At 49.7% G+C, this 120,459-nt stretch overlaps 3 protein-coding genes and 1 long non-coding RNA gene across 9 annotated transcripts; 2 read left to right on the top strand and 2 right to left on the bottom strand.

Moving 5' to 3' along the window:
* Positions 1-3,687: 3,687 nt before the first annotated feature.
* METTL6 (methyltransferase like 6) lies at positions 3,688-25,930 on the bottom strand. 3 transcript variants are annotated; one of them, XM_032489236.1, is made up of 6 exons: positions 25,820-25,930; positions 24,620-25,029; positions 23,758-23,892; positions 18,897-19,067; positions 17,375-17,516; positions 3,688-5,003 (listed from the first exon to the last, which is right to left on the bottom strand). In XM_032489236.1, the coding sequence occupies exons 2-6, from the start codon at positions 24,842-24,844 to the stop codon at positions 4,981-4,983; spliced, it is 696 nt and encodes a 231-aa protein (XP_032345127.1). In that variant the 5' UTR covers positions 24,845-25,029; positions 25,820-25,930; the 3' UTR covers positions 3,688-4,980. The 3 variants fall into 3 exon arrangements, with proteins under 3 accessions (XP_032345127.1, XP_032345105.1, XP_032345117.1); XM_032489214.1 differs by lacking the exon at positions 3,688-5,003 and adding an exon at positions 12,777-15,648; XM_032489226.1 differs by lacking the exon at positions 3,688-5,003 and adding an exon at positions 12,777-15,648 and having other exon boundaries at positions 24,620-24,993; positions 25,820-25,891.
* EAF1 (ELL associated factor 1) lies at positions 25,860-38,653 on the top strand. The gene is made up of 6 exons (XM_006190795.3): positions 25,860-26,234; positions 28,102-28,196; positions 29,824-29,960; positions 31,595-31,785; positions 33,297-33,533; positions 35,699-38,653. The coding sequence occupies exons 1-6, from the start codon at positions 25,865-25,867 to the stop codon at positions 35,743-35,745; spliced, it is 1,077 nt and encodes a 358-aa protein (XP_006190857.2). The 5' UTR covers positions 25,860-25,864; the 3' UTR covers positions 35,746-38,653.
* Positions 38,654-40,078: 1,425 nt separating this feature from the next.
* COLQ (collagen like tail subunit of asymmetric acetylcholinesterase) lies at positions 40,079-105,742 on the bottom strand. 4 transcript variants are annotated; one of them, XM_032489206.1, is made up of 19 exons: positions 105,515-105,742; positions 104,883-105,042; positions 104,243-104,476; positions 69,541-69,653; positions 68,274-68,378; positions 65,566-65,610; positions 65,223-65,249; positions 63,435-63,506; positions 61,647-61,709; positions 61,151-61,177; positions 60,520-60,564; positions 59,811-59,846; positions 57,115-57,195; positions 51,686-51,791; positions 45,959-46,098; positions 45,023-45,142; positions 44,503-44,623; positions 43,049-43,151; positions 40,079-41,931 (listed from the first exon to the last, which is right to left on the bottom strand). In XM_032489206.1, exons 5-19 carry the CDS (start codon positions 68,361-68,363, stop codon positions 41,862-41,864), a joined length of 1,146 nt encoding a protein of 381 aa, XP_032345097.1. In that variant the 5' UTR covers positions 68,364-68,378; positions 69,541-69,653; positions 104,243-104,476; positions 104,883-105,042; positions 105,515-105,742; the 3' UTR covers positions 40,079-41,861. The 4 variants fall into 4 exon arrangements, with proteins under 4 accessions (XP_032345097.1, XP_032345095.1, XP_032345082.1 ...); XM_032489204.1 differs by having other exon boundaries at positions 104,243-105,042; XM_032489191.1 differs by lacking the exons at positions 104,243-104,476; positions 104,883-105,042; positions 105,515-105,742 and adding an exon at positions 94,696-94,917.
* LOC116666464 lies at positions 87,318-104,590 on the top strand. The gene is made up of 4 exons (XR_004323344.1): positions 87,318-87,395; positions 90,558-90,570; positions 91,235-91,238; positions 104,579-104,590. It is a non-coding gene; the product is annotated as an uncharacterized LOC116666464 (long non-coding RNA).
* Positions 105,743-120,459: the final 14,717 nt, after the last annotated feature.

Raw genomic sequence — 120,459 nt, 5'->3', positions numbered from 1 at the left:
GCACACAGACCGGCCAGCAGTGCTGCAGCACAGCACCCCCAGGACAGCCCTCCAGAGGAGAGGAGGAACAGCTGGTGAGCAAACCCACCGGCCCCCTCACTCTGGTGGGACCACTTGGATGTGCATGCTCCACCCTCTCAGACGCTCCCCAGCAGGACTGGGGCCCGCTGCCCTCAGAGGCATCCTGCTCTCCCCCACCCACTTCCCCACGTCCCTGCTCTGCTCCCTGGGACCACTTCCCAAATACCACCCGCCACAAATCCTTCGCCTCAGGGTCCTCTTTTGAAGGAGCCCAACTAAGACATCTACCAAAAGTTTAGATAAGTGGAGAGTTTAAAAGGATTCTTTTACTACTTTTTTAGCAGAATTTTCTGGGTCATCTTTAGGAAGACCCAGAGAAAGAAGCCAAAACAATGAGAGTTGTACCAAAGAGGGGCTCTGTTCTCACCCGAGGTTATCACAGCTCCCAAATTCTGTTATAAGAATTTGGAACCGGGGGCGGACGCTGAGCTAAAGCTCCACACGCATGAACTGATTTCATCCTCACAATAACCCCATGAAGTAAGTACTATTACTGTCCTCGTTTACAGAGGAGGAAACTGGGAGGTTATATTAATCTGGCTGAAGTCACAGAGCTAGAAAAGGCGATGGCAGGAATCCAGCCCAGGCAGGCTGGTTCCAGATCCTCCGAGCACAGCCTCTGACACAGGGCTGAGTGCGAGGGTGCTGGTCAGTGCTTGCTTGACGTGGGAGTTACTGCACGTAGAGAAAGGAAGGAAGATGGTCTGTGTAGTACCTTCCAATGTTTGAGGGCTCTGACCACGAACCCCTTCGACAGTCTGTGAAGTCCATGGGGTCTTTCCCAAAACGACATTTTTAAGTGCATAAAAGAAAACACATAGGATTACAAAGGAAACCAATGATACTGAAACACAATGCTACCCAAAATTGTGACACAGCAATATACACGTTCTTTCCACAGCGAAGGGATGGGCTGGACTGCCCCTAAGGCTGGATGGTTTCAGGACAGAGCTCAACAGCTAGTTCCAGAAATCTTAACAATGAGACCTCTTCTCTCCAAGTCACCCTCCGCCTTCACTGACTTCCTAAAACACAAATTTGTATTTCTCCCCAGTTCTAAACCTCTCAGTGCCCACCCTCGTTGCCCCCAGAATAAAGTCTAGGATGCCTAGGATGACATTCCAAGGTTGCGTGATCTGAACTCAATCAGTAACTCACCTTCCTAACCCCTGGCCGGGGCCTCCCACATTCCTTTCCCTCCAGCCACAGGGAATTCCCACTTCTCGCACACACCAAGCACTTCTCGGGGTCTCCCTGCTCCCTCTGCCTGGAATGAGCGGGGCCTCATGCAGAATCCTTCCCTATCAGATGAAACTTCTTTGCAAAGTCTCCCCCATGGCCCCAGGTAAAATTCATCTCTCCTCCTCCGAGTGCCCAGAACTCTTCCCACGTGCCTCCACCGAAGCATAAGCATCACGCGATGTTATAATCACTGTGGGCATCTGGCCGGGCTTGCACACGGCCGGCATCTTATTCATCCTACACAGGGCCCAGGATGACAGTTCAGCTAATGTTGTTCAAACTGACTTGAGGCGGGGACGTGGGTAGCTGGTCTGACACGCGTTTGAGATAACTGCATGGACCGTCTCAGTATTTCCCACCAAAGATCAGGGATCACTGGGGGTCTGGGAAGGAAGCCTGAAGTGACCCACCCACATCAGGGCTTGTATCAGCTTCAAATTCCACGTGAAACTGGCTGTCCCTTCTGTAATATATTAATATTTGTTAACAAAGTAATGTCACTGGTTTTGCTCACATTTTTAAGTAAAGTGGACTTCCCTAAAGAATCTGTCCTCTTTCTCCTGTGGCTTCTTCTACCTCCTGCTCCCCCAATAATCCGGGGAGGCAGGTGCCCAGGCTGAGATCAGGGGCCTAGAGGGCCCCTCTGCCCGACCCCGGAGACGAGGGCACCGTTTGGCTGACTTTAACCAGAAGTCCCCGAAGAACCCTCCTCCCCTCGCCCCAGGCGCTGGCAGGACTGCCTCCCAGTCAACAGTTCAAGGGAGTCATTATTCCAAACCTATCCATTTTCTCATCTTCCTCTGAAGTCTTGCAGGCATGACTCATTCTGTGAGATGAAAAAGCTGGCGGGGTTTTTCCATGATGTCCCTGGTGTGTGTTACGATTGTTTTCATGAGTCTTTGGCTGTGGTGCAGACTTCATCACCCGACACGGACTTCCTTCTCGTCCTCACAGGGCGCCCTCTTCTCATCCACGACTGAGGAGGGCCTGAGCACATGCCCGAGGTCTTCCCTGGTATTTGAGTACCATCTCCTCCCTTAGGTTTTAACTCTGGTGGGGTGGAAGGAGTGTGGATTTGTGAGGCGAGCAGAGCTGGTGGCAGCCCTGGCTCTGCTACTGACTGGCTATAGACAGTGTGCAGAGTGTCACCTCTCCCAGCGCAAGATACTCATCAGTACAAGAGGGGACTGTCACGCCCATTTTCCAGGATGTTGAGAACTAAGCAAGGTTAGGTCTGTAGATGCACCTGAGACAGTATTTGGCACAGAGTCAATGAGAAATGTGAATGTGCATGTCCTTCCTTCTGCTAGAGAGAGTCTCTTGTCCCGTGATCTGAAGATCCAGTTGGTGTGGGTGCCTATAAAACAGCCAGTGGCAGTGAAACCTGCAGATGGTCCCCCTGGAGGGGGAGGATCTGTGCCTCGGTATCTGCAACTCCTACCCAGGTGGCATAGCCATGACCGAACAAGCATCTGCGGATGGACTGAATGAACGCACAAAGGAATGAGTGAATACATCCCTCCGGGATGAAGGGTTGGAGATGAGTAACCAAGCTGTGTCAAAGAAATCAAGTAATTTGTAATATGATGCTGATTTCCAAAAATCTGTCTGATCCATGCCCCCGTGACACTGCCTGATAGGCTGGTGGGGGAGGGAGAGGCATGCAGAGGTGCCGAGGTTTTGCTCCTGTGCAGGAGCAGGTGGGCTGCGTGGCCCCTCTGCTGGCGGGAGTTCACCACTGGGGCCATCAGGGGTTGGCAGGGACGGCCTAGGAGGAGCTGCCCTGTAATTACCACCGTTTCCGAGTAAATACATGTTGTTGTTTTATGTTCTGGCAAGTGACTGCTGTGTTTCTGGGTTGTGGCGACAGGTTCTGACTGTGGAGGTGTCTTTGAGGACCAGCCTCGGATGACTAAGCCGGCGGAGCACCCCCAAATGGTGAGTGCGGTCTCCGTCTCCGGCCTCAGCAGTGGCCGCCCAGCCAGTGTCCTGCTTCCATGGCTGCCCCACCCTGGTCCATCCTCCACCCCCTGGCCCTAGTGACCCTTCTGAACCACGAATCATATCTGATCGACCACCCTGCTTCCCACCGCCTGATCCTATTTCCAGGAGGACACAAGTCCCAGTGCTCAGCTCAGCGCTCAGCGCTCAGCCTGCAGCCCCCTGGCGCCCCAGCCCACGCCCCACACCTCCCCTCACAGGTTCCTCAGACACACAAGCCCGTCCCACCCCCCGGCCTTCACATGTGTGCTCCCTCTGTCTGGAAAGCCCCCACTTCCTTCACAAGGCTGCCCCCCTCCTCCTCACTCGGCTCTCAGACCCTCCCACCCCCACAATTCTCCCCCCTCCCTCTGCTCCTCCATACATTTACTTTCTCCATCTCCCCATGACTACCTAAAATCACCATATTTGTGTATTTTTTGGCTTATGTTTGTTCATTTTTAGTGCCCCTGATGAACTAGAGGGCCGAGGGGTTTGCATCCATCTGGTCACTGCGCTGTCCCCAGCACAGAGTGGCCGTAATAATCATTGGTCAGGTGCATAATCAATACCACCTGTTCCACTGGGCCCAAACAAGCTCATGTGGTGGACTCTCTGCCAATGCCTCACCACTGCTGCTGGCAGGTGGGGGCGGCACTGTTCCTGCAAGGCGCGGAGAGTAGTGTCTGGAGCAGGGCGCTCGCAGCTGGACACGTGCTCCCGGGAACAGTGCAGGAACAACTCTGCCCAGCACAGCTGTTCCAGAAGCTCCTTGGGAGTCCCTGAGAGCACCTGGTAACCTGAAGAGCTGGCAAACCTGGGAGCGGATGGCCCCGCCGCCCCAGAATCCCATCGCAAGGCCCAGAAGACGAGTTTGGGGACTGTCATCACAGCTGACGTGTACCCCAGTGCGGATTCTTGTGCTCATCAGCCCTCTGGGCTCAGTGACGGTGGTGGTGTTTGGGAATAGTTCTGGAGCAGTGAGACAGACTGTGGATATCTAGGTGAAATGGGAATGTACTAGAATGATACCAGGGGTTCACAGTTCCAGCTGGAGGGGCTGGCATGATTCAGCCAATGAAGCAAGGAAGTGTAGGCGAGAGGTGGTGAACCACGGGGCCAGGAGGGCCAGCCAAGAACGGTGTAGGGGCAGGAAATCCACCATTTCCCAGGACGTCAGGTGGCCCTGCCCTCTCGCTCCCACTCCTTCAGGGCTGCAAAAGGGCAGCCGTGTCTGCAGCAGGATATTCACGGATAAAGGAAGTCGGCCTGCTAAAAAACAGACGTGACGATGACATCTGCGTCACCCACCTCCGAAGGAGCACATCAAGCCAGGACCACAGGGGCAGAGTGGCGCCACATGTCTGGGCTGGTCCCACCTGGCAGCAAAGCAGGTGTCACAAGCCACAAGTGTTCAGGGACCAGCGTGTAGAAGGAAACGTGTGAGGCCAGCCGGGTGAGAGTGAACACAGAGGGCAGACACCTGTGCCAAGTGGAGATGGGGCACACCGGAGGCATCTTCCCCGAAATGCACTTGTGGTGCGATGTTCTTCACTGCCCTGTATTTCTCTTCTTCAGTGTATTGATGGGATGGCTTCACTGGCGGGTTTCCTGATTTTGAATCGACCTCTAGTGGTATGAAGCTGCGGTTCTTCTAGGCTTGTGAGAGCCAGTTGTTTAATTTTCAGGAATTTTCAGGCCTGTTGAGGTCATGTTGATAGCTTAAAATTAGCACCATTTTTCGCCAGAAGCAAAATTAGCTGAAAATTAACTATGCTTAAAATTAATCACGGTGGGAATATTTACACCATGGGAACTGACAGGTGCTACGAATCAGGCCCTTCGTCTTTCTGAGAGCGTAGCCAGCACACGCTGCTTGTGCTCTGAGATGCCCTGCACTTGGGCTTGGCCTTACTGTATTTTTATCACTGCTGGATTTTATTTTTAATCATAAATGAAATTTGGCTGTAGTTTTTTGCTTTTTTTTTCCTTTTGCTTTGGGGGTACATTCTTTATCAGCTTTATTTCTTAAAGCTTTCCATATTTTTCTATGGCCCAGTTTAAATCTCTGATTTTCAATCATTCGTGGAGCATTTTTAAATGCAGGTACCCAGGCCATGCACCTGCTTAATTAAATCAGAATCTCTGGTGGTGGGGCTCCAATGCCAGTATTTTTTAAAACTCCTCGGATAATTCGAATATTCAGCCAAGGTGGAGAACCACTGCCCTAGCCCAGTTCTTCTTAGTCATTAATATACATGCTGATCACCCCTTTATGTGGCTTAATGCTTATTAAAACACAGACTTGAGGGGAGGGTATGTATAGCTCAGTGGTAGAGTGCATGCTTAGCATACGCAAGGTCCTGGGTTCCATCCCCAGTACCTCCTCTAAAAATAAATAAGCAAACCTAATTACCTTCCCCCTAAAAACAAAAATTAAAAAAAAAATTTTTAAGATTAAAAAAATAATAATATGCAGACTTTAATTTAGTAGGTCTGGGTGGGGCCAACCAGCTGGCCCTGGACCACACTTTGAGTAGCAAGGACTTGAATAACACTGTCATCATCTGGGTTTTAAGGGTAGGATACAACTCATCACGCAGCCATTTCAGCCTAATGCCTCTACAACATCGAATCTTACTACTTTTCTAAATCTCTCCTGTAGTAGCTGATTTATTTACAATTTTCACTTCTCCCTATATCAATTTTGGTATTTTGCATTTTGTGAGAAATCTATTTTTTCTAGATTTTCAAATTTACTGCCATAGAGTGACTAAATTTAATGTTTTTTTCATTATTTTAAACTCTCCCGTATCTGTAATTATAGCAATTCAAATTCAGTAGCTTAAAAAAATACTAATCCAATCAACCAAACATCTGTGGGCTGGCTGATCCTCGGGCTTTCATTTGAGACCCTGCCGAAGACCCTCAATTACTCCAGTCATTCCTCCAGGCTTTGAATTTAACTCCAGAAGATTCTGTTAAGACATATTACTGAAGAGGTAATCTCAGAAACAGTTTAAGAGCTGAATTATGCTTAATAATGATGTAATTCAATCACTTTATATTCAAGATGGGGAGACTGAGGCCCAGAGAGGTATATGATTTACACCTCTGACTGGAACTCAACCAAGGCGAGAAGGTACATCGCCCACACATCCTTAGCATGGCTCCTACTATTAAAACTAATAAATGAATTCAATAAAGCTGCAGGATACAAAAATCAATGTACAGAAATCTGTTGCATTTCTATACAGTAATAATGAACTGTCAGAAAGATAAATTAAGAAAACAATCCCATTTACAATTAAGTCAAAAAGAATAAAATACCTAGGGATAAATTTAACCAAGGAGGTGAAAGACATGGACCTGGAAAACTATAAGCCATTGATAAAAGAAACTGAAGATGACACAAATAATGGAAAGATACACTGTACTCACGGATTGGAAGAATTAATATTGTTAAAATGACCATATACACCAAGGCAATCTACAGATTGAATGCAATCCCTATCAACAGATCATTGGCATTTTTCACAGAAGTGGAAATAATCCTAAAACTTGTATGGAACTATGAAAGATGAATAGCCAAAGCAATCTTAGGAAAGAAGAAGAAAGCTGAAGGTATCATGCTCTCTGATTTAAAACTATACTACAAAGCTATGATAATCAAAACTTTATGATACCAGCACAAAAACATATAGATGAATGAAACAGAATAGAGAGCCCAGAAATAAACACATACATATATGCTTAATTAGTTACAACAAAGGAGGCAAGAATATACAGTTGGGAAAAGATGGTCTCTTCAATAAACAGTGTTGGGAGAATTAGACAGCTACATGCCCCCCAAAAAAGGCAGAAAGAAACTGGACCACTGTCTTATGCTACATACAAAAATAAACTCAAAATGGATTAAAGATTTAAATGTAACACCTGAAACCATAAAAATCCTAGAAGAAAACATGTGCAGTACCCTCTTTGACATTGATTTTAGCAGTATTTTTTTGGATTTATCTCTTCAGGCAAGGGAAACAAAAACAAAGATAAACAAACAAGACCACATCAAACTAAAAAGCTTTTGTGCAACAAAGGAAACCACCAACAAAATGAAACAACAACCTACTGAATAGGAGAAGATATTTGTAAACAATATATCCAGTAAGGGGTAATATTCAAATTACATACAGAACTCCCACATCAAAAAACCCACATAATCCATTTAAAAAATGGGCAGAGTACCTACATAAATATTTTTCAAAAGAAGACATACAGATGGCCAACAGACAGATGAAAAGATGCTCAACATCACTAATCATCGGGAAATACAAATCAAAACTACAAGGAGATATCACCTCGCACCTGTCAGAATGATATTATCTATTATTCTGTTATCAAAAAGACAAGTATTGGCCAGGATATGGAGAAAAGGGAACCCTCACGCACTGTTGGTGGGAATGTAAACTGGTGCAGCCACTATGAAGCCAACATGGACGTTCTTCAAAAAATTCAAGATAGAACTATCATAAGATTCAGTAATTCCACTTCTGGGTATTTATCTAACAAAATGAAAACACTAATTCAAAAAGGTATGAACCCCTATGTTCACTGCAGAGCACTGCTTACAATAACCAAGATATGGAAGCAACCTAAGTGTCCATCAGTAGAGGAATGGATAAAGAAGATGTGGTATACATGGTTGACCCTTGAACAACATAGGTTTGAACTGCATGGGTCCACTTATACGTGGATCTTTTTCAATAAATATGTACTATAGTACAGCATGATGTGTTGCTGGTTGAATCCGTGGATTCAACTGTGGGTTGAACTGTGGATACAGAGGGCCAACTGTGAAGCGGATTTTCAACTACATGGAGCGTTAGTGCCCCTAACCCCTGGGTTGTTGTTCAAGGGTCAACTGTACATACAAAGGAATACTACTCAGCCATAAAAAGAATGAAATCTTGCCATTTGCAACAACATGGATGGACCTAGAGGGTGTTATGCCAAGTGAAATAAGTAGACAGAGAAAGACAAATATCATATGGTTTCAGTTATATGTGGAATCTAAAAAAACAAACAAACAAAACCCAGCAGACTCCAATACAGAGAACAAACTGGTGGTTGTCGGGGGGCAGGGTTTGGAGAAAATAGGTGACATCGATTAAGAGGTACACAGTTTCACTTATAAAATAGGTTATAGAGATGTAATGTATAGCACAGGAAATATAGCAAATAATACTGCAATAACTTTGTATGGTGGCAGGTGGGAACTAGACTTAACCGTGGTGATCAATTCATAATGCATATAAATGGTGAATCACTATGCTGTCCGCTTGAAACTAACAAAACATTGTATGTCGACTATACTTCAATACAAAAAAGGAATAATAGTACAACTTCTATGGAAAAACTGCACTGAGTTGCCTCAAAAAAACTGAAAATAGAACTACCATATGACCCAGCCATCCTACTTCTGATTATACAGGCAAAAGAATTGGAAGCAGGATCTCTCAGAAGTATCTGTACCCCCATATTCATAGCAGCACTATTCACAATAGCCAGAGGGCAGAAGCAACCCAAATATCTATTGATAGATGAACCAAGTGTGGTATATCCACAAAATGGTACTTTATTTCAGCCTTAAGGAGCAAGGTAATTCTGTCACCTGCTACAACACAGACGAAGCTTGAAGACCTTATGCTCAGTGAGATAAGCCAGTCACAAAAAGACAAAGAAGTGTATGATTCCAATGCTATGCAGTATCTAAAGTATTCAAATTCATAGAAATAGAAAGCAGAATGGGGGTGGCCAGAGGCTAAGAAAAGGGAAATGTTATTTGATGGGTAGAGTTTCAGTTTTGCAAGATAAAAATACTCTGGGCCTCTGTTTCACAACACAGTGAGTACAGTTAACACTGTTGAACTATACACTTAAAAATAGTTAAGATGGTAAATTTTATGTTTTTTTTTTTACCAGTTGTGTAAAAAAAAAATAGATAGTGTTCATCGGCTACATTCTATTTCATCATATGATGCACCTTGGTTGACTGAACTGTTCTTCTACAAGTCATTTAGACCAGGGGTCAGCAAACTTTTTCTTAAAGGACCAGAGAGCAATATTTTAGTCTCTGGTGTCATATTAGGAAAGGAGGCATAAACAGTGTGCACACAGGTGTGGCTGTGCTTCACAACTCCACTTACACAAATAGGAGAAGGGCTGAACTTGATCCATGGGCCATAGTTTGCTGAGCCCCAGTTTAGACTGTTTCTAATACTTGCTATGATTCTTTTTAAGTGCTGCTAATGAACATCTTTATGAAAAAGTCCTTACATATATGTTAGCTTCTCTCTTAGGAAAGAGCCCTACAAACAGAGTCAATGGGAAAAAGCCCAGCCATTTCCAAGGTCTGTGACACACACTCCGGGGTGTGGCTGGACGCAGCTTCTGAACAGCTACCTGACCCTGACTCGGCACACCTGGAACCAGCCTTCCTGTATTTGGAAGCACACACCACCATGTTCAGCTCCCCCGAGCTGCCTTCGTTCCTCCAGATTCTTCAGGCCCTTGACACTTGGCAATCAAGCCCATCTATTTCCTGCTGAAATTGTCCACCAGTATGTGTGTGTGACCTTTGCCTTCTTGACCCGATGGGCTAATTGGCCCGGACATGCAGACTAAGCACACGCTCTTATTTCAGCTCCTTCTGGAAACCCCACTAAGATGACAGCAAAAGGATTTTTTATTGCACAAAACCATCGAGAGATGATAAAACGTGGGGGGCTTGAACACAGATGGATGAATAGCAGCTGACTTGGGAGACGAGACACTGAATCTTTTCCATTTTTTTGTTTTATTTATTTACTTTTTGGAGGGAGAGATAATTAGGTTTATTTATTTATCTTAATGGCAATACCGGGGATTGAACCCAGGACCTCGTACATGCTAAGCATGTGCTCTACCACGAGCTATACCCTCCCTCGAGACACTGAATCTTAAGCCCCAAAATGCTAAGAAAGAGATGTCAGAAAGGGAGAGAACAGATTGTAAATGGTGACTTCAGGAAGTTTGACATTTTAATAGTACAAGTTCCAGAAAGAGAGAAAACACATACAGGGTGTGTGTGTGTTGGTAGTGGTGGGGAGTCATTAAGAAAGTAATTCAAGTGAATTTCCCCGAGGGACTGAAGGATATGCATCCCCAAGGTCAAAGCATCCATGAAGGGTCAGCCCAACAGATGAAAATCCCCCACCCAAGGCTCCTCTCCGGGCACAAGGACCATCCTAGGACACCCATTCTCTTGTTCCTGGGAGGTGTCCATCCTCCAGCTCCTGCTGGGTAAGATTAAGGGATCAACAGGTATTTCTAGCAGATTTGTCACTAAGATTTTAGTTCATTCAACTTATGCGGTTTTGAAAGGAGTTCTAAGGATGCTAGATTATTATATTCTCAATGTAAAAGCAATATACACTCACTACAGAAAACATGGAAATTTCAAAAAAGTATAAAGAAGAAAAGGCATCAGCTTTGATTGAACAACTCTGAACTCTGTAATCATTTTGTTTTGGTTCCTTCTTGTGTGGGCTTTTTTTTTTTTTTAAGTATTATCTACTCATCCTTTTATAATGTTTATTATTAAACAAATAAAACTAAAACCATTCTTTGGGGGAGGGTATAGCTCAGTGGTAGAGTGCATGCTTAGCATGCAAGAGGTCCTGGGTTCAATCCCCAGCACCTCCATTAATAAATAAATAAACCTAATTACCTCTTACCCTTCAAAATAAGTAAGTGAAAAACAAACAAACAAACACCTAACACGTTAAAAAAAAAAAAAAAACTTGCTGCGTGGTATCTGGTAGTGTGGAGATACAGCTGTTGATTTAACCCCTCCCCTATGGACTGACATTTAGGGTATTTCCAATTTTCCACTATCCTAAACAATGTAACACTGAAAATCTTTGTACACCCCTTTCATTGCATGTGGGCCATTCGTTCCCTAAGGCAGATTCTGAGAAATAAAAAAATAAATAAAAATAAAAATTAAAAAAAAACTAAAACCATTCTTATATATAGCTTCATATTCTCGCTTACTTATATTGCATTATATAAGGAGCATTTTCTTATCACTAAAATTTTCAAAACTGTTTTAATGATTGCACAACATTCTCATTTATAGTATAATTTCTATAACTAACTTCTACTTTTAGACATTTGAGCTGCTGCTTTTCACTGTTCTAAATAGCCCTGTGATGGAATCCTTCACATAAACATCTCTGATTATTTCCTTAAATTGATTTCCAAACATGGGATTACTGGATCAAAGGTTATGTTTAGATTTAATGGAATTTGCTACACAATGCCTGCTTGTGTTCTAGACCCGCGCTGTCCAATATAGTTGCCACTAACCCCACGTAGTTAGTTACATTGAAATTTAAATGCAATTTAAGAATCACTTTCAGGGAGAGGTTAGAGCTCAGGGGTAGAGGGCATGCTTAGCATGCACGAGGTCTTGGTTGAGTTCAATCCCCAGTACCTCCATTTAAAAAAAAATTTTTAAATAAATACAATAAATAAAAATATAATTACCTCCCCATACCCCCTGTCAAGAAAAACCCCACCTACATTAAAAATCACTTTCTCTGCTGCATTGGCCACTAACTTTGTCCTCAACAGCCACATGTGGCTTGTGGCTACCACATTGGACAGTGCAGACCAAGGACACGTCTACCATTTCAGAGGACTCTGGTGGACAGTGCTGTTTTAGAGAAGCCACACTTTCTGCACCTCCATAATCAGTCTGTTTCTTTACCAGCAATGGAAGTATTGTTCAAGCTTCATCCATTTGATAGGGAAAAAAGAGTCTCAGTTTAATTTTTGGTTATTTCTAATTAGTTAACCGTTTTATTTCTAATTAGTTAACCGTTTTGTCAGCAGCCGTACTCCTCTGGGAATTGCCTCGTTTTGCTGGGCTCCATGTTCTCCTAGACATGCTGGGAAGATGCCCCGAAGGAGCTGGCTGTCACGTTCTCGTCTCCATGGCCGCGCCCCAGCCTAGAGCAGGTGACGCTCCACTGTGAAAATGTGGAAATATCCTCTCCGAATGATGACAGCTGTCACACTTGGGGTTCCCGTGGCCTGCCTTCCTGTTTCTTTCCTCTGGTGCCGAGTGTTTGTGTTGGTTTCCCACCATCTCACTTTGGCTCAGTGACGATACGGCCGGGACCACCTCTCGGGGTGTGCCCGCACTCCCACCCTGTCCTCCCGCCAGAGTCACCCCACAGGGCCCTCTGCCCGGCTGGTACCCACTGAACACCATTTGGTGAAATGTTACACTCCTGAGAAGGGCAGGAAGGAAAAGTGAAAAAACAGCTAATTTTACTTCTGATGGAACGTTTGGTTCCAGTAGTGGCGCCTCTGTAAGTTTCTGTTAAATATTTGCCCCCACAGCAAACACGGTCCTGGAAAACACTCTGTTGGTAGACACGATTTATTTCCCAGCTTCCCTCTCATGACTGACGACAGTGAAACAGGGGAGCAAAGGCTGTCACAAACGTCTGAACGATGTGCCAGGCAAACAAGGGTCCACGCTGCAGTCCCTTCGCTTGCTTTCTTCTCTGGCGGCAGGAAAAGCAAGTCCACAGAACGGTTCAAGGGTGAGGAGGAGGGAGGCCCTGCAGACCCCGTCAGAGCCTAAAAATGCTGCCTTCCATAGGCAGTGCAGACTGAACGCTGGATAAAAGCACCCTGGCCTTCTTACCCCCCCAGTGAGGCCAGCAATGACCCTATGAGGTAAAGCTGACCCAGAAAACACATTTGTAGGCATTTTTCTTCAAAGACAACAAGAATGGACACATTTTAACCTCAAACAAGATGGGGTGGGGGCAGCCGATGGGAAGCGCTGGCACCTAGCGCCACCTTGTGGTGGTGCATCCAAATCCCGGGCCCTTTCAAAGGCCCCCATGTTAAATACGACGGAAGAGAAGTTTGGGTTAAAAATCACAGGAGAGGTTGTTTTCTTGAGGAATACCATCGAACAGAAGGAGCTAGCACCTGACGGTAACCGTGCAGTAAGCAGAGCGCTCGGTGAACGGCGGCAGCGGCCTGTGCTGTGGTGGCAGGACCTTGGTCTTGGAAACGTGAAGCCCGGGGCTCAAGAAAGTTGGCTACACGTCTGGGGCGAGTCCTGGACTTGAGCCCAGATGTTCATATTCCAAACAGCGTAACATAATTAGCGGTGTTGGATGGAGTATATATCAAAAACTCGGCAGGAACCCGTGGTACCACAGAGCATGGTGCACGGTCTACGCCATGTGGCATCCTGTGCGCTAGACTGCGTGTCAGCATATACACCACGCTACAGAGCACGGCGGTACTTCCGCTGCTTTCTGCAGTACTGGAAACCGGTACTCACTACCTTTCCGGGGCTGTTTTCTGTCTGGGAAGACAAGGCTATATTGGTGGACTCTGTACTCTACGATGTAGCAAATCCTGTCAGAGTTTTGCGACTAAATCAGCCGTGGCCTTGCTTTCCCGGACTCCCGGGGCCCCCAACCCAGAGAAGACCCTCTCCTCTGTCTTCATCTGGGCACAGTTATGGCGACACCACCCTGCTCCCCACTGTCTACTTTAAATGTCCAGTTTTTAATCCAGCTCAGCCACTAGGAGCCAAGTGACACTGGGCAGACCTGGTGGAGCACAGTGAAAGGACCTCTGTGGAGGCTGCTGAGCGGCCTTCTGGGCTGAAGCTGGCTGTGGGTTCACGGGGGAGGTGCTGAGAGCAAAGAGCCCGGGGCGGGATGTGGGGCCTGGGGCTGGTCGTGGCTCTCCCCTAACCAACTGCTCTGGGGCTGGGCTTGCCCCTCACTCAGTGAGGAGGCCTGTGAGCCCACACCCCCCACCCCGCCCCCACCCCAGGGCCACCTTCTGTACAGGTTGGTTTCAACAGACAACTCTGTTCTATTCCTTATCAGATTTGTTCTCACCTGGGACAGCCATCTTCCAGCCTTAAAAAGAAGGGGGAAGAATAAGTAAAGCAACAGACCAACGGGAGACAGGGGGTTCCTCTTGCTTCCCCGGACCTTGAGACACCCCCTCAAGAAGTCAGGGACAGACGGCAGGAGGACACCCAGCGAGCGTGCTGAGCCCACCACCTGTCCCTCTCCCTTCCAGGAGCCGGGGACGTAAGGCCATGACTGCTCCCCAGCCCCTCCGCGTGGGGACCATCCCCCTTCTGACGCGGTGGGTTTCAGCGCCCTAGCTGGCCGCATGTGCAGTCCAGACAACTCTGAAGACAGACGTTCTCATAAACAGCTTTTGCAAGAAGGGAAACATAAAGGCTTACAGGATTAACTTTTGTCAGCAGAGCAAAGGAACTCTGATTTTATATTCTATAGAAAAAGTCTTTATATGGGAATGCCTGGGGAACAGGTCAGTGGACCAATTTCAGGATTTCTCGTGGTCCACTGCAACACTAGCCATGTGGTCACTACCTCCGAGCCACTGCCTCCTCATTTCCCAGTGGGGGTTGGGACAGTCCGTCCACTGTCTTCCTGGAAACACTGCATCGGGAGGATGGGGACAGGTGATGGCCTTCCCCTCTCTCCATCGGGGCAGGGTGGCCACAAACTGGCCCAATTACAGAGACTCTCAAGAATGAGGTAGGGAGCTACAGGGCATTCTTGAGAGACCACAAGTGGCACCTGAGGAATACTGGTCTTGAAGGGCACATGAATGAGCGGAAGCAGAGAAAAATGGGCAAATATGAGACAATGGGAAGAGAAGTAAAGAGAACAATCCTTCAGGCTAACAATACACATGGATGTGCTATTTTCGTCTGTTTGGCCCCATTTTCTGCAGGGCTGTCTGACGTGCTGCCGGGAGGCCCACTCACAGAGTAACAAATGCTGAGGATCTAAGTGCCAGGGCCCTACGCTGTCCTCTGTGGAATCTCACACAAACCAGCTAAAATATGTTATGCCATAAAACTACCTTTTAGGCCTTGCAATTTTATTTACATTGCTATAATGCACACACATTTGCTTTTTAATATAAAAATTATATATCCTCATTTTAAAAAGTTAAGATATAAAAATACACAAAATACATAGAGTGACTTTAAACTTTCCTCTCCAAGGGGAGGCACAGATGCCGACCTCGGGAGAGGTCAGGACTCCCGGCCCAGGCCCGGGTCCCCAGGAACTGGGCTCTTGGGAGCCTTGCGGAACTTGCTCTGAAGGAAAACCCTGGGCACACGCAGGCCTTCTTTTTTATTCACCGTCTCACGAAACACGTACTCATTCACCTCTGCTTCGTAGCCCGTGTCCAGAAAGAGCTGCGCCAGGAAGTCTAGAAGACAGGCAGATGGACGGCGCTTGCAGGCTGGACACCACCACACCACGGAGCGGCGGTGAGGGGGTGGGGGCCCAGAGCCTCGTCCTTAACAGAAGGAGAACCTCAGTGCTGAAAGCTAAAGCAGCTTCTGTTTTGGAAAGCTAACACACTCCTACTTCTCACTGGCTTACACCCAAACAGAAACCCCCAACTAAACAGGAACCAAAAAAAGTTTGAGGAAGACCTGGAGAAGCGCACCTTGCCCTGCAAGGATTCCCCAAGTATGAAAGTCTGAGTGAGAAACATGACTCTAAACTGGCTGGACTCGTACCAAGTGTGCGTGTGTTCAATCTGTCTACATCGAGAGCCTCATCCGTCTTAACACGAAGGAGGAGAAGCTGTGACCAGAGTGGGGAGAAAAATCACCCGATGGTGACACACCCTAAGGAAAAGCCAGTCCAAATAACACATCCCTACAAGTTAAATGAAACAACCAGACCGGCAACGCAGCGGGAACAAAGACTTGTGAAGGCATTGCTCCGAAGAATGTGTTCCGAAGCCCTCTGTAGGCATTACTGCCTCCTCTCAATTACTTACAGTTGGTTTAATCAGATTTCATGAATCTGAAACTTTAAAACAAATTTTTAATTTTCACCTGACATTTTTACTGTTTCGTAGTTTTATTGGTAATCACTTGTTTTTAGCTTTATTTTTAGAATCTAAGAGAATAGTTCATTTCAAGAAATACAAATGTTGTAAAAAAAACCAACCAAACAAAAAAAAACAGAGCTTAAGAAGGCAATTATCATATGGTCCAGATCACAGGCGCCCCCCTGAGGTACTGTGAGTTTGGTCCAGACCACTGCAACAAGGGCAGACACGACAATAAAGCAGTCACGTGGATGTTCTGGTCCTCAGTGTGGGTGAAAGTCGTGCTTATACTATACTGTAGTTTATTAAGTGTGCAATAACACTATGTCTAAACAGACAATGTACATACCTGAATTAAAAAATACTTTATTGCGAACCATCACGAGCCTAAAACAAGTCAAAATCTTTTCGCAAAAGTAACATCAAAGATCACTCATCACAGGTAACCATAGCAAATACAATAATAATGAAATAGTTTGAAATATTGTGAGAATTACCAAAATGTGACAGAGATATGAAATGAACAAATGCTGTTGGAAAAATGGTGCCAACAGACCTGCTCGGCACAGGGTTGCCACAAACCTCCAACTGGAGAAAAACACAATTATCTGCAAAGTGTAATAAAATGATGTCTGCCTGTATTAAACAGGCTTAAAATTATTGTTCAAAATACCTAAAATAAAATAATGTTCGGTGTTTGGACGGTTTTCCGATCAAAAATGATCCTTTAAAGACCCCTCTATATCAAGTTTGTGTAGTTAAAAAGAGTCAATCATTTTTACAGAAAAAGATTTCTTGCCTTTGTGCCTAACCTCATGGCACTGTACGGCCCTACCTGCTTTACTGAAGAGCCTGGTTTGCCCTCTGCCCCTCAGCATAGCTCCTGGCAGGTGGTCCACATGGCGTGTCCAAGCCTATCCACGAACTCAGCTCAGTCACTAGACGCTGTCACCAGAGGAGGCTTGTGAGCTGACAGCTGGCGCTGGGTAAGTGGCCTGTGTGTGGAGTAGAGCTGCTCCCACCCCACCCGGTGCCACAGTGATAATACAATCAAGTAAACAGGAATAAAGACAGATCCCCTCAGGCTTACCATCAGTGAAGAAATACGATCTGGTTCCATCCTGTCTAACATAGAAGTTTTCTGCAAGTTTGCTGCCGGCTTTAAACCTAAGCATGGCATGATCATAGAGCCCATAGTCGCGAAACAAGACGCTTTTGCCTGGCTTTAACACCTACGAAACACAACGGACTGCACATAACTCTGGGGGCCCAGTCAAACAAGGCCTGCTGTAAAATAAAATCTGATTAGTCTAGGGACTAAGATAACATGCATTTGTGACGGTCAGGAAAGGGGCCGGACCAACATACCCGTAATACAAAGGGCAAAGGGCTGCTACTCAAAGGCACGGTAAGACTCAGCACGTCCCCCACTGCGAGGGCGTGACTGCGCACTGAACAAACTGCTGTTTAATCAGGCGTGGGAGGGTCGACTGTGGAAGTCTGGGTTAACATATAAAAGAATCTTCCCTCATATTACTTACCAATTGCTTTTAAGTTCTCGTTCTACTTTTAGAGAAACGAAAACTCTATTGTATGTGTGGCCCACGTAGGAAAGACAAACGGCCCCATACTCAGAGCAAAAGACTTGACTCTGCCCTAAAAGAACAGTTAAGTGGGCACCAACATTTTTAAAGTTATAGTAAACTGTTTACAGTGCGAACATGCTATTCTTTTAAAATCATTTCTTGATTTGGTTGATCTTAAAACAATAAACACTGTTACCAACTATATATCAGAGAGCACTATTACAGTGGACAAAAAACCTCATGTGGGATCTCACCTGCCTCTCATGATAACTCCATGAGAGGCATCCCCCTTTAACAGACAAGAAAGCTGAGGCCCAGGAAGGATGATGAGGGGCCTGCCCTGGGTCACGTGACTTAGGAGTGACACTTTACTTCCTGAGTGTGGTGGCAGCCTCCCGGCGGCCCCAGCAGTTTGGGTTCTCCCCCTCCTAATAACAATGACGGCAGGAACAATGGCTGACTTTCATGGAGGGACTGGGGGCTGAACCCAGGACCCGGTGCCTGCTAAGCACACACTCCACCCATGAGCTACGCCCTCCCCACAATGGCTGACTTTGAAAGAGCACTTACCACATTCCAGGCATGGTGCTAAGTACTTAGTACAGATCTCATATAATCTCCTCCAAATCCTAAGATCTAGGCACTATTATCTGAACGTTCTACAGGTAATGAAACGGAGGCTTGGGGAGGTAAAGGAACTCGCCTATGTCGGGAAGCCACATTTTGACTCTAGGGCTCTGCCTCCAGCTGTGAGCTCTTGTCCACGGGACCTCAGCCTCTCACTTTATGGCAGGACTCCAAGAGCCCAGGAAGCTGCAAAACCGTCCCTGCTCTGAGACTGGCCAAGCTCTGAAGGGCAGCGGTGGCCATCAGGCAAATCAGATTCAGGGTGGATGTTTTGTGTAGAACCTCTTTCCATATACTGACACACAGCCCACCTCAGTGGGGAGACTCTGAGCCTCAGAAGGGGGGGAGGGGGAAAGATCAGGATGTCTGACTCTCCAGCCCAGGCTCCCCATCACCGACCTTGTAAATGTTCTGTAAGACTAGGTGCATCTTATCAGGGTGAACCGCAGAGAGCACAAATATCAACATGACAACGTCCACGGACTCTGGGGGCACGTGCTCCAGAAGGTCATCTCTAGTTAGATCACACTGGAATACCTTGCATCTGTCTGTGTCGTATAAAGGATTTTGCTAGAGGGGAAAAAACAGAGTAATTTCAATGCAACATCCGTGTTGATACATTGAGGGGAAAAAAGGCATCAAAAAGAGATGCTATTCCCACTTGTGCTGCTACACAGTAACTGACGGTTACTGGGTACAACTGAGCAGTGAACCATGTGCACGATGAAGCGTGTAACATTCAACGGTGCCACAAGGGCAAGACTTCATTTTCACAAATCACTTCCAACTGAGTACACGGTCTATCATAAACTCAAAACCAAGCGTTTTAGAAGCATGTATTTCCAGAGGGATGATAATCCAAAACCTGCCTCTGCTTCCTTATCCCTCCTTTGAATCACCCACTACAATCCTAAATCCCATGAGAAGTCCTTCCAACTCCCTTCACTGAGATGCTCCCACAGTTCTTCTGGGTAGATTTTCCCTTGACGCAGCAAGCTAAATAAACCTAACTCTTTTTTTTTAGTAAAAGTGTGTAAATTTTGGTTGGTGGATTTCAACACATGTATAAGAGCATTATGAAGAAAAACATTAAACTTTTCTTTAATGTAAATGAAGACCTTAATAAATATACATAAAAAGTTATGAGATGGGAAGGTTCAATATGGAATCAATTCTACCTATGACTCCACTTCCGTTATATTTTATTTTTTAACTATAGTCAGTTATAACATGTCAGTTTCTGGTGTACAGCATAATATACCTCCACTTCTAAATCCAATGCAACCTCTACTGAATCCCAACAGATTTCTAGGAACTTTGACAAGGTGAATTTTATTCATCTGAAAGTGAAAATCTTTAGGAATAGCCAAGTCAATTTTTAAATGAAGAATGGAGGAGGAGGTACACTACTGAACATCAAGACATATCACAAAATGTAGCACTAAAACAGCATGGTTTGAGGGTGGGGACAGATTGATCACTGAGACAAAACAGTCCCCACACAGACCCATGGGTATAGAGGAATGAGTAGTGTACATGACAGAAGACAGACGACAAAAATGACATTAGATTTTTTATAAAGGTGGATAATAAAGGTGATGTCAGGAATGGAAACTGAATTTCTTATCCATTCACTGTTGAGACAACTAGCTCCACCTGCTGGAGTCAGAGGACAAGTGGCGCCCAGAGGGATGGAAGGACCTCCAGTTCTAGCACAGAGATGCGGAGGGCTGGAAGGATGTGGCCCCCATCCTTACAGAAAGGAAGCTGGACAAACAGCAACGTTTATGTGAACCCACAAAAGAACAGAGGTCAAAGAACAACCAGCTGTCCCCAAATCTGGAGAGGGACAGGGGCCTTCGGGAGATGGAGGAAAGCATTTGCTTACCTGAGGCAGAAACTTCCAGACTGGAGAGAGAAAACTAAAAAGTTGACAAACAGCTGGACACTGAGCGAGGCTGCTGTGAAGTGCCCAGGGCTGAAGCCATCAGGATGTTCCCACCCTTCGGAGGTGTTACCGCCAGAACATCACCAGGCTCTCGCAGAGAGAATGGTGCTCTTTCTGATGCTGGACTTTCTCATCTCCTTTAAGGGAGAAAAGGCCTGATCTGCAGGGAAAAAGTCATCAGAGGCCTGCAGCCTTAGGGCACTGGTGGAATACCACTCCCCTGGGAGAGGGAACCACTCTGCTCAGACCTGGGCTCACTCTGTGGAGGGAACGGCCTCAAGGCCAGAGGATGATACAGGTGGATATGGCCCACAGCTGGAGGAGGGACGGGAGAGAGAAGCTCTATTCCAGGAGAAGTAGAAACACTTGTGAGGGCCATACCCCTATGACACAGGCCCACGATGCAGTTCAAAAACTAAGACTCAGATCATGAGAGAATGATCCCTTTACCCACACCCTACCGACTGGCCTCCAGTGATAACAGGTGGTTACTGGGAAAGCTGCAAGAGACAGATCTTCTATGGGGACCTGCACAAAGGGAAGACCCAGAGCCAAGAGGAGAGACAAAAACCAGTCACCAGAGGAGTCTGAAGTCTCTGGTGCCCGTGGCAACAACAAACCTCACAGGTAACTACAGCAATGACAGTCTTCAAATACAGCCCAACTCCTGTCTAGATTATTACAGATCCTTATTACCTCGGTATCCACGGCCCTATATAACATACCCAGCTCTCAACAAAAAGGCGCAAAGCATAAAAAAGCAGGAAAAACATGGCCTGAAGAGACAAAGCAAGTATGAGAACCAGATTCAAGTAAGACACAGATATTGGAACTAAAGATTTAGACATTTTAAATAACTATGATTAATGTATTTGGACATTTTAAATAGCTATGATTAATGTATTAAAGGCTCCAATGAAAAAAGCAGACAATATGCAAGATCAGATAGGTAATTTCACAGAGAAATTGAAATTACCAAAAAAAAAAAAAATCAACTGGAAATGCTAAAAACCAATAGTAACAGAAACAAAGAATGCTTTTGACAGCTCATCAACAGGAATGCCTCCTGTCCAAAAAGGAATCAGTGAACTTGACAGGACAACAGAAATTACACAAATTGAAAATACAAAAGGAAAAAAAGTTAAAAACAAAAAAACGAACAAAGACACATCCAAGAGCTGTGGGACAATAGCAAATGGTACAACATACGTGTAATTGGAATCCCAGAAGCAGAGGAGAAAACGAGCTGAAGAAATACTTAAAGAAATAACGGCCAGACTTTTTCCAGATTAATTAAAAACCTTAATATGAAAACAAATATATGTATGTGTATGTACGACTGATATAATGTGCTGTACACTAGAAATTGATGCAACATTGTAACCTACTATATACTTCAATTAAAAGACGTTTTTACGCCACAGGAAAACCTTAATACCAAAATTGTAAAAAAAAAAAATCTACGTGATTACAGAACTCCTAAGCGAGACAGAAAATCTTAGCACCTCAAAAGGAAGAGATTAATACATTCGACATGATCACTTAAATCCTGTCGTAAAACAATACCATAAAACAAGCTGAATAAACTGGAAGAAATGTTTGCAACGAATGTAACAGAATATCCAGAATATATCCTAAAAATAAGAAATAAAATCACAAATGGGCAAAGGTGTGAACAGACAATTCACTCCCAGTGCCATGTGAGTGGGGTTCTTGTCTGTTTACTACTTAATCCCAGTGCTTAGAACTGTGACCAGCACATACTAGGTTCTTGACAAATATATGTGGAATAAAGGAACTCACCAACAGGAAGAAAAACTAATGGCTTATTTACATATTACAAAGTCCCTCACTGGTTGTAAGGAATAAACAATTTAAAATATGGAGGCACTATTATTTGTCCATAAGGTTGGAAGATATAAAGAAAACTGATAGCAAATACTGAGGGCAGAGAGGAAAAAATATCTTTATGCTATTGGTGAAATTATAAATTGGTATAATTTTCTGGTTGGAAAGCATGGCATTAAAATTTAAATATGTATGCTTTCTCCAAGGAATTTTACTTCTTCCATTATTCACCACAGAGATGTATAAACATGTGTTTTGAGGTATGTGTATTATGCTGATTAAAGTAACCTTACTTGTAAGAGCAAAAAATTAGAAACAACTTAAATAATTATAAACAAGGCAATTGTTAAAGTATGGTATATCCAGGCTATGGAATACTGTAACAGGTAAATAAAATGCAGTTAAATCTATTATGTCCTAGGATGAAAACCTCAACAAAATATAATGTAGAGTGAAGAAAGCAAGTTATAGTACAATATGCTAGCACTATTTAAAAAGCCTAATGGATGCTAAAACTGTGGAAGGTTGACGGAAAACTAGATACTTGCATGTTGCCAAAGTATCTCCCACACTTGTTAACGGCAAAAAGAAAATACCTGTACAACAGGGGACTTAGGTAGTTACCACCTTCACCCGGTGAGCAAAACTAGCATCACTTACAGTGAGATTCCATTACTGCCTCCCAACAGGATGCAGTGTGAAAGGTCTGATGTCACCTATTAAAGTGTTTTTGACAAATACATTTTCCTGATTTAACTCTAATTTCTAGTTTAGAAGAAACACAGGGGCTAAAGGAACAAGCTAAACAATGATAAAAAGAACCAGCCACACCAAAGTGAAATGTGAGACCTTATTACAGTAGACGGCTTGCTCTCCAAAAACTTCATGTCGGTGGGGAAAAGGTTGAGGCGGGGGGGCAGGCACGTTTTAGGCTCAGGAGATTGAAGGCACATAATGAAGTGTAAGATGTAGTCCTTCATTAAATACAGCTATAAAAGACACCTGAGACTACGGGGGGCCCTCTGAACCTCGACTGGGAGTTACTGATATAGGGACTTACAGTTATTTTTGTCAGATAAGATGAATATATTGTGGTCATGTAGAAAAAGTCCTCATTTTTTTGAAGATGTATGCAGACATATTTAGCAGTGAAGTGTCTCAATGTTTGTTACTTACTTTAAAACAGTTCAGCAAAAAAAAAGTCTATAAAGCAAATGTGGTAAAAATGCTGGCAATCATTGAATGTGGATATAAGTATGTTGTTACAGTATTTCTTCCTACTTTTCTGGATAATGCTGTCTCTGTAAGTATTATATATGCGTGTAAACAGGAAACAACATTCGCACTGATCATAGCTGGTTAGCTTCAGGGAGAGGACTGGAATTGGGCAAATGGGTATAGAAGGCAGATGAAGCAAGTCTAAGAAAACAGAAACATAACACAATACATAGACGGTGCACCAACCTTGACATATTCAACTGCTCGTGGAGAAAAATCACAGGCATAGGCAAAGATATTCCGATCCTCTTCTAAAAGCGGGAATAAACAGTTTCCAACCCCACAGCCAGCTTCAAGCATAATCAATTTTTGATCTTCATACTGAGGAAAGAGACACCAAAGTTACAGTACACTACATCTGCGTAATGAAAGAAAAAACAAACCAGAAGGTCCAGAACGTGAGACAAGGTCTCTGCGCCTATGAAGCAGACAATGAACAAGTAAACAGATAACCAGAAGCTAATACTGACACGTCATTTGTTGTCCAACACTGGCAGTCTGGTATGGAGAAGATACAGCATACTGGTTAACAGAACAGGCTCTGTCTGGGGTTAAATCCCTTGCACTCAAATCCAGACTTCTCCCCTCGCCCATGTTCTGTCATTGGACAAATCACTTAAACAGCTTAGTGCCTCCATTCACCAGCGAGTGAGGATAACACTAATGCCAAACTTGACGGTGTTATTATAAGGCTTAAATTACAGAACACAGGAAAAGTTCTAGAAAAGGGGCGTGGCATAGTGCTCATCACCACCCTCATTATTATGAATCGGTCACTGAAATCATCCAGTATGAATTTAATATTTACAACGTTCAGATTAGCTTTAAAGAAACAGAAAATGCCCACTAAAGTTCCCTCTCCTGTGTATTATACAACCCAGGAACTGCTAAAACTAGTTGAGACCAAACAGTGTATTTCTAAGGTACAAAACATTTTGACAGGCTTCATAAATTCTCTCCCTTACACTCCCCCGGGGATGCAATACAACAGCCCTCTTTTATCCACTTAAAAGAAGAACAGCTCAAATGAGGTGTGATATAAGTTTACCTCTCTACATGACCTGAGCTCCTCAAACTCTCTGGTGGTCCAGTGTCTGTCTTTGAAGAAATTAGTGCTATTTCTTTTGTAAAAAAGGTCCCAGTTCCTCTGAGCCTCTTTTTCCAGCTTTTGCTGCTTAAAATCAGACACTAAAACTTGGTCCCGCTTCAGTTTCTCCTCTTCCTCAGAGCTGAGACTCCTTGCCTGCAGCCCTTTCCTTTGCAAAGATGACATCTCCTAAGTTGATGGTGTATATTTAACACTGCTGACGATTCTCCATTCCTGAATCATCCGAGGAACTCAAGGTGATGCTGCAGACACAGGCTGGGTTTTCTCAGATGTGGTCCCTTGGGTGGGATTCAAGCCTCAGGCAGAATCGGGTGCTTCGCGGAAAAAGAATGAGATTCTGGTTGGAGGCTCTACGACAGTTTTTAAGATGCTGGGTTAGTGATTCGGGAACAGTGCTCTCACCAAATAGTTCAATTTACTTAACTTTTACTAGATACCTACTCTACACGAAACCCTGCACCGCTGTGGCAAATAGGTCACAAAGCCCAAGACACAGTCCCTGCCTTCAGAGGGCTGACACTCGGCAGCCGGGGCTCTCCCGCACAGAACTCTAATTCAAACCCTAATACGTCAACTATTATAGGAAACCAGTTTAGAAAAAGGGCCCTCCCAAGAAGTAACTGAGAAACCTTGGGGAGTTTTCAGTGCCCGTGAAAGAGGTGACCTAAAAACAACCACAACAGCTGCCCGACCCAGAGGCGAGTGGTCAATCAACAGACCAACGCAGGGTCATCGTTTCCCAAGGATCGGAGACTCAGTGGTTTTCGGGGGGAAATGGAGCCAAGCCCGAGTGGCCTGAGCCTCTGATTCTCACGACGAGGGAGCGTCGCTTCCCAGGGACCGAGGCCCTCGCACCGCCACGGCCGCGCGAACGGGAGGAAGAGCCCCAGTGACGCGCGGCGCAGGGCCCCGCGACTCGAGATGAACCAGGCGGCCGGGCCGCGAGGGCCCGCGGGGAGCCGGCTACACAGGCTCTCGGGCCCGCGCTAAACCAGTCCGCCGCGCGCTGGGCCCCCGTCATCAGTTCCTAGGTTCCCCTGGACGCGAACGGCCGGGCGCACTGAGCCCTCAGCCAGGCCCAGTCTCGGAAGCAGAATTAGGGAGCCACCGCCGCAAATCCCGTCGACTGGACAAACCCACCTGCAGTACCTCCAGCCCCACTTCCCCAGGCGGAGTCCTTTGTCCATGGCACCGCCCCCGCCACTTCCGCCGTGGGCCCGGAAGTCCCTCCCCGACGCCGGAAATCCAGCGGTCCTGCTTCCTCAGAGTCTTCCCCCGCCCCGACGCCGAGGCGAAGACTTGCTTCCGGCCTCTGGTGGGCGCCGGCGCGGCTCCCCGCGCGTCCCGGAGCGGGGTCCCGGGAGCGCGGCCAGCCCGGACGCCGGCGCCGGCGGCTCCGGCCGCGGACGCGCCAGGAGAGCGCCGCTACGGGCGCGAGGCCCGTGCGCGGCCATGAACGGGACGGCCAACCCGCTGCTGGACCGCGAGGAGCACTGCCTGCGGCTCGGGGAGAGCTTCGAGAAGCGGCCGCGGGCCTCCTTCCACACCATCCGCTGTGAGTCCACGGCCCCGCTGCCGTCTCCGGCCGACCTCGGCTCCCCCAAGGTCCAGGGGGCCCCGCCAGCGTCAGCTCCCTCCTCCCACCCCATATCCGCCGGGACGTCTCGTCTTTTCCTTTTGTTTTTCTCATCTCACTCCTCCTAGACCTGACCCTTCGTCCCTCCCTACTGTTCCTGTGCCTCGTGGTCCCACATGCTTCTCCCGAAGATCAGCCGCCCCTTTCTCTGTTCATGCCCCGCCATGCCCTCCCGCGCGCCGAACTCCCCTTTTTCTTCCCGCGAGGCTGTGACCCCGTCATCAGACTCCAGTCCTTCTCCCTAGCCGCCCCCTCTACTTCCCCACCGGGGTCTCCACGCTCCAAGGACTCCTCAGTTTTCTCCGGAGTTTCTTCCACTCTCCCTCCTATTCCATTCTCCCCTTCCCTGTTCTCATCACTTTTCTTAACTCGTCCGTTTTGGTTCTGTCCTCCCTCACCCCCGCTTCATCCCCTGCGCAGCCCGGGAATCTGCATCCTCCCTGCGCCTCATCAATCTTCCTCCTCCACCTCTCCGTGCCAACTTTTTGTGTGACTTTGATGTCTCTTGAGGTCACCTCCCCCCGACTCTTCCTGGGGACCAAGTTCCTCGTGGGTGAAGAAAAAAATTAGAGTTTGTGAGCCAGGAGGAAGTTGAAACTGGATCTCTGTTTGGAAGCAGAAGAGAGCAGGCATAAGGAATGTGGGAACAGTCCTTATGCTGGACTTCCTTTTTCTGCATGATGAAGGACTCTGTTAAGGGAGGGCTTCCACTTTGTGCCCCGGGTAAAGACTTGGCCTTTGGAGCATCCCTCTGTGATTCCCAGGCTCCTGGTTTCCCAACCTGGTAGCCTTCGTGCTGGTTAAGACTTGTTTTTGTCTAAGGGGCTCCCAGATGTGACTCAACGCATTGGAAGAGGGCGTGTTAGATAATGAAGGTCTATGTTTGTGTGGTCACTTGGCCAGGCCATTACTGTGCTTCCTACTGACAGCAGATCAGCCCTTTCAGAGGGAGGACATTGGCAACGTGATATGGGCGTCATTTCCCGAGCGGTTTACTAGGCTAGTGTTTTAGTAGCGTGGAGGGCAGTGTGGGATTTCAGTGAGACCCTTCAGAGAAGCACTTGGCCTGCAGTTTGAGGCAGGTGTGTGTTACAGTGGTGTAAGACAGCTGTTTGTGTTGTGCTTTAGCAGTTTAGAAATGTGGGCAGGATTCATCTTTGGAAATAGAGTTCAGGCACCTGCTCCAAACATCTGCGGGAGTATCTTGGTTAAAGCTGTGGAAGTTGAGTGTGGCATATCCTAACTCTGAGAGTTCCTGTGGGAAATGAAATCAGCTTACAGGATGCCACGGCTTTTTATATTTCACTGTGGATTTTACAATCATGGGATTTTTTAAAATGTGCCCTGTTGCTTTTGATCCTTATAATAACCTTAATAAAACACCTCATTATGAATAATAAGGTGTTAATGTTCATCTGTCACTTGGGGGAAGGGAATATCTTCGCTTAATAAAATGGGGTATAAATTCTAGCTTTTTTTTTCCCCTTCAAAATAACTCAGTGGGGATGGGAGGAAAAGTAGGTGAGGGTATAGATGAAACAAGATTGTCCCGGAGCTGGTAGTTACTGAGGCTGGGTGATGGTACACAGGGCTCATTGTGTTATTCTCTCTGCTTTGGCATGTGAGAAGTTTTCCACAGTGAAGTAGCTTTTTAAAAAAGCCTGAGTGGTTTGTATTTTCTGTCTATCTGAGTTATAAAAAATTTCAGTTCTTTAGTGAGAATGCTCTGGAAGCCTTCATTGTAGGTAATCTGGTGGGTAAATGCTTTTTTCTTATTGCCCTTTAGATGACTTTAAGCCAGCATCTATAGACACTTCCTGTGAAGGAGAGCTACAGGTTGGCAAAGGAGATGAAGTCACAATTACGCTGCCACATATCCCTGTGAGTTTTACTCCATTGTTTTAATGTGGGATCACTGTGAAGCCTTGTATCCTATGTTGTTGTGATTTGATTTTCTCTTGTTTAAAACGTTCTAGATTTCCAAAGTGCCAGTATAAGGAAAAAGAATTTTGGGGGGGGTTGGGGTGGGTGGGATAGAATTCATGCTTCCCAGGTACTTGAGTAAAAATAATTCTTTGCCATTTTCCCCCAATCAACTGTAGAGAGGAAAGTCTTGGGCGCCCTGCGGATACAAAGGCTGTAACAGCTTAAGAGCGTGGGAAGGCAGGGGCGACATGGTTCATGTATCTGGCAAGGGGTGATGTGCAGGCTGGTAGTTTCAGGCGGAACCAGAGGTTCAGAGTATTTAGCTCAAGTAAGGATGAGGAATCCTTGTAGAGAGACTGTTTTGAAGCCTTGCCCGAGGCAGCAGTCTGATCACAAAACCCAAAGGAACAGACAAGATACTCTTAATGAACAGGTGTCATCGCATGCCCTGGCCCTGTCCTGGAACATTGGAAGTTCTTGGTAACCAGGGATAGAATGAAAAGGTCTGGACAGGGAGCCCTGGGAAGCTTGGTGCTGAGGAAGAATTACTGTCTGCCGGTTCCACCTGCCACCTCATTACTTGTTGCCTTTGACAAGTTACATCATCTCCCTTTGGACCTTAGTTTCGCAGATGTGAAAGGAAGGGATTAGATAAATGGTCCCTATGGTCCCTTACAAGTCTAAATTTTTACTGTATGAATAAAACGTCAAGGAGCCAAGCAGTTTTGATTCCATACAGGGGATTAAATGCTATATTTGTCTAATATTAATTGAGCACCTCCTGGTGGGCTGGCTCATTACTAGGCACTGAGAATACAGTCTTGAACAAAACAGCACATTTCTTGCCTTTATGGAGTTTAAATATAAGAAAACATAGCGTTTATTTTTAGGAAATCCTGGAAGGCTTCCCTGAGGAAGTGACTTCTGAGCAGATTTGAAGGTTGGATAATTGAAAGGGAGGGAGGGGTTGGCATGTTGCAAGCAGAAGCCTTGTTAAATCCCTGCACGAAGGGGCTCGAGGGTCTGACAGGAGGCCAGCAGAGTCCTGGGGTGCGGTTGAAGGGCCAGGTCGTGAGGGAAGGCCTTGGGCAGATGAATGGTGTGATGTGCTTACTTAAAACTAATCAGAATTAGGGGCTGCCATGGGGAGTGCTCTGTGGTGACTTGTCTGAAGGGACATCGCTGGGCTCCCCACTTACAAGGGGATACAGAGATCACTCAGCGGCTCTGCTTCTCACGGTGACAAGTCATGGTTCGTTGACTTTTCTTAGTTCACACTTCACCATTATTTGTACCATTTGCCCCATCGCCAGAAGAACGTACAGTAATTTTAAAGTTGTGTATCACCTTTCTTGATTACTTAGAGCCAGTCGCACAGTCACGGGTTCTTGCTGTATTATTTCCTCTTTATTTTCGCTTGGGAAACCAGAAAGAGTTCAACTGCAGATCAGTTCATTCCGGTCCTTTTTGAGTAGCTCTGATAAAAGATCTGATGAGGTCGAGTCCCCGGTAGACTCAGTGTCAATGTTCACGACTGCGGTGTTCAGTCTGACCGTCTCAGTTATCCTTCTGTGGCATGCAGGGGTCCACGCCACCCATGACTGTGTTCAAGGGGAACAAGAGGCCATACCAGAAGGACTGTGTGCTCATCATTAACCACGACACCGGGGAGTATGTGCTGGAGAAACTCAGCAGCAGCATCCAGGTCAAGAAGACGAGGTACGGGAGTAGCAGGTGCAGGCACGTGGGGTGTGTCTGTGGCTTGGAGTCTTGTGCCAGCGATGGCGTAAGGATGCAAGCATCTGGGTCCTGCCTGTCCTGTCCAGTCCCAACGGCTCCACCCGTGTCTTCTCAGACAAGTCAACAAAACATCTCTTCCTCAAAGGCAACAAAAAGAAATGATGCTTTTAAGACCTGAAACATGGAAGCCATCGAGGAAAGGGGGATACTTCGCAATTAAATCAGTTTTATTGATCTCATGATTGTTGATATAGTAGCACCTAAGGGATAAAATTTAAATGTACAGATTTGTAATTATGAAAGAATAATTGAATAATATATATAGTTTATTAGAGTGCAAACATTTTTTACCAGATTATGTTCAAGGTCATTATAATACCAAAATGAAGCTTTGTCTATTTTTTTTGAATAGTGAGCTCTCTTTAATATTGAATTCAACAGGCGTTACACGTCTAACGTGAAGCCAATTAAATTTTATCTTACAATCAAAATTCATTCTATAAATGGAAGTAACCCAGTGGTTCTGTTGTTATATGGTGATACAGCAGTTACTGTAATAGAGTAATTAAGTTTTAAAGAGAGTGTTAGATCCTGAGGTTCTTCTGTTCATGCGTCCTCTAGCCTCTTTTCTTTACTTGTTCCCCGAAAGTAAAAGCAGCTACCATTCATCGAGGGGTGACCACACGCCAGGCTCTGTGCTAGATGTTTTATGTGCATTGTCTAATCTTTACAAATGACTTTGGGAAAGGCGGTGTTGTTACCCTTTAAAGTGCGCGCGCGCACACACACACACACACACACACACAGATGAAGTCTGAGGGTTGGTGAGACTGGGGCTGGTCCGGGGCCGCATTCCGCAGAGCCCCCTCCTCTCCTGCCACAGTGCCTTTGTGCTGATCACCTCCGTGAACCAGGTGCCGCTGTTAGGCCTCCAACAGCTGACGATTGTAGGTGCTTCTCTTACTCCAGTGTCATCCTGGAACTCGCAGTTCTTTTTATCACTTAGGTGTTTGATAAAGGACAGACTTGCAGGACCTCCGTGGTCAGAATCTGCACTTTAACGAGATCCCCAGGTGACGTGTGCGCACACCAAATTTTGAAGAGTGCTGAGCCAGTCCATTTACAGAAGAAATTGTTAACGAATAGGATTTTCTTGGTTTGGGGTGGAATGCTCTACTTGTCTGCCCGCAAGAGCTGGCACGTGGCAAAATCAGCAAGCAGTAAAGAAATAATGGAGAAAATTGCATAGGGACCAGTATTTCAAGAGCTAGTTTTATTTACTAACTCGTGCACTTGTGATTATAACTTTGCAGTGTGCACAGGTCAGGTGGTTCTATTTTCTGGTAGTAAGATGGGTCCTCATGATCACATTATATCCTTCCCGTGTATCTTGTCTGCCGCTTGTGATAAAACGTCAGCCCCCTGCAGGCAGCGAGTCTGTTTCACTCCTTTGTGCAGTAGAATCAGTTCATGTGATACAATCACACGCATCCGTATTTGAGGCTGTGTCAAGAGCCCAGGTTCTGCGGAGACTCCCAGGTGCTTGGTCCCCTGGGCGAACTTGAGAACCACGATTTCTGCCCCACCAGTGTGATGTCTGCGTCTCGTTTCAGAGCTGAGGGGAGCAGTAAAATCCAGGCTCGGATGGAGCAGCAGCCCCCTCGGCCCCCACCGCCATCACAGCCGCCACCACCTCCACCGCCCGTGCCGTTCAGAGCTCCAACCAAGCCTCCAACTGGACCCAAAACATCTCCCCTGAAGGACAACCCCTCACCGGAACCTCAGCTGGACGACATCAAAAGAGGTAGAGGGTGTTTTCTGGAGCTGTGACAGCAACTTGGAGGACAGCGTTGTCTTTGTGGAGGGGACAAGGCCGCTGTCTGGGGTGGCCCTGGTGTTCTCTGCCATCATAACAGCTTCCGCAGGGCTCCCGTGCATATGTGATGGGCTCGGGGCGCCTACCACTTACCTGACTTGACGGGGCCGTCGGGAATAGTGGCTGGCGCTGTGCTGTCTTTGCAGCTTTCTGCTGAGAAGCCCACATTTTCAGCAAGCCTCTCTGCCATCTCAGGGTCATGCGATGCACCTGATGGCTTTGGAAGAAGAAAAGTCCAAGATGTTGGGGTGAAAACCAAGTGTGCCAAATATTAGTATAGTGTGTAGGTCAGAGGGACATGTCAGCTGCTTGTACTAACACACGGTGTGTAAACATGGACGCACCACGAGGGCCAGTGGCCGTGGACTCTGGCCTAGGGAGACCTGGAGGTCGGGTCAGACTGTCTCCAGTGTAAACCTGAGATAGAGCAGCTGACCTTGGCTCTCTCCCCTCTACAGTGGGCGGTGTTGTTGTCCATACTCTTAAGAAGTTATGAAGGTAACTGTGGTGTTTCCTATTTGTGAAGTTTGATGAAACAAAGTTAAATCCATCACAGTAGTAAACAGGGAGAGATCAAAAGTTGCCGTTGGGAAGCTTGCCTCTTCCACCTTGTGGAAATGCTGTCTTTCAGCAAACAAGATCACTCTGCGTGGTGCACAGTTGTTAAGCCTCTTGATTTTTTTTCCCTCACGGATGTTAAAATGCTTTGTGAGAGTTTTCACTTTGGTCGGACAGGAATTGGACCACGCGGGATTAGTTGTTGCCAGGTACGCTTTGAGGAACCAGAGTCGTGTAAGGCCACATGGTGTTTGGACAGGAAAGTCTGCCATCTCTCAATTCTGTCCTATGCCATGTCCTTCATGAACTCACAGACAGTGAGATGGTTCCATAAAACGTGTTCCTTCCCTGCTCTGTGATTATCAGAAGTGCAGTGCCTGGAGGCGTGGCTGTCAGTCTAGTGTGTGAAGGGGATGGAGGAGCCATGTGGTCCCACAGTCTCTCCTGGGCCCCCACGGCTCCTCCTGCAGCTGGAAAGGACCCCAAGGGCTGTCTGCTCTGGCCCTTCCTCTCCCTGGAGCTCCTTGAAGATTCACTGGCTAGAGTGGGTTGGAGCAGGCCCTTGGGCCTTCCAGATCCGGGTCACATCATCCTCAGAACAGTGCTCCTCTCTGCTCTTTTCTGGGGTTTAATCCCATAATTCACTATTTTCTTTTTTTAGGAGATGAAAGCTGAAAGAGACTTAATTCATTTCTTAGAAAAGTCATTGTCCTAAACAGTTTGCTTTTTGGTGGTTTTGGGCGAATCGAACGTCTCCCTCGTCTGTGTGGAGACAGGTTAGGCGTTTCTGTTGGTGAGAGCTGGTTCGGGTCACGTCGTCTTGGCTCTGCCGGGCTCCTGTCCCGCGGGCTGGGTGCCAACGTGTCCTGTCGTCCCCGCAGAGCTGCGGGCCGAGGTGGACATCATCGAGCAGATGAGCAGCAGCAGCGGGAGCAGCTCCTCCGACTCTGAGAGCTCGTCGGGCAGCGACGACGAGAGCTCCAGCAGCGGCGGCGAGGACAACAGCCCTGCGTCCCCCCTGCTGCCACCGCCCCACCAGCCGCCCTTCGGCAGCCGGCCGGCCGTGGCCAACGGGACCAGCCGGCCTCAGGGAAGCACGCAGCTCATGAGCACCCTCCGTGAGTGCGCTGTCCCTCACCTTGTTGGCAGGTGGGGGGACTCGGGCCGGGCTGAAGGCAGCTAAGGCACAAGGAGGGGTCCTGACAGACGGTCTGGAGCAGAAAGGAGCAGTCACCAGACAGTAAAGGAGGGACACGCAAAACTGAACACCCGTGCTCACTCCCTGCTTTTCCCCATTGGCACAAATTAGGCCCTGTGGATTCTGGAAAGTGCCAAAACGTGACCAGCCGGGCTCTTTGTTTTTGCATATACCCAGCTTGAGGGGCGCTGCCTGCCCCCCTCTGTCGCCCATCTCCAGGTCTCTTTACACACGAGAGCCCTGTGTCAGACCGCAGGGCCCACGGCCCACAGAGTTGGGAGCCTGTGCCGTGCGGATGTATTTGAAGGCCTGCTAGGCTTTGGTGGGAGGAGAGGAAGGGACTCTGTGGTGTCCCGTGGCTTTCGGTGCAGTTGGCAGTGCAGCAGGGCGGAGGGGAGGCGGGGAGGTGCGGGCTCTGCGCTGTTCTCCCTCCAGGCCCTGTGATGTTCTCTCACTGGGTGTGGCTTCTGTGGGAAGGTCGGGGGCAGTGGCGGGCAAGTTGGCCTGGTTGACCTGCCTCCTGTGGAGCAAAGATAGTTCTCAGCGTCGACACCGTGGACGTGTGAATGTGCTAGTGGGGGCCTGGCCCATGCACCATGGGATGGTGAAGAGCGTCCCTGGCGTCTCCCCTGGATGCTGGCGCACTCCCTGCTGCTCCCCCAGCTGTGTCAGCCCTCAGTGTCTCAGGACACGGCCACATGTCCCCGGGGGCAAAACCCCTGCCGGTGGAGGACCACCGTGCTGGGCCCTGCTCTGCTACCTGAGTGAGTTCGGCACTGTCATGATGTCAGTTGGGGTGGTGTCTGCCCACCACTCGGGCCAGGTTCTGGCTGTCAGGGTGTGTGGGATGCTCTTCTCGGTTGGCCCGGTGGGTAAGTTTCACACTGGGAGCTTGGTATCCCTGATGGGAAACTACCAGACTGTGTGTAGTTTTTATCTATCAGTATTTGCCATATTGGAAATTAAAACTGAGAAATACTTAAAACATTCAGTGATTCATTTAAAAGGACAATAGTGAACTATCATATGTTAACAAAAATAATATTTTTATGAAAAGTAAAATTTTCAAATCAAAAAGGTGTTTAGTGAGAGAGGTAACATTGCTTTAAAATTTTGCAGGTCTCGGAGAGGAGGGTATAGCTCAAGTGGTAGAGCACATGCTTAGCATGCACGAGGCCCTGGGTTCAATCCCCAATGCCTCCATCACAAAACTAAACAAATAAACCTAATTACCTCCCCCCAGCAAAAAAAAAAAAAAAAAAATCCTAAAATTTTGCAAATCTCTTCAACATCTGCCTTGGTAGAAAGCTGTATTCTTACATATGCTTCTGCGTTCAGTCTGTTGCCATAGATTATTTAGGTTGAAGTGTATGAAGAAAATCTGGCCTCACACAGATAGATATGTAGTCAGAAAAAGGAGGGCCGCAGATTGAATCCTTCTGGAAGGATCTCAGGGACCCCAGGGTCCTCAGAACAAACTGAGAAGAGGTGGCCCGGAGATCAGTCACCCAGAAATACCAAGGTTCACTTTTGTTCTTTTCCAAGTGGTATCAACTGGGGTCCTGAGATTAATATTTCAATCTAATCTAAGCTAATCTATCTGATATGATAACATTAGATTGAAATACTCACATTCTTTACCCCTAAACCCGAAATTCTGCACACTGAACAGAAGTTGGAGACTTCACAGAGCTCGTTAGTTGAGACCTGAGGTGGGCAGTGAGGAGAGCGCGCTCTACGGGAGCCCAGCTCGGTGTCGTTTTAGTTGTAAAGCAGCGTATGTGAACAGTTCTAGACACTGAGTGAATTATTCATAAATTTTTTTTGCTATTTATTTACGCATACAAAAACTGGCCAGCCTCTCTTCCTCCCCTGTTCTGTCCCAGTGAGCGGTGTTGCTGTGCTTTGCAGACACCAGAATTAGCAGTTCTTTAAAAATGGCGACTGCACCCGTTTTGTCACTGAGCCACCTCGGTTTTCCTTGCTCACTAAGTTGAAGTGGCCTGCTTTTCCATCCAGCAAAGAATGGCAGGGAAGCCGTTTTCAAGTTGTGTGCTCTGGTTTGACTCTGTTTTCTCTTCACAGGAAACGACTTGCAGCTGAGTGAGTCTGGCAGTGACAGTGAAGACTAGAGCCGGGTCTTTCCGAGCCAGCTGTCCAGGGCACCTGCCGCCGTGAGCACGGGCGCTTCGGCGCGAGCCCGCTGCCAAGGGGAGGATGCGGTGGGTCGGGGACTGTGGGAGGAGGGAGGCTCTCGGGCCTCGGATATCCATGTCTTTAACTTAGTGGTGATGGGTGATTTTCTCGTGTAATTTTTGAACAATTTCACGTTTCAGAGTTTCAGTAGATCTGTAGAAGAACTAACAGAATCTTTTCTTATTTGGTTAACACCGTTAATGAAGAACAGACAGGCGTGCCCTGGTCTAGGTGCTCAAAGGCGTCTCTTCACCTGGCCAGTGATTTCAGTTTTAACCCTCAGCAGCCGCCAGCTTGGCCAGATGTTTTGCACCAGTGAAAGAAAAGGCAGTCTCAGGGCGGGAGAGGGGGCCCTCCCCCTGCAGCACAGAAGTGTGTCTAAGCCACTTTAACTTTTGCCCTGAAGTGGTAAGGAAGCCGTCTGACCACCCCCAAGCCAGCCTGGGGTCCCTGCAGCACTGTCGGTCAGCCCCTTGTCTGCAAGCGAGGGGAAGCATACGGCTGGTTCACGGCCAGTCTGGCCCCCATCTGGGCCTTGCCCACTGCTCCCTGCCCTGAGTCTCACTTGCTAGAACAGAGAGTCTTATACTTGGGAATCAGAGTTGTGTGCTGGAACTTGCATTGGCTTCCAGAAGGCAGAATTGTTGGCTACTTATAGCTCCATTTGAGATCCAAACAGCCCCTAAATACACAAGGCGGGGGGAGCAGATTAAAGCAGTGGCCGCCATGCTGAGGCCTGGCGTTCCACACGGACCATACTGGTGTCCTTCCAAGGGGTGGTGGTGGGAGGGGAAGGAACCTTTCTGAGCACAGGACCCAGCGGCCGGTTTCCACACCAGGGTTTGGATAGGCGTTGTTAGCGGGGAACAAGCAGCAGTGTGTGGTGAGGTGTTTCTGTTCGTGCTTCTGAAGCACTGTGTGTGCCTGGCTCCCAGACCGCGCCTGGCAAAAAGTCACAGGTTGCCTCTGGAGTTGCAGTTTCCAGGCGAATCCGCTGCTGCAGGAAACCGGCCACTAGTCACATTCTGTGTTCAGTGGACGTGTGCTAAACCGGCCCGCCGTTCCCGGGGAGTAGCCCGTTCCGGCATTTGAGTGAACATGTTCTGAGAAACTCCGTCTTCTTTGGCTCAGTGGGCATCGGGAACATTAAGAGCAATTCTCCTCCCTGGGGATGGCCTTTCCCTTCCCAGCCCCAGAGGGGAGCGGTCTGGACCCAGAAAGGCAGAGGGACAGGCTGGTGCCCCGAGGTGGGGTCTGAGCCCGGACAAGGCTTCAGCGGGCTTCATGGTGGGGAGAGCTGACTTAGAGTGAACAGATACTTGGTTTTTAATTCCTCAGTAGCGGCAGCTCAGGGAAGGTCAGGTCCTGGTTGGGAGACTTGTTGCCGGACATGGGGGTGGTTTCCCTGCCCTCTGCGTGCTCAGGCTGGGGCAGGTTCCAGGAACTTGAACTAAAAATAGTCTACCTAAGCCTCCCTCTTTTAGTTTTGCCCGAAGTCCTGATTTATATGGACAGACTGTGGTTTGGGGCACGTCGGGTCAAGGTGTTTATTTCATAGGAAGTGCTCATAGGTGGCCGTGGGCTGGGTGAGCCGGGTGCGCTGAGCTGGGACCGTCCCCCCGTCACCCCTGGCGCAGCCCTGCTGGTGTATCATCTGTGATCACAGCTCCAGGCTTGTTCTCTGCTCAGGCCTTCAGGGTTCCCTCTCCTCCCTCTCCAGCTTTACCTGACAGAGTGAGGAATCTTTGCTCTTTGGAAACCCAGAATTTGGCCCCACAGACTGCTTCTCACGAGAGCCCTCCCGCCAGCTGAGCTGGACTTGCTCTCTCTGGGTCTGTGCCTTCTCAGCCCCACACCGCCACCCCGGCCCCTCTCCCAGGGCTCTGTGGCTGCCCCGTTCCTGGGCTCTTCCTCTGGGTTTCAGCCAACTGGAGTGCCATCTGCACACACAGCCCTTCCTCTCACTTGGGCTCTGGTTGGCAGGAACGCCTTCTAAGCAGGAGCCGCCATTCTCCCCTCCTTCCCTGGAGTGTACACGGGACACTCGGTGCTCACAGCCTGCAGGGAGGGGCAGGGGAGCAGCCTGCGGAGCGCAGGGGCACGCGGAGGGCCAACATTCCCAGCACTTGGAGACAGCCGAAAACTACCCGTGCTGATTTCCACGGGTTTGAAGTCTCAAGCTAAATAGTTTAAATTGCCTTTTCTTTGTTCTGTGTGACATCTGCCATGTCGTGGGCCACTCAGCAACTCCCAAGTATCTCAGGAGCCATGGCAACCTGCCGCAGTCAAGACGCAGTCTGGGGAAACTTAAACAGACTAGAGCTTTGTCCGGGTGCCAGTCATCAACCATTTACCATTTTATTTCTGCAGCAGAATCATTTTTCCTATGTGTGATATTAATAGGGATGTGCTTCAGTGGCGGGAAAACTTGAAAATTCCAAAATCCTTACTTCTCTATCTGAAAGGCTGGTTAAGTGGGGGGATTTGTTATATAATTTGGAAAGGGTAAGCGTCTGTTCTGTGGATATCTGTCAGGTACGGCCAAGTTGAATGTTTCCATTTGGCGAGGAAGGTGGGATTCCCGAAACTCAGGCCTTAGCCTGAGTAGGTGGACAAGACCAAGTGAAGTGTCATGGAATGTGTCTTGTTCCAGCTCTTACCACTTCCATCTTGGGTTCATGTCTCATTCGTTAACCGTTATTAATATCTTGTTCCTGAAAGTTTATTTTGCTTAATTATGAAGTAGATGTGCATGTTTTTATTTATGTAAAGTATTTGCTGTGTAAAGTTTTTTTGGTTTCAAAGATCACTATACTTAAGTAAATAGTGAAGGTCAGCCCTGCACTTCATGTCTTGTGGGTTTTATTTTCTTACTAGAAACCTATCCATGCTGGCTGCACTCACGTGTCTGGCCCTGCGGTGCGATGGCTGGACACAGGCTCGTGGGGCCACACGTGGCCTCCCTGTCTTCTCACAAGGTGGCTGCCTTCCCTAGAACGAGTGTCTTGAGGAGCCATGCGGCCTCTTAGGACCCAGCCCTGGAGGGTGCGGCATCGCCTCGCAGTGTTCTAATGGTCAGAGTGATCAAAAGCTCACCTAGATTCAAGGGGAAGGGATGTAGACCCCACCTCTGAATGAAAGTGTATGAAAAGCCACCCACACCTGTCCCCACCTCTGCCCTGTGTCTCCGGCCTCATCGCTTTTGGTCGAGCCCTCTCCCCAGAGTGGGCTCTTTGGTCCCTGGTCTGCAGCACCTGCATCCCTGGGACCCTGCAAGAAACCCAGATTTTCAGGCCTCACCCCAGACCTGCTGAGTCAGAGTAACAAGCTCTCCAGGTCGTTCTGATGAACCCAACAGCTTGGGAGCCACTCCCTCCCCTGGGACACAGCTCCCCAGGTGAGCCCCACGACCACCACGACTGCTGTCACCTTCCCATCCCAGGGCACCCAGGGGAGTGGGGCTGGCCATGGGGTGGAACAGCACAGAACATTCATCGCTGCCCTTGAGGAAGTCCCGGGGGATAACCTCATTGTGATGTGGGCACCTCCTTTCTCTGAAGGGAGCAGTGGGATGGGGGTGGGGGACAAGGGAAATGGCCAGTTTCTTTCCTTGGTAAGGTTGTTTCCTGGAGACTAGTCTGACTCTAAAATCAGTCAGCTGCCTGGGGCTGAACGGAACTCAGGTGGCCCCTCCCCACCAGAGAGAAAGCCCTCGGGCGAAGGCAGTGTGAGCTCCCATCCTCTTCCTCGAGGTGGGGCTTGGGTGAGGTGGGGAGTCCTTCACCCACTCCTCTCATAGGAGCCACACCCCCCCAGAATGGTTACCATGAAGATGGGGGAGACAGCCCCACACCTGTAGACCCTCTGCACCCACGGTGGTAACTGGGCTGCTCCAGGGCAACAGTCTCCTTGGTGAACTGTCAGGGTCCTCCAGCTGAGAGCTCACTGTGACCACACAAATGGAAGACAGGTGCTTCGTTGAAAATTTAACTGGTTCCCTCCACTCCGGGGGGGGGGGGGGCGGGCGACAACCCAGTAAAACAGTAAAACTGGAGTGTAGGTTGGCCCATTTATATAATGAGATTTAGAGATTCTTAAGCAGTTTGACCCACACATGCCCTCCACGCACATCTAGTGATGGGTAACCGGCGTGTCTGTCCCAGGAAACCCCAGCCTGCGTGTCCAAGCTCCATCTCCGGCCCTTGCAAACCACTTGTCCTGGCCACCCCTCATGCTTACAGCTATGTGTGAGTCATGCAGGAGGAAAGACGGGGGAGAGGGCTGTGTAGGCCCAGGAAGCAGGACCCCTAGGGTGGGGAATTAGGGCTTCCCAGTACCTGGAGCATGGAGTGTACAAATGTCACCTTGGCCCCAGAGACCTCCTCCTCCTGGCCTGGTCACAGCCAGAGGGAGCCCAGAGCAGTGCCCTCCTGGCCAAGTCTCAGGGCTGTTTTGGAGCTCCATTCTGTCCTCAACCAGATTCTAACACGAAGCTGGGGGCAGGGCTGGGTTTGCAAGACTGGGCTTTGTGACCTTGGGCAAGTCCCTCCACATCCCTGGACCTCAGTTTCCTCCCTCGTCCCTGAGGGAGCAGGACTGCTCCCACATTCCAGAACCCTCTGCAGAGTCTGTGAAGCAGACTTGAATTCAGACCTCTCATTCCAGCCAGCAGTTCTGGGACACCAGCCCCACACCCCTAGGGAAGAGAGAGCCACCACAGGGAAGCACACGGCCTTTATTTACTGATTTCCCATCTGGAGGTCCCAGTATGAAGGCGGTGGCTTCACATGGGACGACGTGGGCCATGTAACATCACCCCAGGAATTGCGGTAGAGGCTGAGGGAACCAGGCTGACCAGTGGTCCCTCTGGACACCACCCCTGGGCTGATCCTGCCCACGACAAACCACCATCACTACGCCGACGGCCTGAGACTTAGGCACAGTTAACAGCCTTGTACATGAGCCCAGGAGTGTCCCTCCACCTGGTGACCAGCAGGCACGTCCCATTTGAGGTCTGCTGTGGGAAAGATGTCTTTCCCAAACAAAGCTAAGCCCCACTCAGGAAAGATGGAGGTGAAAGGCGGTTCACGGACACGCAGGACTCACGATCCTGTAGACACGGGGGCTCTGGCACACAGGCACGCACCACGGAGACACAGGAGGCGGTCCCAGGGCGACAGGAGTTGGCAGGCAGCCGGGACTGGCGCTCAGGACAGACAGGACAGTGCCCAGAGCTCGCACCTCGTGCTCAGTCGTGGGGCCAGGCGGGAAACCAGGCGGCACTTTCCCAGGGACCCACCAACGGCCTGCCTGCCAGCGGATCTCCTGACTGAGAGAGGGGCAGAGGGCCGCTTATGAGACAGAGGCCCAAGTGCACAGAGCTGCGAGGTCAGGACGGTGCCAGGGATGGGGAGGCCACTGCCCTGCTTTCTTTCGCACGGCGAGCACCCCCCGGGGCAAAGCTCGGGCTGGGCGGCATCCTCAGTCCTTTTTCACAGTTGGGGGCTCTTCCTGGGAGGGCCGCATCCACAGGAGGCCTTGCTGGGCTGTGGCCAGTTGGGGGGTCCCTGGGCAGGCCCAGAGCTGGGGGCCACCCCAAGAATGGGCCCATGTCCCTGCTCTGTGGTCCCCAGGGCCGGGTGAGAATGCTCACAGTCCCAGAGGTCAGAGGAGGGGAGAGGCCTGCCCCCCAGACACCCCAAGATGAGAGCAAACTCCAACAGTCGTGTGTGTCTAACAGTGCGAAGCCAAGTCCACAGCATCGGGAGGAAAGGGCCCTGCAGGCCGGCTGTCGGGCCAGAGGGTGCGACGGGGAGCAGTTCCCAGGCTGGGCACGTGGAGGAGTCCTGGGACTTGGGGTTAGGACAGGATGCAAGTGTCCTAAGTTCCTCCAGTCGGACTGAGTTAAAAGCACGTCTTAGCAGCAAGAGTTTGTCCTTGTTTCTGTCGCTCAAAGGTGGTGGAAACTGGACCAGGACAGGCGAGGTCAGTCTGCCAAGGGTGGAGGGGCTGCTGCCAGCTCCGTGGTAGGGCTGCCTCCTCCAGGCGGCCCTCAGGTGAAGTAGCGGCAGGGCGTGGAGTCGATATAGCAGTACGGGGTGCACCGCAGGTCTCCATACGACCTGAGGGAGGCAGACACAGGCCGTGGGCGGGAGCCTGGGGACACAGCCACATTCTAAAAGGCCACCTCTCATGACCTTGGTCAAACCTCACCAACCAGCTGCCCCTGCTGCCACCTCACTGAGGGCCAAGGGCTCCTCAGAGACTGTTCTCACTCTCATGTGGGGTGTGGGGCTTGGGGCAGCCAAGTCAAGCCGAGGGACCTGGGAACACTGGGTTGGCAGGCGACTGTGCTCTGAACGCAGCGTCTCTGAGGGAGTCGCCCACCTCTCCAGGCCAGAGAGGTTCCCAGCAAAGTCCGTCAGACACCCTGCACTGCCTCTGTGCCGCCCAGCATGGCGGCCGCTGGCCACACGTAGCTGTGGAGCTCCCGAAATAAGGTTAGTGCGTCTGAAGAACTGGGTTTTTAACTTTATTGAAATTTAAATAGCAACATGTGACCAGGGGCTACCGTATTGGACAACGCAGCCCACACCTCTGTGAGCCCGGGTGCTAATTCCGAGCCAGTGTGTAATGCACTGCACCCGCGTCCCCATGCACCCCTGAGGTTCCCAGGGACTCGGAGAGTCACCACACCAAGACAGCAGTGAGCCCTGCGCTGCACTGGCCTATACTCCACGTCTGATTGTCCACACTCAGATGTCTTCATGGGGCACCAACCTGCTCAGAGCTTCCGCCAGCTCTCTGGCAGGTGTCTGTTAGGAGCCTCTGGCTTCGGCAAGGGGGAGGACACGCAGCTGCAAAGGGTCCTGGCCCAGCCTAAACTGAGTTTGCGGGTGACCACATTTCGATTCTTTGAAGTGCCCGGATACCTCCATCCTCCACTGGGCTCCCCTCTGAGGCCCACTGCCCAGGGACCCTATGATCCCGGGAGCCACTGGGAATGGAGCTGCTCGCCTGGGGCCATGGTGAGCACAGTGCTGCTGATGCCCAGGGCCCAGGGCCCAGGCTGGAGCTGGGGGCCTGCAGGGTCATGTGTTCATCGCCTCCCCGACCCCACATGAGCAGGGACCATGAGCTCTGTTACGTATCACCCTCTCTCAGTGTCTAGAAAGTACATAAGGGGCCCCCAGGGATATTTGTCAAACGAAGAGGATGCAGGATGGAAGTGGTCCCTACCCGGGGAGATAGGTCTCACAGGTCAGGTGGCCGAAGTCAGAGCCGTCACAGTCCTCCACGCCCCTGTGCCGGTGGCCGTCTCCACAGTAGGCCCGGCGACAGCCTGAGGGGACACAGAAGGGCCACCCTGAGGGGGGACAGGGGGAACAGCCTGGCAGGACCTTGTGGCCCAAAGGATCCCCCCAGAGCCTGCACCCTGGTGGACCAACCTCCACAAAACTTCAGGCCCTGATCCCTGGAAGGAGACCAACCCCCCGCCCAGTCCTGCCACTTGCTGGCCGAGAGACTGAGAGCACTGGCCCCGGAGCCCCAGTGTCCTGTCCCAAGCCTGGGGCCTGGACGCTGCCTCCCATCGCAGGACCACTGCAGGTTCCCGCGAGTCAAGCATCAGGAGACAGAGGCCGGCACCAGGTAGCCTTGACCGCTGTTTGTCTGCAGGAAGCCTCCAGATGGCGACCCTGGGTCCCCCGAGAGCCAGCCCATCTTGCACGGGGTCCAGTTCTTACACCAGGGGAGGGGCCTGGAGTTCAAACCCCGCCCGGCTTTCACAGCGCTTCAGACCCCACGAGTCCCTTCATGCACCAGGGCCAGAGGGACCCCAGGCAGAGCCAGCATGCTTGGAACTGCCACCCTGGGGACTGTCATGGGAGGTGCAGCTACATGGGAGGACAGACTGCCTCCCACTCCGCACCCACCCTGGGCACGCTCACCCTCCCCTGAGCTCCTTGCCTTCGCACCCGCATGTTTCGGGCCTGAGTGCAGCCTGGCTCCTCTCAGCAGAGGCTTCACCATAACTCAGTGAGGGCGCTCTGAGCCCTTACTCCCCCAAGACCATCCACGCGCATGTCAGCTTAAGGAACTGCCCAGGATCTAAGGGCTTGGCTGTCGGAGCATCACACCCATCTTTCTGTCAGTGGGGGAAGCAAGGCCTCCACCACCTTACCCACCGCAGCCTCTGCTCTGGGCGTGAAGCTGAGCTGGTGGCTTTGAGACCTGCAGCCACACTCTGTCTGACCCCTCACCTCCTGCTCCTGTCACTTGATTAAAAAGAAAAAGGGGAAAAGAGGCAGCCCTCCAGCACTACACTGCCTGCCCGAGCCTGTGGCATCCGGAGCCTGAGGGGGCTCCGGCCGCCCACTCCCCCCGCAGGGCTGTCTGCTGAGAGCGGGTCCTCGTGCAGGTGCCTGGCTCCTCCCGTTTGCCCTCAGTCCTGCAGCGCTTTTCTCTTTTGCTAAAGAACGTGGATCAGGATGTGGGTTTTGCAAGATTCAGAGAAGACGGGGGGCCTGGTGGTTTCTCTGGGGCCAAGATCCTTGACACCGACCCCATCGCCATGCGTGCATGGCAGGTCCACATTTGGCCAGAGTGGGGAGGGCGGTGCCCCGGCAGCCCAGCTGTGGCTCTGGAACTGCCCCAAACCAGCGCAGCGGGCATCCCGGCCTGGTCCCACTCACGGATGCAGTCGTCACCCGCGTCCGCGTTGCCGTCATCACACTCCTCCCCAGGCTGCAGGACCCCGTCCCCACAGAAGCCGCGGGGGTCCGCGGCGTAGTCCACCGGGTAGAGAGGCGTCAGCTGGCCAGAGAAACAGAACAGTTGCCAGGGAGGGCGCGCCATGCAGCGCAGGCGCCGGGGACAGAGGCGCAGAGGCGCTGGATGCAGGCAGTGGCGGGGGGGGGGGGGGGGCGCGGGGGAAGCCCTTGGCTTCCTGGGGAGGGAAGGGCACTCCTGTCCCGTGGCCCAGAGCTCTGGGGGTGGCGGGAAGGCAGGGCGGGGCGGTCCGGAGCCTGGGCCCAGAGCGGAGGCTCCGTGTGTGGACCACGGAGAGCTCTCAGCAGCGGGGCGAGGGGGCTCAGTCTCCCACAGGAGCAGACTGCACAGGCCCCCGAGCCGGGCCCACTGCCGGCCTCTCCTTCTTTGGGTGCCCCTCAGCTGGGCGGGGTGTGTCCTGGGTGCCACCCCCACCCCAGGTACCTGGATGGGCAGCCAGCCAACGCTGTCCTTGAAGTAGAGAGACCTCTGATCCCTGCGGAAGGCAATGGCGTTTCGGGTGTTCAGCCTCTCAAGCTCCTCCTGGTTGTTGACCACAAAAATCTGCGGGGGAACACACTGGTGAGGATTCCAGAAAACACATCTACGGGGGACGGGGGAGGAGTCGGAGGAGGAAACAGTCTCGTCCTGGGGCCGGTGCTCAGGGGATGGGGTCGGGAGTCACACTCCCGGGTCCCTCCTGCATGGGTGACGCCTGTCCACTCCCATACCCTCCCAATCCAGTTCCTGGTGTCTGAGACCGAAATAAAAATGTCCGCCGAGGTTTAAAACTTTTAAACGTGTAAACTGGTACTTAAATAAAGACTTAAATAAAGATGTCATCTAATCCAGTCATTTAACATGTAGAAATGATGCTTAGCACAATTCTGATGCTCAGAGGCGTTCAGACGGTGCTGTTTACATCAGGGGAAAGCTTGGGTGCACTGACACATACGTGACAACAGCGCACTGATTTCATGAACCATAGCACAGCCACGTGACAGACAGATTATCATATCTCCCTGCAAAGGACAAACTGACGTCCAGGGTTTACTTCAGAAAAATCCAAGAGTTGATCGTTGTTGAACTTGGGTGAAGAGGATGTGGCGGTCCATTAGACTATTAATTCTGCTTTTGTGTTTATTTGAAATTTTCTGTAATTTGTGTTTCTTCAAAAAGACCAAGAAAATACTCCAAAATGAACCCACAACCAAATGGACAATTTGGTTCTCTTCTTTTGTTTTTTCTGATTTTCCCATTTCCTCTAATGAGTTTGTCCGGTATAATGGGGAAATAAGTTTTACTAAAAGGCTTTTACTAAGCGCAGGGTGGCATCGGGTGACGGGTCACCTCCCCAGATTCCTCCCAGAAGAGCCTTACCACGGGGACTCGCGGGGAACTGGGCCCATACGCCGACTCCCCATAGGGACGGTTGTTCACATTTGTGGGAGTTCCACAAAGACATCTTCCTGGAGGCCCGGGAAATCCTCTTTCCCCCTTGGGTCCCATTACAAGTTGTCCTAGGAAGCAACAGAGGGCCGTGTTACTAGAGCAAAGGAAGAGGAAACCAAACAGCCCAGGGAGGTGTCAGCAACCTTCACGACAGAAAGGAGTCTGAAGTCCACAGGATCTCCGGTAGGCCTGGAGGAGAGACCTTGCGGTCCAAGGTCTGGAGGAAGTGGTGCTTCCTTAACCACACTGGGTGTGGCAGCACCTTTCCCGACCCTCTTTCTCCCTTCCCTCTCTCTATACTTTCGAGACCAGACAGATGGCATGAACTCCAGAACACTATGCCCCTGGAGGTGACTATGTGCCACAGTGTTCACTAATGCAAGGTCTGTGGTGGGAGAAGGGGGAACATCTGGAAAAGTCTATCCTCATAGGGGAGAAACATAGATGATGGGAGACAGAGATTCCTCCTTCCTGCCTGGAAGACAGACAAGATGTCTGATGCTACAGCAGCCATGCTGCAACCGCGAAGTAACAAACATGAGAAGAGAAGCCAACATGCAGAAAAAACCAGGGCCTCGTGGGCCTGGGGCCCTGATAGTGACACTTAGAGGCTGAACCCCAGCCAGCCACTGTCCACCTCTGGACTTCTTTGTTGTATGAGAAAAACAGTCCCCTTTTTGTTTAGACCATTATTAAGGGGGTCTTCTGGCTGATGACCCCATTGCTGGCTGATAACGTTTATTATTTGCTGACTCATAACGTTTATTATTTGCTGAATCATTTGATTTTGTTCTTATATACGGGATCTTTACAAAGGGATTTCTGAATATGGGTTTCTTTAATCCTTCTGGAAGAAAATGGAATGTCTGAAAATGCTAGGCCTGTTTGTTCTTCCCTGATACTAAGAGAGTGTCCTGGAAAGATGTGATCAGGAACTTTACTCCCTGCAAAGTGGGAGCCCTGCTGGGGAGTAGGTCTCACCTGGACTTCTCAAGGCCCTGATGCCCCAGCCACCCTCCAGACCAATTCCAGTAGGATGGCTGAGAATAGCACCCAGGCATTGTGCTTTTCAAAGCTCTCACAATGGTTCCAATGAGCGCCGAGTTTGAGAGCCGCCAGTCCCGGGAAATGGTCTTGGCACAAAATCCCCCAGCAGGCTGTCCCCACCCCTCTCCCAGGTGCCTCCGCACTCACTCCTGATCTGGGTTCAAGCATCACTTCTTCAGGGAAGCCTCTCTGCCTCCTCACGCTCCCTCCCGTCCACATCAGATACAGTCTCATGGACTTTTCCTCCCAGCACTCATCTCTGGTTGTATCCACTGTGAGATTATCCAGTCTGGGTCGGTCTCCCCCAGGAGAACGTCAGCCTCACCAGGGCAGGTGGGTGCCTGTCCTCACTCACCAGTAGGGGGTACCCAGCAGAGGCACCGTACATGTCAGATGACTGAATGAATGAGGGCAGACTGACCGGAAGGAAAAGAAAGACTAGAGCTCCAGCTGGCAGGAAAGTGCCAGAGCCTCCCAGCAGGAAGCGAGGGGACACGGGGACTGAAAATGGAAATAAGGACGCACCCTCCTCCCGGGAAGGCGGGGGAGCTGGGAGACTGGCCAGCCATTGGTGTCAGGTTGTAGAACTGTATCCAGGGCAGCCAGCCACTGGGGACATGGTCTGCAGGTCCCACAAGGGCAGGGAAAAATGACCTCGGGGCCCCCGGGGAAGTGGCTGCAGCTGGAGGAGGAGACCCCAGTCCGAGGGCCCGCACCCCGAGCCCTCCTGAGCTGGTGGACAGAGATGGCCGGGACCAGAACGCTGCCAGCCTGAGGGGAAGGGAGGCCTGCCAGCACCTGATACCAAGTGAGGGCTGTTTGTTCTAACAGGAAATACGACTGCAATCCTGTGGGAGGGGCACCCATCTCATGTTCTGATATTTTCAGTGGAGCTTGGAGAGACAGAGCCTCCAGCAGCCCAGGAATGTTGCGGGGAGGCAAGCACCTGGGGAAGATGAGGTGGGAAGGCCCTGCAACCGAGGGCATGAGAAGGCATGGGAGCAAACTTCCCGCAGGCTCTGCAGCCCCGATGACACCTCCAGAATCACGGCCTCAGAGAGATTCAGGAGTGTGTCCAGTTATCCAGCTACTTAGTGGTGAGGCTGAGATTTGAATTTATGTTTGACTTAACACTCTGATGTTCAAAAGACACGTGGCCAAGAATACTGATGCTCGCAGGAAGCTGGCAATCCCCAGGTACCATGCTGATTCACTTATACCTGGCCTGGGTGCAGGAAGGACTCAGCCAAATTTCTAATCTGGTCGTTGCAAATTACATCCTACAGACATTTTGCCCTAGTTCCCTCACCCACCCCGCCAGTCCCTCTTTCTTGGTTAACCTGGGTGACAAAAAAGTCCCCCTCCACCCCAGCACCATCCCACCTGAGCACCAGGCAGCAGACGCGGATGCAGAGGGGGCTCCAGACGGGATGGCAGGATGTGGCAGGGAGCCTGCTTCCCGCCACCACAGCCATTTCTCTGCGTGTCCTCCCAGCTGTTGGGAGGCTTCCTGACAGCCTGCATTGACCCAAACTTCCCCAGCTTGGCCTTTCGGAACTTGTCCGGTGGGCCTGGCCTCTCCACCATCCATGAGAGCCCGAGGACCTGGCTCTCCATCTTTGCCCAGGGAGCCTCCCATCTCTGCTGGCGGGAGCAGGTCTGAGCAGGGGTCTTGGGGAAGGCAGAGGACCACAGAATAGTCTCCACATCCCCTGGTCCTACACTCTGCCCCTCAGAGGCTGCACGACCATGTAGGAAGGTCTCAGGACCAAGAGTGGCCGCCAATCAAGCTGTGTGACCTTGGGGGGGGTGTGCAGTTTCTGAGGCCCACAGTTCTTATCTATAAGAGGAGGCCTGAACTAGACCAGGGGAGTGGAACCCGGGGTCCACAGAGACCACGGATATCCAAGACGGATTTGGGGCAGGTCTTCTGGAACTCTGGGAAGTAGTGTACAGAACCTCAGAGGCAGGAAGACACATCCTTTGTTCCCTGAGAGTGAGTCTGGGACTTTGATCTCAAAGGTTCTGTCCCCACCCCTTGATGGTGCTCCAGCTGGTCCCAAGCAAAGGGAAGTTCTCTTTTAAACTCCTCCCACCCCCTCTCTCCCCAGCCCCCAAAAAACGTTTCCAAAGAGCAGGATTATGGCCCCATTTTCTTCAGCCTCTCATCCTGGGAGGTTCCCCAGAAGGGAAGGACTCAAAGGCAGGCACAGGGAGGGGACATCAGTCAGAGAGGTGGCCCGCTTCCTGCTTGCCTGCTGTGCGGTGACCCATGGGGACAGACTGAGAGCCAAGGTAACCCAGGTGTGGGAGCCCCTGCTGGGGCCGGCCCCGCCCACCCCACCTGCCAGATGCCATGAGGAGGCAGAGCTGACTCGGCCAAGACTGTGCCTCAAGGACCTGCCACCTGGAAGAGGAAACATATCTGCAGAAGACAGTCACCAGGGGAGGGGCCACAGCAGACGCCACGTGGGACTGGGGCCAGGGGCCGGACACCCACCCGGTGAGGGATAAGGAAGGCCTTACTGAAGAGAGGGCTTTGGAAGAAGGAGGGGATTTGGTGGCGTGGACCAGAAGATGACAGGAGAGCTATTTCAGGCCACGTGAGAGAGAGATGGTGAGAATGTGCTCACCAGAGAGCAGAGTCCCCTGGAGGGCAGAGGGCAGTGAGGCTGGGGTCTGGGGAGGAGGGGGTGGGCAAACGAGCTGCATGAGAGGGAGCTGGAAGGCCAAGGAGAGAAGGTAGGATCACGCTGACCCTGCTGCAGGGACGGGGTCGCAAACAACCAGAGACGATAAGACAGAACAGTGGGCATCTCCGTGAGCTGCCGAGGGTCTCCAGGCCCCAGTAGGGAACCAGGACTCAAGTCAGATATGCACAGCGAGACCACTGACGTCTTCGTTTGCTGAGGTTGCTCCCAACCCCACCCCACCCCCGGCTAGTCCTCAGTTTTGTGAGCCCCTAAATAGCCTGAGAGAGTCCCTTCCAGGCAAAGCCCAGGCTTCAGGCCATGCTCGCCATCCCTGGCGCAGGCGGCACGAGGTCATGGGCTCGGGGAATGTCATGCAACCAGAACAAGGAGGCAGAGGACCCACAGGAACAACCTTCCCTGGATCATCCGGTCAACTCAGGGACATGGGTCAGGGAGCGTGGACAGAGGGCCTGAGCTGCACCTCCGTCCAGCTCCCCTAACAAACCGAAACAGGTGCGGCCGGACGGCTAGCATCACAGTAACTGACGCTCGTTCTCCCGTTACTTTTTCCTCTCCCAGTTTCAAGGAGGTGGCAAGACTTTACGGCTTTCTTGCCCTTGCTAAGACTTGCTGACTACTTGAAGACTTCTGTCTTTCTGCTTTCTGTTCTCAAAAGAGAAAAGCTCCTCAGGGAGGGGCGGTGTAGGAGGAGTGTGAGGAGGGAGGGGCTGAGGTCAGAAGAGGAGGGGTCCCAGCAGACAGGGGAGGGACAGGGACTCCTGAATCCTGGAGAAGAGATGAGATCTCAGAAGGGGCGGCTGTGGGCTCTCCTGGGGAAGTGGAACGCTGGGGACCAGGATTCTCAGCCTTGGACATGATCTGCTGCCCAAGCCTGCCAGGAGGAAGGTGGTCACGTGTCTGAGCACACAGGCCTCCGACCACGGGCCATTTCAGAGTTGAACAGGGCGGGTCAAAGGCTGGAGGGCCCTCCCCTGATGTTTCTCTGCCATAACTCCCCGGATCTTTGGCCCCCACTGCTTTGTGGCAGTTGAAGAAGGGAAGAAAACCCCAATAATGCCCGACACTGACTTCTCCTGCCAGCCCGGCAGGATGGAGTCGCAGGGCCAGTTTTAACTGGGCTTAAAGGATCTAACAAAATGACATTTCGTGGCCATCCCATGATGTGGTTGTAAATATATTCCCATAAGCACGGTGGGGAAAAGTGCACTGTAAAATTAGAAGAAAAATTTGGATCCCTTTAAAACTGAGGACAAAGAATCTTGCACTGTCAGGAAACAGTATTCCTGGGCCTGGAGCTGCTGTTCATACAGACGATGTGCCATGAGAGGCCTTACTTGGAGCTGGCAAACTAAACTGGAGCCTGGGCTCAGCCAGTGAGACAAGGTGAAGCAAGGCAGCGGCCTTCCTCTGCCCTCTTCAATGTAAACATTTGTTTCTTTTTAGAGATTTCTTCCCATATTCAATGCAAATCAGTAAGGACCCTTTCATAACACCTTGTAAGACAGAAAAATTTACAACATTGTCTTTACTTCTAGATCTAAGAGAATTGCTTGGAGCCATGAAATATTTTTCCAGAAAATGGTGTTAGTTGATGAAATAGGCACCTGCCATTTTTCATTTAAAGTAGAAATGGCATCACCAGTGTAATTTCTTTTTCTTTTTCTTCTCCTCTAATTGTTCTCCAGAATGCTAAAACAGAGCCAGAATTGTGTTGATCTCTCTTGGGTAAAATTTGAAGAAGCTAAATCGTGGAGAAATTATCAACATATTGAAATGCTTTGGGTCATTTCTAACTCAAAACACAAGGCAGGCCTCTGCTGACACCCTGTGCCCTCTCTGGGAGGCTGGCCAGAAGGATGACACGGTCTATCCGGTGAAGAGGGGTAGCTCTTACCTGCAGATGGGAGGCCCGGGGGGCCTGGGGGACCTGGACGGCCAGGTGGACCAGAAGGCCCAGGTTTGCCTGGTGGGCCCATCACTCCACTGTCTCCCTTCTGCCCCTGACAGAGAGGAAGACAGAAGCTGTTACAACAGCATGACACTGGCAAACTTCCTTCCCCACTTACCTCTAAGTTGGGGACCACTTGCACTTTGGAGCAAGTGCCCAGGGGAGGATACAGTCCCAGGGGGACCCCCAAGCTCCTAAAAACCTTGTGGCAAGTGACATTTGAGACAGCGATGGATGCAAGTCTATAGGCATTACTTTTTTTTTTTTTAACTGAAGTACAGTTGATTTACAATATTGTGTTAGTTTCAGGTGTACGTCATAGTGATTGGGTGCTTTTTATTTATTTATTTTTTTTTGCAGATTACTTTTTTTTGCAGATTACACAGGTTATAACAAAATTTGGGTATAATTCTCTGTGCTCTACAGTAAGTCCTTGTTGTTTCTCTCTTTTGTGTGCAGTAGTTTGTGTCTATTAATCCCACACCCCTAATTTTCCCCTCTCCCTGTCCCTCTCTCCTCCTGTAACCATAAGTTTGTTTTCTACAGAGTCACTCTTGCTCTGTCCTGAAAACAATCAGAACCAATCCAACCCATTCCCGTCACCAGGCAGGTGAAGGGACAGAGGCTCAAGCAAAGAGCAGGGGTTCACACAATCATCTGGCTCCAGGCCTCCGCATGCTCGTAGGACCTTTTCAGTTTCAGCACGAGAGCTGTTTCTCTCCCTGTGGCCTCCCGTTGCTCTCAGGACAAACCCCCCGCCGCCCTGCCCAGTGGGCTTTCCCCGCTTATCCTGGCCTTCTTTCCAGTGCTTTTGGTCTTCAGAGCACCAAGCCTTTTGTTTCCCTTCTCAAGACGCCTCTCTGCCCATAACTCCTCTTCCCGCCCCTCTGCCTGCTTAACTCTCCCTCCTTCCTCTCTGAGATAAAGCATCACCATCGCGGAAAGCCTTTCCTGACCTGATCAAGTCCGTTCTCTGATCGAAGGCCCTCTCCTTCCTGGAATCCATCCCCCATCATGACTCCACCCGCGCTCCTTCGTGTGGTCACTGCATCGGTGTCTCTCCAGGAGACAGCAGCTCCCCATGGGCTGGAATCTGTCCACATTGTTCCCCTCCCTCCCCTGGATCAAAGAGGGAGGAGGAAGAAGCTGAACGCACAAAGGGGACGTGGCCTGCTGGCTCCAAGGTAACAGCTCTGGGTTTTCATCTTGGCCACGAGACCGGGGAACTCATGTCATTGCTCTGCGCCTCCATTTTCTCATCTGTGAAATGGAGCCAGGTGAGAGACACCTGCTCAGGCTTGTCGTGAGGCTAACAGAGATCTCAGAGGGGAAAAGTGGTTTGTGCAGAACCCAGGGCTGATGACCACGGCAACCTGCCTGGTTTCACCTCTTTCACGTGTGTAGAGGAGTCCTGATTGTTAACAAGTGGCACACATGCAGGTATGGTCGTCCCACCTGGGGTGTCCTCCCCCCGCCTGCTCTGGGAGGGTTAAGAGCAAACATTCCCCGCCACCCAGGGCTGCCCTTAGGAACGACCCCAGAAACCAAGGCTGGCACAGGCTGGAGGTCCTTCCCCCAAACACATTGCTAACTGTCCGCTCTTGCCCTGGGCTACCCAGGATGGGGACTGGTGCCTGAGGGACTTAGCCTGGTCCCCTTCAGACGCTGGCGCTTGGCAGCCTTGCCCACCTGGATGAGAACCCGGCCTCCTTTCCATCCCAATGGTGACGTGTGACCTGCCGCCTGATCACCAGGGCCCTGGAGGCTCTCTCGGCAATGTCCAAGATGCTCTTAAACTCTTAATCTGGGACTTGGAGGTCAGAGTCTGTCTCCAATTCTCTCCTCATGGAGGGATCTTGAGCCTTGGCCAAGCTGAAGCATCCTGTGAGGCACCAAGACGGGGCCCTGGTGGCTGAGGAAGTCACACCATCTCAATATAGCCGTGGTCAAGTCTTGTTTTCCTAACAGCCACATCAGCCGGCATGGGAAACACCACAGCTTGAAGGAGCTGGAAGAGCTCCTCGTGGTGGCCTCAGCAGGAATGGAATATTCTCGGCCATCTGCTCAGAACAGCCCATCTCTGAGCAGGACTCACAGAGCAGTGCCTTCTAGGAAAAGCACACTCTGTTCCTTTATTGCCACAGAGTTTGGTGACTCCTGTTCAGGAAGTTCTTCTGGCTCCTTGACTGAAGGTTTGGATGATCAAGTCAAGAGCTGCTCTCCAGGGGGAAAAGCTGGTTTTGAGTCTCTAATTTCTCACACCCAAGACAGCTCGGCTGAGGGTCCTGGGGACCCTCTGACCCTCGGCTTCCTGGCGACTCCGTGGAGGGAACTGGGTCGGTGTTCTCTGTAGTCCTTCTGGATCTGGAGTTCTGATCTGGATTTGAATCCAGGATGTGGGTTGACTGACAGTAACCTCCAGAAATGCTTAGCCCCACTGGCTCAACAGACACTCTGCACCCACTGGGCAATTCATTCATGGTGAAAAAAAGCACGAAGCCAGGTTCCCAAGGCTGATGCTCAAGCCTCTGCTGACTACACAAGCCCCGGGCTTTGGGGTACGCTCAGGTCGTTTATAACATCTTGCAGGAAGATGGGCTCATTCCCCTAACCTCTCTGAGCTCCCAGACACGGTTCTGGTGTCGTTTTTACAGTTGCTCCAACAGAATCATTCTCAACAGGGTCAAGAAGCCTTCTTGGCTTCAGCCCTGAGCAGGACAAGACAGACACTGCCCAAGGGAGGAACTGGACGACAGAAGCCAGCTGGCTTCTTGAACCCCAAACAGAAAAAATTCTGGATGGGACACAGCAGTAGGGGAGAACATATTTTCTTTAAGATTTTTTCCCCTTTTTTTCTTCTTTTTCTGAGCCTAGTTTTCAGGAAATTGGTTATCTATGGCATCATTGTGAAGCCAGGACCATGCCACCAACTGTAAAGCTTTAAAAGTTGAACGGGAACATTGTGATGTCAGAAGTTCTCGTGGCATCTTTTCTGTTATCCCAGGATAATCATGTGTCTTCATGCCCCCTCGTGGTTTATCGGTGTCATGTTTGATTCAGGCGCAGAGAAGAGAAGCTGCCCTCAGCTCTTTTCATAAAGCACTTAGTGCTGTCAAATAAATAATGAAGAAAAACTGTCTAAAAAATTTTTTTTAAGTTATTGTGGAATCTGATGTATCCGGGTTGGAGTCTGTGTCATTCCTAAGTTCACTTCGGAAAGGCCGGAACTGGCTTCGTAGTGTTCCCATGGCTCAGAGCCCGGCCCAGGTCAGACTCACGGGGACAGCCCTACACACAGCGACAGCCCACGCCGAAGCCCCAGCTGTGTCAGAGCCTCTGGGCAGCGAGGCCGAGGTGCTGCAGACAAGCAGACACAAATCTGGAACTACAACCGTTACGCCTGGGGCAGGAATCTGTACTTACCCCAAGACGATTTTGATGTAAGCTAAAATTGGAGAACCACGGATCTAGCCAAAGGAGAGAATGGAAATTTAAGAATGGGATAAGCCTTGTGCCCACCACACGGGTAGGTCTCAGTGTTACATAGTGTCTGGTTAGGGTTCCCTTGTCCAAGCAACCCACCGGTGACTCCTTTACTAAGATCCGATGCAGAGATTTAAAAAAGAAGTTTAAAAATGCTTAATGAAAACACTCAATATCGCTAATTATTGGAGAAATACAAATCAAAACTACAATGAGGTATCACCTCACACCAGTCAGAATGCCATCATTCAAAAGTCCACAAATGATAAATGCTGCAGAGGCTGTGGAGAAAAGGGAACCCTCCCACACTGCTGGTGCAGACACTATGGAAAATGTATGAAGATTCCTTTAAAAACTAAAACTAGACTTACCATGTGATCCAAAAAATCCCACTCCTGGGCATATATTTGGAGGGACCTTAATTCAAAAAGATACATGTACCCCAATGTCCACAGCACACTATTTACAACAGCCAAGACATGGAATCAACCTAAATGTCCATCGACAGATGACTGGATAAAAAAGATGTGGTGTATTTATACAATGGAATACTACTCAGCCATAAAGAAGAATGAAATAATGCCATTTGCAGCAACATGGAGGGACCTGGAGATTGTCATTCTAAGTGAAGTAAGCCAGAAAGAGAAAGAAAAATACCATACGATATCATTTTATATGTGGAATCTAAAAAAAAAAAAATGACACAACTGAACTTATTTACCAAACAGAAACAGACTCATAGACATAGAGAACAAACTTATGGTTATTTGGGGGGGAAGTGGGTGGGAAGGAATAAATTGGAAGTTCGAGAATTGCAGATACACACTACTATATATAAAAGAGGTAAACAACAAGGTCCTACTGTACAGCACAGGGAACTATATTAATATCTTGTAGTAACCTAGAATGAAAAAGAATATGGAAATGAATTATGTATGTATATGTGACTGAAGCATTATGCTGTACACCAGAAACTGACACAACATTGTAAATTGACTGTACTTCAATAAAAAATGCTTAATGAATATATCTGCAGTAACAAGTAAAAACGTGTACACTGTGATTTTTAAGTTAAAAATTTAAGATACAATAACTGTATATTGGCTATAAAAGGAACAAATGACTGGCAAGTCCACAGAAGAAATGACACTGGGAGGAAGTATACCAAAATGCTAACGTGGTTACGCAGGGTGTTAAATCTTTAGATCATCTCCTTTCTGTTTCTCTGAATTCTCCGTTTTCTGTGATGATCATATGTCACACATATAACGGGAAAGGAGATAAAATGCCAACAGACTGACAGCCGAAAGAGGAAGGGGCACTGGCCTCAGGAGGGCAGTCCATTCTCACAAAGAGGAGCGGTTCCCTGTGGCACTGGGGTGGCTCAGAGCAGCCCAGGCCAACACCGTCCTCTCTCGTCTCCACTCACAGCACGTGGTTTGACACAAGAGCCTGCTGCCTAGGGGGATTCAGAAGGAAAAATCCCCTGACACCCTGAGTAGTGCCGATAAAGAGGGTCCTTCACCAATGGACCAGAAGTCCCTTGACCAGCAGGGAACTATCTGGGCTGATTCCAGAACTCCATCTGTGTCTGGGCATCAAGGCAAAAGGCAGGTTTTCTGGGCACACAAGCAGATCTAGGTTCTGCTTTGGTTAAGACAGACCCATGCTATGGACGGAAGGTGCACCCTTGCTTCCAGACTTGGACACTTGGACTACCCCACCCGCCTCAAACCCTGGCTAAGCCTCGAGAGCCCAGGTGCCCCAGAAGTGGCGCTGCCCTGCCCACCCGCCCAGAGGATGCTGCCCGCGTCCACGGAGTGTCCCTGTCCCACCCCACTCCAGGTCAGGAGGGTGACCTCAGGGACATGGTCAGCCCTCGGGGTCCTTACCTGTTTGCCTCGTTTTCCTGGTCTTCCCGTGGGCCCCCGGTGTCCTGCCATCCCAGGCTCACCCTTTGGCCCCATTTCACCCTGGAAGGAAGAAAAGAGAAGCAAGAGGGGAATGTGGTCTGTCCAGCTCTGTCCAGTCACGGGCCAGGAGGGCAGGGTCCCTGGTCCTTCCCAGTCTTTCCCAGGTGGGCTGCTCCGGGAGACAGGAGAGCGATGAGTCCTCCTCATGGAGGAGGAGGGGAGGAGGGGTTGCCCCGGGAGGGATTTGCCATCTGAGGGGGCGTCTGCACACCAGGCAGCACACATCCTGGGGTCCGAAATAACCACCTATGTTTCTGTCGCACGTGCCTGCGGCAGCATCAGGGAAAAGGGCTTGCTCTTTTTGTTGAAATTTTATGTTGTGTCTTATTTTCTATTTAGCACAGATTCAAATCTGTGGGTTTTTGAACAGTCGGAGGCAGTTCTGACCATGGTCGTCTTCAGGAAGTTTCTGCCCACGTTCTGCATCTCCTCACTCTTCAGTCCGAAATGGGCTTGGGTTCTACCTCACTTCCACTAGATTCAGATACAAACTCTTTGTCGGGGGGAGATGTTTCAGACATAAGTTCAGATACTCAACAGAATTCTTCAAAGAGGCATGGAAAGCAATACTCCTGGTGGAGAAGCCCTATTTTGAACTGTGAGAACCAAATGCACCGAGTGCAGAATTCCAGAGTTTGAGGCCAGCCTTAGTAAAACCCATCTCTCCATCTTGGTTTCTCTCCTCCTTCCTGGTTCTTCCAGGATTCCAGGCCCACTTGTGGCTTCTTTGGATCGTGACCACCGCAGGGCATCACTCCCACCCCCAGCAGTCCTGCTGCAGCCCCGGATGCAGCACCACGAGCCAAGTTTAGCAGCTGGAACCGTGACAGTGTCCGTGACTGAGCAGCCAGTGCCCGTGAGGAGCTGCTCCAGCCACTCTGAGACAACGAGGAAGCCCTGACAGCTTCTGGCTGGGAGCTCGGAGGAGCTGCAACACAACGGAAAATTCCAGGGGACACCAGTATTCAGTGAGGATTGGGCATAAACTCTGAGATTACCCGTCAGCTCAGCCAATGTCACGAATCTGTCAGGCTTTCAACATCTTGCCTCGCCAAGAAGTGTCCTTAAATCTGCAATTTCTTTCCAATCCGTCCGGTCCTTCGACATGCCAGGCAGGGAGAGAGTGTCAGAGGGTTGGGTGGCTTCTCTGTGGCCCTGATGTCTGCATGGTTTCCCTCGGCTGTTTAGAGGGGGCTGAGGAGTGTCGTGTGTGGCTGGGAGAACCCAGCAGCCCAAACAGCGTATTTTGGCGGGGGGAACATTGTCTGAAGGAAGTGTGGTCCTTCTCACCAGCAGCTGGAAGCAGCCAGTAATGTCTTGATCTAATTTCTCTCCTAAGACCTAATTAAGGTTATAATATCAGCTCCGTCTTAAAACAGGCTGCCGTGAGGGAAGAGAACTCTCTACAGCAAGTCTAGTAAATAGGGCAGAGACCAGAGAAGCTGCCAGACTTAATCTTACAGTGATGCAGTATTCCTTGATGTCCTCTGTGGCACTGAATGAAAACCTGGGCTAAATATTTTTTAATAAAATTATTTCTCTCTTTTAATGTTTCCTTTCATTTGCTCAGATAATTCATCTATTTCTTTGCAACCCAACACTCTACGTAGGGGAGCAGCCACCGAGCTTTTGACAGCTTCAGTCTGGGATAAATTATAATACAGTCAGATGACTGACATTATTTAAATAGGATCTACTGAGGGGAGACAGTCAGATTACAGGATCGTTCAAGTTTGGAGGATAAAACTTTAGGGTGAAACTTGGAAAAAAAATTAGAATCCTAAGAGAGCATCCCATTTGCCTGTTTGCAGAATATCACACTCTGAGGCTTAGGGAAAAACGAGGTTCCAGTGTTAACACCTTACAGCCCGAGGAACCGCCATTAGGTTGGTGGGTGTTGGACGTGGCTGTTCAGACAGTCTTTCTCTCTGCTCTCTGACACCTCCCCTCACCCTCCCGCCAGTCCTCTTCCCCAGACCCTGACCCGAAGGAAAATTTACCGCTAACATTAAAAATCTGTCAGTCAGCTGCCATGTTCACAATTTTCATCACATCTGCACCCCACTCCATTGTTACTCACTGAGTATTTTTTAAGTCAACTGGGTTACAGCCTTTTTTATTAAGCCTTGTCCCAAGCAACATATCCATGAAATCCCATTAAATACTTAAATAAATACTTAAAATTTAAAAATGTAAATATCAAATAAAGACCGTTGAGCCATCTAAACCCACTGAAGTAACTCTGCGTGCCCCGGGCTGCAGGGGCGCCCCCGAGGGAGCCGAGCTGCGTGCGGGCAGCAGCGGCTTTAACCGCGGACGCCCGACCCCGCGCACAGCTCCAGTCTGAGTCCCTGGGCACCAGGCCTTCTGCTTGTGAGCAGTCCCACAGCCCTAAGGACAGGAGGTGCAGGGAAGGCCTCTCTCCACTCGGGTGGGCATCCTTTCCTCCCGCTGAGCTGGAGGGACATCTCAGGAACACGTTCCTTCCCAACCAGAACCTCCCACAGCGACACCTGATTCCCTCCCTGAAGGATGGAGCGGCAGACCGCTTTTTGCTGTACTTAGAGGGTCTAATTCATTACTGAGGCCTATTTTTACTACTTCTAGGTACTTACTTTCTGCCCCAACATTCCAGGAAATCCTGGGAAACCCTGTGAAGAGAACAACAAACACAGTGACTCCTCTGAAATAATGCTTGGAAGGGCTGTGAAGAGCTTGGTCAGCCATTTTCAAGATAGAGCCCTGTCAGTCATTGAGCCAGCCAGTCATTCATTCAGTCAGTCAGCCAGTCAGTCAGCCAGTCAGCCAGTCAGTCAGACAGACAGACAGCCAGTCAGTCAGTCAGACAGTCAGTCAGACAGCCAATCAGCCAGTCAGCCAGTCAGACAGCCAGACAGCCAGTCAATCAGCCAGCCAGCCAGCCAGCCATTCATTCAGTCAGTCAGTCAGCCAGTCAATCAGCCAGTCATCCAGTCAGTCAGCCAGACAGACAGCCAGTCAGTCAGTCAGACAGTCAGACAGCCAATCAGTCAGATAGCCAGACAGCCAGACAGCCAATCAGCCAGGCAGCCAGCCAGTCAGACAGACAGACAGTCAGTCAGACAGACAGACAGTCAGTCAGTCAGACAGCCAGACAGCCAGTCAATCAGCCAGTCAGCCAATCAGTCAGTCAGTCAGATAGTCAGCAGCCAGTCAATCAGCCAGTTAATCAACCAGTCAGCCAGTCAGTCAGTCAGATAGTCAGTCAGCCAGCCAGCCAGCCACAAGATGGGGTGGGCAGGGGCTGCCACGGTGACTGTAGTTTGCCATTTATGCTCCCATTACCTTTTCTCCTTTGGGGCCCAAGTCCCCCCTTTCACCTCTGGACCCCTAGGAGGAACCACAGGAGAGAATCTATGAGTTAACACCATGGGGGGAAAACCAGAGTGTTTCAAACTGAAACAGACTCAGAGGGGTGGAGACTGGTCCCGGGAAGGAATGCTTTGTGACATACCTCCTACTTAGACCCCAAAGACCTCTTACATTAATAGAGGACAACCCATAGAAGGTTCTGGGTCCCAGACTTTCTCTTATCCTCTAGGACATGTGTCCCTAATGTCTGGCTGGGGTTTTGTGTTGCCCCATTTTTGACAGATGACATGGTTGTGTGGTAGAAGCTTGGTCTTGGACCCACACCTGTCACCTTCCCTCAGCACCCCGTTCACCTCCACCTGCATGACCCTCAGCTGCTCACCCGATCCACGTGAGGGCTTCTACCTCCACCAGGAGCTCCTCCCGACCTGCCCCAGGCCTGCCCCAGAGGCCTTCGCTTCCCTCTCCCAGCCACTGATGGGGACGGGGCACATCTCGGCCTGCTGGCTGCAGTTGCCGCCTAGAGAGACCCCCGGGGACCCCTCTGCTCATCACTGACCCCAGACCTGGCAGCCCAGACCAAGCCATCAAGACGGGCACCAACCTTCTCCCCTCTGGATCCAGGGTGGCCCTGAAAGAAAGCGAAGGTGCGTTGACAGTCAGCCCCGGAGGACCGGTGGGTTTGGTGCCAGAGCGAAGGAAGCCCTGACTGTGGAGGTGCGACGTCTGCACGTCGCACTGCAAGTTTGAGGGGCAGGGGCTGCAGCCGTAAGTCGAAAGATGTCCCTGAGGGCTGGGTTTACACCAGGCCTAAGAAGAACACTGCTCTTCTGACTCCCCCAAAGGCCTGAACAAAAGTTTCCATCTGCTCTGCTGTACAGAGGCCTAGCCTCGCAGCTCAGGAGACCAGCATGAATGCCTCCCTGCACCCCCACATCCCAGGGCATGACATCCCCCAACGGGCCGGCAGAGACAGGCGCACTCTGACACTGGGCTCTCCAACATCTGTGACAGTCCCCAGCCCAGTACACAGCCACCCAGTCCCCATCTTTACAGCTACTCCAGAGCCTGGGAACATTTGTCTGGACCAACGCACTGACCTTGGAGCCCACTGGTCCTCTCGACCCTGGCAAGCCCATCACACCTAGGTCGCCTTTTTCACCCTGTGGGAATCAGAAAAAGAAGAGGGAAAAAGAGCTACAATGACACTGCCTAGAGAAAGTGAACCAGGAAAGGCACGGGCAAGACCAGGGTGGGAATGGGGACACTGGGGCTGGCCTGTGACTCCGAGGACCCCAATGCTGCCTAGCTCACTCGCCCATGACTGCATGCTCCACGCTTCATTCTGGTGTTTGAGATTAAACAGAGAGTGAAATTGTCTAAGGCGGAGACTGTCTCCAAACTAAACACTCACTAAGATACTGTAAGTGGACTGATGTTTGGTCTTCCAGAAAGGGCTGTGAAAGGTAGGGGAGAGCATGTGCAGGCAACGGGGCTTCAAAGGACAGGGTGTCAGCGCCCCCCAAAACTTCCCCTTCTCTGCTCTTTACATAGGGAGAATCTTTCAGATATTCCCATGTACTCTTACCCTAGGTCTGCAGCCAAGCAGAATGAACAAGAGACTCTGGGTATTTACCATGGAGGCTGGGGGCTAGGACTCATGGCTGGGATCTTAGAATGGTTTACAGTTGGAACTTTCAGTACTTTCTGTGCTAAAAAAATCCTCTAAAACAGCACTAAACTATAAAATATATGGTGAGCCCCATACTTAATTTTTAATTTTTTCAGAAGTCACAATAAAAGTAAAACTAAACAGATGAAATTAAGTTTAAAACATATTTTATTTCCTCTAATTAATTTAATCTAATTATCTTTTCAACATGTCAATTAAAAATCACTAATGAGGGTTCTACATTCTATTTTTGATAATAAATATTTGAAACCTGTTGTGTATTTAACATTTAAATCACATCTCAATCCAGGTGCGAGATTTTCATCCAAAACACTTGATCTGTATTTAGGTTTCATTAAATTTATAGTTAAAGAAAAAAGCAAATTCACATACTCAAGTCACTCCATGATACTTAAATGTTTTCCAATAACTGCACAGAGGAAAGGTTTTTCAATTCAAACTTAAAATTCAATTCCTCAGTTGCACGGGGCACATTTCAAGGGCTCAAAAGCTGCACATGGCTGGTGGCTGCCATGTTGGGCAGCTCAGCTCTGTGTAGTGGATTTTTAAAGAAATATCCTCAGGACTCTTCCTAAGAGGACTGGGAACAATTTTCTATCCTCGTAATAAATACAGCCAGTAAGTGAGTCATGGCAGAATGTGACATTCACCTGCCCACCCCTGACTTCGGCAGGTCACATTTCTAAGTCATGGCTTCCACACCCAACGGTCCAGGATCAAAGTGAGAAAAATGTACCCAAAGACGTGGGTGTGGACATGTTGGCTTTTCATAACCTGCCTGAGGAAGGGGGTTGTACCAGCATTTGGTGATCTCTCTCTGAATGTATGAATTCAGCGAACTCCTGTGCCCTGACCCCCAGCCCTGCCGATGAGCAGGACAGGCCAACAGCTTTCTGGACACCAGCTCTCTAGGGTCACCCCAGGAAAGCTGAATAACTAACTGCACGTTAACTCTCAGGACAAGGAGCCCCAGGACCCTCATTCCCCGCCAACCCCGCAGGAGCAGAGCTGTGGGACTGACCAAGACCTTGGGTCCAAGGGAAGCAGGAGTGTCTGGGGACCTCTGGGCAGTCCTCATGGTCCCTCCTGCCTCCTCCCCCGAGCCCCGCAGGAAGGGAGCTTCACCTACTATGGGCCAGGGGCCAGGGGAGCTGCCACCTTCTCCCCTCTGGTTCTGACACCACGTCACACTTACCCTGGGGCCTTCAGGGCCGGGCCAGCCGACAGGCCCAGGCATGCCAGGCACCCCGGGGGGGCCAGGTCTACCCTTCAAAGACAAAGAACACAAGTCAGGACAGCTAGCTTTGTTCCCCTCCTTCCAAAGACTCCGATTTGTCTCTGGGGCCCAGAGGGAAGTGTGGGCCTCCAAGCGTGGCCCCAGGGCCCCCATGCCCCGCCCTTAGAAGACTGATGGCCGAGAAAGTTGGGTCACTTGGCTGTAAGTCAAAGCCCCTGGCCACGTCGTGTCCACACACAAGACTTCCACTCACGACACGGAAGGTGGTGGGGAAGGGGTTCTCAGCGTCTCAGCTCTTCCATCGTTACCTCCTCCACCATCCACCCCCGGTTTTCCCTGCATGCCCCCGGGAGGCAGCGTATGGGGAGGGACCATGCCTGGAGCTGCAGCGATGCTGCTGGCACTCCCTCCGCATCTTCTCCCCGACTCGGGTGCCCACCTCCCAGGGCGTTCCCTCCTTGCTGTAGCAACTCACTCCTGCAGCCTGCGACGGTGGAGTCTGAGGGGTGCTCGGAGCTGCCTAGCAGTTTATGTACCTCTCCCTTCCTGCAGCCCACAGCCCAGCTCCCTTCTGTCAAGGCAGGACGAGTTCTGTAGTTCTGTGGTACGATGCAGACTCCAGGGCTCCCCTAGGGATCAGCCTGAGGCTGGATGTCACCTGATCCCACCCTACACCAGCCTTCTGCCCCTGCCCCTCTGAGGCCCCCTCCCCTCAGGCTTCTCCTGACAGAGCCCCTCGATGGTTCATCCACTTGCACACATCCTGTCCCATCTCTGTCTCTGTGTCTCGGAACCCCTGACGTAAGCTGCTGAGCTGTGGGAGTGTGCCCCGTGAGAGCCCCAGGGAGCGGCCACTGGGGGTCTGTCCTGACCTCCGCCCCCACTGGCTACTTTCAGTAAGCCTCACTGGAGATGTGGGAGGCTTGGCCCCTAAATCAGAGATCACAGATGCTGGCCTGTGTACCAGGTTCTGCTCCTGCCTCCCTCAGCCCTGGCAGACGTGCCCAGTCCTTCATGGCACTTGTCGGTTCTGAGCTTGGGGGCCAGGCCAGCATCCTTCCAGCCCAGCACTTCAGACGACCACCAGGCCTTGGCTGGAGTTGCCAGCTGTGCCCTAAAGAGCTGGAACGTTGCCTCACAAAGGTCTGCTTGGGGCCTTTATTGACAGTGAAAGCATCTGAATAAGACATTTACCTGGGAAAATCGTAATTTATCTTTAGAACCCTATTCCTTGACCAAAGCACTGCACCTCCTTCCACCACCAAGCCCTACAGTTTCAGCGCCAGCGTCCACTGACCACAGCAAGTCGCAGCTGGCTTACTCCTTCCTGACACTAATGGGAGTCTTACCAACATGTGTGGGTCACTCAGAGTCCCCGTGACCTGAAGCGACTCTCATTTATTTCGGCTGGGCCTGGGAGCAGAACCATTGTTTCTGTCTGACACTTTACTCCAGTTTAATTGAATTGACAGGGAGAGTCATTTTGTGCCACTGACTGGGGCCCTGGAGGGTTTATCTGCTGGTCGCAGAGGCTGGGGGATATTTGGCCAAGCTTGGCAGCCTCCAGCAGAAGTCGGAATGCTGGCAGGAGCAGGCTGCATCTCCAGATTGCACAGTGGGCTACTGTCATGGGGATGGAAGAGCCATCATCGACCACCTGGGTATCAGGGCCGCGGAGGTGCAAGGCTGGTCCCCACCCACTCCTGGGGTGCACACACTCACACACACGCGGGGCATGTTCCATACCTTCCTTCCTGGTCGGCCTAGCTCCCCCTGTGGATGGAGAAGAGAGGTAAGGAGAGGCTGTTTGGAGGAAAAGTTCTGGAAGCAGAGGGCTCTGCAGGGCTGATGACTGGGCATGCCCCTGCAGCTGGGTCCCCGGGCGGCTCACAGCTCCCTGGCCATGCTGAGACCCACCGGTGGGGTCCTACACTCACAGCAGCCCAGTCTTCACGGAGCCAGTCCTCACCCACGAAGGCGGGATTAGCACGTGCTTTGGAATCTCACCCGGAAACTACTCCGTGGCAGCCCGAGAAAACAGGCTGCAATTACCCAGGAGACGTGGGATGAAGAAAGCGGTGGCTCATACCTTTTCTCCCTTTGGTCCTGTCTTGCCAGGAAGCCCCGGTGGGCCCTGCACAATCAAGAGAAGTGAAGAAAGTGAACATCAGACCAAGGCAGGACGGGCGGGGAGGGAGGCGGGACGGGGTGGTGGGGGTCCTGGTACCCTGGGTGCCTGCATCGGTGGCCCTGTTCGCTCTGCAGACTCAGGGCTCCAGGCACCGCGGGGAGGACCCTCCAGCCCTCCGGCCCAGGCTCCGGCTCCCCCAGCTTTCCCTGAGCTGTGTTACTGCCATGCTCACACACCCACGCTCCGTGACTGTCATTTGCTCCCTGGAATTCTTGGGTTGCCTGAAACATTATGAGGGCTTGGTGAGAGCAACTAAAAAGTCTTGCAGAAAGGCTACTGGCTGAAAGCAAGATGCCTCACCACCTCTCCTACCTTTTCAGCTGCTCCTACCAAGTGTCCCCGACAAGAGGAAGGGGTGCTTTGCACACAAGAGCAGCGGACTCAGAAACTCCCAAAGTGAATTTGAAGAAGACCTCAGTGGTACAGCAGAAGCCTTCTGTTTGAAGATATTAAGGACATGGGCAAGGGAACAGTGCATCTGGGTCCCACTGCCTGGGAGCGGGGCCGACTCCCGCTCAGGGACTCCGGCACCCGCTGCACTAAAGCCCGGCACACCCACAGCAGAGCGCAGCTGCTCTCTGTTCACGTGTCTGTGAAACACTTAGCTTGCCAACTGTTTTCCAAGCTCCCCAGGACAGCAGAGAGGAAATCCATCAAACCCCGAGGCCACCACTTCATCCCCAAGACCTGCAGGTGGACATGCCTCGCACAAAGCCTGTTTGGAATAGGATTTCTATAATGCTTGTCCAAATGACAGACGGCCCGGCCCCCTGGGCCAGTGGTTCCTGAGCCAATTGCACAATAGAACCCCCCAGGGATCTTTGAAAATTTCCAAGGGGCACAGGCATCAGGGATTCTTGAAGCTCCCGGTGGATTCTGATGTGCAGAAAAGTTTGGGAACCACTGTCTTTGGTTCCCAACAGAAACTCCTGTTTCAGGGAGGGAAGGAGGGAGAGTTTCAACTCCACTCTTTTTCCTTTTCCAAGCCTCCATTTTTTCCATTTCTTCAAATGGGCTAGAAATATTTATCGTTATCAGGCCAGCATGCTCTACACAGCGGGACTGCACATGTGCTGGAGATGGCAGTCTGAGGGCAGCAGGGACCCCCTTCCCTTCTCGTGCTCTGTGGGTTCTCACGCAGTCACACACTGTTCGCATGGACCACAAGAGGTGGGACGATGGAAACCCCCTGAGAGGGGATCCTCTGGTGCCTACCCTGCCCTTGCGCAGACTTCCCAGCCCGTCTGTGGCAGCTCTGGCCAACTCAGGGTCTGAGGTCCTGTTTTCCTCATTGCATTCAACAAATCTGCAAGGGGAACCTCTACTCCCCACGCACGGGTGTGGGCTGGGTGCACGTGAGCAAGGGAGACAACCACCCTGCTCATAAGATCAGGGGCCAGTTCACTTTTTCTATAAAGAGCCAAAGAGTCAATATCTCAGGCTTTGCCTCTGATACAGCAATGCTGTCATGACAACTCAACTGAACTCTGCCCTTCAGCACAAAAGTAGCCAGAGATGATCAAATTTAATTGCAAAAACAAGCCGGGTTGGACCCCTAGATCATTGTTTGCTGATCCCAGCCACAGAGCTTACATTTTATGGAGGGGAGACCAGAAAGATCAGGCACCAAAGGTAAGAAAACTCTAACAACAGGAGAAAACTATGCAGAGAATGAAGACAGATCACTGGCTGGAGAAAGACAGGGAAGGTGCCTGCAGATGGGGTGGGTGGGGGAGGCATTTCTGCATAGGGGCATGCACACTGAGTGACCAGAGAGCTGGTCACACTAAAAATCAGGGGGAAGAAGGTCCCAGACAGCCAGAGCCACAAGCACCAAGGCCCTAAGACCGGAACAAGCTTGGGGCGCTGAGGACCGGAGAGACACAGCGCGGGCAGTGGCGGTCATGCGAGCTGATGCAAGAGGTGTGGGCAGAGTCCCTTGTGCAGAGGCTTTGCTCCAGGATGAGGGGTCTGTCTCAGTCCTCCTGTGACGGGAAGCAGGCCCAGGCCGGGGGACGTCCCTCCTTGATGGATCCCCTCTCCCAGGCTGGCCAGAGGGGCGGGAGTCTGTGAAGCAGGGTCTCTGGATGGAGGGTACTCTTTGCTGGCCTAGAAAATCCTTTCTCTGGCATTTTGCTTGTCTCTCACCCTTACTTTAGCTCTGGTGGGGTGAGATGGGCTGCCTGGTATCTGGGGGCCCAAATAAGCTTAGGGTAACATGTTCCTTGTTGTCTCCATTTTTCTGCCCTGAATGCAGGCACCCCTGCGTCCACTGGTGGGGTCCATGGTCACACTGTCATCAATGCTTGTCTGACGATAACTATATGATAACCAAGCCCAACTGGGCAGCGCCTCATTTGGTCACCCCAGAATCCAGTATTGCAGGGGAAGCTATCAGCCCCACTGCACACATAAGGAAATTAACAGGAAAGCTGGGAGGCAGAATTCACCCCAAGAAGAACCAGTTTTCTATCCACGTGTCTCTGGAACTAGAGGCAACCCAGGGAAGGAAAACACCCCATGTTACATTAAAGAGGGCAGCTCTGCCCAGTGGGTATCCCTGCTCTGAACAGAGGCAGGGCAGAGGGCCTGGGGGATGCACTGACCTGGGGGCCCGGAGGCCCAGGGGAGCTGAGTGACCCTTGCATGCACAGGGGCTCCTGTGTGGTCTCCAGCTCCAGGATGAGATTCTTCATATCTGGGGAGAGAAGCTTCAAAGCAAAGTGACACAGGTTACAGGTCAGACTTGGGGGACAGAAGGGTCACACCCCTGGCCACAGACCTGTTCCACAGTCCAGCCCCCAGGCTGGCAGTTCCCTGACACCTCAGTGGGGATCCCAAGAAGGCGACTTCCGGGCCCCCAGTTCCTGTTCTCTCACCTACTCTGGAGACAAACTTGGCTTGAATAGATTATAGAGATATAATGTCTCTTCAACACAGTATTGGAAGTCCTAGCCATAGCAATCAGACAAGAAAAAGAAATAAAAGGGATCCAAATTGGAAGGGAAGAGGTACAACCATCACTCTATGGAGACATAATGGCCACTTGCGATGTGTTAGGAAGCTGATTCAGGGGCCTCTATCCAACGTCCGGGGCAGCACTGGCCAACAGAAATAAAATGTGAGACACCTGTGTCTTTCACATTTTTCTGGTAGCCACATTAAGAAGATAAAAGGACACAAGTGAAATTAATTTTAAGAAGTATTTTATTTTACCCAATATATCCCAAATATTATTATTTCAATGTATATTCAACATAGAAAGTTACCGAGAATCTTACATTCTTATAAAATACATCCAGTGTGTATTTCATGCTCAGAGCACATCTCAACTGGGACTGACCATGTTAAAGGTGCTCAGTAGCCATGTAGGGCCAGTGGCTACTGTCCTGGATGGTAGAGGTCCAAGGGTTTCTGGAAAGATCTGAGCATCTCAAGTCCCTGGAAGGCCCTGGCCTATTGTCTTCCAGATCAGCATCCCAAATCTCGCACTTTCCTTACCTTTTCCCTTCTTCCCCAGTTCCATTTCCCCTCACAGGACTATTTCATGTGTCACTTCATGGAGATGGTCTAAGTTAGATACAGGCTGTGGAAGGAAATTTCACTTGGGGAGAAGAAAAACAAAAGGGGAAATTCTTGGTCTGGGCCACTAATGGGACCCCAGAAAGTCATAAATCCCTCATTGTTTTTGAGAAGATGGGGCACGTCGCCTAGTCCAGTTCCCTGGGAGTCTTCTCCAAGGGAGTCTAAGACAGTGGGAGAACAGACGCGCACCTCAAACTGCAAAGTGTCCAAATGGCAGGGGTGCGGGTGGGCTGTGTGGTGGGCCTGAGGCCCGGCCTTCTGCTCTCGCCCCGGCCCTGAGGTACTCACCGGGCTTCGGCCCCCTCGGAAGAACGGTGGTGGGAAGAGAGGGGGCGGAGGGGGGGTCAGCAGGCAGCATGCTTTGTGGCTGCCACGCTTCTTCTGGTCCAGGCCGGGAAGGGCTGTTCAGAGAAAAGCACTGCTCATTAGTGCGGGTCAGCAGTAGGGCCTTCGTGTGCCCCCCGAGCCCAGGGGGAGACCTGCATGCCTCCCCAGATGTCCGCGTCTGCTCTCCAGCCTGCTAGATGTGAGCACACCTCCTGCTTCTCCTTGACGTAGCCCTCCACCACCTTCTGAGTAAGCGAGCAGCTAGTGCAGACACTGCAACCTTAGAAGGTCCAGGTCTCCTTCTCCAGATGCTGACTGTTCACTTTGTAGATGGGACAAAGAATGCAAAGTTCAAACAGACTCAAAATGTGCCCCCCAACTAACAGGGAGAAGGCAGTGTCTGTTAATAACCTTGATATTGTGCCTGGAAGGAACTGTTCAGAGCAGGAGGCAGCCAGGGCTGGAGGCAGTGCAAATTAGACCCAGAGCCACAACTTCAAACACGCATTTGACTCCAGACTCTACACACACATTCGGGGTCACCCATGCTCACCAGAGAGCGACAGTTTAATGTCTTAAGATGTGAGTGTAAACTAAAAATAGAGTTATCATATGATCCAGCAGTCTCACTCCTGGGCATATATCTGGAGGAAACTCTGGATAAAGACACCTGCACCCCAATGTTCACAGCAGCACTATTTACAATAGTCAAGACATGGAAACAACCTAAACGCCCATCAACAGGTGACTGGATAAAGAAGCTGTGGTGTATTTATACAACGGAATACTACTCAGCCATAAAAAGTAATTAAATAACGCCATTTGCAGCAACATGGATGCACCTATAGACTGTCATTCTAAGTGAAGTCAGACAGAGAAAGACAAATATCATCTGCTATCACTTATATGTGGAATCTAAAAAAGGACACAAATGAACTTATCTACAAAACAGAGACAGACTCACAGACATAGAAAACAAACATGGTTACCGGGGGGGGGGGGGGAGTGGAGGAAGGGATAAACTGGGAGCTGGGGATTTTCAGATACTAGCTATTATATATAAAATAGGTAAACAACAAGGTCCTACTGTACAGCACACGGAGCTATACTCAATACCTTGTAATAACCTATAATGAAAAAGAATATGAAAAAGAATATAAAAAATATAAAAGCCAACAATTATTAAAAGAAAAAAAGACATAGATGTAAAGAGGTAGGCCAATGGCCCTGGATCCTTACAGCTTTGCTGTGACGTGGAGACTCACGCACGTTCAATGTCGGCGTGTGTTCGGTGTTGAAGTTCACCTCGCAGAAAGGACACAGATCCTAAGTGTCCAGCCCAGTAGACTGCTGCACAGGAAGCGTGCCCTGGAAGTGGGTGCAAGGGCCCAGACACAGGACCGCGCAGCCACCAGCAGCGCCGTCAGCTCCCGCAGGTCCCTGCACTGCTCCCTCCCCACCGCCCCCGCCTCCAGCCCTGGGGACTCCTGGGGCCTGTGTTTGCACTTGACATACATGTCAACCCCTTGGGTTCTTTTTGTGCCTGGTCGCTGTTTGCAGCTGTTCGTGCTGCCAACTAGAGCTCCCCTGTGTGACTATGTGTCCATCCCATGGCCGCTGAACATCGGATGACACCGCCACACCCCCACCACAATGGCTAAAACAAAAAGGACCAAAAACATCCAAGGTTGCCAGGGTGTGGCACAGCCAGAACTCTCATGCGTGGGCTGGTGGGAGTGAAAATTGGTTCAACCTTTTTGGAAAACTGCTCAACACTGTCTACTAAAGCTGAATGTAGACACATCGTTTAGCTGAGAAATCCACTCCTAAGTGCTTACTGATGGGAAAGTGGGTGCACATTCACCCAAACATTCTCAGCAGTAAGATCCATCATCGCCAAAAGCTGTGATTTTTCATCTCCCAGTTTTGGTCTCATGATGTGCCCTGGCCTCCACGCCTTCAAGCCTCTGACCTCGCAGAAAGGTTGCCCCCCACCCTCTCATGCCTCTCAGCCCTGCACCCACTTGTCAGTCTTGTCCCCCAGGGGCCAGCGCTGGCCTTCCCTTTCCACCCTGTGTTCCAGGACCTTCCTCAGACATCAGGCAACCGATAGGTGCTCCCCAGAGGGCTCTGGTGTGGGGCTGCGTGTGTCAGCTCCAGCGCCCTGGGAGTCACTGCCCTGAGCACACACACACCCTCATGTCTCGTGGACCTGCATCCCTCTGGCTAGGCCAGTGGTCCTCAGCCCCTGGAAGAGCCCCGTTGGTAAGAAATATTATTTAAAGACCCCTTTATTATCCCCAGAATGAAATTTACAAGTAAAAGACAACACATCCATGCAATTTACAAAATCAACATAATGCTCGGAATGTAACATAAAAGAGAGCTCTTTTTTTACTTCTTTTTACCATAAAAGTAATTTAAGGTATAAAAATATGCATATTTGATTATAAGCGGTCAGGCAGAAGCAGATGGGAAAACGAGACAATGCAGGTGGAGGCTTGCGCCTGTGTGTGAGATCACAGCCAAGGCCAACACGGCAACACGGAAGCTTCAAGGGCTGGCTCCGCTGTGAGGGGTGGGACTTTCTCAAATGACAGACAACACCGCCTTAAAGCCCCAACCAAAACAAGCACAGGCATTGCTCAAGAGCCTCAGAAAACTCAGTTTAATACAAGAGCGGTTCTGCAGAGAGGGGTGTGAAAGAGAATTAGGTTCTAGGATGAGGTCTTCAGAAAAGGCGTGAATCTTCCCTGTGACACTTCAAGGTCGTGTGGCACACGGACCCCCCATTTATGTATGGTTCTGACCTGCTCTTTGCAGGAAACGTCTCACCCAGCCATTGTGACAGCCGAAAATGAAAATGTTCAAAGCAGCCCCATTAGGGACGGTTGGCTTATCCCAAGCTTGGAGCTGGCTCGGTGACAAACAGTCCACAGAACCTGGTTTCCCAAACCCAAGACGGCATCTGCCCAGGCTGCTAGGTTAACAGGGACCCCAGGGAGTTCAGAGAAGCGAGGAAGAGGCAATGACCAGCTGGGAGGGGCGCGGAGGCGTCCCAGGAGAGGGGGCATTCACGCTCATTCTGGAAGGTCAGCTGGGGTACCTGGGGACCGGCAGGGGCATGTGGTGCCTGTTTCCAGACCACCTATGGTCCCCCGCGCCTCCCTGCAGCCTACATCCTGCGCAGCCCCCCCCCCCCCCCCGATGAAAGACCCTGCCTCCTTTAAAGCCCCTTCCCTCACTTCCTCCGGGAAGTGGGAGCACCCTCAGTGGACACACACCGGCAGCTGCTCCTCCCGCTGGGGCTTCTGCCTTGTTCACCCCCCATCTCCCGCCCCCCTCGAACCACTTCATTTCAGCAGGTGAAGACCATCTATTTCTGCCCATCCCTCAACTCCCTGGAGATGTTTGTGTTTAGCCCAGTCCAGTTTATTTACAGCTCCCACCAGCTCAGAATATTTCCATCAGGTGGACGTGTTTGTGAACAGCTTCCCCCTGCCCCTCCCTCCCAGCCATTAAGCCAGGACTTCACATGTCTATTTTGGTGTCATCCCAGTGGCCTGCGGGTTTCTCTCCGGACTGTGCTGCCTCCAGGGAATCATGTCCAAGATTGGGTCCAGCCTGGAAAAGCCCCAGGGGCTCACTTGTAATGGAAACGATTGTGTGAGCGTGTGTGTGTGTGCGCGCTCGCGCAGGGCCTGCAGAAACCTTGGGGCCCCACGTGGCTCAGCCCCAGGTAGCTGCCTTGTAATTTGAGGACTGCTTGCCCCAAATTTATAGACACCAAAGTCAGATTGTGTGTGGCCACTGCAGCACCATGTCGTGGGGAGAAACAACCCCGAGCCCCATGCAGGCTTTTGGCAAACGTTTGCTTTGCTTTTCTTGCTGCTGGCTTTGCCCTTTGGATGCAGCACCCACTTGACTCTTGGGCATATCCTTGGAAAGTGATTCACTACAACTTACTCTCAGAACGTAGGGACTTGGATCAAAGAGTGTGAGTCCGGGTACAAGTGACCGTGTGACCCACGTGACTCCCTTCCTGAAGCTGAGACTCAGTGTCCCCGTCTGCACCACGAGGAATTTGGCCCAAACCATCTCCAAAGGCCTTTTTTATTCCTCTGGTCCCAGGACCACCACCACATCCATGAGGACCTCTCACTCACAGACTGGCCCATCAGCAGGGCCCTAGGGACAGCCTTTTCCATCTGCCTCCTTCTTCTGCATCAGGTGGCACCCCTTCAGCCAGTCAAATTGTCATTAGGCGGCACTGAAGGAAAAAAGCGACCCTAACATCCTGCCCTTGCAGGCTGGGGAAATCACAGGTGCGGCCACTCTCTCCGACCCCACAGCTGCTTGCACTCAGGTCCTCACATCCTCCTTCTTTCTAGGTGCCCCCACCCCACCCCTGCCACCTGGTGGAACGAGCAGGAGCCCGAGGGGAGGACAGGCGACGGGCACACACTCACGGCATCATGTTCCGACAGCAAGTCAGGTGTCTCAGCTACAGCCACCTTCTCACCTGATCTGGCTGCGGTTTGCCCGGTTTTCTCTGGTTCTCCCGGGTTCACGAGTTCCAGGGAAGGTGGCTCCCTACAACTTTCCTTTCACCCCACTCCCAGCACACACACCTTGAAGAACAAATTCGGATCCTAACGCTTGAAGGTGTTTACACTTCTCTGAAATTCCACGTTAGGGGTTTGCTGTCTTGGGATGTGATGGAGCAGGCAGGCCTGTTGGGGGCAGGTGAGGACACAACCTACAACGAAGACACTCGCCCCAGGGACAGTCGGCCACGTGACCCAAGCCAGGCAGCCCGGAACGAGATGGAGGGCGTCTCGGCAACCCAAAGCCAGGGGTGGCCCTGGACCGCACAACACCATGCCACTTCAAAGCCAAGAGGGCAGCAGCTGCCAGCCGGCCAGTCCGAACCAAGGTCACAAGAGGGGCACACACAAGTGTGCACACACACACACACACACACATCACACGAGCGTGTGTGCCACGGTCCTCACAGACTCTGTCAGACCCCTTTGCACTGCAATCCAACGCCAGCAGAGAAGTTTCAGATTTAAAGGCTGCTGAAAGCTCCCAGAGCAAGTCTGCTTTCCAAGGGTCCGTTTTTCCACACGGCGCACACACACTCACTCACTCAACTCACCCCGGCAGCAGGCTGAGTAGCAGAGCAGTCCTGAAACCGTGAGCAGGTGAGTGAGGCTGAGGGCCGGGCCCGTCATCGTCACCGGGGGGCCAGGCCCAGGCAGACTGGCCGGGGCACCGGCTGGAGGCAGGCTGAGACGCGTCACGCCCCCAGAGCCCCGGCGCCCAGCCTGCCGGGCATCTGGGGTGGGAGCTGGCCAATCCTGCTCTGGTGTTGCTTCTGCCCCAGATGCCAGGGGTCCGGAAGCCAGTCCTGAGCTCCCGGGAGCAGGACGGGGGAGGCAGCGCTCTGGCCTCGCAGGAGGTTGTGCTGGGGGCAGCTTGGGAGAGGGATGGGTCCTTGGGGAGGGCCCGGGGTGGGGAGGCGAGCTTGGGAGCCCAGGATAGTGATGGCCCTGCAGCTGAGAGGAAACCGAGTGGAATCCGGGAGGGGGGTGGTGTGGGGGGACTCAGCCTCCCTCTGCTCCACGGAACGTCTTTGTTGCTTCACCATGTCAGTGCCAAAGTGCTGCCAACAAAGCTAAATTTAATTTTTTAAATATATTTATATGTTTACAAAGGGCTCACGGGGCAAACCTTAGCTGGAGCCTCCTTGTAAAATGAATGATTAAGTGACATATACCAGATGCATGTGGCAATCTGATACTTTGTAGGCACCCAGTGCACAAGCAGGCGTGCGTGCGTGCACACACACACGCACACGCAATTATCAAGATTATAGAAGACAAGATCATTAGTACTTCGCAGGAAGCACTGCTGTTGTAACCACCTTAGTAAAGATCAAGAGTTACAGCGGGAGTCAGCAAATTTTTTCGGGAAAGGGCCGGATAGTGAGTGTTTTAGACTCTAGGAGCCACGTGGCCTTTGGAGCAACTCTGCTGTTGCACATGAGAGCTTCCTGAGACACCCCGGGCAGAAATGCGAGTGGCCTGCTGCAATGGCACCTCACTTACAAAAACAGGAGGCAGGCTGGATCTGGCCCGCAGGCTGTAGTGAGCCAACCACTGAGTGACAGCCTCCAAAAGAAAGGATGTTTCCTGTATTCATTCATTCATTCGTTCATTCATTCATTCATCTACTGTCTCATTCATTCAGAAATACACAGTGAGCGGGGACCAAATGCCTGCAAGACACGATGACCCGACACGGTTCCTGCCCTTGAAATGAGTCATTTGGTGTCGAGGAATGGAGTCAGGCAAACTCAGGCTGGAGTCCTGGTTTTGCCACTCACTTGCTGTCTGACCTTGAGGAAGTTATTTACTTTGTCTGAGCCTCAGCTTTCTCGTCTGTAGAGAGGGTATGGAGAAACGCATCTTGCGAGCTCGTCGTGGCTTTTGGAGTTCCTGGGCATAGAACAGCAGCTCTTTTATCAACATTTCCATAGGTAACTTGCACAAGGTGGAGAAAGAAAGGTGGCTACCATGGGACTGGGGTGTCTGGTGGTGGGTTACAGGAGAAAGTGATGGGTATAAGTTTGGCGGGGGATACAAGTGAGAAAAATCAGGGAAAGCTTCCTGGAAGAGGTGGCATTTGAGCTGCACTTTGCAAGCAGAGAAGGTCTGCTGGTACAACAATGGGAGGGGGACAGGAGGGCAGGGAAAGGCTCTGCTCCTTCTCTGGGATGTTCCCCTCGATTCTCAGAAACACAGAGTCTAAGACATCAGAGGAGACAGTGCGGAGGGCGTGGAGAGCTCGGTCCTGAAACCCAGACCATTGCAGAAAAGTCTTCTGCGTCACATTTTCTGAAATACCCCAGTGCCAGGTCCTGTTCCTACGGCTCTATTTTTCAGGGCTCATTTCAAAGATCCTTGGAGGTGGACGTTTTGCCACTTTTAGCACCCAAAGCATCCATTTTTTACCACTGGCATCAAACTTCTTCTCAAAAGGCTTACACAAGACACCACTCCTCTATACTTTGTTTCATTATTGTCAAAATGAAGGGGACTGACCAGATGATGGCAGAGGTCCTGTCCAACCCTGCAGGCATCTGAATCTTTGCTCCGAACCCAGTGTCTCAGGCTGTCTCTCTTTTCTGTTTCTCCTTCTGCCATTCTCTTTCCTGCCCCAGGCCCATCCTCCATCTCTCTGCCTCCCTATCTCTAACTTTGTCTCACTCTCTGTGTCTGCCTCCCCAACTAACAGTTGGATTTCCTGAAGTCAAAAGCCTGGATGTGAGCTCACTCCTTAACCACCCCTTCAGCCAAGCGTGCTGGCCTGGGTTGAGGAATCCTGGTCTCCAGCCCCGGTGTGGCCAGTAACCTGCTGTGTGACCTTGAACAATTCACTTCCACGCTGGGCCTTGGTGTTCCCAAATGTAAAATGGGAGCATTGGACCACATGAGCTCTGAGCCCTTCCTTTCCAGCCGCGGCTTCTTCCAGGGGTGGTGACACCCAAGACGCAATGGTCCTTCATGAGGGTGCTGGACCGGGATGGAGGACCACCCCCACTCCCCTGAGAGTGATCCCTGCCCTCCAGGCAGCCGGCCCGCTGGGCTGCCCATCCTGGGCCCAGCACTGGCTCACCAGAGCAGGGCTGCCTGCAGAATCTAATTGATAAGAAAGGTTTCCGAGCCCTTCCTGCAGCCGTCAGCAGGTGTCATATTCACAGTATTTTGTCTTCATTGCGGCTCTGGGATTTATCACCCAGGCCAGAAGACCACTTCTGGAATACTGCCTCCCGGGCACGGGGCCAGAGCGCCTGTCCCCGCTGCGGCCATGCGTAGGCCTGGTTCCTGCTGCCCCAACAAAGCAGAGTCTGCTTTACATCTTCCTGCTGTGTCTCCTGCCCTTGCGGCCCAGAGAGCTTGTGCGGCCTGGATAACTCGGCATCCTTCCAAAGGAGCCAGGGTCCCAGTGCACATCTGGGGGCAGAGCCCCGGGTCCCGCCAGCCCCGGGCGCCTGGGTCTGCTGTCCCACCCCCAAACCTGGGTGGGCAGAGAAGTAGGCTGGAGGATCTGGGTTCAGCCTTCTCACTGCCAGACACCCTGTCCTTGGCCTGACTTTGGTCAGGCTCTCAACCAGGCCTCGACCTCGGGCTTCCGTGACAGCCTTGCTGAGTCGAGTTTTAGCAAGAACCCACTAAGTCGGTTTAGCGAGAATCCCCACCCCTGGTATCTGATCACCCTGGCCTGCCTTCAGCTGGAGTCCTGCTAAGAGGCTTTAGCAAGATCCCCTACCCTTGATGTCTCCTCTTGGTGATTTTCCATCCACCGACCCCCACAACCCACTCCTTGACTACAAATCCCCACTTGTTCTGTTTCATTCGGAACTGAGCTCAGCCTCCCCTACTGAGACCGTCCTGCCTCCCGGGGACAGAGTCTGCTTCAAAGTCTTCCCTGTCCTTTCAACAAGCATCAGAACCATCTTCTCTTTGACATAGAACCCATGTTTTGCACACAGGGGAGCCCTGACACAGATTCGACTTGAGCTCCCAACCCTTTACTGAGCAGTTGCTCGTGCGGAGCCCTTGCTGTGCTGCAGGATGTGGGGTGGATGCACCCACAGTCTAGCCTCTGGAGGGCAGTGATCTCTTCTCATCTGCTAACTCCAGCCGACTGATACAGATTTCCTGGGATGCTGTGTAAAGAAGGACCCTGAGGAAAGGGTCACGCCTTACTGGTAATTGCCTCCCTGAGAGGAGAGGCGGGCGTGGCAGCTGCGCTGCGTCTTTGCTGGCCCTGGTCTTGCCAAGTCCTCGTCATGCAACAAAGACAACACTGGACTTGGCATTACTGAATTATTAACATTGTTGAACCCTCCCAGCAGTCATCCTCCATTCCCAGAGGAGAAAAGAGCTCTAGGAGAAGCCGAGTCACCTTGTCCAGGCCACACAGCTAGAACAGTCGGGGTCAGAGTTCCGCAGGACTCTGGCCCAGCCCTGGGAGAAGACGCCCCCCTGGTGGCCGTTTCCCCAGCCCCTGGGGGGGACCCCCATCAGACTGTCTCCCCCACCCCCGCTCTTCTTGTGGACCCGGCCCTTCCCTGGCGCCCACTCCTAACCCCCAGCCACTGACTTCACATCTCAGGACCTCTTCAGAGTTGGGGCTGTATTCCCCCCAACATATTTGGCCCCACCGGCCAGACCTACCCCTGAGAAGTGGCCGCACTGCCAGGCCCCCTCGGTGTGGGGACTGGGGTCGTGGGACTGCGCCTCTTCTCACCAATGGTGCTGCCAGGACAGGCAGGGCCCGCGTGCCTGGACGCCAGTGGGGAGGCCGGCCACCCCCAACCAGGGACACTGGACTGTCGGGTGAGCAGGGGATACGTTTCGATTAGACTAAGTCTTGGAAATGCTGGCGCTTGTTTGTCACAGCAGATAGCATCACCCTAGCCCACGAGTGAGGTGCCAACCATGGAACGTCCGTGAGCACCCAGGGTCCTTCTCTGTTCCCCAAATCACCACACAAGGTGTGTGCCTGGACCATCACCTTTGTCTTCAGATGAGGCTCAGAGATCCAGGGAGGCGCCTGAGGTCACACACAGCCAGCAGGTGGTTGGCCAGGTGTCTTGCATTGAAGATATCGATTGAATCCTGACATCTGACCCTGGATGATTTGGTGACCAGCACAACATGGTGACTCGCCCCACGCCCCCAACTCCATCCAGAGAGAATGAGCAGGGACTCAGAAAAAACAGCAGGTGTCGTCCCAGCCAAATGGGCTTGGAGGCGTTTCCAACACCTGGTTCCACATCTTGCTAATCAAACCTCACGATGACTGATCTTTCGATCCTAGTTCACTGGTTCATAAATGAGTTGTCAGTCCGAGTGGCTTCCCGGACTCTCCCGGCCACAGGGAGGGTTTGGTCATTTACCTTCTCTGTTGAATAGTCTACTCTTCAAAGAGGGCAACGGGTTGCAACTCATTTTGAAATCCATCAAAAAAAATAAGATGGGTAAACACACAGGGGATGGAGTAAACACCACAAAAATTATAACATTTGCAGAATCTGCAACATCTGCGTGATGGGTGCATTTGTCTGCGAGGCTGCCACAGCCAAGCACCCGGGCGGTTAAACAACAGGAATTTGTTTTGCACAGTTTGGGAACCTAGACGTCCAAGGTGAAGGTGTCAGGAGGCTTGGTTTCTTCCGGGACGTCCCTCCTTGGCTTGCGGATGCCTGCCCTCTCCCTGTGTCCTCACGGGACCTTTCCTCTTTCCCAGCGTCCCTGCTGTCTCTTTGTGTGCCCAAATCTCCTCTACTTGTAAGGACACCCATCCTATTGGACCAGAGCCACCCATATGGCCTCTGTAACCTTAATCACCTCTTTAAAGGCCTGTGTCCAAATACAGTCACATGCTGAGGTCATGGAGGTTGGGATTTCAGCATGCACATTGGGGGTGAGGGCAAGACGCAAGTCAACCCGTAACCGGGGGTATCTGGTGCTCCCTGGGCAATTCTTCCCACTTGTTTGAATGCTTGGGATTTTTCATAATAAAATAAAATGTAAAAATGTAAGTAGGCAACAGAGAACCAGAAGATATCTCCACAGGGTTAGGATCGGGGTGGGTGGGTCCGGCGCCCTTGCTGGTGAACATCTAGGGGCTGCACAGAGCCAGGACACCAGCGCCATCTGGAGGAGTATGTCTGCACTCATCAGGAGACCTTGAGCGAGGAATTGAACCCCCAGGAAGGACAGGAGACAGACGTTCTTTTCTGCACCCTTCCCCGACAATACAGATGCCACACTCCCCAGGCTCCCCAAGCTACAAGGATGAAGGAAAACCACCTCACACTGGTCATTATTTTATAGTAAGTCACATATCAAAAGTGACTCCCTTGACCCTCCTAGACTGCTGGTGGGAATGTATTTGGTGCAACCGCTATGGAAAACTGTATGAAGATTCCTTTAAAAACTGAAAATAGAGTTAGCCTATGATCCAGCCAGCCCACTTCTGGGCATACATCCAGAGAAAATGCTACTTCGAAAAGACGACTGCTCCCCAATGTTCACAGCAATACTATTTACAATAGCCAAGACAAGGAAGCAACCTAAATGTCCATCAACAGGTGACTGGATAAAAAAGCTGTGGTACATTTATACAATGGAATACTACTCAGCCATAAAAAAGAATGAAATAATACCACTTGCAGCAACATGGATGGACCTAGAGATCATTATTCTAAGTGAAGTAAGCCAGAAAGAGAAAGAAAAATACCATATGATATCACTTATATGTGAAACCTAAAAAATGACACAAATGAACTTACTTATCAAACAGAGACAGACTCACAGACATAGAGAACAAACTTATCAGGGGGGAAATGGGAGGAGGTGGAGGGATAAACTGGGACTTTGGGATCAGCATATATAAAACAGATAAACAGCAAGGTTATTCTGTATAGCACAGGGAACTATATTCAATATCTCGTAATAGCCTATAATGAAAAATATATGTATATAAATGTAAAACTGAATCACTATGTTATACATCAGAAATTAACACAACACTGTAAATCAACAAAATTTCAATTAAAAAAAATTGACTCCTTTGTGTATAGATTCAAGGAGACAAACTCATCTCCCTTTCCTCCCACCAGGGAAATTTTTTGGACCTTATCTGAAGGAAGGCATCTGCTTTTCTGAGTTCAAGTTCTAATTTGACCAAATGGCATGTGGTAATAGAGAGGAAGGGTGAGGCAATGTTATTAGGAGCCAAGGGAACATCAGGAAAGCTCCCCCAGGCTGGCTGCGCCTTGGCTCTGAATTTGATTACAGCGGCCGGGATAAATCAGCAAGTCCTGTTACATCTTCTGCTTTGGCTTGAGGAGGGAGGCCAGGTTTCTAGAGTTATTCGGGAGATATAGCCAGGACAGAGACAGACTCCTCCAACTGCACTGGGCCCAGAGGCTGGCTGTTGCCAACATGCGCTGACAACTGGGGCCAGGTGGAAAGACCCTGAGTTTCCACCAGCTACGTTTCCACGTCCTCATATTTTCATGATGACATTTCAGCGCTCTTATTACTTGTGATTCAAAACCACGTGGCTCCCTTAACCCTTTCCCTAGAGCCCCCATCCCTGCCCACCGCCTCTGGTAACTGTTATCCCAGGTCCATGGCAGGTGGTCCCTGGGAGCGCTGGCTGCCCATTGGCACATTTCCATCCAGTGGTCTCATGAGTCACTCAAATCCCTGTATTCCAGAAAGTGGGGGATCTCGGGCTGACCCCTTTGGACTCAACTGAGCCACTGAGCTTCTCGAGTGAACAAGCGGGCAAGACGACCCTTAGGCATTCTAAGCAGTGCTAAATATTGTGTGATTCCACCATTTGGGAAATTCTGAGATCCCCATTCGCACTGCTAACTTGGGTCTTTTAAAACAGACTTTTAAAGACAGAAAAATCCCACCCTGTGCTCCAGATGAGAGACTCTGCTTTGTGTGCATATACGGGATTTTGTTTAATTGTTTAAAATAGGGAATACCTTCATGTGATTCAAAATTCAAAAAGCATAAATGGGAGAGCATGAAAACTCTCCTACCCCTGTCCCAGTTCCAATGATTTATTATCAATTAATCTCCTGTGTAATCTTCCATAAAGATTCTATGTACACAGAAGCAAACAGGTAGGTATATTTTCTCCTCTTGCTCTTACTATTACTTGTAAAGAAATAGTAGACCTGTGATTCTCTCTCTTGGTTCCTTCACAGTATTTCTAAGAGTTTCTTCTGTATTACTACAGAAAATGCAACCACATTCCTTGCTTTGGCTGCATAATATTCCTTCACTTAGAAGAACCATAATTTGTTCACCCTGCCCTGCACTGATGTGCATTTGGGTGATTTGCAAACACTTGCTGATACCAACAACGATACCGTGAAGTAACCTTCTACATGCATCTTCGTGCATGTTGGTAAGCGGGCCCACTGGACGAGTTCTTGAATAGAACTGCTGGGTCAAAGAGTGGGTGCGTTTGCAGTTTTTACACAGGCTGCCTAATTTACCTCCACAGTCTCCAGCAACCCACATTCTGTCCCACAAGCAGAGGACGGATGAGCGTATCTGTTCTCACACACCCTTGTCAGCACTCATGATGTCAGATCTTTTGAATTTCACCCATCTGACATATGAAAAATGGTATGTCAGTGTGCTCCTCTTAATTTGCATTTCTCTTATGGTGAATGAAGCGGGGGGTATTGCCACAAGTTTTAAAGCCATGTGTATTTTTTCCATTTTTCCATTAGGTTGTTGATCTTCCCTTATCAAAAAAAAATATGTATATATATACACACACTTACACATAAAGCAATACTTTATGATATGACTTGCAAATATTTTCCCCAGTTTGTTTTGGCCTTTTGACATTGTTTTTTTCTTTTTAATTGTTTTTCCCACATACAAATTTTATCTTTTTATGTAATAGAACTGATTGTAGAAGACTTTTTTTTTTATAGCTTCTGGGTCTTCCCCCTACACTAAAGTTACTCCCCAAATCCCCCAAGATTTCTTCTAGTAAGTTTATAATTTCATACTTTATGTTTAAATCTTAATTCATTTGTGATTTATTCTGGTGTAAGATGTAAGTTTGTCTGCTTGTTTTCCAGGAGATATTTCACACGTGCTGAGCACTGGCTCCAACAGCTGTCAGGGCTGTAATATTTTCTCTACTTGACAGATAAGTACACTGAGGCTTGAAGAAGTGCCCAGGTAAGCGGCGGGGTTGGGACTGAACCCAGATCAGCTGTGTTCTTATCCTCACTGCTCCGTTCATACGAACTGCACCCCGGACACCACGAGGGTGACTCACCTCACTTCTCACTGACTGTTTCATTTGTTATTTTAGTGTCACAAACAGATGATGGGCTCCTTGTGTTAGTTTGTCTTACGAATCTTCTTGTTCAATATAATACCTAAATACACAGTAGGAGGCGCAATAAAAATTGGTCGTTCGATTGTTGGGAAGTGTATCAAAAGCTATATATTTCAAGTAAGACTCATAAGTAATCTCTGTTTAGAGACAGAGACAGCTTTAAACATAATAATAATAATCTGAATCCATTCAAATGGATTTTATTGCCTCATTTAGGGAAAAAAAATGGAACAAAATGCAAAGTGGCAGCAGATGGGTATAAGGCCACAAAACTGAGCATCTTTGTCAAGTCAGCCGCCACCGGCTGGCATTCCATCCGAAATCTCCATGTTTAATAATCTGCCTCTGATCTCCCGGGAGGACCCACGCTGGCAGGCCTGGTGACTTGGCATCGCTGTCCACTTTGAAGGGGGTAAGACTGTCATTTCATATGAGGCAGATGCGGTGTGGACAGAGAGCCCGTTCTCCTGACACAGATGAATTAGATACGGGAAGTGGCTTGTCTCACCAGTCGGGTCCCTGCAGGGTTGTGCAATTTCCAACCTGGGGGAGGGGACGCCCTCGGGATGGAGTGCCTGGGAGCGGGGAGAGGGGAGCTCCTTGTGAGCTCCCCTGCCTGGGAGGGGCGCCTGCGGGTGCAGCTGAGCGCTCTGGAGCTGAGGCTCCATCCTCAGGTGTGAGCTGTGCTTTCCAGGTCCTCTAAGTCCAGTGTCGCCATCTCAAGGCACAACCACTCCTGAGTAGTTTCTACCAAAATTTCTACTATAGTAGAATGAAGCACCCCAGCGGGAGGCAGGCGGCCTGGACTCCAGCTGTCTCACCGCATTCGGAAGAACCTGTAACTGAGAACATGCCTGTGTTCCAGGTGCCGCACAGAGTTCCGTGCTGTTACACTGCCATCTGACGAGGCAGGCTCTCTTATCCCCACTTTACAGAGGTAGAAACTGAGGTGCTAAGAAATTAAACCAAGACCACTTGGCCAGGCTCACTCGGCTAGTGGGTCACGAGGCTGCCACTCAAGCCCAGAGCTGTCTGAACGTGCGGCGCCTGCCTCTTCCTCCTGCTCTGTGGGCTCTCGGGTGCCAGTGCTCGGGAGAAGAGCATGAGACAAGACCCCTTCTTTGCGGAGGAGCCGATTCTGTAAATTAGCAAGCAACTCGTCAGCCACAAAGTCAGAGCAAGTCTACGGCTCAGAGGCTCTTTGGAATCTGGCCCAGCCCTGCGCTTTGCAGATGGGGAAACTGAGCCTCCCAGAGAGCGCATGGCTGGCCCAACGCTACACATGTCCCCAAGTCAACAGCAGGCCAGAGAGGTGACCGGGTTCCCCAACGTCCACCTCAGGGCCTGAGCCTCTTGGAGAACCCGAAACAGGCAAGCGGACAAGCCGGCTGGCTCACTGTCGCCCGCCACCTTCTGGTGGGACCTGGGCAGGAGACACTGAGCAGCAACCCCACGGCGGTCAGGCAGGTGTCCTCTGACTTTAAGGGCTGTCCCGTCAACTCAGATTATTGAAGGAAAAAAAGAAAAGAAACCATTTGCTCAGACACTTTGGGGGAAGCCCTTTCAGGGCCCGAATCATCCAGACAGCCTATCAGCCTCCCAGTGCCCCTTCACAGGCAGGTGCCACCCCTATCCCGTGGCCCCTGACCCTCAGGACGCTCGCCTTCCCAACCGTGAACTTTCCCCACAGCCACCTGCCTGATACAGCTCTTAGGGAGACAGACAAGAGGGAAAGGGCTGTCCTGGCCTGGTGCCCCCTAAATCCTGACCACTAGTCTCCACAGCAGAGAGTTTGGTTTCTGGATTACCACAGAGAATCTGGAGGCCTTTGGGGGGTCCCCCTGTGGGGTCCACCTTAGAACAGATGATCTCAGACACTGAACCAGTTCTGTTTGGGCACAAAGGGCGGCCTAGTTTCAACTCAATGATAACGACCCCCACCCCTACCCGCAGGCCCCTCATACAGGGGACAAGTCCAAACACTTGAACAAACCCAGAGTCACAGGAAAGTAAGAAAGCCCCAGTCGGGCAGGTAGGCCTCCACAGGCAGGATGGGCACCGTCACCCCATCCCTCACCCTCCTGGGCCCCCGAGACCCCCGTGCCAGGTCTGAGACCCCAGAAGGTCCCTCCCGCAGTGTGTGTCCCAAGAGAGGACTCCCAGCTGCATCAGGAAAACTCCTGGCTTTCTTTCTCCAGACTTCTCAGAAAGTGATCAAGAAGGCCCAGTGAGGGGCCACAGGACACATGGGGAACGTGGCGGGGAGGCCTGGGGGGTGGGGGGAGGCCTGTCCAACCCCCGTTCTCCTTTCCTGCTTTTCTCAGACCTCAGCTGGTTCGCGGTGCACAGCCCTCAGCAGCCACCAGGCCCCCCGCAGCTGTCGCGGCTCCCAGTACGGTCCCCGCTTGTGCTTATGTTGGTCGCCGTGGAGACCTAAGTGCAGGCTTGAATGGAGCTGACCGCTCCCGGCGGGCGGGAGATGGAACAGGGCCAGGTATAATTTTAGAGCCATCTGGGGAAGCCGGTCACCACGGTAAGAGCCTCCTTCCCTGGTCCACAGGTCCCTGGTTTGGGGACTGGTTCACAAATGCAAAACAGGTCAAAGCGGGGCCTCTCTTCTGGCCTTAACCCACTGGAAATTTTAAGCAAAAAGCCACTCTTTGGATTGTATTGGGGACTTTTGCCTTTTGCCACAAAGTCACCTTAGGGGAAATCATGACTTCTTGGCGTGTGTAGAGACACTGTCAGGTTCTGGAAATAATGAGAGAAAAAGTTTACACATTGCACACAAGGCACTTTTCAAAGTCCTTTATGTTCATAATGAGCCCACTTAATCTTCACAACTGCACTATGAGTGAAATCCTTCTTTTAGCCCCATTTCACTGGCAGGGAAACTGAGGCACTGAGAGGGCAATTTGCTTGCCTAACATCACACAGCTAAGGGAAACACAAGATTTGGACCCAGGCAGCGTGGCACCAAATGTCCTACTCTGAACCACTAGGCTTTTCTGCCTCTACAACAATTTGGGGCTCAGAAAGTCCTGATTTAGAAATTTGGCCCTGGCATTATGTGACCTCAGGTAAGTGACTGCACCTCTCTTTGTCAGTTCCCTCTTTGGTAAAATGCGGGGACTGATGTCTTGTGAAACTGTTGTGAAGATTAGAAGTCAGGTACATAAAGAGTCTAGCAAATAAGCAGTGCTCCATGCAAGGCGCTTTATTGGTGTTCGTGGGGCTCCCTGAGCAACTGGACCCCAGCTCCAGGTGTGCTGAGCTGTAGCTGCCGCTGCCTGGAAGGCGCGGTGGGCACGCAGCTGCAGCAGAGCCAGTGGAACCACGGCCGCTCCCTCAGCGCATCTACAGTGGATGCGCTGCTTCTCCCCCACCCCAACCTGTACCCTCAGCATCCCGCAGGCCCTGTGGGCTTCCAGCTCCAGCCACAGACACCACGTCCGAGGAAGTGGCTGGAGGCAGGGACACCCCTGGAGCTGGGGGTCAGTATCCCAGCCCCTGTCTCCCTGGGGTCCCCAGTGGATCTGGGGCCCTGCTGTCCACAGCAGAAATCTGCTCACGCGCTCCCTGCCCCCTGACCCCAGGACTGGCGATCTCCCTTCCCTGTCTCGGTTTCCTAGTGCCCTACTGGACCTTGAGAGCTTGTTTGGAGGTTCTAGCAGGGGAGCGCAGCTATTTGTATGCCCTTGACCGAGAACAGCAGTCCTCCTCTGTTGGGGATGGTCATCCCCTTCCACAGAGCGCACAGCTTCATGGAGCAGTGAGGGAGGAAGGGGACACCCGCCCAGCCAGCCAGATCAGCCGAATCAACCCTGGTGATCAATGGGGTGACAGATGTCAGAGCCAGATCGGCCTCACATCCTTCCCAGTGCCCTACTGGAATCGCCTCCCAAACACACCACTTGCACCCCAATCCTTGTCTCAAGGTCTGCTCTGGGAAGGGATCCATATGATGACAGTATACTTGCCTGTGCCTTTGATCCTGACGTCACTTAAAGGGAGCACTCGTGGGACACTTTACCCCGTGGGAAAGGCAACTGTGGGACACTGAATAATGGCCCCCAAGGAGGTTCACACCCTATTTCCTGGAATCCATAAAGGTTACCTTATTTGACAAAAGGAGCTTTGCAAGTGTGATGAAATCAAGAAGTTTAGGGGAGATTATCCAGGTGGGTCCTACGTGTAATCACAAATGTCCTTATAAGAGAGAGGAAGAAAGAGACTGACACAGAAGGAGGTCATGTGACCACTGAGTGGCCACAGGAAACTAACACAGAAACTCAGGATACAGACTTGAGCAGCGGTCCTCAAAGTGTGGCCCATGGACCTGCTGCTTCAGCAGTACCTGGGATCTTACAGAAATGCAAACTCAGTTATCAGAGAAATTCAAATCCAAACCCAATGAGGTATCACCTCACACCAGTCAGAACGGCCATCATTAAAAAGTCTACAAATCACAAATGCTGGAGCAGCTGTGGAGAAAAGGGAACCCTCCTACACTGCTGGTGGGAATGTAAATTGATGTAGCCACTATGGAGACCAACATGGAGGTTCCTTAAAAAACTAAAAACAGTTACCATATGACCCAGCAATCCCACTCCTGGGCATATATCTGGAGGAAACTCTAATTCAAAAAGACCACATGCACCCAGTGTTCACAGCAGCCCTGTTTACAATAGCCGAGACATGGAAGCAACCTAAGTGTCCACCGACAGATGACTGGATAAAGAAGATGTCATACACACACACACACACACACACACACACACACACACACACACACACACACACAATGGAATATTACTCAGCCATGAAAAAGAATGAAATAATGCCATTTGCAGCAACATGGATGGACCTGGAGATTATCATACCAAGTGAAGTAAGTCAGGCAGAGAAAGACAAATATTATATGATATCATTTACATGTAGAATCTTAAAAAATGAGACAACTGAACTTATTTACAAAACAGAAACAGACTCAGAGACATAGAAAACAAACTTACTGTTACCAAAGAGGAAAAGGGAGAGGGATAAATTAGGAATCTGGGATTAGCAGATACAGATTACTATATATAAGATAGATAAACAACAAGGTCCTACTGTATAGCATAGGGAACTATATTCAATTTCTTGTAATAACCTATAATGGAAAAGAAAAAAAAAAGCAAACCCTGGGCCCCACCCCAGACCCACTGGATCAGAAATTCCGGGGGTGGGCCAGCAGTGTGTGTTTTTACAAACCTTCCGGGTGATTCTGGTGCTGGCTGCAATGGTTAACCAAGGCTAGACATTAGAATCCTGGAGAACCTTACACACTCCCAGTGCCTGACCCCTTGCCCCAGAGATTCTGATGTCCTTGGTCTGTTCAGCTTAGACACTGGGCTCCTGTAAAGCATCCCAGAGGATTCTCGTGTGTCTCCAGGGCAGAGAACCAGTGCTGTAGTTTGAGATCCACCGATCTAGAACATTAACTGTCCAACTAAGCTTTGCAGAGCTCAGGAATTCTGGGGAAACGCCTGAGACTGCTAAAGAAGGAGGCTGAGTCCAAACCAGCACGGCTTCCGGCCCCAGATGCCAAAAGCCACCTGTGTAGATCGGGCTAGACAGGGAGTGGTCACAAGGAAGGCAGCCCAGGCATAAGATGAGAGGGTGCAGACTTGGAGCCGCTCTGTTCCAAACAGTCGTTGTGGTATCAGGATGTGGGCCAGGACTGCCAGGTTGTCCTGCTTTTTAAGAGCTTTTGGGTTTTTAAGAGACATCAGAAATACTTTTTTTTAAATGTCAAATCACTTGATTCTTAAATGTTAGCAACTAAGGCAATTAAAAACTTTTTCTCTCTGTTTCTTCTTTTTTCAGCAACATGAAGGCTGACCTGGGCTCCCAGGCAGCTGGTTCTTGAGCTTTGGCTCCGCTGCAGGGGTCTTTTCACCCCTCTGGCCCACCCGGCTCTTCTCAGGGTGATGACAGGAAATCCACGTGGGCGAGATGCTTTCATCTGCTCACTGCTGCATCCTGGTTCCAGGTACAGTGTTGGGACTTTGAGTGTTTGCTGAATGAATACATGCTCACAGCAATCCAGTGAGACTATTATACCCATTTTACAGATGAGGAAATTGGGACTTTTTACCGCAATTATGGTATAAGCTTCCCACAATCACACAGAGTCAGGATTCAAACCCAAGACCCCTCACAGTAGGGACAACTGTGAAGAGGAAGTACCCTGTGGCTGTGAGAAAGCTCAGCAAACAAAATGAGAGGTTTAGGGACACTTGGTACCAGTGATACGAGTAGCAGTTAAGGCTTGAACTGTATTTCAAGAAGATGGGTCGTCGACCTGCCTGATGACTCCTGGGAGTCAGAGGGGCTTCTGGACCCTCTGGAGCTGTGTGGTTTTTGCGTGGCTCTGGCAGTGATGATTGTGGACCTGAGGAAAGCAGGCTGGGGTGTAGTGAATGACTGTGTCGGGGCCCGGCCTGGGTCTCTGAAGAGAGAGCCCCCCCGGCTCACACCCACCCCTCTCTGAGCTGGAGAGGAGTCTACTATTTCATCCAGAGGCTCGGGAGGGGTGAAATCGGCCAGCCAGGACCCCTGGAGGGCCCTCTAATTTAAGAACCTTCTCTGATTCTATTATCCAGAGGACATATCTGGAGCTAAATCGGAGGAGACGGCCGGGAAGTGCATTACGGAACATTAAACAAGAGCTGACCAGCATCAGACGTAAATAAATAGCTCATCATCTACTGCTGAGAACAGGATTGGTTCCCAAGTGGTGGCCTGGCTGGCTTCCCACCGGGGGTTGCAGGGCTGGACATCAGGTCCTGCAGGCCGCATCCCAGCACCCACGGAGAAGACTCTGGCACCCAGACAAACTCACGAGCTCCCACACGATCTCGCTCTCCAGGACAGGGTTGGGTCTTCTTTCCACCTGGTCCTGAGCCCTGGACCCACACGTCCTCTGGAGAGTCCCTGCCTGCCTGAGAAATCCTGTGCTGGAAAAGGGAAGCCACACGTGTCTGTGGGTATAGAGTCGCCTGGCTCACATCCCTAAAGAGAATGTCTGTGAAACAGTGTTCCCCTGACTCCAGGAAGCCTCATACCCCAAAATGCCCTGGTTGAAGCTCACCTACTAGAGCATCCTGTAGCTTAGATCTTTGACTCCTGGTACAACACAAATATCTCCAAAGAAAGATAAGTGAGTACCCTGGCAAGTCATGCACACTTTAGTATAAAGTAATCATAGTCATTTGCTAAGAGCTTCGAGCACTGATATCCTGAGGAGAAGACAGGAGAGAATGGGGAAGAAAGAGCCTGCAATGGGTATTCGGAGGCCAGGGTGTGGGACTTTAAAAGCTAAGATCACTCTTTATCCATGGCCATAAACTGATTTGGTCTACATTGGTAAAAGCCATGGACTTAGAGGGCAGGATTCCAGTCTCCAGCTCTCCCACACATCAGCTGTGTAATCTTGGGTGAGCCACTTAACCTCTCTGAGCCTTCATTTCTTCATCTGAAAAGTAGGAGTGAGGCTACACCCACACCGGGGTGCTGTGAGAATTACACAGCCTGGAGCGTGTGGAAGGACTGTCCTTCCATATGAATTACTGTCCTTGGGTCTGGGCCAAAGCATTCCAGACATTGTGTAGCTCCTGAGCCATGTCTGTGGATGGATGTGGAGCTGAGTCAACCCGCGGAGCGCAGTGAGCCCAGCCAGGGCCCGCCAAACCCCGGCCAGACCAGCGGACCCTGAGTGACCCACAAACACGTGGAGTTCAATAACAAGTAACTGTCGTTAAGCCCCTGAGTATCAGGGTGGTTTATCTCCTGGCAATGGTTAAAACCATACACCAAAGTTAGGGCTCCTGACATTAACAAATTTAAGGCCACATTCAACAGAAATGAATAAATCTGACACCTGTCTGCCTTCTTAGGTGAAATAAAGTGAACATAATTCAGTCTGACTCGGTCCTTCGTGCTCGCTGTAGTGCAAACCAGTCAATATGCTATACGTAAGTCGGAGATGCCCTCGGGGGGACGTACAGAACGGAGGCTCTGGAAAGAATTCCAATCCACTACCCTCTTAGATCGCAGAACTAGCCCCTGGTTCTGTACCGTTTTCCTGGTAATCTGTTTGACCAGCTGTCTTATCTTAGCCAGCGGCCCCGTCCGCAGTATGATGTGCTCCAGCTCAGTCACCACCCCCTAGAACCCCGCTTTCTCAGCCTGTCAGGACAATGTCCCAAGCGTACGTTCACAGGCTTGGAGGAACAGCCTGCACTGGTTTTCCGCATGTCGGATGCAGGTGCTTTAGTGCTGGGCTTTCTAGCACCAGTTCTGGCCCCTTTAATGCTTTCTGCTCCCTCCTGGTCCTCTCAGGGGCCCGGCAGCGGGGGCTGCCAGGTAACGACCATCTGCTCCGGGTCACCGCGCTGTGTCCAGCCTTGCTGGGATCCAGTCTTTCCCGAAGAGAGTGAAGGAAGGGACCAGCCTGTGGGCCCGGAGAGCTCTTCCTCCGTCAGGGCGGCCTCGGGGGCAGTCTGTTTGGACAGCGCGCGGCGGGCACTCACCAGGGGCACGTGGGCAGAACGAAAAGATTTCCTGGCGGCACTTTTGTCTGTGTGCACAGGCCTTGTCTTCTTCAGAAGAGTAAGAACCTACAAGCTTCTGGACACAGACGACTTCACATCAAATTGTTGGAAAATATTTTCAAAGGATACAGTTCTCCGGTGTTAAGGGACAGTTCCGGCTCCAGGGCGTGTGTTTATTTCTGAGCTGTGCTATCAGGGAGGCTGGCGACTAGAGGAAGGGGACAGGGCAGAGGGACTCCACACGACAAAGCAGATGTTCTGTGCTCTGTTGAGCTGACACCTTGGTGACTCCCGCCAGATCTACCCCACTGTTTTAGCAAATGTCTAAAGACCGCATGCCCAACCAGATCTGGGTTTAGCAATTCCAGAGGAAGTGCCTGTGGATGGGTGGGCTGGCTCTTCTAAGTTCCCGCCCCTTCCCCCTTCATTCTGCCCCCACCCCGCCCAGGCTGACCCCCATGACTCCCGGCTTCGGGTTGGGTTTGGCCTATGGGAAGCACTGCCCATGGTGGTTGGGCTGGAGGAGAGAGCGGTTGGGTTATTTCTTCTGCACACTCTTTGCTTTGGGTCCCTCTGAGATCAGAGCACCCGCTCAGCGGCCCCTCCTCCAAGGTCCCAAATCTCCCGGGATCCACTTCCCCACTTTTCCCTCTTGTCTCCTCAAGCATAGAGGTGGTAACGGGTCCAAGGTGGCTAATTTCTCAACCTCTCTTCTTGTTTCCCTTAACCCCACCCGCACCTCAGAAATGATGCCTTCATTCAAGTCTTTTTTTGAACCATCTGAGTTGCTTCTTTTTCCTGCTGTTACACTGATTGCTACAGTCTGCACCAAGTCTCACCCAAGAGAGGTCTAAGCTACGCCAGGGCGCTCTCGAGGGCAAGGAGTTCGAAGAAAATCAGAGGCCCTTTTCTCTCCAGCTTTCAAAACCCATTAGCCATGTTGGCTGTATCTAAATTAAGTGATACAGGGAACTATATTCAACAGCTTGTAATAACCTATGATGGAAAAAAGAATGTATATGTACGTATGTATAACCTAATCACTATGCTGTACCCTAGATTGTAAATCAACTGCACTGCAATAAAAATAAATAAATTAATTAAGTGATACAAAATGATGGCAAACTCCAATCTACAGAGAAGTTTTCAACCCTGCATTCACTCATCCATTCACCAAATATTTGGGGGGCACCGACCTTGTGCCAGGCACTGTTCTTTCCCTGGGAAAGCAGTGACAATGTCCAAGACAGACGTGGTCCCTGCCCACAGGGTGCTTACAGTCTAATGCCGAGTACCTCTGTAAAGTCAGGCTGCCCACCGGGGCAGGGCTAGACCGAGACCCTGTTTCTCTCCATCCTGAGCCTTCAGCAGATTCTCAAAGGAATCCATGACCCAAACAAAGTTAAGAGCCACCAAGTTAGACCAAATTAAGTATCCGGCTTCCCCCCTCGAATAGAGGAATCATGACCCACTCACTCCCAGAAGAAGCTTGAAGCTCTCAACTGGATTTGAGTGGCACCAGCCCCTACCTTCCCCGCCCCCACGTTCCCCACAAATCCCCTCCCCTCTTCCAGCCCCCCCTTTCCCTGCCCTTCTCCCTCAGACCACAAGTGTGGGCAGGGCAACATGTCAGGGGGCTGTTCTATGAATGGAGAGGGTTGGGGCCTGGGTTCACTGCTCTGCCCTCCCTCCCGGACAGCCTGAGCTTTCAGAAAAGGTGGCAAGAGTGAAATTTCTGTCTCATTTACAGTATTTCTGAGATTCGTTTTTCTGGGGAGAGCCAAGGGGGTGCTGAGGCAAATTGAGGGCGGCGGTGAGGAGACAGGAGGCAAAGCCTGGGGTCTGCCTTTCTCCCTCAAGCCCTCAGGAAGCATCTGAGTCTCCTCAGAAAGGTTTAGACAAGCCAGGCTAGTAACCCAATACTTCCCTTGCCCGGGGTGGGACGGGACAAGGGCAGTCGCCCTGGAAGAGACTGCCAGGCGGGGAAGAAAGAGCCCCCTGCGCTGCCCCCAGCTCCAGGCCTGACTCTGCTCAGCAGCCCCCTCCCCTCTCCCCAGCAAGCCCCCTTCTCCCTTCCCATCTGAGGCTGAAGCGAAGCCCAACCCTGGGAGAAAGCACAGCAGGGAGCAGAGGGGACCTAGTCCTGAGGCTGCAGCAGGGGGAGGGGGGTTGGTGCCGTGCCCCAGGGGCACGTAGGTGACTGCTCCCTGCAGAGCATCCCTGTGAGCCGAGCCCCCAAGGGGTCAGGGCTGTATTTACAGAAACGTCTGGACTCACTGCCCTCTGACATGCATTCCCCTCTGTCTCCACTGCCCCCAGTTCCCAACCAAAATGCAACCAGGCAGCAAGTGGGGAGAAGACACAAGTCAGTAAAGGGTCTCTGGCTTTGATGAGCAGGAGGCTGCCCGGTGGCCGGCTCCCCCCCCCCACCCCCCGGCCTCCCTCCAACAAGACTGGGAAGGGAAAAACATCAGGACGTGCTGGGAACAGTCCGCCCTCCTCCCCTCCCGCCCTGACCGGCAGAACAAGGGGTGTCGTGGTCGTCCTTTACCTGCTGGAATGGGGAGCACGCTGTTGATGAAGGTGGGCTGGGACACGATGAGGCGGAAGAAAAGCTGAAGATAAATCCCCCGAGCCACCGGGCTCAGGACAACCATGCTGGCTGCTGCGGGCTGCAAAGTGTCAAGTTCTCCCAGCAGGGCTGCGAGGAGCCTCCCTTATCTCTGCCCCGTCTTCCTTGCGCTGTGTGCCTCCCTCTCTCCCCCCTCTTCCCTCCCTCCCTCCCCGCCTCCCTCCCCCATGCCTTTACCAAGAAAGAATGCCAACCATTTCCCACTAAACCTGCCCCGTACTACACAGGGTTATATTTATCTTAAGCACTGGACCAAATGCCCACATTAAAATTAAGATGTCCAATTTTTTTTTTTTTTGAGACTGAAGTGGCCATTGAAGAGGTGATTTAAAAAAAAGGCAGCCAAATCTCAAATGTCCACCAGAAGCAGTCCTAGTGGGTTCTCCACCCGTGCCTACCCACTTCCAACTGAGGTGTTCAAATTCCCTGGATTCAAAGTGCATTTCCGTGGAGACAAATCCTTCTGCTGTCAGTCTGTGACACATTTACCCATCAGGTGACAAATGTAAAGTTGCCCCCGGATTTTTTTTTTTTCCTTTAATCATCCAGTAAAAAGCAAGGATGATGGTGGGGAAGAGTTTCTGTTTTTCAAAACATCTTTCTCCAAAAAAAAGTGGTTATTCTCTCTCCAGAAGCCGTAACCTTTTATCCCACATGCAAAGCAAAATAAATGGAAAGATTTAATGGATTGGAAAGTGATTATTGATCAAACTACATCTGGGAAATAACATCATTGACTTGACCTTTGGCTAGACGAAATTCTTCAAACAAAAAGATATTCTTCGGGAGGGTACAGCTCAGTGATAGAGCACGTGTTTAGCACGCACGAGGTCCTGGGTTCAATCCCCAGCATCTCCATTTAAAGAAACAAACAAACAAAGACAAGGAAAACAAAACTTCAAAACAAAAAAAGATATTCTTAAATGAATGACTACCTCTTGTAAGCTTTTAAAGCCTGTTATGGAGATCCTTAGATTACTAAAATAATTAACATAATAATCCACAGAGTTGTCCATTTTGCTTTAATTTGTGTAACATACACCCAGCACTCATGGGAGATAATTCAGGAACGAGGTGGTAGGCCTGGACTCAGGTCCAGCAGCTGGTCCTCATTCTCGGGGAAGGTGGGGCTGGGTGACAAAAGAGGATGAAGGGACACCCACAGGTCCAACACCAGAGGGGCTGCATTCAAGCTCTGTGGTGACCGTGACAAACTGTTCGACTTCTCCAAGCCTCAGTTTTCTCATACAATGGAGGCATTTCCCTTTAAAGGTTTGTCGGAAAGCTGCAATGAGGCAACATGTGATGAATCACACATGAATTGAAATCTGTGTACAGAGATGCAGAAATGAGACCCGGGAGCCATGGCCCCCAACATCTCCCCAGCCTGTGTGCGCGCCACCCTTCCAAGCAAGAAGGGGTCTGTTTTCCCTCCCATCAAGTCTGGGCTGGCCTTGTGACAAGCTTTGACCAACAGGATGCAGTGAGGTGACACTGTACCACTTCTAGACCTAGACCTTAACCAGCTGGCAGCTTCTGCTTTTGCCTTCTCTTGGAAACAAGTCTCCACATTACAAAGTCTGGATGATTGAACAGGCCACAGGTGGGGAAAGCAGCCAGCCCTGGCTGTCTGGCCATCTCAGAGGAGGCCCTGCACATGAGAATGAGGCCACTTTGGATCACCCAGCCTCATTCAGGTCTCCAGATGACAGCCACAGAAGTGAGCCCAGGTGACACCAGCTGAAGAACCACCCAGATGAACCAGCCCAAATTGCAGATTCGTGAACAAATTAGATGGCTGCTGTTTTTGCCTGCAGTGTCCTGAGGCCACTAGGTTTTAAGATGATTTGTTATGCAGCAACAGCTGATACAGGATTTATAAGAAAAGCATGAAGAATACATGTGAGCTACATACAAATCAACAGGACAGCTTAGAGAGGGGATACCCCACATCACTGTTCCCAAAATGTTTAGCAGAAGGATCCGTGATTGTTGGCCAAGCCTAACCAGGAAATTCTCAGGCTTCTTCTTGTTAACTCTGGAAACCTCCAGCACTGGCACTGGGCTCTGGGAAGCCTAGAGAAGGTGCAGTCTATGTAGGGGAAGATGACCCTCGAGGAACTTGGTGTCAGATTCTAAACTTTCACTGTCCCTGAGAAACCAGAGGTATCTCTTCCTTCCTTCAGCAGACGGACTCCATCATTGACTGTGCAGTTGGCACAGACGATGTCACTAAGTCCTGCCTGTGACACCTGCTGCTGTTGTTTCTGAGCTGCTTCTAAACCACCTTCTGTTGCTATTTAATCTGTGTTAATGTCCCTGAAGATGGAGGCATATCCCAGAGCTCTGTGCATCCCCACTGCCCCCAGGACCACCCTTGTCAACTAACACATCCTCAACAATGTCAGTTAATTTGATCCAATCACACCTTTGTAGGATTGAAAGAAAAGAAAGTGGCAAAAGTGACATAACTTTATGCCCCAGCCATATTGAGAAACAGGCACTTCCTAGCAGCCTCTGCACATGCAGCCAGCTGGCCAGGGCCTGGCACCAGGGAGGGCTGGGTGAGGGTGGTCCACGTAGACAATGGCCTGTATGATGGAGGCTGAATGTACACATTCAGGCCTCTGGGGATTGAGTCATCGCTGATGTAGAGTTACCACAGGAACCTCTCCCCTCTAGGGAGGCCCCAGCACACAGGTATTCATAAGCCCTCAATATTTATTAAACAGTTTCTTGTAAATTTCCATTTCCCATGGACCATGTATTTTATGAGCCTATTTCTTATGAGGTGACCCTAAATGACCGAGGCAGAAATTATCATCTCTCTTCAAACCCTCCTGGAACAGCTCTAAATCTTTCAGAATCTAATAACACAGGCTATTAGATTTTTCCAGAAGGAAATTATTTGAGATCTGTGAAAGGCTTACACCGATAAAGATAAAGTTAGAGCCATCCCTCCCAGGCCTTGTAAGTGGGGGGTGTATCCTGAAAAACAATCTGGGGTACCCAGCAGCACTGTGCTATTTTACGCAGAGTCCACAGAAATACTCACTCGACTGCCCAGAGGTTTACATGCAAGGATATATATTTACATGCAATATATATTTCATCATAGCCTCAGATCTGAAACAGCCTAACTTTCACTCTATTAGATGAAACATTATACAGTCATTACAAAGAATAAGATATATGGTCACTGCAATGAATGATGCTTGAAGGTTAGTCTTCCATGTGCAAAACAAGCAAAAATGAACCTTAACCCTTACACTGCCCCCTACATAGAAATTAGCTCAAAGTAGATCATAGACCTAAATGTAAGAGCTAAAACTATTAAACTTCTAGAAGAAAACAGGAGAAAATCTTAATGACCTTGGGTTAGGCAAAAATGTCTCTTTTGAAGACACATGTACCCCAGTGTTCACAGCAGCACTATTTACAATAGCCAAGACATGGAAGCAACCTAAATGTACATCAACGGATGTCTGGATAAAGAAGATGTGGTATATTTATACAATGGAATACTACTCTGCAATAAAAAAGAATAAAATAATGCCATTTACAGCAACATGGATAGACCTGGAGATTATCATACTAAGTGAAGTAAATCAAAAAGAGAAAGACAAAAATCACAAGATATCACTTATATGTGGAATCTAAGAGACAAATGGACTTATTTACAGAAGAGAAACAGACTCACATAGAAAACAAACTTATGGTTACCAAAGGGGAAAGGTGGGAAGAGATAAATTAAGAGTCTGGGATTAGCAGACACTAACTGCTATACATAAAACAGATAAAACAATAAGGTCCTACTATATAGCCCAGGGAACTATATTCAATATCCTGTAATAAACTATAATGGGAAAATCTGAAAAAGAATATATATATGAATATATATATATGAATCACTTTGCTGTACACCAGAAATTAACACAACATTGTAAATCGACTCTACTTTAATAAAAAATAAAAATGTCTCTTCTTATATGAAAAAAATTTAATAAAAATTATATATATTTAAGGTCTGCAACATGATTTTTTGATGTACATATACATTGTGAAATGATTACTGCAGTGAAGCTAATTAACATTTTCATTGCCTCATATGGTTATTTTTTTCCAATGTGAACACTTAAGAAGTATTCTCTCAGAAAATTTCAAGTATACAACACAGTATTATCAACTACAGTCACCATGCTGTACATTAGCTCTCTAGAACTTATTCATCTTCGGTATCCAAAACTTTGTACACTTTGATCAACATCTCCCCATCACCTTACGCCTGGTAACCATCATTTTATTCTCTGCTTCTATGAAAAAAAGATTTCTTAAACAGGGCACAAAAAGCAAACAGGAAAAGAATAAAATGTTTAACTGGACTCATCAAAATTTTAAAAAGTCTGCTCTTCGAAAGACAATGCTAAATTGAAAAGACAAGGTAAAGACTAAAAGAAAATACTTGCAAAACACATATATAAGGAGTTGTATTCAAAATATATAAAGAACTGCTACAACTCAATTATAATGAAACAACCCAATTAAAATAAACGGGCAAAAGGTGTGAATGGATGCTTTACCAAAGAAGATACATGAATGGCCAACAAGCACATGAAAACATACTCAATGTCATTAGTCATTAAGACAGTGTAAATGAAGACTATAGTGAAATCCACGACATATGGCTAAAATTAACAGGACTGACGATCCCAAGTGTCAGCGAGGATGTGGAGCAGCAGGAACTCTGAGATGTTGCCAGTGGGAATGCAAAGTGGTACATTCACTTTGGGAAACAGTTTGGCAGATTCTTATAAAGTTAAACATATGCTTACAATACCACCCACTCTGGTATTTCTCTGAGAGTAGTGAAACATATTTCCCCCAGAAGACTTGTCCATGAATGCTCATAACCACTTTATTTGTAATAACCCCAAACTAGAAACAATGCAAATGGCCATTAATGGGTGGAGCTAAACAAGCTGTGTGCAAGGCAGCAGCCATCAGGGGTCATGTGTCATGAGCTGCAGAACAAGGGACACAGCTGAATCTCCAACGCATCATGCAAAGTGGAAGGAGCCGACATAGAACACTAATCCTGCACGCTTGCGTGTGCATGGCGTTCTAGGGAAGAGAAAGCTCCAGGGATGGAGACCAGACCAGTGGCTGCTAGGCAGGAGGGCTGTGAGAAGAAAGCTGACCGCAAGGGGGCCTTTGCAGGCAACGGCAGTGTCTCTGTCTTGATGGAATGGCTGTTTGTCTGCTGTATCAAAACTCACCAAACTGCACTCTGAGAAAGGGTGTGTTTTACTTCATGTAAATTTCCCTCAATACACTTGACTTTAAGCAAATGAGAAAAAGAGAGTTCCTATTTCTGCACAGACATAGACGCTAGTCTGTGGAATTCTGTTGAGTGGAATTGGAAAGTTGCACTGCGTCTGACCAAACATCTGAACAGCCAAGCAAGTCTACTTATCAACTGTTGGCACGCACAGAGAAAGATCTAGAACAACGCACACAACACACTTGGTAGGTGGAGGTGTGTGAGCAGAGGGGAGAAAAAGGGGAACTTTCCTTTTAAACCTCATACAAGCAATACTTTCATAACCTCCTTACATCTTTTATACCTTTTCCTACCTTTTCAAGCTGACACAAATAATATTCGTATTAGTGGCAATTTTTACAGTAAGCATTACCTAATCTTTAATTTACAAATGAAAGGATTTTTTTTTAAACAAAATGAAATTCTCAGCCACCTTAGGAGTATGGAAGGAAGAAAGGGAAAATGCGTTTTCCTGCACATCTGAGGTCCGACAAGTCCTTTTCGCAGTGCTGAGTGGAGCAGACCATTACCAACTGGTCCTGGCAGAGGACAGAGCTCTGAGACTGGTGTTTCTGGCCCAGAATTAAGGACGACTCAGTCACACTGAGGCCCCGGCCACCTCAGCAGCAGGAGGCAGACAAGACGGGGCAGCTGGAAGCTCGGGAAATCCCCCCTCACCGTCCTGCCCCTGCAACTCAGGCTAAGGTCAGAGCCAGAACTGATGGAGCCTCTCAGGCCAAGGAAAGCTCAGCTAAGAACCAGAAGGACTAAGGAGCCTCATCGGACTCGCCCCGGCTGTGAGCATCTGGTCCTTCTCCAGGCAGGAGACGGCTGTCCTCACTTTCATGGAAGAGACTTCCACTGGGCTGGCCTCGGGCCACCTAGAGTAAATCACAAGAGTGACAATAACCTTACCCAATACAGCCTTTCCCATACTGGGCAGGAGGGGCACCCGTTCTAAAAGTTACTGTTTTTAAAAAGCGGAGGAGTTCATATAAATTGAGAGAGGCGGCCTGCTGTGTGACCCTCTGGGACATTTACAGTACGTGTCAGCACACCAAAGCCCCTGGGAAGTCCTGCAGCACAGAGACCCATTTACTTTTGCTTTTTCCCCTAAACAGTAGTTGACTCCAAACCCATTTTAATGTCATTCCGATTATTTAATCCTCTCCTTTTTCTTATCTATGTTTTATATAACAAACATGTCATTGGTCTGCTAAATAAATAATTATTATTTAGGGCTTTACTTTTTAAAAACTCCTTCTTAACATTTTCCTTTTCATTTGATGTCCACAAGGGAAGGCAGCAGGACTAGACTGATAATGCCCATCTTACAGATGAGAAAACTGCAGCTTAGGGGAGGCTCCAGGGACAACAGAAATTCAGGTCACTGTCTGGCAGATGGAGCAATTACTGGCAAGAGTGGACCCTGAACCCCAGCCAGAGGCCAGGGGGCTCCCCAGGGGAATATCAGCCAACCTCGTCTCTACCTAAAACCAGACTCGGAAATTCTGTGAGTCCAAGAAGCGCTCAGCTATGAAGAGGTGGAACCACATTCTTGGTGGGGAAACAGGAAAGTCACGTCTTTAAGACAGGAAGCCAGGGAGGCTGGTGATGTCAGAGGAGGCCCCCGAATGGTTCATGATAACCACGATCGATGGTTCTTGAACTGAAGCCCGCAGCCAGGAAGGACATCCTGAAACCCTCGCAGAGCATTTTCAAATGTTATGTGTTTCAAGAATCATGGAAATAAAAGAGCTTAAAATAACTGTTAAGCTACCAAGGGGCACAGCAGATCTCAGCCTCCCTCTCACAGGTGGGGTGCTGGGTCTGCCCCAGGGTTCCCCCCGGGTGAACCCCAGAAAAGAGTGGTCCACATTCACCTAATGCCCCTTGGCATTTGAAATGGATGAGAGGTTGAAGTTTTGGTGCAGACTAGGGTGGGCTTTCTAAAGCCTGAAAAGGATAGTTGGTTTTTACCTGAAACTGACCCCAAAGCTATGATTCCTGTTTGAACTATTGCCTGAGATCTGTGAAAGGTGGATGTGACAGAACCTTGTTTAAAAACCTAAAACTCTCAATAAACCGGTTATTAGTATTTCTCATCCCTTTGGTTTCTTACATCTTTTAATAACCCCTCAAACACCACAAATTCAGATCTTTCATCTTTTCCCACAATACAAGTGTCAATCCAAAGCGTTCTCTTAACTGAGTTTTCCCCTTGGAATAAAATTTTATATCTCACCCGATTTTACCAACGTTCCACAGAAAACCTCAAACCTCTTACCAAGCACTTTCTAAAACAGATGTTAAAATAAAGGCCATGCGGGACCATATATGACAAGCCCACAGCTGCCATCATACTAAATGGTGAAAAGCTGGAAGTCTTTCCTCTAAGATCAGGCACAAGACCAGGGTGCCCACCCCCATCATTTGTATTCAGTACAGTACTAGAAGTTCTAGCCAGAGTACTTAGGCAGGAAAAAGAAATAAAAGGCATCTAAATTGGAAAAAAAAAAAAAGAAGAAGTAATTGCAGATAACATATTATATATAGAACACCTTAAAGACTTCACAAACAAGCTATTAGAACTAATTCACAAATTTACTACAAATAAATTCAGTAAAGTTGCAGGATACAAATCAACACAGGAAAGTCTCTTGTCTTTTTATGCGTTAACAATGAACTATCTGAAAAAGAAATTAAGAAACCAATTTCATTTTCAATAGCATCAAATAAAATGCTGAGTAATAAACATAACCAAGGAGATGAGATCTGTACACTGAAAACTATAAAACACTGGTGAAAGAAATTGAAGGAGACACATACAAATGGAAAGATACCTTGTTTCATTGATTGGAAGAATTCATATTGTTAAAATGTCCATGCTACCCCAGGTCACCTAAAGATTCAGTGCAATCCCTACCAAGATTCCAAAAGACGGTTTTAAGGAGAAGCAGGAAAAAAAAAAAAAATCCTAAAATTTATATGAGCCACAAAAGACCCTGAAAGCCAAAGCGACCTTGAGTTAGAAGAACAAAGCTGGAGGGTATAGCTCAGTGGTAGAGCATTTTGACTGCAGAAGAAGAAAGCTGGACGCATTACATTATCTGACTTCAAAATATATTACAAAGCTATATTAATCAAAATAGTATGATACTGGCATAAAAACAGACATGTAGACCACCAAAAGAGAATAGAGAACCCAGAAATAAATTCACATGTTTATAGTCAACTGATCTTTCACAAAGGGGCCAACAACACACAATGGGGAAAAGACAGTCTCTTCAATAAATGCTATTGGGAAAACTGGACAACCACATGCAGAAAGAATAAAATTGGACCATTATCTCATACCGTATAGAAAAATCAACTCCAATGGATTAAATTCTAAACCATGATCTGAAACTATAAAAATCCTGGAAGAAAATATAGGGGGAAAGTTTCTTGACATTGGTGTGCAATGCTTTTTTAGATATGACCCCAAAAAGCACAGGCAGTGAAAACAAAGATAGTCAAATGAGATTGCATTCAATTAAAAAGTTTCTGTACAGCCAAGGAAACGAGAAACAGAGTGAAGAAACAACCTACAGGATGGGGAAAGTATCTGCAAACCATACATCTGATCAGGGATTAGTAACCAATATACATAAGGAGCTCAAACAACTCAAGCAAGAATACAAATAACCTGATTTAAAAACGGGCAAGGACTTGAATAGATATTTTTCCAAAGATATCTAAGTGGTCAACAGATACATGGAAAAATGTTCAACATCACTAATCAACAGGGAAATGCACTGATGAGAGAAAACCACAATGTGATATCACACCACACGTGCCAGAATGGCCATCCTCAAAATGATATAAAACATAAGCGTTGGTGAGGATGTGGAGAAAAGGGAACCCTTGTGCACTGTTGGCGGGAAGGTAAACTGGTACTGCCATTATGGAAAACAGAGACTAAAATTAATCCCTCAAAAAATTAAAAATAGTCTGCTCACAAGCAACGCTCACTGCTGGGTTAAAACCCTCCGCCAGTCTCACAAAGCACCTGATGCTCCAATGTGTCATGTTTACTAATAAAGCTGGACACTATGGTGTCTTCAGGGAAATGTATACAACTGCAGCCAACAAGTAAGAACTTACCTGATTCATAAAATTGGCACCAGCAGCCTCAGTACAGTCTTAAAATTTTTTGAAATAGTAAAACTCATGAAGCACCCAAACATATCAGGGAGTGAGAGCCTGGGTTCTGTGTGCTCCTTCAGGCCCTCCTCAGCTTACTGCCCGGTCCGGTGGGGCACAGACACAGGCAGAAACCAGACGGGCAGTCAAGTCCGTGCATGGGCCCTGGTCGGGGTCCCTCGAAGCTCTGCAGACCTGGTGAGGCAGGAAGCAGCTAGGGATCACAAGCCGGCCTTGAAGGTGGAGTGAAGGATTGAGACGGTGCTCTCTCAAGCTCACGCCAGACACCAGAATTAGACTCCAGACACGTGGAGGTTTTGTCCCTTCCCCAGATGGAATTTTAACTCAAGGACATGTTGGTAGAAACAGAACGCATCCATTGCTGGTCCATTTTATGTGTCAATTCCATTAAGTTATCACATAAAAATTCTGGCACAGTCTGCATTCTCAAAAGAGTCTTTCTGGAAGTAATCCTATCCACTGCACCTGACCGGGACGGATTTCTAATTCCATCATGTAATTTGGAGGGCACAGCCCAGTCCCACCCTCATCGCAGGCTACTTTGTCTCAACAGCCTCATATTACATAATTCTGCTCCCACCTTGTTTATGTGGTTGAGCTGAAGTCCAAAGAGGAAATGGAAATGTGGTTACGGTAACCGTTCCTCTTAATGGAGTCTTGTGTTCTCCTGGTCCGCACCCCTCCCTGTGATTGAGTCTTCTCTCGTGAAACGCCTGATGAGGAGGGCTTCTGGTGGAAACCTGACGTGACAGGAAAGGAAAACTCTTCAGAAACATTCTTCCTAGAAAAGCTCTTCTTTATATGTGGCAGGTGAAGCTACTTCGACTGTGAGTAAATAATACGGAAAAATGAAATTGTTTCGGAAAAAGCATTAGATTTGTTTAAAAATTGGGGGGAAAATTAAAAATAGAGCTACCACATAATCCAGCGATCCCACTCCTGGGTAATTATTCAAAGGAAATGAAATTAGCACCTCAAAGAGCTCTCTGCACTGTCATGCTCTCAGCAGCACTATTCACAATAGCCAAGACGGGGAAGCAACCTAAGTGTCTGTCAGCGGATGGAAACATAAAGAAAATGCTATGTGTGTACAATGAACCATGATTCAGCCTCAGAAAAGAAGGAAATTCTGCCGCTTGTGACAACATGGATGTCTTAGCTCCGCCTGCTCTGACAACGTAGCGCAGACTGGGTGGCTTATAAACAACATACACTTATTTCTCACAGTTCCAGGGACTGGAATTCCAAGATCAGCGGGGCCAGCACCATCAGGTTTGGGTGGAAACCTTCTTCCTTCTGGTTCACAGACTGCCGATTTCTCGCTGTGTCCTCACATGGTGGAAGGGGTCCCTGGGGTCTCCTTGGAGTCTCTGTTATAAGGACACCAACCCCATTCATGAGGGTTCTGACCTTATCATCTCCCAAGGGTACCTCCCAATAGCATCGCCTTGGGGGTTAGAATTTCACCATGTGAACTGGTGGGTGGAGGGGACACACAGTGAACCGGAGGACATCACGCTGAGTGAACTAAAATAAGCCAGGCGCTGGAAGTCAAATACTACATGACCTCACTTATATGTGGGATCTAAAAAAAGCCAGAATCATAGAGGCAGGAAGTAGAAGGGTGGGTTCCTGGGTCTGGGGGTGGGGAAAGGGGGAGGTGTTGGTCAGAGGCAACAAAGTTCCAGTTGTGCAGGACGAAGAAGTTCCGAGGCCCTAAGGTGACTAATATTAACACTAGTGTATTGCACACTGTTTGAAATTTGCTAAGAGAGTACATCTCAAGTGTTCCCCCCTCTCCTCAAAACGGTAACTATGTGAAGAGATGGACATCAGCTGGTTTGACTGTGGCCATCATCTCACCGTGTCTGCATGGATCAAGACACCATATCGCAGACTTTAAACATGTCCAACTTTCGTTTGCCAACCAGGGAGAAGGGGAGGCCTCTATCACATTTTCCTGTCCATCTCTCCTGCTGCCCCTGAGGGTGGGCTGCAGGCTAAGCAGCGGGAAATGCATAGACAGCCCTGTGATGGAAGACCCTCCTCTTCCGAGGGCTGGAGGCAAGTGTGGGTGATGGAGGGAGCTGGGGAGCCAGGGCCATGGGAGGAGTCACGTTCCTTCAGGAGGTGGCAAGGGCCCATCTGAAGGCTGGATGCTCTTCAGAGACCTCAGTTCCTTGCCGCACAGACTTCTTTGTGGGGCTTCGTGAGCAGCTTCAAGACACATCAACAGGCTTCCCCAAGAGCAAGTGATCCAAGAGCGAGAGAAAGGAAGAGGCCACAGTGCCTTTTGTGACCTTGTCCTGGAAGTGCGGCAGGGTCGCTAGGACCAAGTCACGGGGTCCAGGCCACACCCAGAGGAAGGGAAGTTACAGTCCCCCTCTGGAAGGGAGGAGTACCCAATCTGAGGACACGTTCTCTGGAGCCGGGCCTGTGCTTCCCGACCTTCCCTTTCCTCCTCAGAAGGCGTCTCAGTTCCCTCTGCACCTTTACCCACTCCCCACTTTGCATCTGCAGGGGCGCCCAGCCTGGTCCTTCTCTTGAGCCCTGCACTCTCTCCTCAGCTGTGTGACATCATGACCCAGAAACAATCCACACCTGACACCCACCTCCCGATCCTGACCCCCCGGGCTTTGGAAATGAGGCACACCTGGACAGGAGGAAAACTGGCCAAGTCTTCCCTCTTAGATGCCTAGAACTGAAAACTTACGAATCTGGGTCAACTGGTCTGACTAGCGCCCATCGGATCACACAGTGGCTTGTTAAAACACAGATTTCCTGGTTTCTGACTTGGGAAGTCTTGGAAGTTGGGTGGGGATTTGCATTTCCATTGTCTCCAGGTGGTGCTGCTGCTGCTGCTGCTGCTCCTCGCGGTCCACGGACCACACTTTGAGAACCACTGGTCTAAGAGTTTAAGTTAGCGAAAGGAGCGTATCTTTGGCGATTGAATTATTGGGGCATAATTATTCTGATGACCATTTTCCATGAGGGAAATTTGGACAAACTGACAACCTCCTGGAAAATTCTACCTTGTGGCAGTGTTTTTTCTGGTCTCTTATCTTCCCCCTATGTTCCTCCCCTCCCTTTAAATATCACATGCATATAAAACCATATATAACCATATTTTAAGATTTCTGTTTGTAACTATATTCTACTTGGTGCACAGATTCTCAGAACTGAGGCACACTGGAAGAGGCCTGTGGTTTGCAAATTCAAACACAGTTTTTGAACTGAGGTCAATTTAAAACATATCTTATAGGAGGGAGGGTATAGTCAGCGGTAGAGTGTGTGCTTAGCATGCGCAAGGTCCTGGGTTCAATCCCCAGCACCTCCATTTAAAAAAACAATTACTTAGAAAAAAAATTTTTAATTTAAAAAATACGTATCTCATTACTTTTTTTGTCTTTCTTACCTGCCCCAAATTTCTTTTACAATTCTCCCTTCTTTATAGAAATGGCCAGTTCTTGAATTAGGAACGTCACAAGCTCAAGGCAACTGATCAGTGGCAGCAGCCAATGTGCAAATGCCCTTCTAAAGCAATGTTCCATTTTTATTCCCTCCCTGTTTCAATCAGTCTGGGAGATTCCTGGAAAGAACATGTGCTAAACGCATTTCCATTTTTATTAGTAGTTGGCTCCATAAATAGCCAATTTATTTTATTTTTCTGTGGCTCATTCTCAACCCTCTTGCCCAAGCTGAGTCACACCATCAAAGAAAGCTGAAGCGGCTTATGTTCTAGTAGCTCGAACTTGTCCTGATGTGCAAATATAAACATGTTTAGAGAAACAGGAAGAAGAAGGCAACACTAATGCGCACCAGTTTTTGGTTGGTGGCCTCTCTCTCTCCAGTCAGCTGATGTTCTGTTTTTACTTAAACTGGAGTCTGGTTTTTAAGAAAAAATGAATGCCAAGTGTTCATTACACAGCTATTTAAAGGCAGGATCCGGATGTATTATAAGATCTACTGGGCAGCAGTTTTCTAAGTTGAGCCCCCAAAGTCAGAGAATTTGGAGGGCCCCTCCTCTCCCACGTCTCGGTGCTCGTGAACGCTGCGTCCATCCCGTTCTGGAGAGTTCCTCTGGGCAGGAATTTGAGAAGAGGACTCTGCAGCACACACCCAGGCACGTTGTTGCATGTGACTATTGCGGAGGAGTTGGACATCGTCAGGGCCCTGAATCCTACGTCTCTACAGCACCACCCATCCCCAGGCTCCTGCAATTAGAGAAACGTTATGTCACCTGCACCGTCTTCGTGGTCAGTCTCACTGAGTCAGACCTCAGCCCAGAGTTGGTCTGGCAGCCCCAGTAGCTGATCCAGGCCAGGGAACTGCTTCTCTGTCCTTTCTCAGGTGAGCAATTCAGAGGCTCCCATCCTGTCGCACACAGGAGTAGCTAAGTGAATGGCACACAGCAGGGACTCGATACGTGCTGAATTAAACGGAAATTGTATTATCGAATTTTTATCGCTTTGTCACAACTGGTCGCCATACTGCACCTCTGTGCTTCTTTAGGTAACCCTGAGGTTTTTTCGCCTCTAAATTTTGAGCCCAGTATTTTGCAAAAACAATCAAAATGGAAAAATCGAAAAGTTCTCATTTAAAATCACAGGCCCATTTGTTCTCTTTCAAGTCTTTCCTCTTTTGAAATTGTCCCTTCAAGATTAAAACCATACAATGTGCCACCCTTGGGAAAGCCCCCTGATTTCCCTGTGCCTGTTTCCCTGTCTGTAACGTGGGGATAAAAATATTCACTCCTTTCAGAAGGTTACTGTGAAGATGAAATAAAATTATGTATATGAAGGTTCCTAAGAATTATGTAAACTTTATTGTCATTATCATTACCTCAAATTCAGATCAAAACAATACCAGTAATCAACGTTCACAGCTACCTAAAACAGGAGAGGCCGCTGCTGGAGCTTTCCTAGAAAAGGTATACTATATAACCTTTAGATTCTAGCCGCTTTCTCTTCCACATCACATTTTTTCCCCTTGTTTTCCCAGAGCCCTCCATTCATGCAGTCAGTGGCGTTCACATTCCAGGAATGGCTAGGTCAGCCTGGTCGGGGATCCTCAGCACGAGGGCCTGACTCCCCTGAGTGCGGGCCCCGGGAGAAGCCACATCCAGTGTGGCACCTGGTGTCAGCAATGCAATGTCTGAGGAGGAAGCCCAGGCAGGTGGGCCTGAGAGAGGCCTGCAGAGACCTGGCCAGCCCAGCACAGCATGGGGGGTGCAGCCAGAAACTCCCTCTCTCCCTGGAGGGCCTGGAGAGGGACTGAGCCATGGCAAACCGGAGAATCTCTGGCTGTTTGCAAAGAGTGAATATTATTTGCAGACTGGCAAGAGGGCCTGAGGCTGATGAAGGCGGATGAAGCCTCAGGAGGGATGTCATGAGGAGAGAGGCCAGTGGTGGTAGCCGGCCTGCAAAGGTGGCCCTGATGAACAACACCTCCCAGGACTCCCTTCCCTGGGCAGTTCCCTCCCACGCCTGTCACTCACTTTAACCAGCAGAGTGCAGCAGAAGGGACACTGGCAGCTCCAGGCCAAGTCTTCAGAAAACCTGGCAGCTTTTGCTATAGCCTTGTGGAAGTCAGTTGCCAGTGTGAGAGCCCGGGTCCCTGGTGGGAGAGGGCAGCCCGGGGAGGGGGCCCTGGAGGGGAAGACCCCTGGCAGGAAGAGAGACCTTGTGGAGGAGGGCCAATGCCCCGGGGACAGCCTGGGACAGCCAGCCACACCCTGCAGCCGGACAGGTACAGACCACACACCTCACTGTGGGGCGTCGCCCCAGACAAACTGTAGAGTTATACAGGATTTGGGGGAAAGGTGGAGTTTGGTGGAATGTAAATGAAGCTGAGTTTTTTGTTTGTTTTTAACTAAAAAACCATTTTATAAAATTGAGGATCATCAAAGAAGCTGAGTGTAAACTGACATTAAGAGCCAACAAGTTTCCATGCAAAGCGCTTAGAGAACATAGGTGTGTTGCATGGGAAGGGATGGGTGGGAATTAGGGCTCAGATGGAGGATGGCGATGGGGGCAGAAGAGAGTTCCTGTGTCCTGGCCCAGGTACAGACGGAGCCCAGGAGACCCAGCGGGAGCCAGGCAAGGGGAACAAGGCGTCACAGGGAGTGCCAGCTGATTCAAAGCCGTATACAAGTTCTAATTCTTTCCATGGCTATGTTTATTTTTTTTTTTTTAATTGAGATGCCATATCTCACAGGGCATAAATTCACATACTGTAAAAGTCACCATTTTAGAGTATACAGTTAAGTGATTTTAGCACAGAATCAAAGGTTTGCTAGGCTCAGAGCAGAGCAGGCCCTGTGTAAAGCATTCCACAACTGCTTGGGACTGCGAAGTGGGCCCCCAGGTCCTGTCCCCTCGGGTACTACACAGGTGGGACAGACGGGAAGTGTTGGGCCCAGAAACCCTGCACCTGAGGAGGCGCACCTGAGGTTTGTCCGGAAAGAAACTGAGGCTGTTTTGTGTCCAAGGGACTTAGCGCCTCTGGGCAAAATCAGGGCATGTCATTCTTCCTGAAAAAAGTTTCTGATCATCTTTGATTTTAGAAAACAAAGTTACTTGGGAATGAAAAAGAGGGCTGTTCGGCACTCGCCCCTTGCAGTGAGGCCTTGGACGGGATGTTTCCTCCTGCCAGCTCTGTTTTCGGCTCTGTCTGAGGCTCGAATTCCAGCCTGATGACCGGCCCGGCAGATGTTTACATCGTTAGCCTGAGCTACTTTTCACTTTCTCAGAAAAAGAAGGCAACTTGGACCTTCCAGCCCAGAGAGGCTTCTGGAGGTCTGGCTCCAGCTGCCATCTGACTGCAGCTGCGAGAGACCTCAGCTGAGCCCCATCACGCCACCAGCCTGTGAGAGAGCACGTCTTATGTTCACCACTATGTTTGGGGATGGTCTGTGACACCTCAGTAGGTTACTGAACAGCCACACGCCTGAGGCAGATCCCCCTGCCCATGGCAGGACGGCAAGACCCCCAGGACTCAGTGCATCCTCAGGGAAGAAGGGAACGGGAGGGGCACGAACCTCAGTTAGAGGAGGCCCTTAGTCGAAGGAGACCGGGGCTCACCTCTGGTGTTAGAAGCCAGAGGGCTCCCCAGAGGGGTGCCGGGGCGAGTGGGAGGGGCCAGAGGTGAGCCCTGGACTGCCGGAAGGGTCCTCTATCTCGACCTGGGCGGTGGCCAGGTGCACGCACCCCTGTGAAAGAGTTCACTGGGCTGTACACATGAGACAAGCAGAAATGGCGCTCAGGAGTAACGTCTGTTAGAGTGACAAAGAAAAGTGAACCCATTCTGTGGATGTATGCCTGCCACAAACGCTATGTAAGTGAAAACAATGGTTTATGGCAGATGCATGGCACAGGTGTTAATTAGGAGTCTAAACACTGAGTGATAAGGTGCCAAAGAGGAATACGATCAAGAGTGGGGAGTTTAAGACGAGTATGAAATCACACAACTGCTGGAATAGTCACTCACACAATTTCTATTCTATGGATTAAATTAGAAGTAGGCTGTACCCTCTTTGAGGCCATTGTCCCTGGAATCAGAGATGGAAGGAAACTTTGAAATTGTCTTTTACTGGTTTTCAAACGGGGCTGCACACTGGAATCACCAGGGGAGCTTTAAAAGACGCTGATGCCTGGGTCCCACCCGAGAGATTCCGATGCGATGGGGCCGAGGCGTAGCTGAGGTGTAACCCGAGGACCAGGAGTTTTAAAGCCCCCGGGTGATGGCAGGGCATCGTCAGCGCTGAGAGCCAGGGGTCGGTTTGTACTGCTTCCACCACCGAGTACACGGAGGCCCAGTGCGGAAAAATGGCTGCGAAACATCCATTAATTGGCCACAGCCAGCTCTCCCTGATGCGCCCTAACAGGAGGGGCTGTGGCATGGATGATGCCGAAGAGTGAATAATCTAAAAATAATTTGTTTGGTTTGGGAAAGCAGCACGTGACTTCCCGGCTACTGACTGGCCTGGCTAATTGAGTTTGGGTTCAAATGAATGTGCCTCTTCCTGGTTTTACACTGACAGCCCAGGCCTGTGCTGAGGTGTGGGAGGGAGGTGGCCAAACTGAACACTGGCTGCGGCAGTTCCCCAGTGGGCAGCGGACCGGCTGTCCAAGGCACACGGTCACTGTGCAGGCATGGGGACTTTTCTTCCCAAGGTGGGACTAAGCTGGCTCTGTGACTCCGCATGGGCTTGGGGATGGAGACAGAAGTGGGAGTGAAGGGAGAGGGACTAAAAGTGGTCACAGGGATCCCAGGTTTCCTGCTAAGCGTTTCTGTCAATAGCACATGCTCCAGGCGGCTCCGAGCTAGGCATCTATTCCCTCTCCCCATTATAGAGATGAGGAAACTGAGGCTCAGAGAGGTGAAACTGCCAAAGCAGAGCGAGGAGGGAAACTCGGGCTTATCGGACTGTGTCCAAGAGGACAGTCCAGGTCCAAAGCTGAAAAGCTTGCTGCAGACAGACTTGGGTCAGGTGCTAAGATTGTAAGTCCTGTGGAACGAACGTTGCCCCCTGTTTTTCAGCTCTAACAGTCTAAAGGCCTCCACAAGTGCCTGTGGAGCGGAAGTGACAGAGGACAGAGGCTCCAGCTGAGGCTCTCGGAAACCCGTCGCTGGCATCTGTGCTGAGCCCGTCTCCCGGGCACCCTGCGGCCCCCTCCTGTCTGTGTCCAGCAGTCTATAGAGGGCGCTGTTCCCGGGAGACACGGAACTCTGAGAGAAGCTTTGCCAAATCTTCTTTGGACTGCGTGGCAACGACGGTACTCCCACCCAAGCCTCCTTCCCCCTCCTGTCCTGGGGTCTGGTCTGCATCATCTGGTGGCTCTCCCAAGCTTCCAGCCCCACAGCTTGCTCTTACTGCAATTTCCCGTAACAAAATTCTCACGTGTTTAACCCCATGTTGGCATCTGCTTCTCTGCAGACTTGGACTAAAACAGCACCCTCACCCTGGTCCCCAACCATGCACATGTCACCTGGGAGGAGAGAGGGCGCAAAGGAGGTCACCTTCTGCTGGTTACCGAGGACCTCGGTCTGAGATTCTGCAGGCGAAGACGACAGAGGAACCGATTTCTCAGTATGTTTACCTTCTCATTGGTCTCAGCGTCATGAAGGAAGGAAGTCTAGGCGACAGGTAATTGACTAGCACTCCCACTAGCCCTAATTCAGTCATCAAGAAAGCCTGTCTTACGGAAGGGGACCACAAGCACAAACGCCAATTTGGAAATGGTAGGAAGTCTTTCCCCATCTTGTTATGTCCCTTGGGGAAGATATTCAAGCCCTGCAGCCCACGTAACTCCTTGTAGGGAGATCTTCTTGCCATCTTTTGCTCCTCCTGAAGGAAGAGAGTATATGAATCCTGATTCTAAAACACCTAGAAGGAAAGTGGTCCATGCCTGCGGTCACCAGGACCACTTAGCATCCATCTGGAAGTACTTGCCAATGCCACCCATCAGAGAGAAGAGGTTTGAGAGAATTCTCTGTGGCACGGAACTAATATACAAACACACAAACAAGAGCTAAATATAAATACAGTGGAAGGTAAGAACTTATTTACAATAGAGACAAAACGGACTAAGGTCTAGGAACAGGTTTAACAAAAGTTGTGCAGCGTGAAAATGATGAAGACTTTAAAACTCCACTGAGGGTCGGAAATCACACCTGAATAAATTCAGAGACACCTTATTCTTGAATAGAAGTCAGCAATATTTTAAGATCTGAATCTCCAAATATTCATTTAATGTTTAAATGAAGATTTAATAAGTATCCATTTAATGCCACTCTGTATTAACCGCACCTTATTTTCTGTAATTCTGACGCCTGCTGGCCCCAGGCACTGCCCCTCCCAGGTGAGCTCACTCCTTGAGCGCAAACAGCTCTCTTTGTAAAGGCTTATCAATCCTTTGCCCGTAACCCGCCCCCTCCCCGTTTATCCCACTTGGCCTCCAGCTCCCCGCCCTAGTCGCCCCGGGGTCGTGCACCAGGTGGGGGCAGCCTCTGCACCCTGGAGCCCAAGGGCATTGTTCAAAGGAGCCGATCCCAAATCTGTTTAATCTGCCTCACATCCTTCCTCCCGAGGAAGCCACGGTAAAGGCTGCAGCCCACCAGCTCCCTGTCTCTCAGTGCCAGGACGACCTGCTTCCTCCTGCGGCCCTGCGCCCTCTCCTCTGGGGAACTGTGAGTAGGAAACTGTCTTTTCTTCGGCAATCATCTCCTGATCTGGTGGCCTTGCTGAATCTGAAGTCTTTCTACTCATCACTGTATCTTTAAATGGGCATTACTAGATTTGTTGTGTGTGGTACTAAAGTTAATACAGAAAGTAATCAAATGAAGATAACCAGGAAAATTCTGAAGAATAACGTAGGCAGGGCGGTGGGGAGAGGGGACCAGAGGAGCGGCGGAGGGAGGGTGGGGGCTGGAGTGTCCCCATTAGCTAGGAGTGCTCAGTGCAGTGGGTGTAAATTTTGGCGCATAGCACTCAGGTGTGAAAAAAATATTTATTCCCAGTAACTCCTCAACTTCACTTTTGACCTGTTCTGCTGAGGTGGGAAATAACCCCCCTGAAGCTGTCCTCTCCCCAGGGCCCCCACCACAGCACCCGGTGTGTACCTCGGAGGACAGCGGGCCTTATCTATCCACCCTCACCCTTGTTTACAGTTGTCTGCTGCAGCTTTTGTGACGTGCACCCCTCCTCTTGTTTCACCACCCCCACAAGGAAGTGTCCCCGATGTGATGTTTGTGTCACTATGTGGGAGCAGGTTCTTCAAGGGCCACCCCACAGAGCAGCTTGCCAAACAGAGCAAGAGGAAGCAGGCCATGGAAGAGGAGAGATGGGCAACGTCCGGGCACACAGGCACTCAGTCGGGCTGGGACGAAGGTGGGAACTCAGTTCACCACGAACATCGCAAGTGGTGAAGGAGGCACACGCAGGGTGCTGCAGGGGCGCCAGGAGAGGACAGCTTCTTGGCAGAGGTGGTTTGAGCCGGACCTTTAGCAATACAGCTGCTTCCAAGTGGCAAAAAACAGGTGTGCGCGCACAGAGCGCTGCAGCGGACGCTGGGTCTGATTTCCTGAGCCCACCGGGACCAGCAGGGTGAGGAGGCAGCTCCTGGGAAACGCAGGGACAGGGAATGGGCCTCGGGACAAACCGTCCAGCTGTGGCCCGTGTACTCCACAGAGCCGGCTCCGGTGACCGTGGGAAGGGGAGGACGGGTGATGCCATCTCTGGTATTTCCAGGCCCTGCATCGAACCTTGTAAAGTGTTCCCTTCAGACCTTGAGGCTGGAGACCTAGTGGTTTCTAGATGCCTTTGTTCTCGGCTCCCTCAGTGGCGGGGCTGTAGGGCTCGCTGACCGGCTAGCCTCTCTCCTGCAGGAAAAGGCCTCGCAGGGGAGGGAGAGCCGAGATAATCCAGGGAAAAGCAGAGGCACAGGCAGTCCTGCCTCAGACCCCACCCGAGGCGCACCTTAACCTGCGCCTCACCTATGGGAGGGGTTTGCAGGGCCTTCGATTTCCTCCATCCACTGACTGTGCTATTCAGATTAGCAGCAAATGCCAGCAGAAAACACCGGTGATTCCTCAGTACACATGTCGCTCCCCATAGCATGCCTCAGTCATAATCCCCATCTGGAACTGAACTGGTTCCCAGGTCTCGGTACATTCATGTCACTGTAAGTCTGCACACGCTTTAGCCACTTAGTCACTTCTTCACTGCACAGCATGGCTTCTCCACTGCCTAGAGAAGTGTCTTGGAAACAGTAAAGGAAATTGGTGCGGCCGCTGTGGAAAACAGTATGGAGGTGCCTCAAAAAACTAAAAATAGAACTACTATATGACCCAGCTATCCCACTCCTGGGTATTTATCCAAAATAAAAATAAAAACATTAATTTGAAGAGATATATGCACCTCTATGTTCAGTGCAGCATTATTTGCAGTAGCCAAGATATGGAAGCAACCTCAATGTCCATCCATAGATGACTGGATAACGAAGATGTGGTATCAACACACATACTACTCAACATACAGCACACATACTACTACTCAGTCATACAACGAATGAAATCTTGCCATTCGTGGCAAGGATAGACCTGAAGGGTGGTATGCTAAGTGAAGTAAATCAAACAAAGAAAAACAAATGCAGTGTGATTTCACTTATATGTGGATTCTAAAAAGTATTACAAATGAACAGACAAAATAAAACAGACCCATAGATACAAAGAACACTGTGGTTGCCAGAGGGAAGAGGGGTGGAAGGATGGATGAAATAGGTGAAGGGGATTCAGAGGTCAAACTTCCAGCTGTAAAACAAGTCACAGGGAAGCAATGACCAGCATGGGGAAGAGTCAGTAACACTGTAACAACTTTGTTTGGTGACAGATGGTAACTGGTCTTACCCTGGTGACCATTTCATAATGTATAAAAATATCTAATCACTAAGTTGTACACCTGAAACATAATACTGTATGTTACTTACAATTCAATTAAAAATAGTAAGAGAACAAAGATATTTTCAGATGCAAGACTATTTTCATTTTCCTTTGGTGTCAAAACCCTATTATTTCTTTGTTACAGATTTGACTTTTTTCCCTAAGGAAAATATACTCCTGTCACATAATGAGCTGAGCTGCATCAAAGATGCATATGTGAAACAACACAGAAAATACCCACTGAGCGATTTCCAACCATCATGGATGCTCATTCAACTGTTAGTCAGTGGGCGGGTGGCTGCAGAAGGAAGTGAAAACACACAGCCCGCTTTCCAGGAAATGACTCATCTTCTTGGGAAACAGGACCCACTTACTTGAAAAGTGAGACCATGCTGCTAAACAGGACACAATTCCAGCCAGCGTTCTCCTCTACCCTGAAGCTGCGTATTCCTAAGACACAGTGGCGTTGACTGAGTGCCTTCCAGAGGCCAGGCATCTGGCTGGGGCTTCTGGAGAGCTTTTTTTTTTTTTTCAATTGGGGAAGTGTTTTGTTTTTTTTTTTCATTCCCTTCCTCCCAGCCCCCTACTTTTATTATTTTTGGAGGGGGGAGGTAATTAGGTTTATTTATTTATTTAAATGGAGGTACTGGGATTAAACCCGGACCTCGAGCATGTCAAGCATACACTCTTACCACTGAACTATAGCCTCGCCCTTGGATAGCTTTTTGAATCCCCAGACAACCCCTTGAAGTACGAAAGGTTTTGAAAAGAACAGGAACAGAGGAACTCATCCATTTCCCAGCCCGGATTCTTAGTTTTCCTAAATCAAGAAAACAACCATAATCTGTCAAAGTTCAGTTCTTACGACGCACTTGAGCATTCAATGTACTAGGATCACAAAAAGAGTGTTCGTTATTAAACTAGGGGATGCAAAATGTTTCATCAAGCAAGCTTTGACTATCAACCAACAGATTCATTTCAGAGGGGCTTATTCAGTATCTATCCTTTAAGGAAAGATTCCAATGAGGAGACCAAGTTCAAGGTCCCATTTATAAAACAGGCAGTTGGTGGACCGTGCTCCTGGACTAGTCTGATCTTTGTACGTTCAGACTGACCTCTGCTGGGCAGTCTACTGCTCTGCCAACATTTCTTCTCTCTTGAGATAATATGGCTAGAGAAAGAGCTGTTTCCCCAAATTGTATCTAGTATCCAGACTTATACAGTTCAACTCACAAGTACCCATCAAGCTCTCCACACTGCCTTCCAGCAGAATCTTGTATTTCCCTTGGCCGCCAGCAGCCAGGGTCCAGGGGCAGAGGTAACATGAGCCTGGATACCTCCTCCACCCTCTGCTCTTACACAGCCCAGGCTCTCTAGTGTGTAACTCTGTTCGAGAACCTGCTGGGGGGCCTGATTTCATGGGCCTGTCAGGTAAAAACCACGGCTCCCTGCAGGTATCCCCTGGGTTCACACCTCAAAGCTGGAGTCCACCACTCTGTGGAGGTCACTTAGGCCCCTAACCAGCCAGTGGAGATGAGTCTGATGTGTACAGTACAGTCAAACAAGCTGAACTCGGATATAAAGTCCTATGCTGCAATTCATATAGAACCACAGAAATCAACAAGGATGGCCCTGAAAATAAGGGATACTTTTCCACTTCCAGCATTCTCTTAAAATAATGTCTGTTACCTGGTAATACTGTTGCCGGTGGATGCAACCAGGTGTTCCAGGTTCTTGTCCCGTCCCAGAAAGAATTCAGAGACAAGACGTAGTGGTTAAGAAAAGTAAAGTGAAGATTTATTAAGGGATGGACAGCACACTCAGGGGAGAGCGGGCAGGCTCAGGGGAGCGGCTGCCCTGTGTGTCTTTGGCAAGTTAGTTACATAGGGTGTAAAAATGAATGGGCAGAATATTCATTGAGGAGAGAAGGGCTTGGGGTTATATTTCCTGATTATCATCCCAACTCCACCTTCCTAGAGGGAGGGAGGGATTTTTGTCATTGAGTCTGGATCAGCACTGACATGGCGTTGGTGCACGATGGGTACTTCTGATCTGCAAGGCTGATTTTATTGAAATGGGGGCATAATGAGCAAAAGGTTACATTCGGACACTGGAAATTCCTGCCTTTTCTCACCTTTCTTTGGCGGTCTCCAGGCCACTCATCACCCCAAAAGGTGTGGCCCCTTATCAGCCCAAAGGTTCCTGCTTTTCTTTCTCTGCCCAGGGACCCCTGGTGCTTACATGATGTGTGGTTTCCTGCATTTGTCTTGTGCCCCTCCTTTCTGCCCATGTCCTGCCATTTGGTCTGTATCCCCCTTTCTCTGCTCATATCTAGCTATCTGCCTGTTCTAACAATACAATTAGATAATTATTTTTATTTTAAAATTTTGTAAAAGCAGGAAAGGAGGAAATTAAAAATTGCTTACGATCCCATCACCAAGTTACATTAATGTTGGTTCATTTCGTGCCCATCTTTTTCCCTCTATGTATGTATCTGTGTGTGAGTGAAAGGCGTATATCCTGACCCGGACCCATCCACTTTTGTAGCTTGCTTTTCTCATGTTAGTATTATATTGTGGTTATTTCTCCATTTACTTTGTGATGTTGACAGATCATAATTTATATTACAAATGTCTTATTAAACACTGGTGGTGTTCCTAAGTAAAGCTATGCTGAACGGCCTTATATATGTCAATATTTGACCAAATATTTTATTACTTCTTTAAAATACATTCTTGAAATCAGCCCATTGGGTCAAGTTATGGAGTATGCACATTTATGATTGCAAACACCAGCACTGCTAGAGTTACTCTGTGGGTTCCTGCACCATGTTCATCTTCCACCCAGCACGGCAGTCCCCACTTCACCTCACCCAACGCTGAGAATTATCATTTAAAAAGTGCACTACCAAGCGGCTAGGGTAAAAAAAGGTTTTTCAGTTTAACTTACAATTCATATTTATTCATACTCATACTTTTATGGATTACTTGTGTACTTCTGTTAATCACACATTCATGTCCTTTGCCCATTTTTCTACTAGTGCATTAATATCTTTCTTATTTATAAGAGTTCTTTATATATTAAGGCTGTTGATTCTGTTGGTCTCAAGGTGGCACACATAAAAAAGGCTGTTAATCCAAATATACCCTGAAATTATTACTTTGGGTGTGGTGTGACTTCTCCTTTGGCTCAATAAGTCATTTCCAGAAAAACAAAACAGAACAAAAACCCAACTCGTAAGTGTAAGACAAGCCCCATGAAATACAGAGGCTTGTTACGGAAGCAACAGGCCAGTCAAGAAACAAGCGCCACTCGGAGGGTTGGAGTACTCAGATGTATTACGCCGGCGGGCTCAGAGGGGCTTCTGCTCCGAAGCTCTGAGCACCTCCAAGACGTGCGCATGAGGTTTTGTAGGGTAAAGTACAAGCTTGGGGTATTCGGCCAATAGGCATGGAACAGCTTTAGCAGCATTATCATCACAAAAGTGGAGGCGGGGAGGCAGCAAACCAACATTCCAAAGCCAGGTATGTATCTTTGAAAACCCAGCTGGCAAGCAAAAAAACATGAACAGCAAACCAACACTAATTAACTTAGATCTACAAGTTAGTGCAGCAGAACTCAGATCAGTATTCCAACACTTAGATTTGTGAGCTATCTTGTTAGCCCAGCCCGGCTTTTCCTTCACAGCTAAGGTAGGAAGTGGTCTACAGACAAGC

The sequence above is a fragment of the Camelus ferus genome, chromosome 1, assembly GCF_009834535.1.
Source record: "Camelus ferus isolate YT-003-E chromosome 1, BCGSAC_Cfer_1.0, whole genome shotgun sequence".
Taxonomy (NCBI): Eukaryota; Metazoa; Chordata; class Mammalia; order Artiodactyla; family Camelidae; genus Camelus; species Camelus ferus.
Note: the sequence above shows the minus strand (reverse complement) of the source record. Positions and strands in the feature narration are given on the sequence as shown.

Coding starts and splice junctions, on each gene's coding strand:
- METTL6 (XM_032489214.1), bottom strand. CDS start 24,844: ATGTCATCTTTGCAAAGGAAAGGGCTGCAGGCAAGGAGTCTCAGCTCT. Junction 19,068..23,757: donor GAGCAGTTGAATATGTCAAG/GTTGGTGCACCG, acceptor TTTCCCCTCTAG/CAAAATCCTTTATACGACAC. Junction 17,517..18,896: donor TCTTACAGAACATTTACAAG/GTCGGTGATGGG, acceptor TGTGTTTCGTAG/GTGTTAAAGCCAGGCAAAAG.
- EAF1 (XM_006190795.3), top strand. CDS start 25,865: ATGGCACCGCCCCCGCCACTTCCGCCGTGGGCCCGGAAGTCCCTCCCC. Junction 26,235..28,101: donor CTCCTTCCACACCATCCGCT/GTGAGTCCACGG, acceptor ATTGCCCTTTAG/ATGACTTTAAGCCAGCATCT. Junction 33,534..35,698: donor GCAGCTCATGAGCACCCTCC/GTGAGTGCGCTG, acceptor TTCTCTTCACAG/GAAACGACTTGCAGCTGAGT.
- COLQ (XM_032489191.1), bottom strand. CDS start 94,801: ATGGTTGTCCTGAGCCCGGTGGCTCGGGGGATTTATCTTCAGCTTTTC. Junction 65,250..65,565: donor CAGGACCAAAGGGAGAAAAG/GTATGAGCCACC, acceptor CTCCATCCACAG/GGGGAGCTAGGCCGACCAGG. Junction 63,507..65,222: donor TAGGCCGACCAGGAAGGAAG/GTATGGAACATG, acceptor TTGTCTTTGAAG/GGTAGACCTGGCCCCCCCGG.